Here is a 144,179-nt window from a genome sequence, read left to right as displayed (position 1 = left end):
CTTCCTAATGTGTGGATTGAAGGTGAAGGATTGGAGGAAGAGAGGAATTGAGAACGATTTCTAGGAGTTGGGACTTGGTCAATTGTTGGTGCTGTTTACTGAAGCTGGGGCGTCTGAGGGAGATGTAAGTTGTTGGAGTGGAGTTTGGGGAACCAAGAATTTCTTGTTGGCTGTAATACATTTGAGCTGTCTATTAGACAACCGAACAGAGATGTCCAGTAAGTCTGGAGCTCATTAGGATGTTTGGCTGTTGTTAGGTGCCCAACTGAATGAAACCCTGCCCAAGCCTGCGCCATCCTCACAGTTGGTCCCAACCTTGAACCCACAGTTGCAGCCCCGGTGTCAGTCCATCTCCTTGACGGCCTTCCTCTTTTACTCTGCCCCTCTACTTGACCAAGCAGGATGTCCTTCTCCAGGGACTGGTTTCTCCTGACTACATGTCCAACGTATGTGAAAGTTGGACATGGAATAAGGATGTTTGGCTAGAGACGGAAATTCAGGAACCATCAGTATATAGTAGTATTTAAAGCCATGGGCCTGGATGAGATCACTTAGGAAGAGAGTGTTCTAGGGAATCCCCCATCATGATGGGAGGTAAGTTCCCCTTTCCGCTGAGGAAGTTGGTAAGGATCACTTTCCCCAGTCCCTGACATCTCAGGCAGGAGCATAAGACCTAGGCTCAGCCAACCTAGTACTTCCATACAGTGTTGTAAAGGAGCAAGAAGTAGTTTAGAATTCATGCTGGTGGCAGCAGCTGTGACCACAGTGTTCATGGGCAGTGATTATAGGCATGATATCCATGGCCAAATGTCAGTAGTCAGTGGCCACTGAGGGTGGCAGTGACACCTAACCAGTCTGCTCCTGTGGTATGAGCTTGGCTGGGCTCTGACCCCTAAACTTCTTTCAGTCTCAGACTGTTTTCCAAACTTGGTCATCAATCTTCCTCTCAATTCTATTTGCTACCGGATTTCCTGCCAGTAAATTACTTTTCTCCTTAGATTAACCAGAGTCACTTTCTGCTGATTCCAACTAAAACTCTTTTAGCACCCTGCCTTTAACTTGGTAGGCATGCCATAAATATCTGCTGAATAAGTGGCTGATCCCTTTCCCCTTTTCTTGAAATCACCCAGTGAGCAGTGCCGTGCTTTTCCACCATGGTTGCGATGGGTTAATGGCAAGTACTCTTTTTCCTTCATTGACAACTTGCCTCGGAGTTTTCAAAGGGCAATGAAACAAAAAGTCAATAGCTGGAATAACTGTCATTCCAATGTAATAAGAATAAACACATTGACTCATGAGTGAAGTCAGCTTCTTTCTGAAAACGACATATGGGAATTATTATTTATGGGAGAGGATTCTTCTCTGGATCCTCTGGTATTTAATGATGCTCCAGGTCAACCCACCCATCATTCCCTTATTTTAAACATAAGTTGGAGAAACCTGGGAACTCCTGATTTTAAGACAGAGATCCACAATGAAAGCAAGGCTACCTTTTATCCTTTGCAACTAGAATAAAGAGATAAAATTTTACTTCTCAACAATAACAAAAATCTCAAGGTAATTCAATTCCTCCCTCCCCTCAAGTGCTGTTTAATGCAAGTCAACTGCTTCTTTGTAGTGATTTAAAGATACGATTGAAACAGCTGAAGTCTAATTCTACTCTGGCCCCCCAAAATGTGGAATTATCCTCCACTGTTTTATGTAGCACTTTATTGAGTCTGAGCTGTATTAGGGGCCATCTGTCGACAGATAGCAACAGCCCCAAAGGGAACAGCAGCTCTTCACCTGTGCTATGAACTCAACCCAAGAGAGTGATCACTTGACGTTGTAGTTTCCAATAACATGGAGATTCAGCAAATGGATAAAATAGGTCATATCAAGAGGGTAAGTAAATATGATGCTAAATCCTGTGAGTTCTACTTACGTGCTCTACTCTCCCCTATCTATATGCTCCTCTCCGTTTAAATTAATCATGATACATATGAGCATGAGTCACCTGGGAGTTTAGTATCATGCAAATTCCAAGCCAGCGGGTCCAAATCTTCATGTCCAGTAAATTTCCACATCCTGCTGCTACCATATTTAAAAGACAAGGTGTGGAGCTCTGTACCATATCTGACCTGAATACTTAGAGTAGCTTTCTAATTGGTTCCCTGCCTTTCAAACAAACCCTAAACCAAATCAATTGCCATTGAGTCAATACTAACTCACGATCGCCCCATGTATTACCGAATAGAACTGTTCCATAGGGTTTTCCTGGTTGTAATCTTGACAGAAGCAATTTGCTAGCCCTATCCTCCGTGGTGCAGCTGGTGAGTTTGAACTGCCAATCTTTAGGTTAGTAGTCAGGCATAGACCATGTGTGCCACCCACGGAAACTTGTCTGCAAACCAGAACAGTTTTGCTTCTTCCTTTCCAATGTATGTTTACTTTATTTATTCTTTTCTTACCTTGTTGAGCTGATGAAGACTTGCAGTCAATACTGCATTAAATAAGTGTGTTGATAGTGAACATCCTTGCCTTGTTCCTGATCTTGGAGGAAGCATCCGTCTTTGCCCCTTTATGTATGAAAAATAGGTGTAGCATTTTTTTGGGTAGATGCTTGGTTTCAAATTAAAGAGTCCTGGCAGTACTTTCAGATAAGACTTGGGTTGCTAATCACAAGGTTGGTAGTTCAAGCCTACCATTTGCTCTGAGGGAGAAAGACTTACGGCTTTGGAAATCCTATATGGAGTCATTATGAGTCAGAGTCAACTTGTTGGCAGTGGGTTTTGGTTTCGTTTTTCCTATCATGTTGAGGGGTTCCCGTCTATTATTAACTTGCTCAGAATGTGATCATGAATGGATGTTGGATTTTTTAAATTACCTTTATTTGGCAATTGATCCGATACTGCATTTTTTTCCTACTTTGATATGGTAGATTACACCGATTGGTTTTCAAATGTTGAACCAGTCCTGCAAACTAGAATTAAATTCTATTTAGTAAAGGTTTTACGAAGAGGCTTCATAAAGTTTGTAGAAATTTTCCATGATCTTCTAACTCCACTTTTCCTTGACCATTTTGAAGCTGCCTCATATAATTTTTTTATTAACTTGTTGGATTTGATGCACTAATATCTTGTGAGATATTTCTGTGTCTATGATGAGTGGTAGTGGTTTATAGTTTTGTTTTGCAGGATGTGTGTGTGTTGTTGTATTTGGTTTGGGTATCAGGTTAAAATTAGTTTCATAAAATGAATTGGGAAATACTCTATTTCAGGGCGTTCACAGGAAGGTAGGAAAGGAGAGAAAAAGAGAAACAAAGGAAACAGGAAAAAATGGCAGCCTTAATTTCTAATATAACGATATTTATATGAAATGCACTGTTGCTGTTGTTGTTAGGGGTTATCAAGTTGTTTCCAACTCATAGGAACCATCTGTCAAACAGAATAACACTGCGCATGCACGAACCTCACACTTGCTGCTGCTTGAGCTCATGGTTGCAGCCACTGTCAGTCCATCTTGTGAGGGTTTTCCTCTGTTTTTGCTGACCCTCACTGCTTTCCCCAGCATGATTCCTTTGCCAGGGACTGTTCCCTCTTGATCGCAGGTCCAAAGTATGTGAAACAAAGTGTTACTGTCACCCTTGCTTCTCAGAAGCATTCTGGCTGTACTTCTTCAAAGACATGTGTGTCTGTGCTTGTGGCAGTCCATGGTAGAATCTGTATGCTTCGCGACCACCATCACTCACAAGGGTCGATTCTTCTCCAGTCCTCCTTCTTCACTGCCCCGCTTTCACATGCACGTAAAACAATGGAAAATACCATGCCTGGGATTCGAGTTCATCTCAGTCCTGAACGCAATAGCTTTGCTCTTTACCACTTTAAAGAGAGCATCTTCAGCAGATTTGCTTAGTGCACTATGTAGGTTGATTTCTTGGCTGGTGCTTCCATGGGTGTTGATGGAGGGTACAGGTAAAATGAAATCTTTGACAGCTTCAACCTTGTTTTCCCATTTATCATAATGTTGCTTATTGGTCCAGTTTTGAGAATTTTTGTTTTCTTTATGTTGAAGTATAATCCATACCAAATAGTATTCTTTCATCTTCATCAGGAAGTAAGTGCTTTAAGTCCTCTTTGCTTCCGGCAACCAAGATTGTATCACCTACATAGCACAGGTTGTTAATGAGCCAATCTTGATGCCACATTCTTCTCATATAACCCAGCTTCTCAGCGTATTTGTTCGGCAAGTAGACTGAGTATGGTGAAAGGATACAAAGCAGACACACACCTTTGCTGACTTTAAATAACACAATACTCCCTTGTTCTGTTCAAAGGACTGTTTCTTGATCTATGTGCAGGTTCCACATGAGCCCAGCAACATGTTCTGGAATTCCTGTTCATCACAGTGTTATCTGTACTTTTTGTAGATTATCTATGTTAAATGTAAATGATCAAACAATACCAATTTTTAAAAGAGAGAATAGTCAAGGCAATTGAAAAGAATGAGCCAAACATACTTTCTATGAGAAACTCACTTCAAACTTAGTGACAAAGGTAGATGGAAAGTAAAAGAACAGGAAAGAAAAAGTATGCCATACAGTTGTTAATAAAGAAAAGCTGGTGTGACTATCTCTAGAAATGGCAGCTGAAATAGACATAGAACTTGTACTAGACATGGTTCCCTAGAGGAGGACAACCACGGCACCTAGGAGCATATGGGAATGGATACGTTGATAGAGTGAAAAGGGACTTTAACACTAACGTAGTCCACACAGCAGTACAGAGAGCTCAGTCCAACTTACTTTTGCAGATCAGTTAATACACGGAAGTTCTTGTTAACACACAAAGCCACTGGCCCAAAGAAGCAGAAAGTAGGAAGGTGGGGCGGCAGGGTGCAGCAGTAGACCAGTAGCTCAGTGTGGGGAAGCAAGTCACAATGGAACCTCACGGTGTAGCAACGTGAGGTGGCTTATTTGGAGGCCTAGCAAGACAAGTTGAGTTGGCCCACAAGCACTAGGCAAGGCAAGGTGGAGCAGTACTGCGGCATGGAACAGCATAGTCAGGTGAGGCAGTCCACAGGTGGTTCGACAAGGCGGTGCAGCTCATAGCCTGGCCCACAGGTAATGCAGGACACGTGATGAGGCAGGGCAGCTGGATTAGGAAGCACAGCAGTCCAACCAAGAGGGTGGGAGAGAGCGGTTGGCCTCCATAAAGTTGTTATATGTCTAGGCCACACCTCCCAGGAAGTACCATCAGGCTGTGACCTGATGGACAGGTTAGATTCCATTCCTGCACTTTCATACATCTTCAAGTGGACATAGTATGATCTAGCACAGAACCTTTCACCTTTGACAATAGCAGCAAGGGGAAAGCAGGCTGCATTTTCCACCTTTTGCTTGAAGATATCCTTACCTAAAGACACAAGTTCATCACGTACAAGTTCTACTTTTCACCAAACAGTTGAAGTTCAGCCTACTACTTCTCTGCCACTTTATGGCCGGGACCACTTTCTCTGCAGTATTGAGTAATAGACGCCTCACTTCCATGCTTACTAGCATTCATCGTTCTAGCAACATTTTGTTCATGATGGTATGTGTATGCTCTCAGATAACAGACGTTTGCCTTGCTTGTTTCTGAGCCCTCAATAAAATTGCTTATAGCATCTGTAGTTCTACCAACAGTCCCTTCAAGACAAGCAAGTGCTTAAGACTCCCTTTTCCATTACCAAATTTTCAAGCCTGGTTTAGGCCTTGTTATAGCAGTGCCCCATTTCCCATAACAAAACCCATCATCTTCAAATCTCTCAGAATCTTGATTCTTCCCTGCAGCACAGATGGGGTGATGCAAATCTAGAAAGAAATCATAACTAGGGAAAAGAGGTAATGCCTTCAAAATAGTTATTTTAGACAAAGAACTGTTAATATTGAGAAAAATGTTTTTTTAATTTTCTTTAAGAAATGAATTTAGGTATAGAAACTAAATGCAACACTCGCTAAAATTGTTGACAGATTTGAGAGGATCCAGAGGCTAAGGGAAACGAAAGATACATCTGGAGATGCTTAAGAAGAAAAACCCAGAAAGGACATGATATTTTGCTTTTAGAAAAATCTTGAAAGGGTTTGCACATGGAAGAGGAAGTAGACCTATCTGCTCACTCTAGAGGAAAAAACTAGGATGTCTAAGTTGGTGTGATAGTGAAGTCCTCTTGTATTCTGTCAGGAGGCTTTCAATTCCCAGGGCACTGCTAAAGGAAGAAAGCTGGCCCTCAGGGGCAGAGTCCAAGCAGTGGATGAAGGACAACAGGCTGGCGGCACCAAGAGGAGAAAGGCTGAACCTCAAAGGCAACAATAAGGGAGCATGCTAATACCTGTGTTCAGTCACTGCCCTTCATTTGCACTCTGGTAAAAGTGCCCCTTGGAGACACCTGTAAAGCCAAAGCATCAAACATTTTTTTTAAAAAACTGGAAATAGACCAGAAATAGAAGTTGACTGGGTATTTTTTCCCTCGAGGCGCATTTGTAAAATGGAGATAATACTAACTCGTGGGCTATGTTTTCAAAGAAAAAAGATCAAGTTGTTGGGGCTACCCACGGGAAAATCTTGCTTCTGTTCAATGCCATAGAAAAGGGTTAACTGTGACACTTTCAAAATCACCCTCTTGGACTACACTTTCCTTATGCCTCCTGAACGGAAGGCAGCTACGCAGAGAGCCTGCCTGACCTTTAGGCTGATGAGAAAAGTGTTTTTGCTCGTATTGGATTTATTAATTTAACAGATTTGGCATCAAATGTAAAGGATCATTACATGTTTTGGTCAGTCTGACTTTATCTGTCCAGAAAGCAAAGCTTATCTTATTAGATGGCTGCCCAAATATCATCACAAGTATCTATGATTATACATAAAGTGCACAGCTATTAAAATGCACTCTCTTACTTTAGCAGCACAAAAGTGCATACACAAAGCTCAAAGGAAGCATATTTCTTTTGCTTAAATAACATTAAGGAAGTCACTGAAGCAAGACTTCGGATGGGCTGGCAGGCAACAGGGAGATCATTTCACTGACTAAATGACATGACAAATTGCCTCTGCTATATACAATTTTTGCTTCTGAAAAATAATTCACCTCCTCCTCCTGTCACATTGTTCTTTCTCACTGATGAATCTGTCAGTTCTGTTATCTCTGGCATTTGAGCAAGACCAAGTTAGTCCTTTGTGGCTGTAGCTTCGATATTGCAAGAGGACTCAGGAAAACTAAGCCCACAAAGCACCGCCTACTTTGGGACAACTTCTAAAATATAAATGATTCCGAGTGGACACCAAGGTCAATTGGCATAACATAGTTCGTAAATCCAATGTTCTCCATCCCACTTGAAGGAGGAGCAGCTGGCGTCTTGAAAGCTTACGAGCAGTCATGGAAGACGCAACGATTGGTGTCGCTCTGTCTGGCAGAGAGTTATGACAATCAGAAGACACATGGTAACAATTAGTCCAATGGACTAATGAGTCAAGGAGACGTCAGTCTCCACAACTTTGAGACCTAAAGAAGTAGACAGTATTTGGCGGAACTACCTGCTGCTATGAAAAGAATCATGGCTTAAGTCCCTGGAGAGAGAGAGCACACGATAGAACTCAAATTCCTCCAAGAGAGGAGGTTTCCTGGTCGGATAGAGAGACTGGTGGGACCCTTCAGGTCTAGAACTGAACTCGCCGTCATGTTCGAATAACCAACCATTTAGGTTTAAAAGGACAGCATTGACCCAAGGGCAGAGGGCTAGGAACGGAAGAGGAAAGGAAACAGGAAACACGGAGAGCAAATGGGATAAGCGATGGTACATGGAGAGTATTGAAATGGAGGGGTTGCATTAAAAGGTGCATGCACTGTTGGATGTGAAACTCATGATCTGCCCTGTAAACCTTCACCTACATTTTGTAAAGGGTCTTTGAAAATAAAATGTGAAATTTAGGTTCCATTGACACGTTTGCATTGAAAATATGAAGATATCGGGAAACTCATCCTCTTTTGAGGCAAGGCGCCCAGAGACAAAGCATTCCACTCTCCATGCTTAAATCGCCTTGAAAATGAGTTGTGTAATCCCAATCAGTTGCCGGCTCCCTCCCCCTCCCACCTTTGTTATGTACTCCGCAATCCCCTTTCCCTCGCTATTGCCCACTCCACCCCTGCATACCCTCTGACCCCTTCTTAGGCATTATTTGTATTTTTGTCTTTATACTATTATGATTTTATCCTTACCACCTTAGTGCAGTCTTGTGTTTCCTTGTTTTCCGTTGGGTCTCCCAGCTGTGAACACAGGAGTGGGTGAATAATGAGAATCACGGATAGGATACAAGCGGAGAGAAGGAATGCTTTCTGTTTTCTTATCAGTTTTTCTTTTTCAGTGATAGTGGAAACAAGATCACTTCATGCTATGCATTCAATTGTGTCCTACCCAAATATATACTGAAGTGATACCCCCTTATCTACCTATGGAATCTAACTTTGGAAATAGGATCTTTCTTGGTAGACATTATCAGTTAGGGGGACTTGAAGTCACACCCGAGTAGGGTGAGTCCTAATTCATTTGGAGTGGTGTCATAAAAGTGGAGAGCAGGTACAGTGATGCACATGGGAAAGATTCCACGTGAAGATGCATCTACAAGCCAAGGTATGCCAAGGATTGCTGGCAGCGGCCAGAAACTAGGAGAGAAGCCCGGACCAGTTTCTCTTCTAAAGACTTCAGTGGAGCGGGGAGGGGAAGGAAAAAAATACTCCAGCACGGTGAGACAAGAAGCTTCTGATTTTTAAAAGCAACTTGCTTTGTGGCATTTTTCTTACAGCCACTTAGGAAACCAAGATACCTGCTGAGAGGGAAGATGGACGAGATATTGGTGGTTTGCGGATTTTACTTAATCTTAAGGAAGCATTGAGGGTGAAATACCTAGGGAAAGAGTTGGATTGTTGGGCAATTCTAAAGACCCAGGTATGCTTATTGTTGCTACTTGCCCAACTCATGGCAACTCTGTATGAATTTAAAGTGAGATCAGTCCACTGGGCCTGGACTCAAGTACTCCCTGAACATAAGAACACTTAGTTCTAACAATCTGACACAGTCACTGAAGACAAAATGGGTGCATAAGCAAATATGGTGAAGAAAGCTGATGGTGCCCGGTTATCAAAAGATATAGCATCTGGGGTCTTAAAGGCTTGAAGGTAAACAAGCGGCCATCTAGCTCAGAAGCAACAAAGCCCACATGGAAGAAGCACACCAGCCTGTGTGATCATGAGATATCGATGGGATCAGGTAGCAGGCATCTAAGACCCAGAACAAAACCATACCCAAGGTAAATGGGCGGGGGGGGGGCAGGGCATGAAGTGGAGACCCAATGCCCATCTGTAGACAATTGGACAACCCCCCACAGAGGAGTCACAGGGAAGAGATGAGCCAATCAGGGTGCAATATAGCACCAATGAAACACACAACTTTCCTCTAGCCTTTTGGTGTTTCCTTGTCCCCACCATCCTGACCTCAATTCTACCGTACAAATCGGATTAGACCAGAGCATGCACACTGCTACAGATAAGAGCCGGCAACACAGGGAATGCAGGATAGAGAAACCCCTCAGGGCCAATACGGAGAGTAGAGAGACCAGGATGATTTGAGGAGGGTGGGGAGAGAAGCGGAAATTGATCACAAGGATCAATCTAGAACCCCCTCCCAGGGGGACAAATAATGGAAAAGTGGGTGAGGGGTGATGGAGGACAATGTAAGATCTGGAAAACATAATCTATAACGTATCAAGGGCTCATGAGGGAGGGTGGCGGGGGGAGGGAAGGGGAAGAAATGGGGAGCTGATATCTGGGCCTCAAGTGGGAAGAGAATGCTTTGAAATTGATGATGGCAGCATATGTACAAATGTGCTCGACACACTGGAGGAATGTGTGGATTGTGATAAGAGATGTAAGAACCCCCAATGAAAGCATTTAAAAAAATACATAAATAAAGTGAGATCAGTCGTGGTGGCTTTGTTTTCCTCCAGTCACATTTCAGTTGCAGATGTAGAGTAGGGAGAGAGTTTAACTTCACCAGGTTTTGCCAAGTAAGTACGCAGATGTGAGATATGCAGGGTGTTGGAACTATGCAAGGAAGGTACATTCAGGCTCAATGGATTAGAAGTTCCATAGACTTGCAAGAGTTGGGGGTCACCAGTGGGAACGAGCTGGACAAACAGAAGATGCTTTCCTTTAATGCAGTCATCACTTTCTGATTATACCTATTTGGTTGTTTGCTTTTTTGTCTGTCTCTTCTAGTTGGATTTAACCTGAGTCTGTCTTCTCCAGTGCTCTCCTCTGCAGATGCAATAACAGTGCACTTAATTAAAACCTGTTATAAACAGCTAAAGAAAAGAAGGAAGGAATTTTATCTTGAGTTGCTGAATCCTTATGGTACAGAAGCACCGCTGATGAGCACTTTGGCTGGTTGGTGAACAGAATCCATTGAGGAAAGGGTGAGCCCGTGTCAACTAAGGATGGGAGGCTTTGTGAAGGGGACGGGCTTTGTCAAGGGCCATGAGTCTTTTGTTTCTGGCCAGTGTTGTCCTTGTTTTCTTTCCGAAGAGCATTAGGACAGATTGAAGAACATCAAAATCACTTGAGTGGCTCCCCCTGCACAACTTAACGGGGATGTAAACTCAGTTTCCAGTAGAGAACACGAAAACAGTGAAAAGGTAGTACAAACTTAGTCTGCAACTTGTTAAAGTTGCTCAGAGCTTTATCTCCACTTTTCCACCTCCCATCCTTTTCTCCACTGGCTCCAACCAGGTTTCCGTGATTCCTTGCCTCTCCCGAAGTAACTCTTAAGAAGGGCACCTATGACCTTCCTGTGCCAAACTCAACAGTCTCGGTCTTAAGGCTCAACAGCAGCATTAGAAACAGTGACTTCTCTCTCTTTCCTGAAGCACTCCCTTCTCTCGTCTGCTACTTGGAGGTACCTTCCCAGTTTTTCTATGTCACTAGCTGTTCCTTTTCGACTTGACCTCTAAATATGCTAAGGGCCGCAAGGGTCTGTCCTTGGCCTTTCCTCTACCGCCACTCTTTTTCTGATCATACTCCTCGGCTTCTCCTCTCCACACCCTGACCTCAGCTGACACAATTCCCCTGTGCCCCCTCAGAGCTCTTAGTAGCCAAAACTCACCCCCGGGTTCAAGATTCCCATATTCCTTCTACCAACTGAACATCTCATCAAACTCCCAAGCATCCAGGGTGAACCTCTTCATCTGGCCTCTGTTCCTTCACCAAATCCCATGCTCCCTGTGTCATCCCCATGCTATTACGTAGTACCAGCACACATCCGGTAGCTCAGGTCCAAATTCTAAGAAGCATCATTGACACCTCTTGGTCCTTCACTCTTATATACAAAGCCCTCACCAAGTGCTGGCAGTTGTACTTTCTCAATATTTCATGACTGTTCACTTATCTTTATCTCCACTGACCACCTTGGTCCAAATCCAACGTGCTACCTCCAAATATCAGTTACTTTCTCTGGAGGAAGTGAGTCCAATCAATAACCATTCTGAGCCAAACAGGAGACAGATATATGAGTTTATTAAAAGGGCAAGTCCCTGGACAACACTTTCACAGTAATCAAAACTGTTCCCGAGTGCTTCATGGGTTACAAGGTTTACAAAGGTTTTAAATTTAGTTTTTTTTCCTCTTAACATATTAACGGCAGATAACACACAGGTGCTGAAATAATAAGAAAATCCTACAGGGGAAAATATACAATTTCTCTTTGCTTTGTCAAAATGCTCTCCCACTCCTGGCATATCAAGGAGATGACTTCTACTATTTGCACTTCGAAAGGCTCAAGAGTCCAGGAGTTACTTAGCATATATATATATTTAGCAATATATATATTCTTCTTACCCTTTTCTAGGAACCAACTTTGGTGAATTTGCTCTTAGCAAAATCTGATTGAATTCAGTAATCCTTCCAATTTTGTTGATCTAATTTTGTTCCTTCTGGTGTGAGTTCAAATGCGGCAACATTTCCCAATGCCATATTAACCGAGTCATAAGTGTTAGAAGTGTGCCAACAATTCCCTTATTCTTCACCGCAATGTGTATTCTTAATCCTATGGCTTGTCTATCAGCACTGGCAGCAGTAGAGCTACAGGTTGGTGGCACCATTAGGCACCATAGCTCTGCTGGATCCACAAAACGCCGAATACAAGCTGTCACAGAATCATTTTGCCCTGGGTTATAAGGCAACAGACTTCCAGCTACACAACCATGTGAACGACGGCACTGAATTTAGTAGTTCTATCTACCAAAAGGGTAACGAGGAGATTGAAGGTCGGTAAACCTCACTAGGAAGGCAGGCAGTAAAAACACCCATTCTGGCATTGCTGCTAAATACACGTCAGGTTGTAGAACTTTTCTGTCTGCTAACGTAAATCAAGCCAGCCTGATCAGATTTGGCTATACTCAGTCCCTTTGAACAGGAGCCAATTGACCCTATCAGTTTTAAGTGATGGGAAAAACTTCAATACAAGAGCTCTCAAAGTTGTTCCCGGATTTGAACTAAAAACTTAATGTGATTTTGAATTAAGCATCAGATTGGGCCCTGGAGGTGAAGAGGTAAACAACTCACTATGTTTTGGCTTTGCAGTTCTTCTGTGAAACTTCACAAGTGTGAACTTTTTCTTCTAAAGAATTGTACTCCTTCCTACTCTGGAGTCTAGAGATTGTAGGTCCATCCTAAGGGAGGTATTTTGGAGGCATGCATGGAAGTTGTCATGTTTGTGCCACATGTCAGTTCAGTCCCTCAGTGTTATTTAATATGTGTTCCTCAATGACAGCGTCGTGTCTTGTTATAAAGGAAACGACTGGACCCTCCAATTCGTACATCACGTCCTGCATGTTCCGCACCACTTTTTTATGACCTTTTAATATACTGACCTTTATGCTGTAGTGGAATCTTTGGTTTTCACATCAGAGTAAAAGAAATCCATCACATTTAGAACATTAAAAAGAAAGACAGGAAAGAAATATTCAAAACGGGTAACAGAAGAGACTCTGAAACTTTATCTTGATCGTAGAGTAGCTAACTCAAATGGAAATGAGGAAGTCAAAGAGCTGAACAGAAAATTGCCAATGGAAGCTCAAGAGGACAAAGTAAAGTGCTAGAATGAAAGGTGCAAAGCCCTGGAGTGAAAAAACACAAACAAAAAAAGGAGAACATGCTCAGCATATATCGATTTGAAAGAACTGAAGAAAAAAGCCAAGCCTCCGGTGGCTATATTGAAATATTCTGTGGGCAAAATATGGAATGATTTAGGAAGCATTAAAAATAAGATGGAAGACCCTACAGATGGGATCTGAACATGTTCTGGATGTAAGTATCTCTTACTGGCTCCATGACAGAAATGTCTTCCTTGGCTGTTTGAATGTTGTTGGGGGTTCCGTACCTTCTTGTGCATAATTTGTACCTTTGTCTGTGTACTATTACGTTTTTATCCTGACCACCAAAGTGCAATTTTGTTCTCCCAGCTGTGAAGCACAGGAGTGGATGCATAATGAGAATAACTGATAGGAGGGATTATAAGGAACACAGGAGTCAGGGGTGGATGATGGGGAGGCAAAGAGGATCTGGGGAGGAAGGGGTGAGGAGGGGTGCAGGGAGGGAGCACTAGAATGGATGGTGAGTGCATAACTCATCTTGGAGGTGATTTAACCACGGGAGGGGGAATGTTCTAAAATAATTAATGTGGGGGTGATTGTACAATTCTCATTGGCATGATTGAGTGAGTGAACTATTGGATTCTATGATATGTAAATTACTTGTCAATAAAACTGTTGGGGGAAAATGAAGAAGATTGAAGAAATTCACAGAGTTACTGATATCAAAAAGAGCTAGTCAATATTCAACTATTTCAAGAGGTTGAACCAATGGTACTGAAGGAAGAAGTCCAAGCTCTACTTAAGGCATTAGCCAAAAACAAGGCTAATTGATAGGACGCCAATTGAAATGTTTGAACAAGCTGAAGAAACACTCACTCATCTATGCCAAGAAATCTTGAAGATAGCTACCTGGTCCACAGACTGGAAGAGATTCATATTTGTACCAATTCCAAAGAAATTTGACCACACAGAATGCAGAAATTATCGAACAACATCATTAACATCACATGCAAATAAAATTTCCCTGAAGATCCTTCAACCAAGGTTACAGCAGTACATTGGCAGGGAGCTTCCAGAAATTCAAGCCAGATAAAGAAGAGGATGTGGAACAAGGGATATCATTGCTAATGTCAGATGGATCTTGGCTGAAAACAGAGAATACTAGGAATGTGTTTACTTGTATTTTATTGGTTATAGCAAGACATTTGACAGTGTGAATCATAACAAGCAATGGATACATTGAGAAAAATGGGAATTCCAGGACATTTAATTGTGCTCATATGGAACCTGTATATGGATACAGAAGACAGTTGTTTGACCACAACAAGAAATACCTAATGGCGCAAAATCAAGAAAGGTGTACAGAGTTATATCCTCACACCATATTTATTCATTCTGTATGTTAAGCAAATAATTATAGAGGCTGCATTATATGAAGAAGGGCAAGGCATCACAATCTGAAGAAGGCTTAGACATAGATGGCACAACCTCACTTGCTGAAAGAGAAGAGGACTTGAAGCCATTATTGATGAACATCAAGGATTGCTGCCTTCCATATGGATTGCAACTCACTGTGAAGAAAACCAAAATCCTTGCAACTAGACCAATAGGCAACATCATATAAAACAGAGAAAAGATTCAGTTGTGTGGGATTTTAACCTGCTTAGATCTACAATCAATGCTCATAGAAACAGCAGTCAAGAAACTGGGCAAATCTGCCGCTCAAGAGCTCTTTAAAGTTTGGAAGAGCAAGGATGTCACTTTGAGACCTAAAATGGGGCTGACTCACACTGAGGTATTTTCAATCGCCTAATATGCATGTTAAAGTTGGACACTGAATAAGGAAGACTAAAGAAGAATTGATACATTTCGTTTATGGTACTGGCAGAGAATATACAAAGTATGAATTGCCAAAATAACAAACAAATCTGTCTTAGAAGAAAAATGGACAGAAATTTCCTTAGAAGTAAGGATGATTTAACTTCACATCCTGTAGTTTGGACAAATTATCAGGAGAGACCAGCCCGCTAGAAAAGGACATCAACCTTGGTAAAGTAGAAGGGCAGCGAAAAAGAGGAAGAGCCTTGACCAGATGAATTGATACAGTGGCTACAACAAAAACTCAAACATAACAATTGCGAGGGTGGGGCAGCACCGAGTAGAGTTTCATTCTACTGTATATGAGTTGAAATGGACGGCACAGAAGGACGTAATAATTGTCTTATTACCCGCATGGTTTCTATTGAGAAAGTCCAAGCTTTTCCTTATTGGGTTTCCTTTGGAGGTGACTATTTTGGTTTTTCCCCCTAGCTAGTCTCAGAATTCTTTACTTTGCCGTGATATTGGGCAATTTAACTTCAATATGTCATGAACTTTTCTTTTGAGGTCTATCCTATTGGGGATTCTTTCAGCATTTCTGCAGGGCAGTGAAGAGAAATACTGGCGCACGGTTCCTGCCTTCCATCACTGCCCTGCCTCTAGCTGTCTTCCTCTGCCCTTCCTACCCCTTCCGCCCCTGATCCACCACCAGGAAGAACAGAGCGTCATCATTCCACCTCCAGAAGCTCTGGCCACAGGCATGTGTTCAACCTACTAAACAGAGCTCTTCATTCCTGGGAATACTAAGAAGTGAACCTAAACGGAGCCCTTGCCAACACAATTTCTCCCTTGCTCGGCTTCAAATCTGAGATCCTAAGCTTGCAAACATTTCAGCAGCTATCTCCTTTCTCTTCTTGAAGGCGCCACCTGAAGAGCTCTCTCCAAGAAAGTCCTGCCCCCAGCCTTCCCTTTGCTGGCAACCTGTGCCAGTTTGGACATCTCCCATGGACCCATGATGCCAGGCATTTTGTGAACAAAATGCGAGTGCCTTCAAATACTGCCTGGCTGTTGGAAGCCCTGTGGGACTGGATTCTTGGAGGATTCCCACCCCAACATTAAGAAGTAAGGACAGAACAGACATTGAGCTCAACATACAAAACCAAACGGCGCAAAGTCCCATGTTGCGGCTGTTTCACATACAGCGGTACACAGTGGGACCCGTGATGTGCCCTCGGATTCGTGTGTGATGCTGTGAAATGTTTGGTGCTGTCCAGTTGGCTCTGGCTCACAGTTACCTTATTAACAACAGAACGGAAGGTTACCCAGTCCTGCACCATCTTCATGTTCATCAGCATGTTTTGAGTTCAAGTATTATGGTACCTTACAACCCACAGATCTCATTGTCCAGCACTATATTGTGCAAGATTCTGTGATCTATAGGTTTTTCACTGGTTTGTTTTCAAGTAGATCATTAGGCCTTTGTTCCTAGTCTGCCTTAGTCTGGAAGTTCCGGTGAAACATATTCACCATGAGTGCTCTTGCTGATATTTGAAATACTGGTTGCTCCCGGCATCTCAGCAATAGGACAATCTGACGGCTGGTGGGCACAAACAAGGGAAGGCATAATTATTACCCTTGGAAGGATCCAATGGGGCAAAGGGTATACTTGTTAAGGAGGAACCTTGTAGTGCGGACAAAGATTCCAGGCCCCGCCTCTTCGCTCTGTACCCCCTTTCATGGGTAATCTGAGGCTCTCTGTTTTCCTTTGGTCAGGAAGACACAAAGAGCTGGAGGTTAAGTTTAAATTCAACTACATTGAACTTCTGGTCCCTGGCCCCAAGAACATCTCAGCTGAACTCCCTGTCTCAAGCTACACCTTAATTAGTGTTTTGTAAACCAAGACTATCCCAAACCAAACGCACTTCCAATTCCCTCAGTTCCAACTCATAATGACCCTGCAGGACAGCGTGGAACTACCCCACGGGCCTTCCCCAAGGCTGTCCGCTTTATGAAAGCAGACGGTCTCATCTGTCGCCTTCAGAGTAGAGGGTGGATTTGAATCCCCTTCTCATTAGGAGCCCAGCAATTACTCTCCTGCACCACCAGGACTTCTTCTGAACGAAGATCCCCACATCCCCTCAGGTCAGAGGAGGGTTGCCACTCCTGGAGCCCTGGGATGGCATTTCCACTGGCAGCGCCAGTCCCTAAGACTCTTTATTTCTTATTAAGTCATTGGTTACTATTCCCTCCTGCTGGCACCCTGACTTTCCGGGATGCCCACGTACGAATATGGGCCTGGGTAGAGTCATGAGTGTGAGGTACTGGCTAAGCAGAAATCAACGAAGGAACTGCGAGCAGAAGAAATTGAGGCATTTTGTGTGCAAGGCAGTGGCTCTTGCTGGAGATGTGGGGGGAGGGGGAGGAAGAAGACAAAACGCACCCAACTTGCTCAACCGGTTCTCTTTTTGCTTCAGGACTGGCCACACAGTGTCTCCACTGCAGAATGAATGAGTAGGGGGAAATGAGAAAGCAGAAATGTGGAGCAATTCCTGGTTTTCCAAAACCACCCAGGTCCACACCCCCTCACCACATCTGGCCAGGCCCCACAGTGGGTCAGGAGACGAGAGGGACCACCAAAAGTTGACCTGTCCACTGCTCTCCCCACAACTCTGAGACCACCCACAGCATCCCAGAGTCCAGCTCCCAAGGGACTCTTTCCCCAAGTAAGCTTGGCTGTGAGAAACGGAACAGAGCAGCCTGTTCCCCAATGGCCCAGGCTGTTTTTTGCCAAATGGGTCCAGTGTCCTCCTAAGCCACAGCACAATCCACTGAAAGCGATGGGGAAAGACAGGACCGATGGGACAGTTGTCTAAACGAGGGAAGCAATACCTGATAGAATGAGGAGAGAAAGCCACACACTGTTTATTTCATGTTGGGAAAAACGTGCTGTCGTTAACTGCTGTCTAGTCGGCCCCTGACTCCTGGCAAGGCTACAGGAACTGCAGGGTCCCGGGTGTGCCATCCCCTTGATTAATTGCAGATTGGATCTGCGTGATCATAAGGTTTTCTTTTTCTTATTTTCAGAAGCAAATAGCCAGGCCTTTCTTCCGAATCCATATTAGTCTGGAAGCGCCTTTGAAGCCTGCTCAACACCATAGCAACATGCCAGCCTCCACTGGCATGCACATAAACGGCATGGGTGGGGACTCAGACTTGAGTCTCCCACGTGGAAGGGGAGACGTGTACCATGCAATCACCCTCTTGTGAGAGATAACATGAGTAAAATGCTGAGAACCATCCCACAATTGAAAATCGTCTTCCCCAAGTATAACTTTCACTCTCAATTCCTTGGCCATGGCTACCTCTGCTTCCGAAGGAATCGCATGACAAACACCTTGTAGGGAACCCCTTTCAGTTGCCAACGCCTTGGAATATCCTTATTGCTAGATTTGAAGGTTGAAAGAAACAGACCAACTTCGAACCATTGCAAGTAGGCCGATGCTCTGAGGGGACCACACTACTTGAGGTCTAACCAGAGGGGATGTGACTTTTCCCAGGTGTCACTTCATTTCACTTGGGTGGGTAGCCCCCTCCAAGTTCCGCATGCTGGCGAAGACCTCGGAATAAGTGTGCAATTTCCCCCGGGAACTTCTTGGAAAGGCAGCGCTCATTTGACACATGGGAATGTTCTGAGGTCATGTAAGAAATATGAAAGCCCTGATCTACTTGTTAAAAGCCACTCTCTACTTTTTCCTTGTAGTCAGGGAATGATGCCACCAATTCCTCTGGGTGAGGGGTGCAGGCTCTAGAGCAGAGCTGGGCATACTATTTTCTGTAAAGGGTCAGAGAGTAGGCCAGATGGTCTCAGCATTGATTCACTGCCATTATAGTGCCTAAGGAGCCATCGACAAGCATGTCGTCGAATGAGCATGACTGTGTTCCCACACAACTTTATTTGCACAAAAAAAAACCCCAACAGTCAGGCTCTGGATTTGATCTGTGGGCCCGCTTGGGTGTGCAGGCTGTAATTTGCTGGCCCCTGCTGTAGTGCAAATGGAAGACTCCTTAGTAGAGTTGTTCTCATTCAATATCTCCAAGCAAGTTACTGAAAGGTAGAGACAAGCAGACGTCTCTGGGCTCCCAGTCACCCCTCTTGCGTCTCTCAAACCATTCTCCATTGAATCCCATGATGTCATCCTGAAATGTAATGGGTCATTGACAGGGTCACATTACTCAGAGAAAAGCAGGATGTTTTACACCTAAAATATGCAGCACAAGACCAGAGCTCATTGCTACAAAAGGCTCTTCTATAATGGGAAGCAAGGCTAAAGAGAAGGCAGGCTGGGAGGCCAAGTGGGGACACTGAAGGCACACCGGGTCGTCAAGTCAGGCTTGGAGGGTGCATCTGTGGCCCTGGAAAGCATATTCCCATGTGTATCTGTCGCTCCACTGGACAGATGACTTCGTTTCCATCTCCCCCGCCCCTCTCCCCGGCCCGCTCACTCATCCAAAAGAAAAGGGCCATCATTGCTCACTTGGGAAGAATACTATATGGGAGACGTTTTGAAAAGTGGTTAGACAAGTCTAGCGTACTTAGGGAGGGAAAGCCACTTCCAAAAGCATGAAATGTGTCAAGAAAAAGACCAGGCTATTCCTTTGAAACTTCATAGCTTCTTAGAAAATTAACTCCAAATCAGTGGGCTTAGGTTAACAAGAGGGGCATTATCCAGGCAAATGAACAGAAGGCGCTGGTTTCTTGTGTTCACATACCTTTTGGGTGCAGTTCAAGGAGCCTTGGTGATCCTTGGCTCAGAACCACATAGTAGCTGCTCGAACCCACCAGAAGCTCCACAGGAGAAAGTGTGACAGCTTCCCAAAAGATTTATAGCCATGGAAAACCCACGGGGCAGTGCTACTCTGTCTGTAGGGTCGCTCGGGCCTTTGTACAGATCTTGTCCTGGAAGGTCCTTCTGAAAACCAATGAATTGGGTGTGCCATGAAAGTACAACTCTAAATTTCAAAACCAAGGACCCAAATCCCATGAGGTATTTATTTATTTGTACATAAACAACCTCAGCAGCTATTCTTTTTGGTGTTTGGGTTTTGGTTTGGGTCATTGTTGTAAATAAGTTTAACGCGCAGCTTTTCGCCAATTTAGCTTTTTAGAGGTGCACAATTTATTGACAACACACACAATAAGCATTTGTATAGCCCTACCCTTAATCATCATCTACTCAAGCTCAGTAACTCTAAGCTACATAAGGTTTTCCTTTTGAGATTATAATTATAGTAGCATTATTCTAGCCAATGATGTAGATTTTAAAGCACTATTGATAAAATGAAAGTTTACATATATAGGAGAGCTTTTCAGATGAAACTGCATGGGATGTTCACTTATACAGGTTAAACACAGAAGTAACTGAACATTGTTTAAGAAAGCGATGGGGGTTAGATGCAAGGCAAACATTCCAATCATGTTCATTCACTAAGGCAAAACTATGTCTGCAGACATGTCACAAAAAGCAAAAAGGACAAGTATGACAATAGCAAGTGTATGGTAGTCTTAAGTAACCGATTAATTATATGGTAGTCTACAGCTGCCAATCATCAAAAGGAAGAGATTGGAACAAACGTCCACTGACTTCCAAATCCACTACCTTGGGATAGCAGCCCTCTGCTTCTTCTCACACTAGGGTGTTTCAACATAGGGTTTTCGAAGGCTGGTTTTTTATTTTTTTACAAGTAGATTGACAGGCCCTCCAGGCACCTATGAGTAGACATGAAACTCTAGCTTTTGGTTAGTAGCTGAGGGAGTTAACTGTTTCCAATACCCAGGGACTCCATAAGGCCATGTTTTTTCCATAAGGCCTTTCTAAACTCCCCAAACTCACTGCCATTAGGTTGATTCCGACTCATAGTGACCCTAAAGGACAACATAGAACTGCCCCTGTGGGTTTCCAAAACTATAACTCTTGACAGGAGTAGAAAGCTTCATCTTTTGGCTGCTGGCTTCAAACTGTTTACCCTGTGGTTAGCAGACCAATGTGTAACCACTATGCTAACAAAGGCAAACTCCAAATTCATTGGCGTTGAGTCAGTGCTGACTCATAGTGAAACCTTGGGTTTCTAAGTCTGTAACTGTTTACGGGAGTAGAAAGCCCAGTCTTCCTCTCGCAGAGCTGCTGCTGGTTTCAAAGTGCTGCCCACACGGATCACAGCCCAACACGTAACCACTACACCACCAGGGCTTCTATAAGGCCCTTCTAGCTCTTCAAAATTCAGCTAAGATGGTACCTCCTCCAGGTACTTCCTGGCCCACCTAAGTGTGCCCCCACCCCCTCTCCTATGCTACCATGTAATCCTGTGTCTGTTTCTCTTGTTGCACTCACTACACTGTAGTCATCTGTTTGATTATATGATTCACTTCCTCCACTAGAGCCTGAGCTCCTTGCTCCCTGATTGGTCTCTGGGCCTCCAAGGCCTACACAATGCTGGACACATTTGTTGTTAGACGCCACCAAGTTGGTTCTGACTCATAGTGGCACCATGTACAACAGGAGGAAACACTGCCTGGTCCTCCTTCCCTCCCAATTGCCCTTCTGTTTGGGCCCATTGTTGCAGCCACGGTGTCACTCCATCTTGTTGAAGGCCTTTCTCTTTTTCCTTGTCCCTGTATTTTACCAAGCAGGATTCCCTTCTCCAGGGACTAGTCTCTCCTGACAACATGCCCAAAGTACATGAGACAAAGTCCTTGCCTCTTAGGAGCATTCTGGTTGTGCTTCCAAGACATTTATTTGCTCTTTTGGCAGTCTATGTGTTTTCAATATTCTTCGCCAGCACCATAATTCAAATGCATTGATTCTTCTTCAGTCTTCTTTATGCATTGTTGAAGCTTCATGTGAATATGTAGTGACTCAAAATAGCATGAATTTGGTCGGCCACACCTTGATTCTCAAAGTAACATCCTTGCTCTTCATCTCATGGGTGCTCCTTCCTCACCCTCTTGATGTTGAGCCGATGCTGACACATAGCGACCCTATAGGACAGTTGAGCATGTAACCACTGTGCTTCTAGAGATAATTCACACGTGAGAAGAGCTCCCTAAATCTTTGTGGAATTTGATGGCCACTATTGAGAGACTTCACTTACCCAGCTGCTCTCCTTTGGACCACAGTCATCATTTTCCAGAGCTAGCCTACGTTGGATAGGAGCCCTGGTGGCATAGTGGTTATGTATTGGACTGCAATCTGCAAGGTCAGCAGTTCAAAACCACCAGCTAGCTGTTCCATGGGAGAAAGACAGGGCTGTCTACTCCCGTAGTCTTTCAGGGGCAGTTCCACCTTGTAATATAGAGTCAGTATGAGTTGACATCGACTCAATGGCAGTGAGTTTTTGGAACCTGGGTTGGGTAGTGCAAAATGGTTAATGAGCTTGACTGCTAACTGGAAGTTTGAGTCCACCTATATGCCAGTGAGTTTGCTTTAGGCAGTGGCTCTTCACCTTCCTCGTGCCGTGGCCCTTTCATGCAGTTCCTCATGTGGGGGTGACCCCCCCAACCATAAAATAATTTTCGTTGCTACTTCGTCACTGTCATTTTGCTGCTGTTATGAATCAGGGGATCCCTAGGAAAGGATCGTGTGACCCCCAAAGGGGTCGTGCCCCAAAGGTTGAGAACCACTGCTTTAGAGTGAAAGGTACCTTTCAAGAGAGGCCAGGAGATCTACTTGCAAAAGATAGCATACATTGAAAACTCTAGAGCACGGGTCGACTCTGACAAGCACGGGGTCTCCATGAGCTGGAATGTACTTGACGGTAACTGCAACCAGTTTAACTAGGCTCCAGTTTGATAGCTTCTGAATAAAGCTGTCTGTCCTCTTGGATTTCTCATTGATTGTGTGGCTCTTTCAAGAGTCTCTGGGCCATCGCCTTATAATTTAGGCCTTCTCTTAAATGGCCCCTCTTCTGGGATGCTTTTCCTGGCTTCCCATACTGCCAGTTCCTCTACCTTTCGCAGGTAGATGATTCCTCTACCTTGTTTATTGTCTGCCTCTCCCACTAGAAAGTTCACTCCATGAGAAAAGAGAAAGTCTTGTTCACGATTGCAGCTCCAGCCTGGCACGGGCCTTGGCATTTCATAGCCTTTCAATAATATCTGCCAATTGTGAGGTAAACAAGTAAGATAACGTCCATGGAAGCCTCACCTGACTTGGTCCTGATAAAACTAGTTCCTGTCAAATCAACTCATAGCAACCCTTATGTGTGTCACGGTAGAACTGTGCTCTGTAGTGTTTTCCTATGATCACCAGGCCTTGCTTACAAGATACCTCTGGGTGGACTCGAACTTCCACCCTGACTTGTAGCAGGCAAACATGGTAACTGCTTGTACCACCAGCAGCTCCACCTTTTCCCTGTAAGTAAACATAAATATGTTCTTTATCAGCGTCCTCTCAGACACAGAAACCCCAGGAAGCAACTAGGATAGTGGAAATGCTGTCTTCCACCCACAGACAAGGCAACTGCCATCCTTCATAGACCAATCAGATGTGTGCCAAAGTCCCTAGCACTCGTGTTTCCTTCCAGAGCCACAGAAGCTACATTCCCCACAGCTTGAGCTTGAAGACAAGAAATGTTCACACATAACCTTAAAAGTGGATGTGGCTATGCTGCAGGGTGAGACAAGCTGGGGTGAGGAGCTGATGCCCATATAAGGCTCAGCAGGCAGCTCCAAGTGGGGCCTGAGATAATTTGGCACCTCTCAGCAAAGACCAACAGGGCCGATTTCGAGATTTGGTTCATAAATAACCCCAACTCCGATGTCTACATTTTCATCTAAACAATTGCTGAAAAACCTAATGTCATCCTAAACATCACAGGCCTCAACAATTCCAAATGAATTGCTGAAAAGAACAGAGGTAGGTAGCCCTCTTCCAAATGCTCCCCCAGGGCTCCCTGGAGATGGGTAGAGAAAGAACAGGGCAGACAGCACAGGGCTCTGGGTACACCTGGACTCACGAGAAGGCGGAGACCGGTTTCCTTTCCTACCACTGACCCGTGAAGGCAAAGGTCAGAAAACGCATCTCAAGAAGGGCTAGTTCGTAAGTACAAGGGTAAGTCAAAAAGTATTGCTCCCAAGGCTCTCGCTCATCTATGTATATATAGGTTTATTCCAAACAAAACGCATGTAAACATTGTTTCTGTGCTTAGTGGATGGCTGCAGGCAAGTTCTCTCATCTTAGTGTCTATTGGGTGCCTTCCAATAAAGGTTCAATCCAAAAAGTGGCTTCTCAGGGAATGTGCTGGGCCAATTACGTTCAAGGCAGGGAGAGGGGTCATTTCAGGTGATGGTGACTGCTTTGGGAGATTCTAAGGGGGATCATCATTCTAAGGGGACTTTTCCAGAAGAACATAAGGCATATTATGTAGACTTTTTTAATGGAAAAACTACATCATGTGAAGGGAGGGTGGAGGTGGAAAGGAGGAACCGATTCCAAGGATCTACATATATAACCTCCTCCCTGGGGTATGGACAACAGAAACGTGGGTAAAGGGAGACGTCAGAAAGTGTAAGGTATGACAAAATAATAATAATTTATAAATTATCAAGGGTTCCTGGGGGGGGAGCGGGGAGGGAGGAGAAACAAAATGAGGAGCTGATACCAAGGGTTCAAGTAGGAAGCAAATGTTTTGAGAATGATGAGGGCAACAAATGTACCAATGTGCTCGACACAATGGCTGGCTGGCTGGCTGGATTGTGATAAGAGTTTTACGATCCCCCAATAAAATGATTCAATAAAAAATATTAAACCAAACAAACAAAAAAGAAAAACTACATGGCTGAGGGAGAAGTCCAGAACATTGACCTGAGGCGTTTTCTCCATCACGACAACACACCAGCTCATTCTTTGAGTGGCACGGGCTGTTGGAGAAGAATGTTGTCGGGGAAGCTTGCACCAGCCTCCCAGACAGCCTTCATCTTACCCCTTCAAACTTCATTTTGTTCCTAAAACTCAAAGAACATTGACAAGGGACTGGACTGTCGTCCCTCAAGGAGGGCCACATGGCCGTTTTGGTGTGGTTTCAATGGAAGAGTGTTGCGTTCTCCAGGGGAGGGTCAGAGAGGTGGAAGCACCCCTTTCAGAAATGTCTAGGGCAGAGGTTCTCAACCTTCCTCATGCCACGACCCTTTCAGACAGTTCCTCGTGTTCTGGTGACCCTCAACCATCAAATTATTTTTGTTGCTACTGCATCACTGTCACTTTGCTACTGTTATGAATCAGGCGACCCCTGTGAAAGGGTCGTGCGAACCCCAAAGGGGTCACAACCCATAGATTGAGAACCGCAGGTCTAGACCTAGGTGGAGGAGATATTGAGAAACAATAGCTCCACATTTTAACCTTTTTGTGTGCGTAATGGAAGGTTTCTATGATTTTGTAGTACTACTTTTTGACCTCTTCTTCCTTTGAGGCTTCCAGGCATAAAGGATCTGCGAAAAGCACTCTGGTCTGCTGTGGAAAAGTGGCTTTAGACCATCTGTTATGAACAGCCCTGATTGTGTTCCACTCAGGCGTTCCTGAGTGGGGCAAACTGTGAATGCTCTTGGCTGCTCACTGAGTTCACCCAGAGACACTGTGGAAGAAATACCTGGCAATCTCTTTCGCAAAGTTTCCCGCCACTGAAAGCCCTCTGGAGCACAGTTCTCCTGACTCCTATGGGGTCCCACGTGTTGGAATCAGTGGTGGTGGTGGTGGTGGTGGTGTGTGTGTGTGTGTGTGTGTGTGTGTGTGTGTGTGTGTGTGCGCACGTGCGTGCTCCATGGTAAACACCCATGAATGGATTATTGCATGAATGAAGTGAGCAGAAGCCCCGCTGAAAGACAGCGATGGTGTGTGTTTTCATTCACTCGATGCTCTACTGTTGTGTCACCACTTGTCCCACTTACAAATGTTTGGCATTGACCCAGGGTCCTGGCTGGTCATCATCCCTGGGGACAAATGGTTGGGAATGGACTTGGGAGCATTACAGATGTGCACATAGCAGGCACTGAATAATTACAGGAATGAACAGCCTGGGCCATGTACGCCAATGCAAGAAAGCCACTCCCCTTGGCTGCTATCCCTGCGGCTCTTAGGGCTGGGAGGGGTCACTGGGCTGTGGGGAGACCTCCCCGAAGGTCGGCAGGGAGGCAGAATAAACTTGTTTGCTTCAGTTTGGCCCCCAGAGGAATGCTGGCCCGCCCACCACCTGCCTCCCTAGGAGACCAGCTTGCTCACAAACACATTGGTCAGAGTTTTCCAGAGCCAAGTCGCTTTTTTTTAAACATGGTAAAAAACCCAGGAAAGGTAAAAAGCAGCGTTAGTCATAATGATCCCAGCCTGTGGGAGCCATGGGAGCCGCCATTGCCTTTTCTAGACATAGCAAGTGGGGCTCATGTACCCCTCACCAGGAGGCTGTGGGGATTCCCAGCATGCCAGTGCTGTGCAGTTTAAAAGTTTCTCCAGGGTCGGTCCTGGAGAGGAAAGCTGACAACATGAAAAAGGAAATCAGCTTGAGCAGGCCACAGCACCCCGACCCCACGAACAGTATCACATGGCAGTGACTGGGTGGCTGCCACCCTGCCCTCCGCAGAGAAAAGCCCACCCCTGCCGAGCCCAAGTCCACTGAGCCCACTGTGCAGGTCACCGCCTGCCAGGCAGGGCTGAGCCTGAAGGCCACGTGCGGGAGGCTGCGGGCTGCAGGGGCAGACGAGACCCTTGCAGGCTCCGGCTTTCCTCCCAAGGAAAGCTTGACTTGGCTCCCACTACAAGTACTGTCAACCACATCATAGCCGTTTCACAAAAGTGCTCAGAATATGGAAAATGGTAAGGACATTTGTGGGAACCGAGAAGGAGCCAAAAACAAGCTCGGCATCATTTTCCCCACCACCCAAGAAGCCACCTTTCCAAGTCTTCAGGAAGAAACCTGGGAAGTTAGGGCCTAGGCCGTTGAGGAGGCTGCCATAAAGTCTCAGAGGCTCAGGGGAGTCCACCCCTCAGAGCCTGCTGCTGCCCAGCCATTTCTTTGGATTAATAATAGTCATAACAATCAGAAGAGCTATCATTGAGAGAGTTTTCACTATAGCCCAAGCAGAGTGCGAAGTTCCTGTGTGACCTTGGGCATCTCAGAATCTCTCTGAGCCTTGATCTCTTCCTTAGCTGGTAGCACGATACTTAAGCTCTTGGCTACTAATCAAAATGTTGGCAATCAAATACCCAATCTGCTCCCAACACAGTTTTCCGCCTAGACAACCTTAGGTGGCAAGTTGACTGAGGCATATGGGGTTGCTATGAGTCAGAGTTGACTCTACGGCTCCTAACGCTAAGAGGCCCCTCTTAAAAGGGCCGTTGTGAGGATTCCAAGAGGCAGTACATGTGCCTGGTACAGAGTAGGTTCCAGATGTGACAACTCCTACTTATGGGGCACCTACTCTGACTGACAGTTTCTGTGAGTTGGAATAGACTTGACAGCAGTGGGCTTGGTTTGTTTTTTCTTCTTAGATAAGTGACTTTATGTGTCTCTTTGGGGTTGATGTATCTCACCTGGCATATGTCTTCAAGCTCCATGCATACATGTCTGAGAATTTTCTTTCTCCTCCAGGCCGAAATAGTAATATGCCATTGTATGTATGCGTCAGGTTTTGTTTAGGTTGTTTCCATCTTTTGGCTACTGCGAATGTTGTTGCAATGAACAAGTCTCGGAGTCCCTCCTTTCAAGTCTTAGAGGTATATACATAGGATAGGAACTGCTAGGTTACATGGCAGTTGTCAAGGAGCCCTGGTAGCGGAATGGGTTATGCGTTGCAGGTCATTAGCTCAAACCCATCAGCTGCCGCACCTCTGTAAAGACTGGCTGTGTCGGAAACCCATGGTGGCATATTTACTATGTCCTATAGCCATGGTTCTCAACCTGTGGGTTGCAAGGGGGGGTCAAACAACACTTTGGGGGTTGCCCAAGTCATAACAGTAGCAAAATTACATAGCAACAAAAATCATTTGCTGGTGGGGGGTCATTGCATGAGGAATTGTATGAAAGGGTCGTGGCCTGAGGAAGGTGGAGAACCACTGGCCTTTAGGGTCACTGTAAGTTGGAATCGGCTTCGTGGCAGAGATGTTGTTTATGTTTATGTTTTTGGGTAGCTCCATCTGTAGTTTTTCTAGGACCTGGCACCGTTTTCCACAAGAGCTGTATCAGTTTGCATTCCCACCAGCAAGGAATAAGGACTGCAATGTCCTCACGTGCTCCACAACATTTCTTGGTTTCTGTTTTGTGCTTAGGCTATCCTGCACCTATTGCCATCGATTTCTTTGGACGCATAGCAACCCCATAGGACAGAATAGAAGGGGCCCTATTGGGTCTTCAAGGCTGTCGATCTGTACAGAAGTAGATGGCCAGACCTTTGTCCTGTGGAGCTGCTGGTGGATTTGAGAGGCCAACCTTTTGGTCAGCAGCCAAGTGCTTAGCCACCTCACCATCTGGGCTCCTTGTCCATCCCAATGGTAAGAAAATGGTAGTTTCGATTTGCATGTCCCTGGTGGCTAACACTGAGCATCGTTTCATGTGTGTGATGGCTATTTGATTGTCCTCTCTGGTGAAATGTCTATTCAAGTCTTTTGCTTCTTATATGATGGGGTTATTTGTCTTTCTGCTGTTAAGTTGTTAAAGTTTGATAAATATTTCTGTCATTAGATTCTTAAAAAAAAACATTAGGACATAATCCGCATACCATTCAATAGTTCAGTCATATCAAGCAGTGTTGTACAATCACTACCACCATCACTTTCAAAATATTGTCTTCCTTCTTACACTCCTTGATATTAGCTCCCCATTGCCCCCACCACACACACACCTCCCTAGCCATAATATAGTGATTGTCTCTATGAATTCTCCCATCCCGGGTTTTATATACTGAAAAACATAGAACAATGCATAACAGCGAATCAAGAAGGCTATCAACAATAACAAAACACAACAGATAGAGATAAACCTCAGTTTTTGGAGAAAAAATCATCAAAAAATATTAAAAACCAGATAAAGCTCAAAGTATGTCATAAAGGAGATCAAATGATAAGGTTTTAACCATTAAAGGTAGATTTTTCATTTTAATCTACTATACTTTCTATCTCATAAGCAGGTTATTCCTATCACCAGAGGCTTATTCCCTGTGTAGAACCTGCATATGTATTTTGGGATTCCACTATCATCCATAGCATTCTGCACACCAGAATCTCACCATTTAAGCGCTGATACTATTCCTGGCTCCAGATTTGGATTATATTATGTATAATCCTTGAATTACACTTAGTGGTATACTTTTTCCATGTGGACTTAGCTGACATCTCACTTAGATGACTGCGTGTTTGAAAACAAGCCCGGAAAGTATTTTGATGAACAAAAATTTTTAATTTTTATGAGGCCTCATTTATTTGTCTTTTTGCTGTTTGTGCTTTTGTTATTATATTAGATAACCCATTGTTGACAGCTAGATGTGACAGTGCTATATCTGCTTGTTCTAAGAACTGCATGGTTTTAGTTGGCATATGTAAGTTTTTGGTCCATTTTGAATTTGTTTTTATGTATGTTTTTCTGCATGTGGAAATAGAATTTTCTTAATACATGATTGAAGATTTTTCTTTTACCATTGAATGAACTTAGCACCCTTGTAAAAAAAAAATTCAGTTGACCATAGACGTATGGGTGTATTCTTGACTTTCAATTCTATACCATTGGTACCCCACACTTTCTTTGCTTCTCCCTACCCTCACCCTCTACACCTCACCCTGGTTCTCAAATACAGACCCATTCAGTTTCCTCCTCACCCTTATCTCCAAAAAGGACAAACTGGGCAAGAGCTAATCCTGTGGTTGAGATGACTGAACTCATCACTCATCACTCCGTGTGTCCAGCAGCAGCAACTCTGAGAATGCTATCTCTTTCTTTGCTCCTTCCCTTCCACTTTCAACATTTTGCATCTCCTTGAACGTACAAGTTTGCCCTGGCTTCACAGGGAAATGCATGAGGCCTGCCATAGCAATGTGGACAGTGGTCGGTTGGCTATCTTGCCACACTAGGCTGCTATGGGTCAGAAAAGGAGCCAGGGTAGCATAGTGGTTATGCGATGGGCTGAGATCCACAAGGTCTGCAGTTCTAAACCATAAGTTGCTCTCTGGGGAAAAAACCAGACCTTTCCATTCCTGTAAAGAGTTAACAATCTCTGAAAATTATAGGGGCAGTTTTAACCCTGTCCTGTATGGTCATTATGAGTTGGCATCAACTTGATGGCATGATTTTTTTCAAAATGGGTCAGCAATGTCAGCATTTGAAGGCACATTCACTCCTTATATGAAGACCACCAAAATGATGCGCCCACCCCCACCCCAGGCATGTTCTTGTTCTTCAAGTGCAGCAAACAAAAGAAAAATACGTGATAGCACCTAGTCTAGTGAAGGAGAGGTTTGATCGTGGTTTGTTATTCATCCTGTTTTTACCCTTTGCCACATAGTGTGTCCCATGTTGGAGAAAACGAGAGGAGTATGACAGGGTGCTGCACGGGTCTGGTGGGGAGAGGGACAGATTAAGCAACACTAATGTTCTATGGTAGAAAGTAGCACAGGGTGCAGTACAGGCACTAAACACAACCTGGGAGTGTGTTTGTGTTAGTCTGAAAAAAACAAACAAACAGCAAATCAAATAACCTTGGATGAAAATGAGTGGAACTCGGCAGCTAGGGATACCAAATACAGTCAACAAACAGCCTTCAAAAGTAGCTGGTTGGTGAGGTGGTTTCTATGAGTCACTGCGGGTTTGTTCCTGTTTCTTGTCCATCCTGGGGCCTGTTGATTAGGCTCTTGTCTCCAACCCTCAAGGAAGATTAAATTACATAATATGATCTAAAACCACAAAACTATTTTTACAGTATGATTCCAAGTTTATAGATAATGTTTCTCTCTGTGTGAGTGTATATGTAAGTGAAAGGAATAAATGCACTAAAACATTACATTCGGGAAGCATCTTTATATCTTTTTTTTCTTTAGTAAGTCTTTTGTCCATCCATCTCCCCACCCCCACCCACCATCCAACTCCACACTCACTGCCATCAATGGAGTCCAACTCACAGCAACCCTATAGGACAGGGTGAAACTACTCCTGTGGGTTGCCAGACCTGCACCTCTTTTGTGGAGTAGAAAGCCCCATGTTTCTCCCTCAGGATGACTGGTAGTTTCAAACTGCTGACCTTGCGTTTCCAGCCCAATGAGCAACCAGGACGAAGCCACCAGGGCTCCTACTTTTCCACAATGAACATGTATTATTTTCATAACCTGAAAAAATCATGCTATTGCTATTAAAAGTCAAAAGGTCTGCAAAAGGCTACATACTATATGGTTATGCTTGTATGATATTCTGAAAAAGGCTCAAATCTGGGCACATAAACTAGGTCAGAGGTTGCCATGCGCTGAGGACACATGAGGGATTTCTAAAGGGACAGAAACCTTCCATACCTTGATCGTGACGATGGTTAGGTGACTACATGTGTTTGTCAAGACCCACCGAACTGTACACTAAAAAGAGTATAAGTTCACTATATGTCAAGCATACTTTGGAAAACCTGACATAAAAGAATAACTTATCCAGTTCTGTAAACTCTGGAATTAGCCCCAGTGGTGTAGTTGATTACGTTTTGAGTCACTAACCATGACTAGTTGCGCTAGTCAGCAGTTTTAATCTACCAGCCTTCTCTGTAATAGAAAGATGTGGCATCTGCTTCAGTAAAGATTACAGCCTTGGAAATGCTACTCAACAGTTCCATAGGGTTGCTATGAGTTAAATTTGACTTGATGGTCGTGGGCTTTTTTGACTTTGGATATCAACTCTGACGAATATCATGGGCCTAGGAAGAAGAAGCACAATTGAGGTATGTGATCTAAAAATTATTTTTAAAATAATAAGCATATTCATATTCCTAATAATTTAAATGATACATTGAACTGGGTATATCTGCTGCACAAGGCTGCTTTATAGTGTTGAAAAGCAAGGTTACTTTGGGGACTAAGGTGGGCCTGACTCAGACTATGGTATTTTCAATCACCTCATGTGTGTGAAAAAGTTAGACATTGAATAAAGAAACTGAAGAAGAATTGATTCATTTGAATTATGGTGCTGGAGAAGAATATTGAACGTACCATAAACAAGTTTGTGTTGGAAGAAATACAACAAGAATGCTCCTCAGAGTCAAGGATGGCGAGACTTGGGTTTCCCATACATTGCACATATTATCAGGAGTGACCAGTCCCTGGAGGAGGCCATCATGCTTGGTAAAGTAGAAGGACAATGAAAAAGAAGAAGACCCCTGACAAGATGGATTGAGACCATGTCTGCAACAGTGGGCGCACACATCAGAACAATTGTGAGGATGAAGCAGGACTAGGCAGTGTTTCCTTCTGCTGTACATGGGTGGCAAATAACAACAACAATATCAGAAGTTAAACAAAGTCTTTAGTCTGCAACTGATCACTGTGCAATCAGGATGCAGTCATACTTATTAGCTATTGAAATGCGAAAGTTGGAAACGAAGAAGAAGGAGCAATAGTTGGAAAATATGTCCTTGGTGACAGAAACAAATCTGGAAATCATCACGTGACAGAATTTTGCACGACCAATGACTTTTTCATCGCAAAAGCCCTTTTTTCAACAACATAAACGACTATACACATGGACTACACCAGAGGGAAATCACAGAAATAAAATCGACTACATCTCTATGAAGAGATGATAGAGAATCTCAATATTAGTAGCTAAAACAAAGTTGAACACCAACTATGGAATAGATCAACAATTGATCATATGCAATTTCAGGCTGAAGCTGAAAAAATTAAAACAGGTCCAAGAGGCAAAATATAAAATATCACCTGACTCTATCCCACTGGAAAATTGAGAACATCTCAAGAAGAGGTTTGATGCATTGAACACTAATGACATAAGACCTGATGAGCTGTGGAAGGACATCAAGAACATCATTCCTTAAGAAACCAAAAGATCATGAAAAACGAAAGAGATCAAAATGGATGTCAGTAGAGACTCTGAGACTTGCTTTTATAGTATAGCTAAGGCAAATGGAAAAAATAATAAAGTCAAAGAGATGAACAGAATTTTTCAAAGGGCACCTCAAGACGACAAAGTATTATAAGGAAATGTGAAGAAAGTTAGAAAGGCCAAAAGGAGGAACATGTTCAGCATATCTTAAGCTGAAGGAACTCAAGAAAAACTTTAAGTCTCAAGTTGCAAGACTGAAAGATTCTATGGGGAAAATTTTGCATGACACTAGAGCATCAAAAGAAGATGGAAAGAATACACAGACTCACTGAACTAAAAAGAACTAGTCCACTTTCAACCACTTCAACAGGTAACATTCGATCAATGTCAAAAGGTAACATGATCAAGAATCAATGGTGCTGAAGGAAGAAGACCACACTACGCTGAAGGCATTAGCCAAGAACAAGGTGCCAGGAATTGTTGGAATACCAATTAAAATGTTTCAACAAGCTGACGAACCACTGAAAGCACATTCCTCTATGCCAAAACAATCTGGAAGACGGGTACGTGGCCAATTGACTGAAAGAGGCTTGTCATATTAATACCCATTAAAAAGAAAGGTGACCCAATAAAATGCTCAAATTATATATCATTAATATCACATGCAAGTAAAATTTTGCCAAAGTTCATCCAACAACAAATGCGGCGGTACATGGACAAGGAGCTGCCAGAAATTCAAGTTGGATTCAAATGGCTCTTGGTTGTGATGTTAAGGATATTGTTTCATCTTTTTTATGCTTCCTGCATCATTCAATATTTTGCTCATAGAATCTTTCACTCTTACAACTCGAGGCTTGCATTTTTTCTTGAGTTCTTTCAGCTTAAGATATTCTGCACATGTTCTTCCTTTTCGGTTTTCTAAATCTAGGTCTTTGCACGTTTCATTATGACACCTTACTTTTTCTTCTCAAGCTGCCCTTTGAAATTTTCTATTCAGCTCTTGGACTTCAGCATTTCTTCCATATGTCTTAGCTACTTGATGATTAAGAGCAAGTTTCAGAGACTGGACAGTACATCACAACTACCACTACCCTAGTCCTAAGGAGCCCTGGTGGTGTAATGGGTTGTGAGTTGTGCTGTTAATTACATGGTCGGCAATTTGAACCCACAAGCTGCTCCACGGGGGAAAACAGAGACTTTCTGCTCCTATAAAGGTTTACAGCCTGGGATATCGACAGGGGCCATTCATTCCTGTCCATAGAATCACTATGAGTCAGAAATTAATTTGATGGTAGTGAATGACATGTAAGTCCTGCAGTTTTTTTGGTGGAAGAATAAAATCATGCTGAGAAAGGGGTGTAATCATGGGCTAACAGAAGCAATTTTTTAAAATACCGATCAGGATCAATCAACACTGCATTAAAAAAAAAAAAGAGTTCTCCGGATCATCAGATTCTCAAGGCAGTTCTGAAATGACTTTCCAAAGGACCCCGGAGGCAACGGAACTTCATTTTGGAAACATTGGCTGGATGAGCTGGTGACTCACACCAAAGATGAATTAATAAAAGTTGGGAAAACAAAAACCAGATGTTTCTGGCATCTTAACATGAACCTCCCTTTTTAAATTATCCTGCCCATTGCTGGTTTCCACCTACTGAATTAAAGATCAACTTTTTAAAAGGTTTGAATAGTTGATGAACTCTGCCCCAACAGTTGCTTTTTGGCTCAAGCCTCCACAAAAACGGGGTGCTCCTCCCAGCTAATACCACACAGCATTTGAGAGCAGCATACTGGAAGGCTTTGTACACTAGATGGATTTTCTAGAGAATTCTTGCCATAGCCTTTAAGGAAAAAAAGAAAAAAAAACCCAAAACTGAGGCCGTTTCCTTGCTTGGATATCAGCCTCCACAGAACCAAAGGGTCTGGCCAACTAGCCGTGGCTTCCTTTCCATCTCCAATATTCATTCCTTGGCCCTTGACCCTCCTGGAAAATGCTAGACCTGCACTTTTGAGTGCCTACATATATTTTCATGCTTCTGGCCAAACCAATAGTTCCGTGCATCCCAATAGTTCCGTGCTTTTAAAAGTTTCCTAATCACTCCACCCATCCTTTCCTGAGAATTTCTGAAGCAGGCTGCTTTTTTTAAGGAGAGAAAATAATTAGATTTATCCTCCATCGATTGTATTTTAGTTCAAGCTGTTCGTTTCCCCAGACACCCCCTTGAAGCAGAAAGCTCCTGATGGTCCTAGGTTAGGATGGGAAAATGGATGGCAAGTCCTTGCATTTTTCCAACTTGCGTCCCTTTCCCAACCTTTTTATTTGGGGTCTTAGTCCCTTTCTCCTCTTTCCCAGATGAAGCTCCATTCTCCCTTTTGACTTAAATGATCCATCACAGAACCTCTTGGTCCTAATAGATGTTTTCTAAAATTGTTATCTGTTCCATCCACCCAGTTGCCCAATCCTGATTACTGGGAATCATTGTAATTCCTCACCCTCCCATCCACTTCACTTAGTCTCTTTGCCCTGTTGAGTCTACTTCCTCAATGATCCTTGTATCTGTTGCCACCAGGCCATTCACACTCATATGTCTCTAGTCCTCACCACTCTCTCACACCGGAAAAGTCTAACCACTAGCTCTATATCTGCTCTATCCAATCCATCCTTCCCCCTATGGCTGCAATATGAGTGGTCTTTCTAGAATGAAAATTGGATCATGTGTTCTGTACACTGTCCCTCTCTAATGTAGTGGCCATGAGGCCTGAGAATATTCCTTACACTAGGTTGCAATGTGGAAGCTTGAGTTAAAGCGGGGCAAAGTTATGGAAATTGCAGGGTCTTTTCAAACCTCCCTGCCCTCCCCCAAGCAGTGCATTGATTACCTGGATTTTTCTTCATCATGATTCCTATTGGCTGTTCCATAGCTGCCTGTATACTTGCTAGTCTCTCCAGCTAGCTGGTGACTCAAGGCTTTTCATTTCTGCATCTGCAGCACCAGGCACAGGATGAAGTAAACATTCAGAATTAAATAGTAACAGAGACAATACTCCCTCCCTCCAAGGCATTTTTGACTGCCGCCCTAAACCGGAGTGGAGTAGGGAACCAGTAGAGAGGTCTGAGGGGCCGGCCCCAATCCCAGTTACTATGTGGACACCTGCCCCTCCCCCAGAAAAATTTATTTCAAAGGACGGCATTGATTCTGCAGCTTTGGGAGAGGGACATATCTGATTGGAGCACATGGCAGCAGATGAAGGGAGAGGAGGAGAGAGTGGAGCACATCCTGGCCCACCAGGCCTTGAGGATGCTGTTCCCGATTAGAGCAGCCAGTCCACAGAGAGGACCACATGGCCGGCCCCACTATGAGACATGACGTCCCTCACTGACCATAGCCCTACAGGGGACAACACTGAGACACAGTGTGGGAATTGCGCCTGATCTGATCCTACCACACTGAGGCAAAACACTAAGGGAGTCTAACAGAACAGCAAGGGAACGGAGTGGTGAGGTCCCTAGGGAATGCTGAAGGGGAACTTTGGGGCCCCAACAGACTGGACTGGAAAACACTCCTAAAGGTCAACAGTCTTTGAACTAACTACAAGCTTTTCTTTCCTGTGTTTTGTTTTTGTCATTCTTTTGTTGTATATTGCTGCTTGGTTTTGCTCTGTCTCGTTTTTGTTGCATGTTATTTTCTCTGCCAGTCTGTCTAAATAAGATAGACTGGATGAACAATCTGGAGGAGAAAACAATGGGACCGACAGTTCCAGGGGGACATGGGGGAGGGGGTGGGAGGGGGGGAAAGGTTGTGGTGTTAACAAACCCAGGGACAAGGGCACAACAAGTGATCCACATTGGTGGTGAGGAGGGTGTAGGAGGCCTGGTATGGTGTGATCAAGGGTAATGTAACTAAGAGGAATTACTGAAACCCAAATGAAGACTGAGCTTGATAGTGGGACAAGAGGAAAGTCAAAGGAAATAGAAGAAAGAGCTAGGAGGCAAAGGGCATTTATAGGGTTCTAAATAAAGTCATTTACATAGGCAAATATATTTATATATGAGGATGGCAAAATAGATCTATATGCATATATTTATAGGTTTAGTATTAAGGTAGCAGAAGGACATTAGGTCTCCACTCAAGTACTCCCTCAATGCAAGAATACTTTCTTCTATTAAATTGGCATTCTATGATGCTCACCTTCCCGACACATCCGCTGAAGACAAAGTGGGTGAACAATTAAATGTGGTGAAGAAAGCTGATGGTGCCCGGCTATGAAAAGATATAGCATCTGGGGTCTTAAAAGCTTGAAGGTAAACAAGCGGCCATGTAGCTCAGAAGCAATAAAGCCCACATGGAAGAAGCACACCAGCCTGTGTGATCACGAGGTGCTGAAGGGATCAGTTATCGGGCATCAAAGAACAAAAAAATCATATCATTGTGTGCTCACCTCCCTGATACGATCGCTGAAGACAAATGGGTGCATAAGCAAATGTGGCAAAGAAAGCTGATGGTGCACAGCTATCAAAAGAGATAGTATCTGGGGTCTTAAAGGCTTGAAGGTGAACAAGCGGCCATCTAGCTCAGAAGCAACAAAGCCCACATGGAAGAAGCACACCAGCCTGTGTGATCATGAGGTGTTGAAGGGATCAGGTATCAGGCATCATCAGAACAAAAAAATCATAGTGAATGAGGAGGGTAGTGTGGAGTGGAGACCCAAAGCCCATTTGTAGGCCACTAGACATCCCCTTACAGAAGGGTCTCAGGTAGGAGACAAGCCAGTCAGGGTGTGATTTAGCAATGATGAAACATACAACTTTCCTCTAGTTCCTAAATGCTTCCTCCTCCATCATGATCCCAATTCTACCTTACAAATCTGGCTAGACCAGAGGATGCACAATGGTACAGATAGGAACTGGAAACACAGGGAAACCAGGACAGACGATCCCTTCAGGACCAGTGGTGTGTCACAATACTGGGAGGGTGCGTGGGCAAGGGAGAACCAATTACAAGGATCTACATATGACCTCCTCCCTGGGGGACAGACAACAGAGAAGTGGGTGAAGGGAGACGTTGGACAGGGCAAGATATGACAAAATAGGAATTTATAAATTATCAAGGGTTTATGAGGGAGGGGGGAACGGGGTGGGAGGGGAAAAATGAGGAGCTGATGCCAGGGGCTTAGGTGGAGAGCAAATCTTTTGAGAATGATGAGGGCAATGAATGTGCAAATGTCCTTTACACAATTGATGTATGTATGGATTGCGATAAGAGTTATATGAGCCCCTAATAAAATGATTTGAAAAAAAAAAGAAATGCCCAAAATGTAAACATTCATTTGCTTGCTTACAGCACTGGAGGTCAAACATTAAATGTGCCCCAGGGGCAAAAGTTCCTTCTGGAGGGTCAGGGGAGAATCCATTTCCCTGCCTTTTCCAACTTCCAGAAGCCACCTGAATGCCTTGGCTGATGACTCCTTCCTCCATCTTCAAAGCTAACAAAGGACCTCTTTCTTTGAACACAGTCAGCAAAGATTCTTTGATTTGAAGAGGACATGTGATCCAGTTCGTTTCACTTGGATAAGCCAGCTAAATGCTCCTTATCTCAAGGTTCCTAACTACATCTGAGAAGGGCCTTTTGCCCTGCATCATATTCACAGGTTAGGATGAGGTCATTCTGATGCCTTCCACGCAACAGCAATGCTCTTACAGAGATTGAACCATGACTTTAGATTGAAACCGTGACACTGCCATGTGTGTCCCAAGTGTCTGGCCCAGTCCAGGGAAGGAGAGATTTTATTTTGGCTTGCTCATTCATACATTACATTTTTCTTCTCTTTTCTTCTTCTTCTTCTTCTCCTTCTTCTTCTTCTTCTTCTTCTTCTTCTTCTTCTTCTTCTTCTTCTTCTTCTTCTTCTTCTTCTTCTTCTTCTTCTCTCTCTCTCTCTCTCTCTCTCTCTCTCTCTCTCTCTCTCTCTCTCTCTCTCTCTCTCTCTCTCTCTCTCTCTTTCTTTCTTTCTTTCTTTCTTTCTTTCTCTTTGCCAAGTTACATGCCAGGCTCGGGCCAAATGAGGTCTTCCTTGTCTGTTGACAGACCGCTTCTAAGTCACATAGTGGTTAGTTGGGATGTTTATCAGCCTCTCTGTTTCCCCATACAAGATAAATCTGTGCGCTATTGAGATTTCCAGAAAGTGTTATAAAGCCAATTTTTGTTTGCATAATGGGGAAGGGGGTGTCTGACCACCATTATCTTGCTTTCTCACACTTCAATCAGCTCTCAGATTAAAAAAAAAAATAGACGACGTCAACACTGGGACGGAAAGCTTCCAGATTTTTTTCAGATGACCAAAACAGTTCACATGCTCTTAGCCTAGTCCACATGGGAGCTCAGCTGTATAGGAAAGTCAAAAGAAATCAAACAAAACAACAACGCATGCAAGAAATCCTCAGGACTCCCCAAGCAACCAAGAATTGAATCCTTTGCAAGTAATTTTTGTAGGATTAGTAGTTAAACACTCAGTGAACCAATTCAGTTCCAACAAATCTGGAGAAATTAGATCTTATTTCCAAAAAGTGCTCACAGGGATTGCAATACATTTTTTTCCATCACAGGAAAGGAAAGAATGTGCATAACTAAGTTGTGTCTCATTCTCAGGACCCAGCGTCCACCAGGCAACACCAAGTGAAAGATAAGCAGACCAGATGGTCAGCCAGGATACCAAGGACTAGGCTCCTAGGCGGTGATTGCTCACAGGGTTCGTAGTGAAAGACAGAGCTTCTTTCCTTGGGTAGAACTGGCCAGAAATAGGATCCAGAGATGACTGCCCCAGCTAAACCAGCTTGCAGAGCTCAACTTTCACTGTGGCAATTGCTTGGGGCACCTCCAACTTATTGCACATTCCAAAGGAGAGCAGTCCAAGGTAGATGTTAACCATTGTCCATAGTACCTTATCAGCAAACACTTACAGAATACTCACCCTTGGTTCCAAGAGTCTTCTGAATCCCTGTCAGAATGGTTCAATGTACATCATTTCTTCTGCTCCCCCTTATCAGGCTTGGGGGCCATTGGAGCTGGAACCATAATTCAGTAGCTATACCCCAGTGCCTGGCACATGGTAGAAACTCGACCACTGTCGACAAATCAAAGAACTGCCATTCTATAAAGGAAGAAACAGGCTCAGAGAGACACAGTAAGTGGCTGTCTAAAAGCCCATGGGGGCCGGTACGGCTGGGACTGTATCCTCTATTAGCCATTGCTTCACCAACCATGTTGGTGCTGAGCAAACCATTGAATGGCGAGGAGTGCATTTCAGCAAATGCTTGGGGAACACCTAGCTTAAATCAGACTTTGTTTTTCTCTTTATTTTGCCACTTCTATTCTAAAGGGGCCCTGGCGGCATGGTGGGGTAAGCGGCTCATTGAAAGTTCAGCCGTTCAAACCCACCAGTTGCTCCTCAGGAGAAAGATGTAAAAGAGTTATGGCCTCATAAATATTGTGGAGGGTCCGTATGAGTCAGAATTGACTCCATGGCAAGTGGCTTGATTTAATTCAACTCCTGGATGGTATGTCAATGCTTGGTTTTAATGTGGCTGCTTAAATAAGGCCTCCTGGCCACTCTAAACTAGCCCATTACGTTCTGTCTCATTTCCCACGTCTTACACTTGTGTAATAAATTGTGACAGGACCCCTGGTAGTGCAGTGGTTAAAGCACTCAACTACTAAGCAAAAGGCCAGCGGTATGAGTCCACCAATCACTCCATAGAAGAAAAATATGGCAATCTGCTCCCATAACAATTTTAGCTCTAGAAAGCCTTTTGGGGCTGATGAAGGAGCCCTGGTTGTGTAGTGGTCACGAGTTGGACTGCGATCCACAAGATCGACAATTCAACACCACCAGCTCCTTGAAAGATGGAACTTTCTACTCCCTTCGACAGTTAGTCTCAGTTCTCCCCTGTCCCATAGGGTCGCTATGAGTCAGTATTGACACGATGGCAGGGAGTTTTGATGTTGTTGAATATGAGTTTGACAATTGACATTGACAATGGATTATTTTGATTTTTTAATAAACTGTGTTGGTATCTTAACCCCAACACCTGTGGATGTAATCCTATTGGGAAATAGGACTTTTTTTTTGTTGTTAATGTAGGAACCCTGGTGGCACGGTGTGCTACGAATCGAGTTGCTGCCAGGTCAGCAGTTCAAATCCACCAGCCTCTCCTTAGGAGACAGAGGAGGCTTCCTGTTCTAGGGAACCCAAAGGGGCAGTGCTACTCCGTCCTATAGGGTTGCTATGAGTCAGAATGGACAGGACAGCAGTGAGTGTGTCTGGTTGTTAATGAGGCCATATCAGTGTAACTAGGGGCTGTCCACATCCAGGCACTTCTGTGTGCTTCTAAAGAGATCAGCCAAAGATGTCATGTGAAGATGTCACCAAGTCAAGGGACCATGGCACGCCCAAGGAAGGAATCAACATGCTGAGACTGTAATCCAGAACTGAGAGACAGTACATTTCAGTTCCTTCAAGCTTCCTAGAATTTTATTCATCCGGCTAACCCTTGACTTTATTCTTCAAGATCTAATAAATACCACTTCCTCAGGATTACAGTCTCCTCTCACAGCTGCGGCCACTTTTCCATCAAAGCATTATATTTGGGGTTATTTGTTGGATATTTGTATTCTCCCTCTCACAGGCATTCAGTATCCCTTGCATGATTCCTAACAGCCCATGAGATCTCTGTCAATATCTCCTGTAAACTTCACCCTGTGAGAGTGGGGACTGCGGCTTCATTGTTTACTGCTCTATCCACTATAATGTAGCACCAAGTCAGCATTCCAGTATTTGTTGATGGAACTCATTTTAGAGCTAAGAAAGAGGAAAGGCTCAGAGAAGTAGCTGGCCAATTACACAGTAATTAGCAGTGGCTGGATGTAAAGGAGCCCTGGCGGCATAGTAGGGTCACATGAGGCTGCTAACCACAAGGTCGGTGGTTAGAAACCACCAGCTGCTCTGCAGTAGAAAGATCAATCTTCATGCTCCCGACATGACAACTTCACACTTCCAGGGGGGCAGGTCTATTCTGTCCTCTAGATTGCTAGGAATCAGGAGCAATTTGATGGCAGTGAGTTTGGAGTGTCTGGTTATGAATTCAGGTCTGTAAAACTCCACCACCTGCGTTTTCCTGATACAAAACCATGAGGACACAAGAGCATTGGTCAGGATTGCACACTTAGCCATGACGACTCAAAAACCCTGGTGAAAATTCTGCAATTCAGAGTACAAAGCAATGCCCCTTGCCGGGTTGCCTTGCTTAGACTGGACTGCATAGTTGGGCACTTTGCTAAGAATGGGAGAACCCTCCCAACCAGAAGCACCCATGCCCAGCAGCCAACAGCACAGCAAATGGAGAAGCAGGGCCAAGATATCATGTTCCACGCTGCCTTGTCTGATGCCAATCTGGTGGTGGGCAGCAGCGGAACAGCTCCCCGTGTCAGCCTTCTTGTTATACTATCTTTGGAGCCAGTAGCGTGCTTGTAATGAATCAGGCCTTGGGCTTCAGACGACACTTGAATCCTGTCACATTGGAGTCGTGTAACTTTGCTACACCTCAGTTCCTCACGTGGGAAGTGAGAATAAGAATGTACCCACATAGCGAATATTAAAAGTACCATGGACCGCCAAAAGGACAAATCTGCGTTGGAAGTACAGCCAGCATGCTCCTTAGAGGCAAGGATGGCGAGACTTCATTTTACAGACTGTGGGCAGGTTGTCAGGAGACACCAGTCCTTAGAGGACAGTATGCTTGGTAGAGGCACAGCCAAAAAAAGGAAGGCCCTCAATGAGATGGATTGACAGAGCGGCTGCAACAATGGATTCAGGCAGAGGAACAATTGCGAGGATGGTGCAGGACCGGGCAGGGTTTCATTTTGTTGTACATAGGGCCGGTCACTGTGGGTTGGAACCAACTTGATGGCACCTAACAGCCCACAAGTGAAAATAAAATGTAGCTTTAAAAGCACCCACTGTACATATTGCCTGTACCTAAGACAATGGCAGTGAGAGTGAGACCTATGGGGTCGCTGAGTCAGAATCAACTTGATGGCCGTGAGATTTATTTTTTTGTCAACACCTATTGCCATCAAGTCGTTTCTAACTCATAGTGACCCCCACAGCAGAGTAGAACGGACCCAAAGGGTTTCCCAGCCTGGGCTTTATTTCCTGAATCAGACAGCGCCATCTGTCTCCTGCCTGTAACCTAATTAAACCTCAAACTCACTGCCATCGCGTGGATTCTGACTCGTAGTGACTCTACAGGACAGGATAGAACTGATCCCGTGGGGTTCCAAGATGGTAACTTTTTACAGAGCTAGAAAGCCCTGTCTTTCTCCTGTAGAGCGAAGGTGGTTTTGAACTGCTCACCTTACGCATTGCAGCTCAATGTGTAACCCCTCCTTGCCGCAGTAACAATAGGAAAAATAAACAAGACCTAACTATTCCTTTGAGCATTTCCACTTTTCAAGCCTCACTCTGCATCATCTGCAGGATGCACTTGCTCCCGAGGCCTTTCTGATGACGTCCACACATCTACCCTTTCCTCTCTCTGCTCAGGCATGGGGCCAGGTTAATAAATATACTTGTATAAATCTAATGTAGGGGTTTATTTGTGAAGAACTCCAAACATGGGCTCGTGCAAGAAAAAAGACATTTGTCTGCACACCCCACCACCTGTCCTTCTCACTAGGGGTCATGAAAAAGGAAGGTTGCATGGTTCGGAACCCAGGTTCCAAAGTAGGGGGATGGAATTGGACCACTTGGAGCTGTATTTCTTAAACGACTCAGTGTGACCATAGGCAAGTACCCTCCACCCTCTTATGCATAGGTGCCCAAAAGTGTGCCACCCCGTAAGTTAAGTTCTATTCTTTCTTTTTAAAACATCAGGCTTCCCCACTTTTCCAGATCTATAGGTAGAAAATGAAATGAAGTCAGCCCTCTTTACTTCTCCCGAGAATAAACAGTGACTCAAATACAGATAGTGGTTATTTGCAAGGCTATGGTTTTTTTTTTAATGACAGATTTTCCTATAAGAAACCACTATAACATCTGTCTAAGTACTCCAAAGGAAAACAAAAAGTACACACAGATTAAAAGTCTATTATTTTAACAGCACATTGCCAAACATGGATAACTAGGATAAAATGCAAAGGGAATCTTAAAAATAACTTTAAAAAGTTGCCACGTTCAAGTCGATCAAACGTGTGGGTTCCACAAACAACAGAGAAACAAATCCGAGAGCAGGTTGATGGTGCCAGATGGCCCCGCCGACTTGGACTTCATCACAGTTCGCCCCGGGGAGGGGGGTGGGTAGGCCGAGAGCTGGGCAATGCATACGGAGCTAAGTTCCAGGTGCTGCTGTGGGCCCAGCAGGCTCAACCCCCACTTCGAAAACGCCCAAAGGCAGGCTTCGTTGACTGGACCTTGAACAGTTCCCTACTAGAAAGTCTTCATGCTGACACAGACGAGTTACTGACTAGCGCATGCGCAGTATTTACAGCCATTTTTCATAAAGTGACCTCGGTCACCTGACAAAATAAAAAACAAAAAACAGGTCGCTGTTCGTTTCATGTCTAACGTTTTACAACTTGGTTGATCTTGGGGGTGTGGTGGGGGCAAGGACGCTGAAGCTCAGATGGACATTGACAAGCAATTGTTGACTGCATGAAGAGGCACACAGCATGGCAGGAACGTCGCTAACCCTACACAACGGCTATGCCGAGTTACAGCTGCCACTAGGTGGGAGGGCACCGGGTATTTTTGGAGAGGAGTGCCTGTTTTGTTTGGAAAGACGCTTTTCGTTGAACGATTAGAACACGATGCCAATCAGTTTTCTAACTGGGCAAAATTTAAGGCAATGCTATGCAGACCTGAAAGGAGGCATGTATTTGGGTGGGGGCGGGGAGTGCAGGGGAAAAGCCCGAAGTTTGTGTTTTTCTTCTGAAGCATTAATAGGTCAGAAGTGACATTAAAAAGGATTCCCTTAGGAAGTGTACTTTATCGATTTATAAAGTGTACTTTATAGATTTTCATCCTTACAAAAGAAAACATGCATTCATATTCTAAATAGGAAACGAGAAAATTTTCTGTGCTCTTCCTTGAAATATGTTTAAATACACACACATGCATGCGTGCACACACACACACACACACATGGGAGCTTCAGTATTAATATTAAACACGGAAAAGAGAGACAACTACACCCAACATGCACCAAGCCGCTAGCTCTGACTATACACGCCCAGGAGGGTGTCTCAGAGTACGTCCATTTCTCTTCCAACTGGTATAGCAGGAAACGAACATGGATTCATAAATTAACTGGTAACACCAACTACAACCTGACAAAAGACAATTAGATATAGTAAGTTCAAAAATTTTACATTTTGCTCCTGTTTGGCTGCTGAAGAGCAGCGATTTAAAGTGATATAAAAACTTCTGACCACAAAGCTCGCTATACAGATTAAGTACATAATCAAAAGTTAAGCAGCAATTAAATGTCTTTTAACATATCTGGTATAGAATATTTACAGATCCGGGCAGAGCATGCTCTGAAATCAACAGCCTCTTGGCTGGTCCCCGGCTCCCAGCCCTATCTGGGTCCACCTCCTTGGATGGGTAGCGCGTGTTCTGACTATGTACACCTGTACTTTGGCTAAGCAGGGTGGCTGTGTGGCCTGTCTTGCTCTTGGTAACAAAACAAAGTCTTGTGGTCATCAGGGTGGAGGAGGGGACCCGGGCTTTCTTCCCCAACCTGAACAGCAATGCGCACATCAGGCCAGGAGAGCAAAGTGAAGGGAGAAGGGCACGACCAAGGCAGCAACAGTCCACAAGAAAGGAACCTCTCCCTGCTGGGCATTCTAGGCTATGGCCCACCACCCTCCCAACACACAAGCACAGACACACACACACACACACACACAATGAATTCACAGCACGTGAACTTCGTACTCCAGTTAAAAGTGTCAGGTAAATATGAGGAGGAGGAAATCCGTCATTTTAGATACTTAGAACCAAGACAAAAATCTAACAGAACGCGCAACGTCACCAGGTAAAGAACTTTCTAAAACAAATCCACTCTACACAGTGCAGCCAGGAGAACCAACCAACCAAACATACAAACAAAAACCAAAATAGCTTGTCCACAATCTGCAAGGTACAGGATTAATTATACTTTCAGTGCCATATAAAGAATATTTATACAGCGTCCACATTCAGAGACATGCACTGGGACTTGTTAGGTAGTACAGATTTCTTCACAATCACATGTGCAAATTGTACAAATCACAAAGTAAGGATTACTAAGCTTAGGCTGGACTGTGTCTTGTATTATCTAACAAACTTAATGGCGGCTCAGAATCATCCATAGGAAGAACCAGGCGTGTGCCCCGGATGACCAGCTCGTGGTCCCCGAAGGTCAGCTCCCGATCCAAGGCATCTTCAGAACTGTTTCCCATGAATCTCCTAGGAGGGATGGACGTGGCTGACTCCGCCGTGTTCACAGTAGAGTCCCCGTATGTCAAACTAATATCACCATCATTAAGAATCAGGTCTGAGTCGTCATCCTTCAACTGCTCCTGGTTCTAAATGCAAAGGAAGTACGTTTTAAGAATTGTGAAGAAAACTAAAGAACCCTTTTTAATGGGAGAATTTGAAGAGATTTCCTCTTCAAAACCCTTACATGGTATCCCACTGCCCTCAAGAGAAAGTCTGAAGTCCTTACCTTGGCTTAGAAGACACTATGACGTGACCCTGTTTGCTCCATTCCCTGCTACCATCTGCCTCGTGTGCCCCAGCACCCTATTGCATGGTAGGTGGACCAATTGCTGACAGTTGCCCAAATCTTCCCCTCACCCCTGGGTCCTCCTTCAGAAGACTAACACCTACTTCTTCTAAGAGTCTCTGCTTAAAAATCACTTTTTCCCGGGAAGTCTTCCTTGATCTTTTAAAACAGATAAGATGCCCCTCCCGTGTGTGCTCTCCAAGCCCCACCACAGAGGCGCTGACCCTGCATCAGCATTGCAGGCATGCTGATGTAGCCTCACATTGCCACTAGACGTGAAGTCCCTTGAGGGCAGGGGCTGTGCTGTCTTATAGGCTATAATCCAACTATCTAACACAGTGCATAGTGTGTTAAAAATATACCCAGTAAATAAATGTAAGTGACAATGATTTAGTGGCTCTAAAGTGAAAAAGCATTCGCTGTTGCCTTAGCAATGCCTTGATGCACAGTATCCCGCCTGGTATACCAACCCCTCACTACCTACTTGTCTCCTAGCTTAAGAACCTTTGGTTCAACTGAGAACTTTATGGCTGAAATGGTGGACTGGGGCACTTCAAAACGTTCATGTGAAAATGAGATTAGAAGACAATGGAATTTTCCCACAAACCTTTTGAAGTTCCCGCATATTAAACAGACTCCTAGAGAAGGGGGGGATAAAGCATACGAGGGAGCTTCAAAAAGTTTGTGGGGGGAAATCCAATTATATTTTTATTCTCTTTTCCCACATACTTTTTGAAGTCCCCTCCTACTATGGACTTGTTACCAGAAGACCAGTTCCTGCTTGGTAAAGTACAGGGGCAGTGAAAAAAAGGAAGGCCCTCAATATGATGGAGCGACACAGTGGCTGCAACAGGGGGCTCCACCATGAGGATGGGGTAGGACCGGGCAGATCTTTGTTCTGTTGGACACAATAAGGCCTCTGTGGGTGAGAACTCACTTCATAGCACCTAACAACAACAATTATGTCACTTTTAGAACTGAAAATAGTTAACATCAGAAAATAATATAAACATGTCAGTCTGACAGAGTGCTGTTGTGTTTTGTCACTACTACACACAACACAGTATTGTGGAACTCCCTTGGCTACGGGTCTCTGGAACCCAAACCTCACTGACTTGACCCACAGGATTGACTGTGCCCTCAATGCAAAGTCACGTGGGTCACAGGGCCCAGAGCAAATGGAGAGTCTGCTTGGGAGGTGGGCCTGGATGCCATGGGATAGAGGGGCTTTTCCTCCAGTCGTCAAATGTCTGAAATGTACTGACCCCGCACCACACAGCGCTGCAGGGCATTCATCTCTGAGGCAGGGCTCCACCCCCGAGTGTCTACTTGACCCCTCTGTTCCCTTGCCATAAGAGGCCATAGGGCACTGGGGGGGGGGGGGGGTACATGTCTACACTGCTTCACAACAGGGTCCCCTCCATTTCCACTCCAGGCTGAGTACTGTGTTCTGAACATGGGTGCCTAGTGGAGGTCATACGTTCTTTTCGATGGGCTGGTTTAGAATTAGCGAGCTTAGGTTTCAAAGGATTGGCAACAACCAACCTTGGAAAATAAAGGGTCATTATTTTCAAATCAGGGCTGGTTAGCCTATCTGTCATTTCATCCTCAGTTGCTACCCTCACTCAGTCACCATTCTGATGCTGGTAGCTAGGCAGTAGCGGGCAGAGGGAGATAAACTTTCCCTCGTAGTCAAAATAACAAACCATCTGGTGCACTCTCAGGTGCGTTACCCTTTTTATTCATCTTCTCAATGTAAATGTGGCTGGCTAAATGTACAGATAAGACGCACCCCCATTTCCTGCTGTGCTCAGGGCATGAACGGCGAATAGACCGAAGACAGTCAGCATGGCAACAAAATTCTTGGCTCAAACGACCCACAGCAAGATGAGGAGCCATCGGGTATCTATTTACATAGGATGGGTTTTGTTTTGTTTTTAAAAAGCTGTGGATTACGTTTCTAGAATTGTGTGCACTGGCAATCAACTGAGCCAAAATGCACTTGTATTCTCTCTCATAGGAGCTCTGGTGGTGTAGTGGTTAGGCGTTGGGCTGCAATCCCCATGGTCATCAGTGCAAAATCACCAGCTGCTCCTCAGGAGAAAGACTGGGCTTTCTAATCACATAAACAGTTATAGTATAGGAAAGCCACAGGGGGTCGCTATGAGTCAGCACTGACTGGATGGCAGTGAGTTTTGATATGCTCTCTCAAGGTCTTGATACTTTCAAGGCAAACAAAAGAAAAACAAAGCCAGCAATTCATCCATCAAGCCAGTGGATTCCATGAAATGAAGAACTTTTTTGTGGGACAGAAGTAACTTACTTCATAAGCCTGAGGGCTGGTTAGGCATCTCGCAATGGGTCCACAGCAGGCAGGAAGGGTTGTGGTCAGAGGGGGCCCACTGTGTGTCAGCAGAGGCTTCAGATAGCTGTGTTGGTTAAGGGAAGAGCTTCATTCCTTCACAGCTTTAAAACAACAACTCATTCGACAAGAATCCCCATCCCAGGGCACTAGCCCCTTCAGAGAGGAGCAAAAGGCTTTCCAGGGGAACCTTCTGGTTCCTTATTTTGCCTTCACATTACACCAGTGGGAGCCAAGCGGAGTTCATTGCTATCTGTAGCTCAGAGGTGCAGATAGGGAAACCAAGGTGCAGGAAGGTAAATGGTCTTTCCAAAGTCAGCCAGGTCAGAAAGCGGGGGCCTAATTAATGCTCGAACCCCAATCGGTTGGATTCTAAAGCCTATGGCCTTTCCCCTACACCATACTTGCCTTTCTATTTTCACTAAAACCAAAAGAGAAAATTGCTCTCGAGTTCGCACTGAAGAAGAGCAGCATGAAAATAAGTAAGAGTTTAGAAACAAGACAAAAGAGTCTAGTAGAAAATTCACTGCTATCGAGTCGATTCCAACCCATAGTGACACTATAGGACAGGGTAGAACTGCCCCTGTGGGTTTCTGAGACTGTAAATCTTTACGGCATAAAAAGCCTCATCTTTCTCCCACAGAGCAGTTGTTGATTTTGAACTGCTGGCCATGTGGGTTAGCGGTCTAATGTGTAACCAGACAGTAAATAAATGTCTTCCGACTTGACTTTTCTTTCTACCTGATAGCTTTATAAGAACCTGATAGTTTTATAAGGAAAAAAATCAACTTAATACTGAAGTTCCAACGGACAGCCTCAGAGAGGTCACATTGGGGACATTAGTACTAAGGAAAGGATAGTTAGTTCTGAAGACATTTCAATATGTCTCACGAGCCTCTCTAACATAGACCTTCACTCAACATTCACTTATTCTCCTGGAAAAATGATGGAAACATTCCACTTTATATACTGGCCTTATATTTGGCAGTAATACAAAGTCTAATGAAAGCAGAACAAACCTAGAGGACTGACCTCTCAGGCAGCAAGATTTATTTACAAGGCTACTAATTAAGAGAGTAGAGTAGAGTAGAACATATAATCCAGAAACAGACTTCCACATATGCGGCCAAGTGATTTCCAACAAAAGTTCCAATACAATTCCATGGGGGTAAGGAGTACCTGGGTGATGCAAATGGCTAATGAGCTTGGCTGTTAACAGAAAGGCTGGCAGTTCAAGTTCAGCCACAGGCACCTTAAAAGAAGGGCCTGGCAATCGATTTCTGAGAAAAGAAAATCAGCCACTGAAAACATCGTAGAACTCAGTTTTCCTCTGACACATAGGGTTGCTGTAAGCCAGAAGCAGCTCAACAGCAACTGGTAGTAATGGCATTTGTCAAGCAATGAGGCAGGGGCACTTGGATTATCTGTGTTGGAAAATAGCGGATCTTGATCCATATCTCACACCATATACAAAAATTAATTTGTGATGGATCAAAAACCCAAGTGTAAAAACTAAAACCATCATGTTATCTATATAAGGATTAGCACCCAAGGGAATTCTGGGTCACTTGTAGGGTACTAATCTTTCCTAGGTAGTTGAATATGCCAACATTAAGCTGTACACTTTTAAGATTCAAACACTTTACTATTTTTAAGTCACATCTTAATTAAAATGACCAGGAAAATTGCCATCCAAAGAAACCAAAATCTAGAATGGTCACTGCCGAATTCTACTAGGTTACTAGGCATTTAAAACTACCATGTCTTAGACTAGTGTTACTTAATAGGCTAACAAGTCTTGCGGTTTACTCCTATAAGAATATACGTGAAAATAAGATACTACCCTATTTATTTCTCTATATCAGATCATTTAATGCTTTTATATATTATGCAGAAATGTGTAACACACTTCATGTGGTAAGTACTACATAATTTTTTCAATATCTAAATCAGATAGCTAAAAATTCTCCAGAGATTGGAATGGCTGACACTCAAAAATGCTGAAAATGAAAAACAATAAAAAAAATTTAAATGCTAAAAATGGAGCGAAAGGCAATAACACCACTTTTAAACCATTTTAAAGAGGCAGGAGCTCTCTCCCTCATGTGAAGCATAGTACTACAGTCATTCAATTTTGAAGTTCTTTAAAATAGCAAATGACAAATCTAGAACACTGCAAGCCAGTAGGAACTTCTAGCAATAAAATGCCAAGGGTGTTACTCTAAAACACACAAGGCTTTGATCAGAAAAAAGGCTGAAAGTGGGGAGATTTTGCCTGGTTCCCCCAAACTGACTGTGTCAATGAAACTTGTTTTCATCCATCTACTTGATGGATTGGGCTTTCTACTCCCCTAAAGAGTTCATCTCAGAAACCCACGGGGGCAGTTCTATTCTGTCCTCTAGGGGCGGCTGGCCATGAGTCAGACTCAACTCGATGGCAGTGAGTTTGGAGTTTGGTTTTGGTACCGAGAAGAGTGCAGACCAAAAGAACTCTATGGTTCCTTTTTGTAGTTTGATTTTCAAATAAATGTCAAATAAATTACTAAATAGTGATGCTTTACAAAATGGCTGATTCCAACAGGTTACAGAATCTCACCGTTAAGCAAGGGTTGAGGCAGACTGGTACAACAAAACAAGAAAGACATTTGAAAAAGCAGAGACACACGTGCTGGTTGTGGCCATGCGAACCACAAGGAAAATCTCGGGGACTTTGGAAAGGTCAGAGCACGAAGGCACCTGGCTGACTATTGTGGGCTGGGACACAGCTAGGGTTTTCTTTCATTTTCATGCCTGTGGCTGAGACAGCCTTTTCTCTCACAGCCTAGCAGGTAGAATGACAAGAACCAATAAATGCGTGTTGCCAGGTTCCCTAAATTAGCCAAGGGATAATAAACATTAAAAGTTACTTAATAAATAAAAAACAAAAAATATATAAATAAATAAAAAACATTAGGGGCTCTGAGTCCCTTCACACAGCCAGCCAGTGTCTGCAGGAATCCATCCAAACTGGCTTCATGGGTTTTCAGGGGAACTCATTGGTGTGGGTTCCCTTTGAGATTCTTCTCTGATACACGGAGTGGGGCAAGAGAAGACTAAAGGTTGGCTCCAAGAAGAGAAAGGTCACAGCAGTTTCTCCACTGTGTTTGTCCATGAGCACACCATTTGTTTTTCCTCAGTTAAGGATACTTGTGATCAAAGTTGTACCACATCCGGAAGAGCCAAGCACTCTCAGTTTTGGTAGTTCTCCGTTCACTTTCAGGCACACCCTGGAAAGAGATATCAGTAAATCAATGCCTGTATGTACTGATGTTGAGCCACCCCTCTCTGGACCAGCTGTACAGCCTGCTAGGTAGAGACTCTAATACTTTAAGTGTAATAGCTTGCATATTGTAGCTTTGGAATGACATTGAAATGTTTTCTTTCTGAACACTTTTTTGGACTCTGGCTGCTTGCTGATTTCGATTTAGGGGTCTAATCGTATTGGCAAATCAGCAAAGGGGGATTCATACCTGCTTCGAAAAGACCTGCACTCCCAAGGTGAGCAACATCTCCCATTTAAAACAGCACACCAGCACCCCTGTCTTTGGGGACTGTCATAGACCGCTGCCTTTCTCAGAACGCCAGCCAAACAAAAAGCAAGTAGGGCAATTCTCTGGCAAACTGGCAGGCCAGGAGTGAAAACAAAGACAGCAAGCAGCCATCTTCTGGAACACCTTCCACAAACAGTAAGCTGCACCCCAATTCGGAACGTGGTGTGCTCAGTAGCCAGGTGGTTAGGGGCTCCGGTGGTTCGAGTTCTGTCTCTGATATTATTTGGACAAGTCCCTTTCCTTTTCTGACCCTCAAAATGAATCCACCTTCACCTCAACACATGTACAAGCATACGTAGCATCAAAAGGGTTGCGAGGACATCGTTTGAACTTACGAGGGCCAAAAAACCTCCCTCGCCAAAGCACATCGTTTCACATTTCCAGGCCTAGGTTTGAGTGTCCCCCACTTCCCAAAGAGCCCAAACAAACAAAAAACAACAATCCAACAACTCTTTTCAATTCAACTATCATTGATCTCTTCAACACACACACACAAACTTACCCAATTCCTTGGTCTCCATACTTACTACAACACTCTTAATGGGCACTCAGAGTACTACGTAAGCACTATTAACAAACCATCACAGCCACAGGGGTGTGAGGGCAGGGGCAAAACGGGGGTTCCTTTTCTGTACGTCCCAACTGGTAGTCCCCACCTTTGCTCACCCTATCACCAAGGTGACAGGGATTGCACAGCTGATGGAGATTGCTGCAGAGAGTGATCAAGCATGTGCCTCAGGAGCAGGATGATAACTTGGTGTTTTGACACAGGGGTGGAGGCACTGAGGAGCTTGGAGCCCTGGGGAAACTACCACAGGAGCTTGGCATCACGATGGAACTGATCCAGCTGGGTCTGGCTGCCATTTCAAGGCCACGGGATTTCTATTTTAAGGTTCTAATCACCAAGGAGGGCAAGGCCTTAGTACATCACACATGCTCATCACTCAACAGCAAGTCCAATCAGACTTTAGAAAATACATGGGCTAATGTTTTGTCAGCACACCCTGAAGACAAAATAGCAGGGCTTGTTTCAGACAGGAAAAGAATTGTGATTTGGAAGCAGATGCTAACCATGCCATGCTTTCCATCTTCTATACCAAATTTCTGTGATTTCTCACACACACCCTTTAACGTATTACCTAATGGAGCCAAGTTTTCAGTGGTACACATACATACACACACACCAAACTAAAGAGCTTATGGAAAGTACCAGATAGGGGTGGCTGGCCTAAGAAGGAACCGTGTTTCATAGCCCTCAGTCCAGCAGGCTCAGGGTCACAGGAACAAGTGAACAAATGACACTTGGAAGTGTTTGGATGAGGATGAGGCACAGAGTGAGAGGTCCACTCCCCCTAACAGGCAGGGACCACAGGCTGAAGATTTCAAAGCTTCTAGGCAGTTCTCAAGGGCAGCTGCTAGGCATCCAATGTGAAAGTTACACAGGAAGAGCAGCTGGCGCGGGACTTACATCAGAGACCAGCCTGCATGCGCAAACAGAGTGGAAAAAGCCTCTGCGTGCCAGCGCAGTCTCTTGAAAACTCAGGGACACTTAAAGGACTGCTGTCCTCTGTGGCCGAGGTCCTGGCCAGCCGCAGATCTGGATGCCACCACGCTGACAGCTATCCCCTGCCACAAGTTGGGAGTGGTCACTATCAAGCAGTGAGAAGAGTCAGGAATCACGGCAGTTAAAAGCTGCTTCAAACAGAGCAGGGTCTAGTAAGAGTGCAAAGAAGTCTATAGTGGATTGTTCTCTTTCCCAAAGACTGCCCATTCAACAGAAATGCCAGAACAACACAAACGCATATTTACCAAATGTTCTTGGTCTGAATCAACACCAACCCTAAAGGAGAAACACAAAAGGCAAATGAGATTTCGTAGCCAAAAAAGGAATCTACTCACAGCTGCGCCTTGTCGAGCCACAGGGAAGCTGGCACATGGTTGGTGTTCTCTGCCTTCTCCAAGGTGGCTGGTGTGGCGTGTTGGCGATAGGCACTTTCTCAGCAACAGCTTGGATTCCAAGCCAAGCAGGGTCTATTAATGAGTCTCGTTCTGATAACCCCCACTTACCAGGTTCAGAAAAGGACTGCCCCCTTTTGTGAAAAGAAGCGCGCTATATGCAGAGTCAGGAAAAGCAGCATTGCCCCGGAGCTAAGTAAGAGTGACTGGGAGCTAGTCCAGAAACAAGGCAGGCCCAAGGCAGTTCCGGGAGGGGGCTGCCTTTTGGGACTTTGCTCTCATGGCAACGTTGGGCTACAAACACTAAGGAGGGGGTCAATTACCGCGTTTTCATGGGCTAATGAATAGCCATTTGGGTTGAGTCTTCGTTGCTCTGTTTTATCTACTTAAAAGTCCGGCTTTACCTGCATCAAGAAAGAGCTTTCTTATGAAGCAGTTTGCTCTGACTTCTGGTCATGCCTCAAACACGAGCACTGTCTAGACCAGTGATTCTCAACCTTCCTAATGCCACGACCCTTTAATACAGTTCCTCATGTTGTGGTGACCCCCCCCAACCATAACATTATTTTCATTGCTACTTCATAACTGTCATTTTGCTACTGTTATGAATCGGATGAGCCCCGTGAAGGGGTCGTTCGACCCCCAAAGGGGTTGCGAACCACAGGTTGAGAACCCCTGGTTTAGACCATAGTTTCCCAAACAGATTTGGCCTACCGCCCCTTTTTAGAACAAAAAAGTACTTTTGCACTATAGCCCACCATCCAGGATAAACCCAAGGTACCTGATTTTGCCGTCCCCCATCCACCACCTTCACTGTTCCACCACATTGGTAAATAATACTTTAGATTCTCTTAGGGCTTTCCTCATTCCATCCCAACTGCACATGTGCAGGCGCTCACTCGGATTCATGGCAACTTTACCCACTAGCTAAAAGGTCTTCAGGCTGACTCTCCTTTAAAGGATTGAGTCCAAAGTCCGAAGTGTGGCACTCGGGACTCTCCCTACAAACTAGTGACCCCAACCCCAAGCAACCTTTCCACCCTCACCTCCCATGAATCCCATCTATGTGCCCTGTAACTAGCCAAACCCAGCTACGCCTCTCCCCCAACTCTGCCCTTTGCTCAGGGTGTTCGCTCTGAAATGCCCTTTCCCTCACTTTTTCTACTCATTTTTCAAATCCCAAATTAACCACTCTATGACCCCTCATGCAGAATCCATTCTTTCTCTGTGCCTTGACAGCACTTTCTAGGTTCTTCTATTATAATACTTAGCACAGTAGATAATAGTTATTTACCTGTCAGTCTCCCCAAATAGACTGTGAGCTCCTTGAGGGTAAAGGCCATTTCTCAATTCATCTCTGTATCCCCAGAGTCTAGCACAGTACCTGACACACAATAGGTGCTCAAATGTTTTATCAATTGAGTGAACTACTATAGACAACACAGAAAACATAGCAGTGTAAGAAGCTGTAGCAGTAGCATCGCAGAATACAAATAACATTGAAGGAAAGAAAACGATGCGAGATTTCATCAGGAAAGCAAGTGAATCATGGCCAAGTCCTTGAAAACAGATGTCCATAACCAGATTCATAATGCAGAGAAAGGCTCATTGCTCCTTTGTTCAAAGTAGTAGAGGCTGTTTAGTATCTTCTTACTCCCAGTAAACGCTAACCACATTGATGTATCTAAAGTGACACCTAGTGGTCTTACAGAGAAAACACTTATAATGCCCAGCTGTATTTTAGAGGATGCCAATCTAGTGTAGCCAACATTTACAGATCACCTATTATGTGCCAGGCACTGTACTAGGCACAGGGCATAGACATGAATTGAACACGGCCTCTGCCTGCAGGGAGCTCAGACTAGTGGAGAGATAGACGCGATGGCAACGACCCTAAGGACTTTATAATCTGGGAGCGCTGCTTCACGTTTGAATTCACTCACCGTCTAGCAGTGCGAACTTATTAGTCAAGCCCTAGCAGGCTGAACTTTATCACCTGGGAAATGGGGATAATGCCCACCACATAGGGTTGCTGCAAAGATTAAGTGAAAATAATGTACCTAGAGATTTTGAGCAGTGTTTGATACATCATAAACCTTCATTACGTGATAGCTGCTACTGTTAATCTTACAAGGCTGAATGACGTAAGCGCTATAGCAGAGACAGCCAGCATTAAGCAAACAAGAGTGGTCCCATTCTTAGAGCAAAGAAGGGAGTCAGAGGAGGAAAGGAGAAATCTAGGCAGAGGGAATAGTGTGAACAAAGGCTCAGAGACAGAGAAGTGCAGAATCTGTCTGGTAAACGGCAGGGAGCCAAGTGCAACTGTCATCAAGGACAGGAAGGGAGGCAAGAATTGATGCGAAGAGCCAGCTGTCTGACTCTCCCTCACTGGGGCCCCATTGTCCACACTGAGGCTAGAGTGATCCTTTTACACTGGAAATCAGAACATGGTACTCCTTTGCTTAAAAATCCTCTAAGATCTCTGGGTTGAATTGTAAAAGCCACACTCTTTAGCAGGGGCCAGCCCAGAGGCCAAGTCTGGGGTGTCGTCCAGTTTTGTAAATGAAGTTGTATTAGAGCACAAATTCACCAATGATTTATGTCTATGGATGCTTTCCCACTAGAGCCAAGAGGGTGGGACAGAACCCATAGAGCAACCCGTCCAGAACATTCCCTACTAACCCTTTACAGGAACAGTCTGCTGACCCTTCTCCCTATAGGGTGTTGCTTAACCTCATTTCCTACCCTCCCCCACCCTACCCCCTCAATCACTATACTCCAGCTATATGGGCTTATTGTTCAGTTCAAGAAACAGACCAAGTTTGTTCCCGCCTCAGGGTCCTTGCACTTGCTCTGCCCTTTGCCTGGGCTGCTGTTCTTCCTCATCAGCCTGGAACTGCCAACATCTTGGCATTCAGGCACACTGTGCTCACAATCCAATGTAACCTCTCATCAGAGGGACCTTTCCTAAGCTCTGTCCTAAGGCGTTATCACAGCACTTAGTACCACCCGAAACTGCCACGCTCATCTATGTTCACTGGTCTGCTCTCACTGCAGTCTCAACTTGGGAAGATCGGGGATCTTTCCTTACTGCAATCACATCCCTCTCTAGAGCAAGCTTTCTCACTCATCCTTGGCATTACTAACATTTAGGTTCAGACAGTTCTTGGCTCGAGGAAGAGCCTATCTGGTGCGTAATTTTGAGCAGTATCCTTGGCCTCATCCCCCAGCTGTAACTAGACTTTGCTAAATGCCCTTTGGGGGTGGAGGAAGCACAAATTCCCACTGAGAACCATTGAGTTTGGGTCCCAACGAGTGCCTGATAGATGGTGGGTGTTCAATGAGTACTTATTGACTGAATGACTAAGAGGCGAATTTCAAATGGAGTGTGCAGAATTTGATAAACATTAGCTCACTGAATCCTTACAACAACCCGATGAGGTAGGATGATTCTACATATTGTAGAGATGAGGAAACTGAGGCTTAAAAATGTGAAATAACGTGCCTAAGATCATAGAATGAGTAAGTGAAGGAGCACGAACTCCAGGGCTAAGTCTGAACACAGTTTAAACTGTAAGGAAACTCCAGGGCTAAGTCTGAATACAGTTTAAACTGTAAGGACATGTCAAGATCCTCAGAACTATACTAGGTAAACTTGGGAGAAGTGAAGAGAAGCTTAAATATAGCTTCTCTCTGTTCTCGACAAGGCTAAACAAACAAGACTATTCAAGACTGTATGGCAATGGGTATAATCAAGCACCAGACTGCATGCTGCGGGCCTGGCAAGACAGGGCCAAGGAGCTTTCAAAGTTAGTGAGGAAGGTCACACGTTATGGTGAGTAGGTGGGCCAGGGGCGTGGGTTTTGTTTTTATTTCTAGTGGGGGTAGAAGGTAAACATGAGTGTTTTGTCTGTTTGGGGAGCATTTAGGGAAGAGAACTATTTCTATTTTAAACTGTATTCTTTTTTTTCTGTGCGTATTCTTTCCCATCAATTATCTTATATATAATTTTGTTCCCTTGGGAGGAATAAAGCCCTAGTGGCATATTGGTCATAGGCTGAGCTGCTAACTGCAAGGTCAGCAACTCAAAACCACCAGCCACTCTCAGCTTTCTACTCCCATAAAGAGCTACAGCTTTGGAAACTCATAGGAGCAATTCTACTCTGCCCCACAGGGTTGCTATGAGTCAGCATCGACTCAATGGGAGGGACTTTGTTTTTCTTCTGTTGTTATTGTTGGGCAGAATAAGGAAGAGCCTTCCTTTACAAACTTGTGAGAAAAGGCCGGCCCATTATTCCTTCTAAAAATTCACCACTCTCATTTCATGATGAAACATAGCATTGAAAAAAATGAAGTGAGACCAGAAGCTCCTCTGCCCACCATCTATTTCTTTTCATGAGTTGACTGGGCATGTATCTGAGGCTCTGATTCCTCATGTAGAAAGTGGAGTGGCTGGGATTGGGCAATATACAAAATACAATTGGCACAATGCCCGGCACATAGTAGGTCCTCTATAAGTGCCAGATCTTCTTTTAAGCATAGATAGGGTTCCAAGACCCTTAATTGTATGTGTTTTCTATTGGATACAATAAATAACAGCACAGAAATAATAAAGGATCTGAGAATAGGATAATAACAGCAGCATTCAAAAAACCATGATTTAGGAATGGCTAGTCTTTAGAAATGTTAAAAGAAAATCAAGGGACTAATAAGGGGGGGCAGATTCAATAAAATGTGAAACATTTTTTCTCTAATGAACCCTACAAATTCTGGAAGCTCAATAGCTCTAAAGGTCTATGAAGTTTCAGTCAAACACAGACATAAGATCCACAAAGGCTTTAGCAGCATAGTTGCTGTATCCATGGAAACAAATGCAGCACTCTGGAGATACAAGGGCGCATTCAAATGGAATATATTAACTAGGACACATTTATGACAGAGACCTTGCAGTTTCAGCCTTGGATTGTTGATGCAGAAACAATGCTAAAACTATGGAGAAAAACAATCATGATGCTGAGAAAGAATAATAACATCTAGAGGTGGGTAAAGGGGACCATCTCATACATTACAGATGGAAGGAAAATTATTTATATCCAAACTGGTGATATAGCTCAAAAGTCTTAGACATCTGCATATCCTTTACCCAAGCTATTCTCCCTCTACAAACAGCCCTAAAGGAACTGTCCAACCTGGGTACGGTGGCGCTCACCTTTAAGGAGGTTCATCACAATGTTCGTGGTAATAGGAACCGACAGAGCAAATAAGCTATGAGCTATCGAGCTATTAAAAACTAGGATGCAAATATGTCTGCTAGCATGCTAGGACATTGAGACATCAGTCTACAATGTAGTGTTGCCTCTTTTAAAAAAAAACAAACGAATAGAAAATTCCCATCTTCACTCTTATAAAAGGCCTAGCAAGATAGCCCTCAAATGTTTCTCATAATTTTCCTTTTTCATCTTTGTAATTTTTCCCCAAAGAAAATGTCATGAACTCTTACAAATTGCGGGGAAACGTCTGTGGTAAAACGTTTGCCATGTTAACCGTATGACTCAGTGGCGCTGATTTCACTAGCCAAAGCTGTGCAAGCACACCGGCTCTCCAGTCCAAAGAGGAAACATCACAGATTCACCAAAGCCTAACACTGTCATCATGACTACAAGAAAAAAATGAAACAGTTAGAAATTCATAGGAAAAGCTGGGCTCCAGTTACTACTTACCTAATATGCAAGCATGATAGCATTGCAGTGGTACCACCACCAAATACCCACACAGTGAAAAACACAATTAGAAGTGTGGTACTGAACATCATTTGCCGGGCATACGTGGCAGTATCTCTTATGGCCAAGGCAAAGGCCATCGCCCCACGAAGCCCTACAAGGAAAGGGAAAAGGGTTGCTTTTATGAGTGCAAGACCGACAGGACCTTCATAAATGCAGAGCAAGGACGCGGTCTAGAAACTGACAAGCATGTGAGCAAATCTGCAATATAGTAACATGAAGAAAATTAGAGAAACAAATAGGATTCACTGTGATATTGACATGCATATATTTTTATATGTCTGTACTGTAAAATGGCCTTTTATGTACAGGTAAATGAGTTTTGATAAATGCCCAGAGGTATGTCACCACCACCACAATCGGGGTGCAGAACAGTTTCATCACCTCCTCAAAGTCTTTGGTGCCGTCCCTTTAGTTTAGTCCCTACTTACTCCAACTGCATGGCAACCACTGGTCGGTCCTCCGTAGTGATGACCTGTCTTTTGGAGGGTATTCTATACATACAGTCATACTGTATGTAACCTTATGAGATTGGCTTTTCACTCAGTACACTGCTGATGTGTGTAATCAAGTCTGTCCTTTTCAGTGCTAAGTAATATTCCACTATAAGGATGTAGCACTCCGTTTCTCCATTCACCCACGGAGAAACAGGCAGGTTGTTCCCGTCTGGGGCAGCTATGAGTTGAGCTGCTATACATAGCTAAGCACAAGTATTTCTGTGGACACAAATTGATCTTTTATTTTCACATTTTATGTAACCTATTTCTGAACCAGGGATTTGGGACCAGAGCACTAGAAAACATCCATAGAAGGGAAAGAGACACTATAATATGACTTTTCTATTTGAGGTTGTTCAGAGGGATCTTATATCATCAGTATACCATTGCAATTTGGAATTCAACTGGCAATGTGCCCGGTGAGTAGTTTCCAGTGGAAGGCAAGAGAGGGAAAGATACAACTTACCAGCAAACATCATCATGTGTTGAAAATTTGATCCAATCTTACTTCTTCTACCCAAATTAAGTAAGAGGGACAATGGGTAAATATTGGCAGCTCTTCCCAAGAAAATAGCAATCTAAAATTAGCAATAGGTCAAGGATATTTTCTTTCACTGTTAACATTATGTAGACTACACATTCAAGATGGTGGAAGATTATCTAAGGGAACTCCATTTCTAACAGACTTTTGATTCCACTCCCTAGCATAGCACTGTCTAATATAACTTTCTTCAACGGTGGGAAGGGTCTATATCAGCACTGTTAAACAGGGCGAGCATTTCAAATGTGGTTTCAGTGTCCGAAGAAGTAAACTTTTAAAATCACATGTGACAAAAAACCAACCACCACCACCCACTGCCATTGAGTCAATTCTGATGCATATCAACACTATCTAGGATTTCTGAGGCTGTGAATCTTTAGGAACAGAAAGTCACATCTTTCTCCTGTAGGTTTCAACCACTTCCCTGGTGTTTACATGTCCAACGTTTACCCAACAGCGCCACCCGTGATCCTATGTAGCTAATTGCTACCAAAAAAGGACGGTGCAAGGCTACCATAGTGGAGATTCATTAATTGAACAGAAACATATTTAAATCTCTATTTTAAAAAAGTATAGAATAATTAACCCATTTTAATCCTTCAAAGAAAAGGGAAGCTCAACCACCTACCACCAGAATTCACACTAGTCCTGACATGTCCCACTGAGTCTCTGCTTCCACTTGCTGCAATGGAGAGGCTTCAACTAAAAACCCAAAGTACTATCTCTTCCTCTAGTCAAAACAGATAGCAAGCTAGCAAGAGTCCAGCTTCTGCCACTCCATTTTCTAAAAGGAAAATCGGATATTGAAAACAAGTTATCTATAATTTTTAACAAAACAATTAAAAGACAATACAAGCTAAGATCATATCACTGTTTGCAATTTAGACACACACATACTTCCCCAATGCAGGGGGGATGAAGCTGATCTAAGTATCTAGAGATGGGTGGAGTCTTTGGTGCTGGAGGCAAAAAGAAGTACACATAAACATTGTGTGCTAGCTGCTAAAAGTTCTTTCCCTCAGAGATGTATAGGCAATGCTTGTATACTGGAAGTGAACAATTAAGGAAAGGGGTGGCGGATGGTGGGAGCCAGGCTTCTCACTGTTGGAGCGGACTTTACAGATCAGCAAGGAGAAAAGGCTAAAATGATCCCGGTGGTAACGCACACGGAGAGAGAAGTGGTACACACTCCTGGTTAAGCACTGTTAACAGTACAGATGGCTAGCTAGAGCTGTTTATAGCCGTGCACATATACACAGGCCGCTCTATGTACTCTTCCTCAGCTGAGAGGGCCGATAAGCAATGACACTCCAGTTGTAAAGAGCAAGCCTAGGGTTCTTGGAGAAATGGCAGGGGCAGAGACTATGTGAGATTAACCTGAACAATCTTGTAGGGCCGGAAAGTAAGGAGTGCTTTACAGCAACAAACTTCAAAATAAAAACCGTAATGATGGGGTATGTCAAAGGAATGAAAAGAGTCCTAATGGCTATAGCTAGAACAATCGGCGCAACAACCTAGGGTTGTATGGAGTTATAAGCCAAAGCATAAAATATTCATGAATTTACACTGAGATCAAAAATTGAATAAAACAACAGGTGGGAAAAAAAGACAAAATTCCCAAGCAGAAGTAGTTCCAACATGGTATGTCGATACTAGCTCCCTTAAGTGTGAGATATCCAGAGTGTGGGTCCTGGAGAAACAAGTGAGCTCATAGTAACAATCCCTGACAAACACTACCTTAGCCAGGTGTAGAAGCTATCAACATCAGTAGGATTGTATCCTTGATAGGATGTGATGAGAATGGTACTTCACACCTCTGTGGTCTTCCTACTTATAATCATAGTCTAATTATGAGAAAAACATCATACAGCTTTCAAGTAAAGGGCATTCTATACTACACCTGACTGGATCTCCTGAAGACTCTACAAAAAGGCAAGTGTGAGAAGTGGGTCCAGCCAAGAGGAGCCTAAAGAGACATGCAGCCCAACTGTAATGTGGTATCTTGCATGGGATTGTGTAACCAAAAAAAGACATCCGGTAAAACCAAAAGAACATCTGAATAAAGGACAGTATATTATTAAGCGATGTTAACAAAGGAAGCTGGGTGTTGGGTGTATGGGAGCCCACAACTTTTCTATAAAACTATTATAAGAAAAGTATATTAACATAGAGATTCCCTTAAAAAAGGATGGCGGTGACAAAATGTGGGAACAGCAACTAATAGTTATCCCTACTTTCTAGTCCCCCTTTCTTCTTAGAGTTTTATCTGTTAAAGAACATAGTTCCCAACCTCCTTTGCAAGTAGGTACAATCAATGCGATGCCAAGTGGAAGTATTGGGCACATCTTCCTTAAAGGAAATTAGGAGTCATGGTAGTGAGCCCCATTAGATGTAAGAACAAGGAGCTTAGGACCCTGATGACATCACTTCACACTTTTACATGACAAGGAATTTTCCATCTTGCTGCCACATCTGGTCAATTTGAGTCTTTTTCACATGAAACCAAACCTAGGGTCTAACTAACAGTCGGAAAAAGAACACCTCTCTCCTATTAACAGTTCATTGTCATGGTAGGAGTTTAACAGGAAGAACATCTATTCCTAATAGACTCAGAAACCTAGAGAAAGTATTTAGCTTTATTTCTGGCTTATGTATATATGCATTCATACATACATAGTATGTGTGTATACATACACACACATGCCCTGAGGGCATAGTGGTTACACATTGGGCTGTGATCCACAGGTCCAAAGTTTGAAACCACCAGCCCACTCTGTGGGAGAAAGACAGGGCTTTCTACTGCCATAAACAGTTAGTCTCAGAAACTCTCAGAGGCAGATCTACTCTGTCCTGTAGGGTGGCTATGAGTCGGCACTGACCTGATGGCAGTGAGTTAAGTGTCTCTAGTTCTACAAGCCATTTATTTGACTGTTCAAAATCTCTCAAAAAATAGCAGGATATGAAGTTACTGATTTCATGGTAGTCCTCCGGTTCCTTTTCTTCTTCTTCTTGTTAGGTATCATTGAGTAGGTTCCGACTCATAGAAACCCTATGTACAACAGAAAGAAACACTGCCCGGTCCTGCGCCACCCTCACAATTGTTCCTATGTTTGAGGCTACCGATGCAGCCATGGTGTCCATCTATCTCATGCTCTTATTAGTAGGACTTTATCTTTTATTTGTCTCGAGTTCATTTCCAGAATAAGACTCTGCAGAATGGCATTTCAGTAATACCACATTTTATAACAAAGATTCTACTTCACATTTAATTAAAATATATTTGTGCTAATCCTTTTGGCAGAATATTTATTCTGAGGTGGTCTTTTTTCCATTTTCTTTTGACAATCTCTAATTCAGGCATTCCTCTCTCTGAACATAATCTCTCTTTCCACGTTCCTTGCTTGCTTTTCCTACTTTGATCATTTTCCTAGCTCATGGAAACTTGTCCAAGGATCATTCTAGTTTTTCCTCACACAACCATCCTTTCTTTGCTTCCCTTCTTACCTATCATTGTTTGCAGATATCCTTTTAAATGCGCTAAGGTCGCTTGCCTCTCTGTTTTACATTGACAGGGAGCTGTCAGAGTTTCAGGGCAGATTCAGAAGAGGACATGGAACAAGGGATATCAATGCTGATGCCAGAAGGATCTGGCTGAAAGCAGACGATATCAGAAAGATGCTTACTTGTGTTTTACTGACTATGCCAAGGCTTTCGACTGTGGGGATCATAGCAAACTATGAACAGCCTTGAGAAGAATGGGAATTCCAGAACACCTGATTGTGCTCAGATGGAACTTGTACATGGATTGAGAGGCAGTTGTGCAAACAGAACAAGGAATACTGCATGGTTTAAAATCAAGAAAGGTGTGTGTCGAGGTTGTATCCCCTCACCATACTTATTCAAGCTGTATGCTGAGCACAGTATCAGAGAAGCTGGATTATATGAAGAATGCAGCATCAGGATTGGAAGAAGGTTTATTAACAACCTGTAATATGCAGATGACACAACCTTGCTTGTTGAAAGTGAGGAGGACTTGAAGAGCTTGCTAATAAAGGATTGCCGCTTTTGGTATGGATCCTAACCTACTGTAAAAAAAAAAACAAAACAACCAAAATCATCCCAACTGGAGCAATAAGTCACATAACGATAAATGGAAAAATATGGATGTTGTCAAAGATTCCATCAGGCTTGGGTCCACAATCATTGCCCATGGAAGCAGCAGTCAAGAGATCAAACAATGCACTGCATTGGGTCATTCTGCAGCACAAGACCTTTTTAGAGTTGAAAAGCAAAGATTTTACTTTGCGGACTAAGGTACACCCAACTTAAGACATGGTATTCTCCATTGCATCACTTGCACGCAAAAGTTGGCCACTGAATAAGGAATACCAAAGGTACCCAAATTATGGTGCTGGCAAAGAATAGTGAAAGTGCCAATGGACTGCCAAAAGAAGAAATACATCTGTCTTGAAAGAAGCACAACCAGAATGCTCCTTAGAGGCAAGGATGGCAAGACTGTCTCACATACTTTGGACATACTGTCAGGAGAGATCAGTCCCTGGAGAAGGACACTGTGCCTGGTAAACTAGAACGGCAGTGAAAACCAGGAAACCTTTCGGCAAGATGGAATGACACAGTGGCTACAATAATGCCCTAAAACATAAGAGCAATTGTGAGGACACAGCATAGGACTGGGAGGTGTTACCCTCTATTCTACATAGGGTCGATATGCATCAGAACCAACCCCAACCCCACATCACCTAACAACGGCTCTGTTTTCACTGCATCCATTTGACCAAACTCCAATCCTGCAGGGAACCTATGTTTTTTCTCCATGCTCACAGTTAACACTTGTGGACAAAGTCATGCAACAGGACAGATTGAGTCTACTGTTCATATTTAGTCCCCAAACTCAAGCAAGTGCCCCAGACTGCTCAGTAATCCCCTTGCATTTCTTTGGTCAACTCATTTTTCCATTCTTCAATAATTCACAAACTTCTTGTTGCCTCAAAACTCATCCTTATCACCTATGGAAGCCAGTCTTCAAGATGGTCATCCACTGTTGGACTTTGACCAGATTATACCAGAAGTGATGACAGTGTGTCACTTCCATCTTGATGTTCTCTCTTCTATCTCAGCTCCTTCTGGGAGAAGCCATGTAGTGAGAAACCCCATGGAAAACTCTACATGAAAAGGAACTGGTGCCTCCTGCCAATAGCCATGGGAATAGCTTGGAATGGATCCTCCAGTCCGACAAGTCTTCAGAAATTATCTCTTCACCAGGCTGGCATTTCATATACCCAGCTTTTCCATGTCAGCTGTTTTCTTCGTTTTTAGACTCAATTTGCTCATGGACGTGGGGAGGGGGATAAGAAAGAGAAAAGAGAGACCAGAGACAGAGATAGAGAGAAACAAGAGCAGCCTTGTTCAACCTCTCACCATCTTTTAACTATTTTAGGGTAATTTGTTACATAATAGATAACCGATAGACAGATTGCTCCCTAGTATCCCTTCTCTTTTTTAATAGGGGACAGCAGTTTTCTCTTTAGGGGCTGGTGGGACAGTAGATATCTGTCATTTCAATCTGTCAATATTAGTTATACAATAAGCAAAATTGACCGTCTAGTATTTTGAGAACAGAAAACCAAGAGGGTAACATCCTTTGGTTTAAGCACAGGAAAACTGTGACATATTTCGATGTAGTCTTAACACCCATGCCACTCCTTCATAAGACATGAATATTTCCATTTTCACAGATGTTTTCTAAAGCGATTGCACAGTAAAGGATACAAATGCTCCTACTATAAATGTTGGGTTAAAGACATGGTTCTGGAAGGTGAACAGTGTCAGCCCCATGTAGGAGAAGATGAAATTCTCTGCCAAGAAATTGAGAAGCTCAAACAACTGAAACAAAATGTAAAAGGTTAGTCCAGTAACCAAATGGAATTGCATCATTTGAAAACACGAGTCTTACTAAGATAATGAAACAGACACATCACCTAAGTAAAATTCGTGTAATCCACAAGAACCAATCTCACTGCTGTGGAGTTAATTCTGACCCATAGTAAACCTCCAAGGTAGAGTGGAACTGCCCCATAGGGTGTCCAAGGGTGTCATTTTTACAGGAGTAGAAAGCCTCATCTTTTTCCACAGAGCGGCTGGTGGTTTCAAACTGCTGACCTTGTGGTTAGCAGTTCAAAGAACAACCACTACAGCACCAGGGCTCCTCAATAGTCCTCTTAGAAGCCATTAACTTGGGAAAACACGACACAGAAACAGAAGAGAATTGACTATAGCAGCCATCCTTATAAGAGCTCCTGGCTACTTGCCTGACTCCTCATCCATTCTAAAAGCAGGCAGCCTCCAACTAGCCTGCCCCGCCTATTTCTAGAGCTGAAGGACAAGGAGCTGCAATGAGGAAACCATGATTTAAATAGATCAAAGATTATTAACAAAATTCACTGCCCTCGAGTCAATTCTGATTCATAGTGACCCTATGGGCAGAGTAGAACTGCCCCTGGGGGTTACAGAGGCTGTGAATCTTTAAGGGAGCAGAAAGAGTAGCTGGTGGGTTTGAACTATTAACATCATAGCATCCCAATGCAAAATCACTCTGCCACCAGGGCTCCTCAAAGATTATTTGGGGACATTAAAATATAACATATTTCTGTAATGCCAAGAGAAAAAGGTGATTCACAAAGGAACAAGTTTCTCTTACCTGCTTAGTTCTATGCTGAGACTCTGTGGACAAGTTATTGTATGTATAATGTGCTTGTGTGATGCCACAAAACAACACTGCAACCACACCTAGAAAAGAGAAAATTAAGTTCCAAGTACGTATCCAAGGGCAGCTCCCAACTTGTTTAACTGCAGGTCCTCATTTTAAAAGAAGTAAAGTTCTGTGCTTAAAGGTTCATCTTCAGACTCCCTTTGTTGAGAGGAACCAGCGATGAGAAACATCTTATCTTCCTCAGTGAATCCATACATCCCACAGTGAGTGTGCTCACTTACTAGTAGAGTTTGTCTACTTGGCCAGCAAGGGATTGACGAAGCCACTTCACATGAGGGTTAAAAACATAGATAGGTTCCCAAACTTAGTTAGCCCACCATCCCTTTTCCAGAAAAACAACTCAGCGCCCCTCTGGCAACTAAAACCTTTCATACAACAACCCCCAATCCAGGATCAAGTGTAGGTATCTGCTTTGGCAGGCTTCCACCCCAGGAGAGGTTATTGCCCACGTTGGGAAACCCTGGTTTAAAATCATAAAGAAAAAGTAACCTACCTGTGAAACCCCACGCTTCAGCCAAGAGAAAGGTGCTCCAGGACATTAAGAAGAACAAGCCGGTCTCCAACAACTGGAACTCCCGTAATTTGGTGAACTTTGTTACGTAAGACTGTTAAGGTTGCTAACAAGAACCCATAATACAGAAGTGGGGCTACAAAAATAACAGCAAGGCCTCTATAAAAACAAGAGGTGGAGTAGGTAGTCTCTAGTTGTCCTCTTGTCCTCCCACCCACAGAAAAAAAGAATCACAGAATGAGGAGGCACCAAAATTAAGCAACCCAAAGCAAGACAGTGTAGCCCTAATTACAGCAGTTTGTGTTGATAAAAACAAACAAAACACAAATGCCACGCAGTTTTACTTCTCTCTCAGGCCCCCATGACGTGGGGCATTTCAAGAGGAAGAAACTGAAGCACTTCATCCACTAGGACTAGTCTTAAGTATTTGTTTGCAGCAGCTTTGTTAGACACGTGCCTGACAAAGTCACTCCTTGTGAGGGTTTAACATCAGAGAAAGTGCAATCTCCCTGTTCCTTTCTCTGTGACACATCTCAGGTGAGAATCTAGAGTCAGTCTAATGAACTGTCCCATTATAAAATGACTAACAAGACACACCTACTCCCAGGGAGCATGGGCGGCAGTGAGGAAGTAGCATTCTCTGGCCTGGCTCCTGTTCCTGCTTCAGACTTCGTTCCCCTGCCCTTTGGGCTTCAGTTCACCTAGCAAAGTCCATAAGACCATTATCTTCTGCCACAAGGCAAACTTAGAAAGCCTGTCAGGTATTTGCTTTATATAACAGTGTTTTAGAAGTGTAGAGTTGGAGCCTCTGTGGAGCCCAGGGGACACCGGGTAAGCCTTGAACTGCTAACCTCAAAGTTGGCAGTTCAAAATCCACCAGGTGCTCCATGGGAGAGAGTTGAGGCTCTAAGCTCCTGTAATGATTTACAACATTACCAACCCTATATATGAGCACTATTGAGTCTCCAGGACAGTGGGTTTAGCTGGGATTTAGAACTCATCCAGTATCAATCACCTTCCCACACCCTGCCCTCCCCTCACTTTCTTACACACATGGAGGTGAAGTGTAAACAGCAAACAAAGAGGTGAAGTATAAACAGCAAACAAGTCTGTGTTAACCACTCTAGCCTGAGCTCCAGGAGGGCAGGGGCCATGTGTAAGTTGTGATCTTTGAATACCCAGCACCTACTATAGCCTTTGGCATAAGACTAGCTCTCAGGAAAAAGTTCCTGAAAGAATGCAAGAATGACTGGTTCAATATTTCTAAGAGTTGCTCAGCAGCAGTGATGGGACTACAACCTAGGTCCCTTTAGCTCCCAGCTCAGGGCTCCAGCGCAGAAGAGTTGAAGTTGGGGAGACCTAAGATGGACTCCCATATATCTCAACCCAGTTGCTGCATTTTGTTCCTCTGGCACCAACTTTGTCCTGGTACCCCCGAACAGTCCTGTAAAGCAAATAGCAAGACTGCCAGGCTGACCAGGAGCACAGAACTGTCTCGACCTTTATGTGAATTCAACCTACAACCTTGAACTGCACTCCAGAAGGGCCACTGCATCTCATTGGACTTGTACAGCTAAAGCTCTAGGGCACTGAGCCCTATGCAAAAGTGACACTTGTTCATTTACTTGGTAACTATTATTGCCTGTTTTCCAACATGGTTATAGGGTTAATAAGTATAAAACAATCCCAATTATGGAATGACCATGGCATTCAATGACTTCACTGGGTGAATACAGAAAGACCAATGCAACCAAAGGATATTAAAGCCGTCACCACTCCAGTAGCAGCCCCCATTGCAAAGGATCCACTGAAGATTCCAAGGAAAATCCCAATAGACTTGAACATGGCTGTCACATCAAAGGTGTGGCTGTTGTCTCCAGCTGGCTGGTAGGCCACTATCGAGCTACAAAAGAGAGAATGTTCTTACATGTAGAAGTATCTTTCACATTAAAAACAATTACCGTACTTCATATAGTACTTGCCAGGTGACATTAGAGAAAGAAAGAAAACTTCCATTCAAAATGGCTGAAATACACTAAAGTTTCTCCCTCCCAGCTCCTTCCGAGCAACCAGCCAGCACGGAAACTCAGCATTTACAGGTCTATTATATGACCTGTAAAGGCTGAATCTTTTCTACCCCAGCCCTCCACCCGCCCCGCATCCTCAAGATGCTGTAAAGTATGACAAGGGAGCTTCAAAAGTTTGTGGAAATGGAATGAAAGGATAATGGAATTTTCCCAAGAACCTTTTGAAGCCCCCTTATATTCTTCTGTGACTCTTTATGACTTACCAGTGATTGAGTATGTCAGCCCGGGAAGCCCTGACATACAATGGAAACAAACTAATGTCGAATTCCATTTATTTCCAGCAGAGGTCTAAAAGTATATAAGGAACATCTTACAATATATCATCTCGTCAGTCTGCTTTTCTTATGGAAAGAACTGTGATGATTGACGAACTTTGTCAACCTTTAGCCTAGTATCTCTTCTCTCACTGACAGACTTTTGTCGAGAGTTAACAGGGGCTTGGAAAGCCTTCAAGGAATTGAAATCCACTTAACAGCACTTCTTGTCTCCTCAACTGGATCTTCTACCACAAACTTTGGGAAGAAGTCTCTCTGAACCAATCCAGGGTAAGCAATTACAGGCCACACTCTCTGTACTGAATGCATGGTCCACACATAGTCTGTAAAAACATCTTTGATCACTGCCAGTAGCAGGTCTCTGGGCAATAGTGCTTATCATGACCAAATTCGTTCTTGACTTAGTTCAAGGAGTTCCTCCGTTTAACAAGTCCTGACTCAAAAGACACTAGACAAGTCATGTTAAAAAAAGAGAAGGAAAATTGGAAATCTAAAATACCATGAATTCTATTTGTAGTGACTACAATGTTTTTCCCTAGTTAAAGGCCAAAAAATGTGCTCATTATTCCATGTTCAGGGGACCTGCTGGTGCAGTGGGCTACATAATGAACTGCTAAATACAAGACTAGTGATTCAAAACCACCAGCTACTCTGCTGGAGAAAGGAGGCTTTCTGCTCCCATTAGTAGTTAAGACTCACAAACTCATGGCCATCAAGTCGTTTCTGACTCATAGTGAACCTGTAAATAAAGGTAGAACTGCCCCTGCGGGGTTCAGGGCGTAGAAAGCCTCATCTTTCTCCCACAGGGAAGCTGGTGATTTTGAACTGCTGACCTTGTGGTTAGCAGCCAAACTCATAACCACTATACCACCAGTGCTCCTGTTATCATCTCATAAATTCACAGGAACAGTTCTACCCTATCCGATAGGGTCGCTACAAGTCAAAAGTTGACTGGATGGCAGCGAGTGAGTGGTACCGTGTTCACCGATTTCCTTTCATATTTTTGCTAGTTTAAGTAAAACAAACAAATCAACGAATCACTAAGACCAAGTTAAAATTTCCCAACCTGTATCTAGGAGCCCTGATGGCATAGTGGGTAACACATTTTGATGTTAACCACAAGGTCAGCAGTTTGAACCCACCAGCTGCTCTGTAAGAGGAAAATGAGCCTTTCTACTCCATTAAAGAATTACAGTCCCAGAAATCCATGGGAGCAGTTCTACTTGGTCCTATAGGGTCACTATGAGTCAGAATTGAGTCAGTGGCAATGAGTTTGGGTTTGGAGTAGCAGCTAGCTGGAGAAAAGAAAAGATTATCAACAACCTTCTTTCTCCCTGAGAAACAGACTGTTCTTATATAACATCCTTTAAAACACATCAAGAGCAAATGAAAGTTGATGATAGGCATAATGCTGAGCCCCCCAGCTAGCAACCTATTAGCTCCACTCCATTAACACACATACACAGCTAACAATTTCCCTCTTGGGATATACCCTGGATATAATCCTTCTCACATTAGCGTATGTAATGAAATAGCGGATCCCCTCTCCATCCCGAATGGCACTCTGTATCAATCTTAGGAGAAATGAGAAAAGAGTCAAAGGGTTTTCTAGATTGCTTCATTCTTTCATAGAATCCTCCTTGAGAAAGGCTGTAATAGAAGGACGAATGCTGCTCTCTGTGAGAAATACCAGAGAAAAGGCATGATCTTATTTTCCTTCATTAGAAAAAAAAACAACTTCATATTGTAAATTTGATGTACGTTCACAGCAGCTCATTAATTTTACGTTCAACAGCTCGTACACAATTTGCTTTCTCTCTTTCATTGCAGTCTCCACAAAATAACAACTCCTACTCCATTCCCTTTCGTGTTCCCTGTTTCCAATCCTGTTTCTTATCTACCCTTCTGAAATTTAAAGTTGGGTAAATGCTATCCTTTTGGTCTCAAATGGCTATTATTTGGAAGCATGGGTGCCTCTCTAGTGTTATTGGTCCCTTTGTAGAAATAGTTATTATTTGACTAAAAATTGAGCCATGGGGATGAGTTCATTTCCAGACCGGAAGGTGACTAAGGGCCAAAGCCTCTGGGTGCCACCAGTCTCTATCTAGTAAGCTTTTATGATTTTGAATCTTGCTCCAGATTTTTACTCCCACTCTAACCCAGGATCTTCTAATGCAGTGGTTCTCAACCTTCCTCATGCTGTGACCCTTTCATACAGTTCCTCATGTTGTGGTGACCCCCCCAACCATAAAATTATTTTCATTGCTACTTCATCACTGTCATTTTGCTACTGTTATGAACAGGGCAACCCCTGTGAAAGGGTCGCTTAACCCCCCAAAGGGGTTGCAACCCACAGGTTGAGAATCGCTGTTCTAATATGTTCCCTTTCACGTATTTTGACTGGTCTAATGGTTCAATGTCTTAGTTGTCTTCACATGTCTTTGATTTTCATCAGGCTTGTTTCCTCCAGACAGGGAGACACCAATAGCTGCACCTTAAATGGCGGTTCACAAGTTCTGAAGACCTTAGTCGCTACTCACTAAAGTAAGATATAGAACATTGTCTTTGCGAACTATGTTAGAGATTTAACAGATTTATTCTTTTTTTGGTGGTGGTGGTATTTATTCTTTTTTTAACAGATTTAATCTTTACCAATACTGATGTGTACACACTCAAGTTCAAAATCTAATATTTTTGCCTGAAACATGCTTCAATTGCTCTTTGAAGTTGCAAGAAGGAGGCTATTTCACTGTGAAATTGTCATTACTACCTGTGGTAATTACATAATCTAGTGTCAGCTGTCAAAAAGGTCATAGCCAATAAGACCTCTGTGTGAGCATGGCCTTCTCCTGAGGATTCTGGGAGCTCTGGTATTTCCTCTCTGCTCAATCCTTGAGAGACGCTCTACTGACAAGACACATGGCACTATGCTGATAGATCCCATACCCTAGGAACTGGAGGAGTCACATGGAGACCCCTGACAGCAATGGGATGCTTTCACCACCACTAGATCCATAAGACTTTACACCCACCGGCCTGTGATCTTCCTGAATTTGGTGTCATTGCATGTGTTTTGTGAGCCCGAAGAGGACTTTATAGAGTAGTATCAGACATACAGGCTACTAACTGACTTATGGGCTTGATCTGGACTGGGCTGAGGATGTTATCTCAATATCCAATTGCTCTTGTATATGAAGCTCTTTCCTATACACATCAGTGTTTATGGATTTGTTTCTCTAGTCTATACCCAGATTAACACTCTACCAAAAGCAATCTATAGCTACACTGTAATGTCCACCCAGATTCCAACACATCATTCTTTAAAGAGATGGTAAAACTAAAACTAATCACCAACTTTATACAGAAAGAAAAGAGACTTTGGATAACCAAAGCACTACTAAAGAAGAACAAAGTAGGAGGTCTCCCACTTCCCATTCTCATTCTCAAAACCTACAAAACAGCCTGGTACTGGTACGACAGACACATAGGCAGAAAGACTAAGAACCCAGAAGGGAATTCATCCACCTATGGAGAGCTGATCTTTCACAAAGGGCTCAAACTCATTAAACTGGGAAGAGACAGTCACTTTCACAAATGGTGCTGACAAAAGTAGATACCCGTTTGCTGAAGAATGAAACCCGGATCCGTGCCTTACTCCATATATAAAAATGAACTCAATATGGGTCAAAGACCTAAATACAAAATGTAGAAATATAAAAAACATCAATTAAGAAAAGGGACAAACTTAGGAGCCCAATTACATAGCATAAATAAATGAGATATCTCTTAAAAATTACACATATTATGTGTATCAACAGATTTTATCCAAAAAAAGTAAAAAGGGAAACCACAGGCTGGGGGGAGGGGGCAGAAATGGCAGTGACAAGTCAAACCAAGGGACGAATCCCTAAAATTTATAGAAAACTTCAACACCTTAACAAGAAAAAGTCAAATAATCCAATTAAAAAAACAGGCAGACAAGGGCTCAAGTAGAAAATGTTTTGGAAGTGCAGAGTAGAGACCCAAGGCCCAAGTGTCGGCCACTGGAGATCCCCTCATAGAGGGGGGGTTTAGGAGAGGAGATGGTTCAGTCAGGGTGCAAGGTAGTACCGACGAAGAGCACAGCTTTCCCCCAGATCCTGGATGCTTCCTCCCCCCAACTACCATGATCCGAATTCTACCTTGCAGGGCTGGATAGGGCAGAGGTTGTACACTGGTACATATGAGGGCTAGAGGCACAGGGAATCCAGGGTGGATGATACCTTCAGGACCAAGGGTGTGAGGGGCGATGCTGGGAGAGTGTATGGTGAGTGGGTCGGAAAGGGGGAACTGATTACAAGGATCTACATGTGACCTCTTCCCTGGGAGAGGGACAGCAGAGAAGGGGGGGAAGGGAGACTCCGGATAGGGCAAGATATGACAAAATAACGATGTATAAATTACCAAGGGCACATGAGGGAGGGGGGAGTGGAGAGGGAGTGGGAAAAAAAGAGGACCTGATGCAAAGGGCTTAAGTGGAGAGCAAATGCTTTGAGAATGATTGGAGCAGGGAATGTATGGATGTGCTTTATACAATTGATGTATGTATATGTATGGATTGTGATAAGAGTTGTATGAGCCCCTAATAAAACGTTTTAAAAAAAGAAAATGTTTTGGAAATGATGATGACAACATATGTACAAATATGCTTGATACAATTGATGTATGGAATGTTTTAAGAGCCGTAAGAGTCCCCAATAAAATGATTAGAAAAAAATGGGCAGAGGAAATGAACAGATAGATATGTCACCAAAGGCAGCATTCGGGTAACCAACAAACACTTAAAGGAAACTACTCACGATCTTTAGCCATTAGAAATGCAAGTGAGAACAATGAGATATCACCTCATCCCGGCATTAGCAGCAAAGTTAATAACAAATGTTGATGCGGGTACAGAGACTGTAACCCTTATACACGGTTGGCAGGGCTGTAAAACCATGCAAGTACTATGGAAAGCAATATGACACATCTTCAAAATTTGGGAACAGAAATACCCTATGACCTTCGACTTGGTATACATCCCAGAGAAATAAGAGCCACATAGGAATATAAATGCACCCTCTTGCTCATTGCAGCAGTAGTCACAATAGCAAAAAGACAGAAACAACCCCTTAAATGCCCATCAGTGGAAGAATACAAAACCAAATTTGGTATATACACATAATGCAATACTACACAACATTAAAGAACAATCATCAATCTTTAAAACATGAATGAACTTGGAGGACATTATGCTGAGTGAAATTAGCCAAGCTCAAAGGGACAAATACTGTATGAGACCACTACTGTAAAATGTCAAGAAATGCTTCCACATTAAAAGAAATATTCTTGAGTGGTTATCAGGGGTGGGAAGGCAAGTTACTGGTAGACACATAAACTTGGGTTAAGAAGAAAGCAGAGGAAACAACAAGAGGAAAGTCAGCAAAAATAATGAAAGCAGGAGAAGATGCTAGCAGAAGTATAAGAGTTAAAGGTGACAGGGGTCAATATTGTTATACACACAGTCCTACACTAATGGTGATCTACGATTATGAGTAGCTGTATAGTTGAGGGGGAGGGAGACTAGAAGTAGACCCACTGAGACATAAATAGGGTTGACAGAGGCGCTCTGCTGCAAATACAACCATGAATATGTGGAACACATAGGGACCAAAGTTATGAGCACTTGAACATTATAACCTTGAGGGAATGAGACACAAGGCCCGGGGGCTCAGGACACTAAAGTCACCCCTGGAGTCTCACGGAACATCAAGGTCAACTGGCGTAACACAGTCCACAAAGATAATGCCGTACATTTTGCTTTGGTGAGTAGTGACTTGGACTTTTACACCATCTAACGTGCAACCATTGGTCTCTGCCTGTCTAAAGGGAAATTAGAATGAAAAAGTTCACCTGTACATGAAATCCAGGATAGATAAGTCGACAGAAACAGTAACTAGATTAAGGGCTCCTTGGGGTATGGCAGGGGGGTTTAGGGGAATAGGGAGGTAAGAATGATAAGTAAAAGAACAAAACAATGCTCTAAGACTGACTGTAGTGATGATTGCACAACTCTTCTTCATGTGACTGAACTATTAAATTGTAGGGTATGTGAATTACGTGCCAAGAAACCTGCTAAAAAGAAACATTGGTGTACAGAAAGAAAAATAATAAAAAACATCAACGATGCCAGAAAACACACAACCAGTTTAATGGACTATGGGTCATGAGAGGTACTGGATAGTGCCTGGCTACCATATTTGAAGGACCTGGATAGAGTGGAAGACTTAGGTGGAACAAAACTGAAAATCATAAGAGATCAAGCTTAGTGGTCAAACCCCAAATCTATGGCCCTTAATCATCCTTCAGGTCTGGAAAAGTTTATACCACTGGGGCTCAATTTCCAACTAAACAATAGGCAGGTCTATAAGGTGAACAGTGAAATTAGGGATGTACGAACACCTTAGGACAGTGGTTCCCAACCTTCCAAAGGCCGTGACCCTTTAATACAGTGCCTCATGTTGTGGTGACCCCCAACCATTAAATTATTTTTGTTGCTACTTCATAACTGTAATTTTGCTATTGCAATGAATCACCATGTAAATATCTGATATGCAGGATGTATTTTCACTGTATCAAACTGAACATAAATTAAAGCATAGTGATTAATCACAAAAACAATATGTAATCATATATTGTGAAATGTTTCTTTCTAATGACAAATAAATGAAATTTTGTATTGAAGCATGGTGTAGCATGGGTAACACTCTTCACATGGGGAACTCATTTGTGGGCGTATCTGCATGTGGGCTGACCCACCTGGAGATGGATAGAGGAGCGGTATCTCGGTTCCTAAGACCATTGGAAATATGTGTTTTCCGATGGTCTTAGGTGACCCCTGTGAAAGGGTCATTCGACCCCAAAAAGCATCGCAACCCACAGGTTGAGATCCGCAGGCTTAGGATCATCAACCACATGTGATCAAAAGGGCAGCACTGCCGCAAGGACAAAGTTCAGAAAGGTTAGTCAAGGAGGAGAAATGGAAACAGGGAACACAGGGAGGAAGTGGGTACAGTCGGTACATTCAATCAATGAGATGAAACAAACTGTGCATGGAATTGTTACATGGAAAACTTACCTACTCTAAAAACCATCATCAATTCACAGTTTAATCCCCCCCCCACACACAAAGGAGGTTACTGTATTAATGGAAAAGCTAAGGCGCAGGGCACATCAGCTTCACGTAGGACCAGAACATAGATTTTCTGACTCTTAAGTCAGTTAAGGCAAAAGGAGTCCTTGTTTTGTAGTGGGCTAACCAGCTAACCACAAGGTTGGCAGTCCACACCCACCAGTCGTTGTGTCGGAGAAAGATGAAGGTGGCTGCTTCCATGGTCTCAGAACCCACAAGGAGCAGTTCTACTCTGTCCTACTGGCTTGATAAGAGCTGGAATCAATTAGATGGCAAAGGGGTTTCTGTTTGTTTGTTTGAACCCATTAAGGAAAAAAAATGGTAATAATATGATTAAGTAAGATAATAATTTGCCAGGACAGAGAATTGATGCTCAAAGCAACTGCCTTTAATGTATTCTCTTCACTTGGCAACACTGGTAAATTCACAATAATCTCTGTAGCCTCATTTTTTTAATAACACGCAAGTTACAATATTCATTTCTTCCTCACCTCAAATAACATAAAACGTCTATTTTCCATCAATTGTTAGTCTTTAGGTGTTTATTTCTTAAGGTAAATTTACAATAGCTATAAGCAACTACAACAAATTGTGACAACATGAGAGGGTATATTTACGTACACTGCATTCATATAAAAAGCTCTAGTCTTCTGGGTATTTACACACACAAACACACACACACACACACACACACAAATTAAGGAATTAGTGTACCAGTCATCTAAGAAAAATAATTTCCCACTTTGCAGAAAGACGATCAGGTTACACAAACCAGAGTCCAAACCAAAATCAAACTAACTGCCATGTATTCAATTTGGACTGACAGTGACCCTCAAGACGGTACAACTGCCTGCTGTGGGATGCCAGGACTGTAACTCTTTACAAGAACAGGAAAGCCTCGTCTTTCTCCCGTGGAGCGGCTGGTGGTTTCAAGCTGTGGACCCTGTGGTTAGTAGCCCAATTCATAACCATTACATCACCACGCCTCCTACAAACCAGAGTCACTGACTTATTATTACTCTTATAATTCTGAAAACCAAAAACCCATTGCCATTGAGAAAATTCTATCTCATAACCGCCCTATACAATAATTAGCAAATTGAAAATTAAGGACTTTTTTAAATGAGAGAAAATATTAAGGACTTTTCATTCTCATAAAAAGTTCTTGTATGGATATTTGTTTTGTAGGAATGGGTAGGCAAGACTAAGTTCCTCAGACCCATTTTTCCACCTGCAAAAACTATCTACTAACATATTATGGTGTAGTGGGTTATGAGTTATGCTGCTAACTATTAGGCACTCGGTTCAAATCTACCAGCCATTCTACAGGAGACAGATGAGGCTTTCTGCTCTCACAAAGATTTATATATATCCACACAGGCAGGTCTATTCTGTCCTAGAGCGTCACTATGAATTGGACGACTCAATGACAAGTGAGGAAGAGAACATGCATTGTAATTTTTATAAGTGTGTGAATCTATTGCTGATTTCAACAATTGTCTTCAGTACAGAGTATATTATTTAACACTTCTAAAGGTTAAAACAGCTTTTCTGAAATACTAAATAAGAGTAATATTAAATGAACCACAATGAGATATTTCTGAACGAAAACATTAACAAAAATGAAAAAAATGTTTCGCAAAAGTTTCATTGGTGAAGCTCTGAGGAGACAGGCATTCCCACATTTATGTCACTGGCTAAAATGCAGAATGATTTCATTCCTTTGACAGGCTAGCGAGCAGTACCTAACAAAACCATCAATGTATTGACCCTTTAATCTAGCCATATTTCTTCTTAGAACTCATCTTATCAATATACCTATGCAGCAAGGAAAGTTCTATGTTAATTGCCAGACTGCCGTTTGGATATGTGACCCCCTTGAAGAAAATCAGCACCTGGCGGCAAATCCTTATATGAATATTCGCTCATATTCACTTATATTTGAAGCCACAGTTTCTCTCCGCCTTTGGATGGATATTGACATGTGCATGCTCTCGATTCTCTTTAGGCGTTTTGTTTGCTAACCTTTCTTCATCCCCTGTCTACATACATGCATACTTTTAACTTTAATGCTTTCTTCAAACACACACACAGACACACTTAAAGCCATATGTGATTTGACTATATGGGCAAGAGATGGAGGAGATGAAGACTAAGAACATGACTATATATCTTGTTTTATTCTTTAGTGTTTTAAGCCAAGTGAATATAATATCTAGTCTCCAAAAGTACCTTTAACTTAAAAATAAAATGTTTTAAAAGAATAGAGAATCACATGCATAGTACAACCAAAGCTAAACAAAATACTATGCACAGAACAAAGAGTAAAAAAGAAAAGCCTAGTAATCGTCTTGAGGCAGCAGAACTACATACCATTTTTTCCTTCCCTTCATTTTCCAATTTATAAAGTATGAGGGGCAGTCAAACAGTACAACAAAACCCCAGAAACCTTTGTCAAACACAAATAACAAAATTTGAAGCTGTTGGTCCTCAGCATATCCTCCACCTAAATCTAACACTTCTGAAGTCAGTGTTTCTGTTTCCCTAACGCTCTCCGCCAGGCCAGCCCACTCCATGCTCCACCAAAATTCTGCACTCTTCGATTTACACTACACCACAACGGTAGCTTTGGCTTCTTTGAAAGTCTCAAATCATATGCTTTTTAAATGTTCTTTGAGTTTCGAGAAGTCTGGAGGGCTGTAGGATGGACGGGGTTAAGGTCTCCCAAGGAAATTCTCAGAGGACAGCACTTGTTACCATCAAAGAATGAACGGGTGCATTATCAAGATAGAAAAAAAATGTCTTGGTACAACTTTCCTGACCTTTTTCTTAGCAATGAAATGTTCCGTTTCTTGAAAAATATCTTTATGGCCAATAAATATATGAGAAAGTGCTCGAAGTCCCTTGCCATAAGAGAAATGCAAATCAAAACAACCATGAGATACCACCTAACACCCCTGAGGCTAGCCCAGATCAGTAAATCAGAGAGCAACAAGTGTTGGAGGGGCTGTGGTGAAATAGGAACCCTCCTCCACTGCTGGTGGTCGTGCAGATTTGTACAGACACTGTGGAAAGCAATCTGGCGATACCTAAAGAAAATGGAAATTGATCTACCTTACGACCCAGCCATCCCTCTACTGGGCATATACCCGGTTGAAGCAGCAAATAAAACACGACCAGTCATATGCGCTCCAATGTTTATTGCGGCACAATTCACAATAGCAAAGACTTGGAAACAGCCTAAGTTTCCATCGATAGACGAGTGGATTAGCAAACTTTGGCACATACACACAATGGAGTATTATGCAGCACTAAAAAGCACCGATGAGCACATGAAACACGTTATTTCATGGGAAGAGCTGGAAGGAATTATGTTAAGCGAGGTAAGCCAGACCCAAAGGGACAGGTACAACATGAGTCCCCTGAGGTAAGTACAATCAGCATGACAGAAATGGGGCATTAATCCACCCAAGGGGAGGGTATGGTTTATATCTCCACAGGGAAAGTGGGACCAGACTTCAACCCAGTGTCGCAAGGTGTGAATGCAATATCCCGGCGTGGAGGAGGGAACCGGTGGAGAGGTCTGGGAGGCTGGCCCCAGCACCATAAATTACGTGGATTCCTGCCCCTCCCCCAAAAAGTATTTGTTCCAAAGGACGACATTGACTCTGCAGCTATGGGAGATGGACATATTTGATCAGAGCACACGGGAGCAGATGAAGGGGCAGGAGGAGAGAGTGGAGCACAGCCTGGCCCACCAGGCCGTGATGATGATGTTCCTGAGTAGAGCAGCCAGTCCACAGAGAGAACCACATGGCTGGCCCTACTATGAGACATGATGCCCCTCAGTGACTAAGGGCGATACAGGGGACAGCACAGGAGACACAGTGTGGGAATTGCACCTGACATGATCCCACCACACCGAGGCAAATCACTGGGGGAGTGCAGCGGAACAGCAAGGGAATGGAGTGGCAAGGTCCCCAGGGAATGCTGAAAGTGGACTTTGGGGCCAGGGCGTGGTGCCCCAACAGACTGGGCTGGAAAACGCTCCTAAGGGCCAGCAAAGATCCCTGAACTAACTACAAGCTTTTCTCTTGTGAACTGTTTTGTTCTGTTCTTTTTCAGTGGTTTGTTTTGGTTGTTTTGTTGTCTGGTTGTATACTGTTGCTTTGTGTTCCTTTGTCTAGTTTTCGTGCATGTTAGTGACTCCACAGGTCTGTCTGAATAGGACAGGCTGGATGAACTATCTGGATGAAAAACAACAGGACCGACAGTTCCGGGGGGACTTGGGGTGGGGGGGTAGGGGGGGTAAGGAAGTGGTGTTAACAAACCCAGGGACAAGGGAAAATCATGGGACCCCAAATGGTAGAGAAGGGGGAGTGGCAGGCCTGGTGGGAAATGATCAAGGGTAAGGTTGCTTAGAGAAGAGGTATACTCTAGCCCAGGTGGCGATGAAGCATGGTAGTAGGGCAGGAGGAAGGTCAAGGGAGATGGAGGAAAGAGCTAGGAGTCAAAGGGCATTCATGGAGGTCTAGACAAAGACTTGTACATGCAAATATATATAGGAGGTTGGGGAAATAGATCTTTTTGTCTATATTTATAGGTCAAGTATTAAGGTGGCGGAAGGACCTTGGGCCTCTACTCAAACACTCCCTCTATGCATGAATACCTTCTTTTATTAAATTGGAACTCTATGATGCTCACTCTCCCGACACAACGGCTGGAGCCAAAGTGGGTGAACAAGTAAATGTGGTGAAGAAAGCTGATGGTGCCCGGCTATCAAAAGAGATAGTGACTGGGGTCTTAAAGGCTTGAAGATAAACAAGCGGCCATCTAGCTCAGAAGCAACAAAGTCCACATGGAAGAACACACCAGCCTGTGTGATCGAGTGGTCCCAAAGGGATCAGTTACCAGGCATCAAAGAACAAAAAATCATATCATTGACTGCACACCTCCATGATAGGATCGCTGAAGACAAATGGGTGCACAAGCAAATGTGGTGAAGAAAGCTGATGGTGCCCGGCTATCAAAAGAGATAGTGTCTGGGGTCTTAAAGGCTTGAAGGTGAACAAGCGGCCATCTCGCTCAGAAGCAAATAAGCCCACATGGAAGAAGCACACCGGCCAGTGCGATCACGAGGTGCCCAAGGGACCAGATATAAGGCAACATGCAAAAAAAAAAATAAGTGTGTGTATGTATGTGTATATATGTGTATATGTATATATGTATGTGTATATATATATTATATTAAATGAAGGGGGAAGTGCAGAGTGGAGACCCAAGGCCCAAGTGTCGGCCAATAGAGATCCCCTCATAGAGGGGCTTAGGAGAGGAGATGGGTTAATTAGGGTGTGAGGTAGTATCGATGAAGAACACAGCTTTCCCCCAGATCCTGGATGCTTCCTCCCCCCAACTACCATGATCCGAGTTCTACCTTGCAGGGCAGGATAGGACAGAGGCTGTACACTGGTACATATGAGGGTTGGAGGTACAGGGAATCCAGGGTGGATGATACCTTCAGGACCAAGGGCGTGAGGGACGATGCTGGGAGAGTGGAGGGTGAGTGGGTTGGAAAGGGGGAACTGATTACAAGGATCCACATGTGACCTCTTCCCTGGGAGAGGGACAGCAGAGAAGGGGGGAAGGGAGACCCCGGATAGGGCAAGATATGACAAAATAACGAGGTATAAATTACCAAGGGCATATGAGGGAGGGGGGAAAGGGGAGGGAGGGGGGGAAAAAAAGAAGAGGACCTGATGCAAGGGGCTTAAGTGGAGAGCAAATGCCTTGAGAATGATTGGGGCAGGGAATGTATGGATGTGCTTTATACAATTGATGTATGTATATGTATGGATTGTGGTAAGAGTTGTTTGAGTCCCTAATAAAATGTAAAAGAAGAAAAGAGAAAAAAATGATTAGGGCAAAGACTGTACAGATGTGCTTTATACAATTGATGTATGTATATGTATGAACTGTGAAAAGAATTGTATCAGCCCCAATAAATTGTTAAAAAAAAAAAAGAAAAATATCTTTTTAGTAAGCCCCTACTGCCAGAGTGTTCCTTAGAGGCAAGGATGGCAAGACTTTGTCTTACATTACTTTGGTGTCAGGAGAGGCCTGTCCCTGGAGAAAGACATCTTGTTGGTAAAGTGAATGGGCCGCAAAAAAGAAGATACCCTGACATGATGGATGATGGATTGACACAAAATAGCTACAATAGACTCAAGCAGGGAAACAAGTATGAGGACGGTGCAGGACCGGGCAGTGTTTGGTTCTGTTGTGCATAGGGTCACTATGGGTCAGAACTGACTGGACGGCACCTAGCAACAACAAGCCCCTGTGATTCTCCTGTGTCCTTTGAGAAAAATCGATCCAGATGAAACCTTTGGAATCCCAAAACACAGCCTCCATCACCTCCATCACTTCTGATCTGGCTGCTCTACTTTTCATTTCATTGGCCCAGCAGATCCCCTCAGAAATCAGTTTTACTTAGACCTGATTTTGAAGGGACCCGAACAAGCCTGACAAGTGTATTTCTGAGAGAACCGATCACAGAGACGGGTGCAACCATGTTTTGTTTGGACATGTAGGAACTAGGGCCCTAGCAGCAATTCTTTGTAGCTTTCCCCGTGGGGATATTTCTTCCAGAGAGAAATAAACTCATTTGTCCAAATGTTTCCTTACTATAGACTTCATTAAGTGGTTTCCCGTTCCTTGTACACTAACACTACGCAAACTGGATGATAGGAAAACCAAACTTACGAAGATAGCACTATGGCCACAGCATCGTTGAGGACACTCTCACCAAAAAGGAGTGCGTAGAGCTCCACATCGACTTGAAGCTCGTGGAAGATGGCAAGCACAGTCACTGGCAAGTTAGAAAGAGGCAGACGTTACAAAAGTGAAGCAATTCCCTCGACAGACAATGGCAATAGTTATTTGCAATTCCATTTCTTCCTCTTAGAAACAAGCCCCAGTAAACATTCTGTTACCACATTAAAGATTTAGTAATTTTATATCTGTGTTTTTCTTGTCGCTAGCTCCATTTCTTCTCTCTGAGGGACAGCTGGCAATGAGGCTAACATTCTCCATACAAATGCTAACAATCCTCATTGTTTTACATTTCTTTTCCTGGCATAAGAGCTCAGGATTGCTTTCAGAAACAGGTAACCATTAATCTTGATGATGAACTGTTTTCTGCTGAAAACTATTTTTTTAAACTTGGAACCTTATAACTCACTGCTATCTGACTTGCAAATTTCAAGAACAGTTTAGCAGAGAGACGGTAGAAATGAGAACATACGTTTATAGCTAAAACACCAGGGAGCTTCAAGAAGTTTGTAGGAACGCGGACTTAAAAGATAATGGAATTTCCCCATGAACAGTTTGAAGCCCTGTCATCTATGGCCAGAATAACAGCTGCTATATTTACCATCATCAAAAGTCAACTTTCAGGTTAGTACGCCATGAGAAGAAAAAATACAATCTTTCTGGAAAATTATTATACAAGGGTCCTTAAAAAAATCATGTGAGATGGAAGTTACATTGTAACTTCACTTACTAAGTCACATATAGCTCAAAAGATGTTTCCCAAATTAGGCAATACCGTCCCCTAGGGGGCACTGGAACGACCTGTTGGGCCGTGAAAGCAGATACCTGGTTATAGCACAGGCATTTTTAATTGCCTTTTTGTACAGGGGTGTGGTGAGTTATTTCTTTTTCTGAAAAGGGGGCGGTAGGCCAAATAAATCTGGGAACCTAGGAGCTAAAAAAACCCAAGTCAACACACAAGATTAATATAACCAGGGTTGAAAGCGCCTTCTCAATAGCTAACTAAAAACAGATTTGAAAAGGTATACTTTCTACCATAGAGCATTTCATCTAGAATATGCTGGTCCTGAAATCTAGAAAGAGAAAGGGAAAAGGAAGGTGGGAGCAGCACTGACAAATTTTGAAAAGAACTTACGCCTACCCTTGCCATAGAATTGGGACAAATGCCCACACAAGTTAAAAAAAAATTAACTGTTTAATTTACAAAAGCAAGGGTTTGTACTTGAGCTAGCCAGGCAATAGCACTCATAATTTCACTTCTCACAGGCTTTGCAAAGCTGAGGAACTAGCCTCCGTCAAGAAGACACAGAAAACCAAAAACAATGGCTCCTTGCAAAATTCAACCTGCTTTTATACTGCTAATACGAGCAGCTACAAACCTAATGGGCAGTCTTGATGGTCTTTAAGGAAACATTCTGATCTTGTTTTTAAAAGGCCAAATTATATGAACGTCTAAACTGCATAAATGACTGATATTTTAAAATCATCGCTTCTAGAATATAGGGCCCATTATGCCTCCTTCCCATATTGCCTTCCATTGTTAACCAGGGAAATCAGAAATCACCTGAGGAGCCTACAGTGAATTGCAGAAGTAGACAGTTCAAGATGATGACCATATAAGTTCAAAAGGTAAAAGAGAACAAACCTGTACCAAGATCATAAAGTAAATTAGAAGAAAACTTCCATTTATTTCAGAAACTAAATGTCTATGTTTCTTTGTGTTGAACCTTACGTCTATCATCCTAAGTTCCTAAATTTAACAAAACTGTTAAACTCACCAATAATATTTCAGGAAAACCAAACATCACTCATTATAATTAAATTCATCTTATAACATGAGTTTTCAGAAGATTTGACACATTAAATACACAAAGGAAACAACTGTGCTAATGACAAAAGAATTTTATAACCTTCAGTCCAATTCTATAAAAGCAATGAATTCATATATATCATAGTCCACCAATGACCCCAAATTACTGTACACCTGTGTTAGAACACAATTGTCTTGTAACAATCATTTCAAAACCGTTTTACTGCTAAATACAGGTAGCTGAAGGTAAACAGAAGGTTTTTAGGGGACTGGTTTTCTAGAAGCTTGAAAAGGAACCATTTAATTTCTCGATTTCAATTAATCTGGCTAATCTGCTATACTCAATCACTAGAGATAGAGACCAATCAAAATTCCAAAAGAAAAGACCTTACAGCCCTTGCCAAAATACCATCAAACATTGTAGATCTGTAATAGGCATATGTAATAAACAAAAGACAAATCTCAGCATCTGTATGCTTAAGCCAAAAGAAGCTGACTCTTCCGTATTCTTTTCTAATTGCCAAGTACAGTTCTGTGGGAGGTACTTAATCATGAATTCTACATGCACATGCTTTTGACTGCAAAACATTGCACCCTAAGTATTTACATTCCCCTCTTGTGGAAAACATACCCGGGTCAGTCGCTGAAACAATGGCACCAAACAGCAGGCAATCTGTGAAGTAAAAATCACCTGCAAGCTGTCCAGTAACTTTCATCAGTGTTACACAGCCATACATTATTGACCTGTTGAAAGAAAAGAGTTCTACCTTAGGAAAACCACCATCTGCTAAAGAAGCTGGGGCTGATGTAGTATCACTAATGAAATGCCTTTGGGTTATTCTCAAATTTAATGTAGGCTGCTTGAATATGGTAAATATCTTGGCCTTAAGAGACATTTAAAAACTACCTACGTGAATACACTCTTCTGCAAAAGTACTCAAGACAGATCCAGGACTATATTACTGATTCAATCAATGCATATTTCAAAATGATCATTTCGAGGCTAAAAAAGTATGCTAAGCTTCAAGTACTTACCCGATAACAAAGCAAGAAATGGCTGTTCCAAGGAAAGCGTACGCTAGGATAGACCCAAGGTTTCGAAAGAAATGTCTCTGATTAAAGAAAAATTACACTGTGTTAGAATACTTATCAGTTATTTGGCAAGGAAAAGCTGCTGAACTAATATTAAATGTATGATTCATTAAAGGAAATAAGTCAGAGGAAGCATTCATGTGAAGGCATTAAGTCTTCGCATCTAAGAAGGATAAGCAAAAAAAAAAAAAAGAAAGAAGAAAGGATAAGAAATTAAAACAAATGGAGAAGGGAAGGGCCACCTAGTATATGTCTCTGAAGGGTCAAACCTAATAAAGCCCGTGAAGTTCCGAGTGTACGGAATGCAACAGCACTTACCCTTTTCAGACTGTATCCTGCATAAAAGATGATAGGAGGAAGTAATATGTTGAAAAATACTTCTGGATCGAAAGTAACCTGTTGAAATAAAGAGTTCTTTGAGCAGGATTTCTTTGGAAGCACCCATTACATTACCAAGTCATCAAAAATGAGGGGGGTGGGAGGAAAATAGTGATCAAATATAAGGTTATCAATGTGTCAACACAAAAATATTTCGTATTTTTTCATGCAATTTTCATAGCTTTTGTCCTACTTCACAGTCAAAGTAACAAGGGGAGTGTTAGGATGCTCAATTGTTACATCTGCGGAAGGTGTTTCAATCCAATAGTAAAAATCTCTGAAAGAGAAGAAAGTACAAACATATCTTCTTCCCTTCAAATAAACCCAGGGCTCGAGACTAATAACATCAAATATGAGGGGTGTGGCACTCTGGTTGATATGAAGAAACAGACTTCTCTTGTATACGTGACAAGATAACATTATGTTAACAGTTCTACAGAAAACAGATTGCTCGTCCTGACAGCCCACTTACTTTAATTTGCTATAATACTGCTGATGTCCCAGTCTGTCATGAGACTATGGTTAAATTTGACGTGAATACAAAGAAACTACACATAGACCAATGCTACAACTTTGTTTACTAGGCAAATTAATTCTCCACAGGGGGAAATAACTCTTATACAAAGTAGAGTTTAAGTTTACAGGCAATTTTAAAAGCTCTGAAGATGGTCAGGAACATAACTAAGGAGCTGTGAAAGCCCAATCCTGCCAATACAGGAACAATTGAGGTAAACAGCTGGGGGGGGGGGGGAGTAGCACTGAGAAGCTTCATGACAGACACCATGAAGTGCGCAGAAGAAAGCATCTCCTGGAAATGTCTGGAAGCCAGTAAGAGGCCACCCAATCTCTTATGTAAATCTTTATTGTATAATAAGATCCTGAAGTTGTGTCAAAGTACAAATCAAAGAAAGCTTAAATTGTGTTCAGTACAAATTGCAATCAAAGCAAAAAAGAATTCATGTAAATATTAGTCGATGAAATAAATGGCATGTTTAAGATATTATCTAATAAACTGAATGTGCTAAATGCTATAAAACGATAAAGATTAACTGCAAAAGTGAAGCAAACAATTGTGAATTTTGTTTACTTGATACTGTCCACCATTTATTACAAGAATGTAAACAACAGAGTGAAACAAAACGGGTTGCAGAACTTAGCCTCCATCCGGAAATGAAACTGACAGACAGGTCCATTTCTGTAGCATTACATTACATTCGTTACTTGAGGTTTTACTTCATTTAAGATTTGTTTTTAGTATCATTAACAATTCATGGTTTATTTTTCTTCTGAATCACTTTGCTGCAAGTTAAACACTTAAAAAAAGCCCAAAGATTCCCTTTAACTAAGAACTTACCTTTCTAAGCATTTCATTATCTTGAACGTTATTGAGTTCATGGGAACTAATCTCTCCTTTCAGCGTATACTCATAAAATTTCCCACTAACGTTTACCAATAGGGTAGTTGGACTTGACTGCACTTCACAGCTCAAGGTCACATTATTTACATCGCTTGGAACATGAATGCCATATCGCAGCACAAGGCCCACCAAAAGACCTGGAAATAAAGGAAAATGTTAGATCCTCCTTGTAGAGACTACTTTTGTACCCCATATACTTATCTTTAATTTGTAACAACAACTTCTCAAGATAGTCCCTTTAGACTTAGAACCAATTTTTAGACCAAATGTGGTTACATTATGGGCTATTTCTAAATTTACAAATCTGAGAGTCCAAATCTGTAGATGTCCAGTGGGAGGAGGGGAAATTGCACAGATGACCCCATTTCCAAATCAATACATAAGTGGTGAAGCGGGTAACAAATGGAGAACTCAAATGATCTGAGAATAGAAATTCCATATGATCCAGCAATCCTTGTGCTAGGTATATACTCTAAAGAAGTTAAGAGCCATAACACAGACAGACATACACACTCCCTTGTTCATAGCAACACTGTTCACAATAGCAGGACATTGGAAAGAGCCTAAAAGCCCAGCAGCAGACAAATGGATAAAGAAACTTGACACATATACACAATGGAACAATCGCTAAAAAGCAATGATGAAACCACGAAGAACCTCGGGACATGGATGGACCCGGACAACATTATGATGTGTGAAGTTAATTAGTCATAAAAGGGCAAATATTACATGAGACCACTATAAGGATAGAAACCAAGACAGACATGCATACTAAAGGGGACACTTTGGAGGCTCCCCAAGGCAATGAGAGTGGGTAAGGGTGGGAAGATGAAGTGAGGGACTAAAAAGCTGACAGGTATTGACTTTGGTGAAAGTGAGGATAGAGATCCATTAAGAGGGAGAAAACGGGGAGGAAGGTTGGGATAAAATTTGGGACAGAGGGTTTGAACTTTTTTTAAATCATTTAATTGGGGACCCGTACAACACTTATCATAATTCATCCATCCATCGTGTCAAGCACATTTGTTGGCCATCATCATTCTCAAATCATTTGCTTTCTACTTGAACCTTTGGTATCAGCTCCTCATTTTATCCCCCTCCCTCCCCACTCCACCCTCCCTCATGAACCCTTGATAATTTATAAATTATTACTATTTTTCCATATCTTACACTGTCCGACCTCTCCCTTCACACATTTTTCTGTTATCCGTACCCCAAGGAGGAGGTTATACGTAGATCCTTGTAATCGCTCCCCCTTTCTACCCCACCTTCCCTCCACCCTCCAGGTATCACCACTCTCACCACTGGTCCTCACACATCTGTCCTGGATTCCCTGTGTTTCCAGTTCCTATCTGTACCTGTGTACATTCTCTGGTCTAGCCAGATTTGTAAGGTAGAATTGGGGTCATGATAGTGGGGGGGGGGATAAGCATTTAAGAACTAGAGGAAAGTTCTATGTTTCATCGTTGCTACACTGCACCCTGACTGGCTCATCTCCACCCTGCAACCCTTCTGTAAGGTAATGTCCAGTTGCCTACAGATGGGCTTTGGGTCCTCAATCTGCACTCCCCCTCATTCACAATAATATAATTTTTTGTTCCTTGATGCCTCATACCTGATCCCTTCGATACCTCGTGATCACACATGCTGGTGTGCTTCTTCTATGTGGCCTTTGTTTCTTCTGAGCTAGATGACCACTTGTTTACCTTCAAGGATTTAAGACCCCAAACGCTATATCCTTTGATAGCTGGGCACCATCAGCTTTTTTCACCACATTTGCCCATGCAGCCATCTGTCCTAAGCGATCGTATCAGGAAGGTGAGCACACAGTGATATGATTTTTCTCCTTTGATGCCTGAAACCTGATCCCTTCGGTTGGGACTGTTGAATGCAGAGTTGATGGCTTGAAATGTAAATACACACACACACATACACACAACTAAATCACAATAAAAAAATCATCAAAAACAAAATAAGGCCTCCCCTTCAAGAAGCACAAAATCCAGTAAGGATAGAAAGCGAATAAAATTATAATGCAATATATATGTATATAAGGTGGTTTTTTTTTAAAAAGGGCACCTAATCAAGAGTGAGACACGAAGGAACTCTTTCCAGAGCAAGTCACAAAGTAGAAGCAAAGGTGTTCCAGGTAGGAGAAAGGTAGTACATACATGTCTAGTCCAGAAAGTGTGATAACACAACCTATTCAGGGGAACACAAGTAGTTAGAATGCATGGCTCAAAAGGTACAGGTGAAAAGTGAAAAGAGTTGAAATCAGAAAGATCTGCAAGGGCTAAATCATAAATGACTTTGGATGTTGAAGAAGGCAGTTTGGACTTAAACCTGAAGGCAAAAGGAAGTCACAGATAAATTATTAGTAGGGGCTTGATAGCAGATTTTTATTTTGGAAGCATTAATCTAGACTTTTCGTAAGGTGCATTTGAGTCAATTCTAAGTCATATCAATACCCCTATAGGAAAGAGTAAACCTCCCCTATATGATTTCCGCGACTATGATATTTATGGTCGCAGATGTGGGTTCAAATTGCTGACCCTCTTTTGGTTAGCAGCTAAACCAGAGAGATCACTGTTGGTTTTCAGTTAAGAAGAGCTGAGAGTCTAATCTAAGGGATGGGTAATAGGGAGAGGGAGAGAGAGAGCGGAATTCAAGGATTTCTAGAAAGTATTATGTAGAGCTCTCATACATAAAGGTTCTCAACCTGTGGGTCGCAACCCCTTTGGGGGGTCAAACGACGCTTTCATAGTGGTTGCCTGATTCATAACAGTAGCAAAATTATAGTTATGAAGTAGCAATGAAAATAATTTGAGAGTTGGAGGGTCACCACAACATGAGGAACTGTATTAAAGGGTTGCAGCATTAGGAACGTTGAGAACCACTGATGTAGAGGAGTTGGTAATTGGATAGACTTGGAGGAAAGAGGACAAAATAATAAGGGGAGTCTAAATTGACTTGGTCACTGCAGGGGTGGTGAATTATTTAATGTGGTTCTTCTAGTCTATAATTCCCACCAAACAGCCCTTTATGAGTGGGTTTGGTTAAGCAGGCTAGGAAAGACACAGATAGGATTCACCTGTGAATAATTGTAAACAAAACTGATTGGCATGCCATCCTGCTGGGTATAAAAAAAAGCCCTCTGAGAAGGAGGGAGAATCTCATTACCAGCAAGAGCCATAAGTGGACCAGGTCTTCTGGACCTCAAGATCCCTGTGCAATGAGCCAGGATCCTGGATCCAGAAGTGAGCTATGATATCAAAGGAGCAGTAGCACCAGCAGCAGCAGAACCAGGAGCCACAACATGAAATTGAGTGGTGGTCTCCTCAGTCTTCAGAGCAAGAAAAGCTGAGTGCCTTGGGACAGGAAACTGGCTTATGGAATGGAGTATCTCTGGACACTTAACTGTGGGAGCTGGATTTGCTGACCCAGCAAAGTGGGGCTTTAGCATCTTTGGGCTGAAGCTTACTGGAGTAGGTGCCTCTGGGCACTTAAGTTGGGGAACTAAGTTCGCTGCCTCCAAAGCTTAAGGTGAATACCTTTGGACATTTGTTAGTATCCCTGAAGAAAGAGCCTGTGACATGTCCTGATGAACAACTGTATCCTGAGCATTGGAACCTGTTAACTTCTTTAACAAACCCTTTCATTGTGATTGTCTGTGTCCTGGTAGCTATTGCAATGGATTATTCAATTTAGATTAAAAAGGTAGAGAATAGTGTTAGAGACAGAACACCACAGCAACTAGGTGGACAAGTCAGCCTGAGCCCTAGGGGGACAGCAGTACCAGAATACGGGTAGAAGAACTAGCTAGCAGGGAAAGGCTAATTTCAGTTGTGGGCATGTTGAGTTGGATGTACCTGTGACACATGCACAGATGAGTATGTAAAATCTGGATCTCAAGAAGAGGGAGTTTCCAATAGAGAGAGAGAGAGACTTGGCTGTCAAAGCTGGATGAAGTCAGATTTAGATAAGATTGCCTGGGAAGCAAATAAAACTAGAAAGACTATAGCCAATAACGCTAGGATCATGCCTATGAATAGGTAATTTTAAGGGACTGGGAAGAGGAGGAAAAATGAATGAAGGCATCTAAAATGGGAAAAGCGGGGGAGGGGGGGCATTAGTAGTGGTAAAGCATTCAAGATGCCAAGGAAAAAGTCAAATGTTAGAGCAAAGTGGAATAAGACAGGCATTCAGAAGTATCCATTGGGTTTGCAAACAAGGACTCGTTGATAATATGTTAAGAGCAAGTTCAGGGGAGTAGTTGAGAGTATAAACCAGACTAGACTGTTAGGTACCACCGAGTCAGTTCCAACTCATAGCAACCCTATGTATAAGAGAAGGATACACTGCCTGGTCCAGGAAAATTCTCACGATTGTTATGCTTGAGCCCACTGTTGCAGCCACTGTGTCAATATACCTTGTTGAGTGTCTTCGTTTTTTTCACTGACCTAGTTTACCAAGCGTGATCTTTTTCAGGGACTGGTCTCTCCTGATAACATGTCCAAAGTGCATGAAACCAGATCGGTAAGTGATGATGCAGAAACCAAATTCATCATCGAGTCGACTTCTGTCTCATAGTGACCCTATGGAACAGAGGAGAACTACCACTGTGGATTCTGAGGTTTTAAATCTTTATGGGAGCAAAAAGTCTCATCTGTCTCCCAATGAGCAGCTGGTGGGTTCGAACTGCTAACCTTATGCTACCAGGGCTCCTCTAAAGCAAAAACAGAGAGGGACAAAAGCAGCAGTTGGCTGGTAAGGGAGGAGGGAGTAACATCCTTCTAGTCAACTTAAATGCACATTTTTAAAAAAGTGATTAGCAATTAGCTAGTAAACAGTACAATGACATCAACTTTTTAGAAGTGTTAACAAATATTGCTATTTATACAGAATCCAAGATACTCTCTGAAAATATCTCACCTCAAAAACAAATGCTCCAAACAAAATAAAAACTTGACTGTGGGGTATCAACTGAGTTTGGGCATAACCCAGAAAAGGCTATGGACCAACAGACAAAGAAAGATGGCTCTTTTCTCAGTGACTCCATAAGACTGGTGGACCAAAAAACTCAAGAAAAGTTGATTTTTTTGGTTTTATATACAAAAATATCATGGGTCAACTATTGAAAATAGGATTCTCAGTAGTAAAAATTCACACATCCTCAAGCCCAATTTTATAGAGAATAACATCACTGGATCAGCTAAAAAAAAAACATGCCTTAGGAGCCAAAATAATGGCAAGGAGAATAATTTAGGTTAAAAACAAATAGTAAGGTATTTTTCTTAGACTATCAGTCATCTGAAAAAGTAGAATTGAAATCACGTTAATTTGGGTTCTGGAAAAGGACAAATCCTAATCCCGGAGTTGAAACAATTCTTGATGAAGAGAAAGTGGAAACCAGAGGGTTTGGGTAATAAAGGGGACTTTAGATAACTTACTGCCATCGAGTCCATGCTGACCCACAGTAACCTGTTAGGACAGGGTGGAACTATCTCTGTGAGTTTCCCAGACTGTAACTCTATATGGGAGAAGAAAGCTTGTCTTTCTCCCACAGAGCAGCTGGTGATTAGATAAAGGCACGGAAAATAGTAATATTGTGAAATTTCAAATGACCACTAGCTGGAAACAAAGACTTCAACCACAAGGAGATATCATTCACAATATGGGTCTCACCCCTCCTACACAGTCCTGACCCACTTGTGCTGGAAACACTCCCTTTCTGATAGTAGCAGAAACTAACTGCAGCCCATCCTTCCAGTCTGTCACATTTCATATCTCTGACCCCCAAAGCTGCAGGAGGCCCAAACTTCTCATATTTCTATGGATTAAAAAGTTAAACCAACTCTACATTTGCTTAAGGAAGGTTGTAAATCTCAGTGTTAAAAGCAAATTAAACTTCATGAACGTCAAAAAATCTTTGCTGACCTCTGTAAATTTAAAAAGTGTTTAATTCATCTTTGTCTCCTGGCACTTTCTTGACAGTAGCTCTTCCGACCTTTATCCTCCTCCTCCTCAAGCCTCACCCCTACTGCCTCCATTGCATTGCTGAGAAGATGAAGGGGAGGTAACATTTGACATAAGCTGCTTAATTCCAAAGGCTTTCCATCTCAATAGATGGGTGGATCCCGGCTCAGAAAGCCTCTTTTCCAAGGAATCTCTTTAACCTAGGATCTTGAACCAATTCCCATCCAACTTCTACATATATTATTTGATAACAACCTTGTGAAACAGACATAAACGAATCAGCCGTTATTAAGAGACTTATCCAACCTTATTGAGGAGTAAGTGAAATCTAGGTTTTCAAATTCTCAGGTTTCCGGATTTTCTAATCATCTCCTCTAACATACCCAACAACCTCATCTCCAGTAGTACTCTGGAGAACCCAGATGGTCTAGGTCTTCAGGAACTCCTAGCCTTCCAACTTAGGAGTATTAGCATCCTATATATTTGATATTACAGGACTGATACGAAGTTTAAATGCAGTAAGATTCATAAGGCACCTAACATAGTGTCTAACACATTAGTCACCTAGGCCTCACTTGCTGGAATGGTTAGGTTCCCCAAACCACATAACTAGGCAAAGATCGGCATTGTGTGAAAACAGAGGACCATATTAGATCACAAAATGGGAGATGACTATATAATAACTGTATCATGAATAGCTGGCAAATCACATAATTACACAACTGTCAAACACTAAAGGAGCCTTGATGGTACAGTGGGTTATGTGTCAGGCTACTAAAGCCAAGGTCAGCAGTTCAAAACTAGCAGCTCCAAGGGAGATGAGGCTTTCTACTCCTGTAAAAACTGAGTCTCAGAAACTCATAGGGGCAGTTCTACTCTCTCCTGCTGGGTTGCTATACATCACTCTCACCTTACACCTCAGTATTCATTACTTCCAGATTCATGTTGCTAATAGGTAAAATATTCAGATTTGTACAATCATCATACAATGCATTATAAAGAGATATTTGCTAAGTGAGTTTGTATCCTGCTCAACAAATGTTACCTATTAACATCTATTAACACGTCCGTTTGTCTTACTGTGGTGGCAATGCATGTTGTTTTGAAACTGGAAGCTACACCACCATTTCAAACACCAGCAGGGTTACCCATGGTGGAGTGGTTTCAGCGGAGCTTCCAGACTAGGAACAAAGGCCTGGCCATCTACTTCTGAAAATTAGACAATGAAATCAGGCAATGAAAACCTTCTGGATTTCAACAGCACATGATCAGATTTGCCGACTTTGCACAGTTCATCAGGAGACTAACTGTTCTTGGAGGAAAATACGTTAGAAGTAAGCAAGAGAGACCCTCAGTAAGATGTACAACAGCAGCAGCAAAGATGGACCCAACCACATTGGCAATCTTGAGGATGATGCAGGACTGGGTAGCCTTTGGTTTTTTGTATATCCGGTCGCCATGAGTTGGCATTTACCTATCTACTCAGTCACTAGATTTCAAGTGCTTTGCAGGCAAGGAGCTATGATTCATACTTGTATTTCCCATCATATGAAATGATTATTAGTGAGTCACATTAGGTACACCTGGGACTCTGGATGCAGTACTTATAAGGCAAAACTAAAAACAGGGCCCCTCCCCCAAAAAACCCAAACCATTTCTTCCCTATATATTGCTTTCTATACCATCTGTAAGCACACTACAGTGGTGATCGCTTTTCAGGCTTAGCTACCTGGGAAACTTTTACTTCCAGTGACTCAGTTTTATGCTTCAGAAAGCAACCCAAATGAACAGAGCACTTTGGTGCTTTTGAGATGATATAGTTGTAAGTGGAACAATTGGTCTATATGTGCTACGCCGAGAAACTGACTACATGGGCCATTTACACATTTTTATGGTTGCTTTTTTGAAATAAAAAGGAAAGGCTGATAATAATAGCACATTTCTAGGATTTAGGCTGATAATCTGGAAAACTAAAAAGCCACCAGTGGGCTGAAACCTAGAAGTCCAAGCATTCTCAGAGCTTGTTCACCTGGAAGTAAAGCTTGTTCACCTGGAAGTAAAGCAGAAAAGAAAGGTCTCAAATAACATAGCAACACAATGGCTGGGACGGTGAAAGATTCCCAAAAGTAAATAACAGTCATTCATTAGGATTAGAAAACTTTAATTTCTGTGCTACTGAAAGTACTTTGGCCCAATCCCATCTTTTCTTAAACTTGATCTGGGAGTCCGTCAGGAGAGTAAATGCCCTGTCCCCAGTGGCTGAGAATACACCCAGCAGAACATGTGGCAATCCAATGATTTCTGCGTGTACAATTTAGTTATGCTGATTACATTGCTCAAGGCAACCCTTCTCACTTTCCTGTTTTAAACTGGTCCTCCCCCATTAACATTCATTAGCTTCTTGCCCAATTTTTCCCATTTATCTAGTCAGGCTGATCCCTTCTAGACAGTTCTTTCCAAGAGCACAATGTTTACTGGCCTTCAATCCTCCAAACCGTAAAATTCAGCTGCACAGACACATGGTCTATTCTTGACTTTACTATCCCAACATCTAGCACTTTACACAACATTGTGATGTAAAATTCATCATTGGTGCCTCAGCCTCTTACTCTCTTCTCAATCAACATACTCTCTCTCCAACCAGGGAATCCTGTATTTTCATCACCGCTGTCCTCATGCTCATGGGCCAGCAAAAAGCTGCTCTTATGAAGAAATTCAGAAGGCATGTTATACGACAGCACATGGCCTGATGAAAACTTAAGGTGTTATCTAACCAGAGGATTTGTAGTTTGACAAGAATCAAAATCGTAAGCCAAAGGAAGAGAAATCCTCCCATGCAGTTGCAAGTGAGATTTCTTCTGGCACAGCCAGAGGTATGTGGTTTAGATGAATGAGCACAGGCAGAAAAGATAGGGGCTTGGATATTACCTGTGGAACCTTGACAACTATTACCTAGCACTTCTGAAAACCGCAGTTCCTCTTCTAGCAAGACAGAAAATTTCACTGAGTCATGATACTCCATGAAAATTTTAGGTGGCTTATAATGAAGTGAAAGGAGCCTTAATGAGATTGTGGGTCAGATGTTGGACTGCTAACTGCAAAGCCACTGTTCAAACCCACCAACCGCTCTGTGGAAGAAAGATGAAGCTGTTTGTTCCCATAAAGATGTCCAGTCTCAGAAACCCTACATATGGTTGGTTCACTATGAGTCAGAATGAACTCGATAGCAGTGAGTTTGGGTATTTGGCTTTTGCAAAGTCATAACAACCTCCACTTCACTGGACGGTCCTGAGGATTAAAAAAAGGCTGAGTTGGACTCAACTTGATGCAATGGTTTGGGATTTTTGGTTTACATGTACAGCAAGGAGTCCCTGGGAGGAGCAACTCCCTCACTTTTCATTAACTTAGAAACGTCAGGAAATGCAACCAAGTATCGTATATACTCGAGTAAAAAATGACCCGAATATCAGCTGAGGCACCTAATTTTACCACAAAAGATGCATGAAAAATGTGCTGAAAAACTCGGCTTATATACCAGTATATATGGTAATCTTCTATTTCTACTTCACTCTGAAAGTTAAAGGAGGTGAAAGATAATGGCTACCAAACAGCACAAGATCATTCTAAATTCCTATTCTAGATCATTCTAAATTCCTATTTGTTTTTAATTCTTTATTTCCATCTTAACTTACAAGGCCGACCAATGTAAAGAACTGTTTCAAGCTTAACTAGAGAAAATAGAGTTATGCCAGCAATAATAACCATAGCAAGGGTATCATTTATTGAGGATTTATATAGGGGTCATCTCATAGTGACCCTGTAGGACAGAACAGAACTGCCTCTGTGGATTTCTGAGATTTTTAGCCTTTGTAGAAATAGAAAACCTCATATTTCTCCTGTGGGGCAGCTGGTGGTTTCGAACTGCTGATCTTTTAGTTAGCAGTCCAATTCACTGATGAGTTGAAATCAACTCAATGTCAATGCATTTGTTTGATGGAGAGGTCAAATACTAACCTAAGCACATTTCTTCCTCACAATAATTTTACTATTACATTCTCTAATTTATCGACGAGAATTACTTAGAAGGAGCATTCCCTAGATTATATACGATTGGCCTACAAGGACAGGGACCCCAGTCTGCATTGAGACTGGCAAACTGGCCTGTGGTCTAATTTTTCTATGGCCTGAGAGCTAAGAATAATTTTTATATTTTTATAGGGTGGTTAAAAATGTGTAACTTATCAGGATGATGTACTTACCGGGCACTGTGAATTCCATTCAAAAATCTGAAATATACAAACCACCAAATCTTGCCCCGAACCAGGAATCCTGGTGAGCAGCATATATTTTGCACCCAATCTTAAAAATGTGAGATCTGTCTGGGTTTCTGCGTTTTCCTGATGCTCTCCCTCCACTCCACACACGTGTGTGCACACACACACACACACACACGCATGCACAACTACCTCTCCTGCATGTTTCAGAAGCCTGTATCTACTGGAAAGGGTGGTGGGGTGGGGGCGTGGAGATGTCTTTTTGTGCCAAAGCTGCTTCTACCGACTTGCAAGTCTGACACATCAACCTCTACAAGCTCATCCATTTAAATCTGTTCTAAGTGAAGATAAACAACCTTCACTCAGGAGCGGTACTGAAAGGGCTTGTCTGTCTTCACCCTGTCTCTCCCTCATGGTCACCTTCCATTAAGATGTGTCCACTTGACACATCTGTTTCCTTTCTAGAGCTTAGCTCCAAAGGCCTCAAAGCCCCTGAGCTGCTTGACCATTCTCTCCCATGACCACAAAATCCACATAAATAAAGAACCTCAAAAAAGAAAGTCAACAGAGCTGTGAAGCTAGTGACTTGACTGACGCCCCAATAACCTCATGCCAACAGAAAGCTGGCATCTGGGTGGTGGTTTTAAATTACTCCTTGGCTGCACTGTCCCTAATCTTCCAGCACAAGCCCCTGAGGGGAGAACAAACTCTTCCTGGTTCTCACTTCTGCTCACCCCATCAGAAGGGTCAACCAGGCATATCCAGAATCTGATGTTCCAGACACAGGACCCAAAGGTCCTGTACCTCGGGAAACGCCCCTCCACTTCAAATTTCACACTTGACTTTTTACTTGGCCACCGCAGGAGTCACCCTTCGAAGGGCAGGGTGTAGCAAGAGCTGGGTAATGGGTAAAGGTCGCTTGTGGGCCCCCCAAAACGCCAGGATCTGAGCAGTAGAGCGACTACAGCAGCCTCCAGGGGCCTTTCCCTAAATGACAACCCAAGAAATGGATGGAAATGATGTCTTCTCCTCCCCCAGTTCCCCCGGAGTCGAGCCTGGGCACCCACACCCCGCCCACCCTCAGCGGGGGGTGGGGACAGCGCCACAGTAGGGGCGGGGGAGAAAAGGGGGTGGGGCCTGAAGAGAAACGGGGTGGAGACTGGGAAAAAGGGGTGCCAAATGGAGGATTCAGGGTGAGGTGGAAAAATGGGGGGCGAGACAGAGAGGTGGGGGTGGAGGGCGAGGCTGAAAATGGCAGGCGTCGGGGAGCGAGTAGGCCAAGGACGGCGGGCCGAGCGCAGGGGGGGCCCAGGCACTTGCCATAGATCATCGCTAGGCCGGTTTCGTGAAGGAAGCGAGCCCGGCGGTGCTTGAAGAGCCAAATGGTGAGGATGGTGAGCGTGAGCAGCAGGATGAAGATGAGCAGGTTGGCGCTGTCCTGCCGGTGGCTCTCCTCAGCCTGCTTCTCGGACACGATCTCCTCGTCCATGGCTCTCGCTGCTCGGCCAGCGCCGTCCGAAGCCCGGGCCCAGCCAACGACACCCACTACCAGGAGCAAGCAGAGGGGTCGCGTGAACGCCCGAGTCCGGGGGCCGCCCAGCCCACGGCCGAGGGGCGCCCGCCGCCAGCCGCGCCGCGCCATGTCTCACCTCCCACCCCTGGCCAGCCCGTCCGCTCCTCACCCGCGGCTGCCCGCGACCAGACCACTCCCAGAGGGCTCACGGGAAAGGGGCGGGGCTCGGGCTGGCCAGCGGAGCGCGCACCGCCTCCGCGCCTCCGCTCTTAAAGGGGACGCGTCACCCCCCCACCCACCCCCACCCCGGGCCACGGAGAGCCCCACTGCCCCTCGCCTCCTCCATCCCCACCCCCAAGGTGCGCACCCCAGCGCTGTCGTGGCAGGAAAGGCTGTGGAATCTAGCCCACTAGCTCCTGGAAAAGAGACATCCGTTCATTGTGACCAGCCTGGACAGACAGATGGAGCCCATTCTAAGCGCGCTCTCCGGGAAATCGATCTTTCCTAACCTGTCTCTCTATTGTCCCCCTGAGTCTCTTAATGGACTACGAGGTTGTTCCCCTGGGACTCACCTAAATCTCCATCTCTGTACTTGTAAATGGGATTCTCCTTGATCGGCTTTCATTGGCAAAACAAACAAACAAACAAACAAACAAACAAACAAACAAAAGCCCACCCCGACGCTGTAGTCATTCATAAAAGAATGGACTCAAAGGCATGGGCAATGCATGCATCCGCTACAGGTTTTCTTGTGTGTAAGCACCTAGACGAGTTGTCTCTCACGTTAGGGAGATTCCATCAGTTCTCGCTCCCATGCTTCCTCACTGCCCTCCAGTCCATTCCAACTCATTGCGACCCTACCGGATAGAACTGCCCTGTGGGTTTCTGGGACTGTATGTCTTTGGTGTTTGTGAGTTTCTCTGTCTCCTCTTGATTCAGTTGTAACTGATGTCTTGAAGCCTATTTCCCCAACTAGGAAGTCACCTTTGACCTTTCATCTCTTCTTTAAAAAAAAAATCCCCTTTCTTCTCAGCCTGCTACACCTCTGGATTTTTCACACACCAGAATGTACAGCTCTAGCCTCCATAGTTGAGCTTGGTCTCTGAGACCAGCCTGCTTTCTCCGTACTTCTGAGCTCACCCCTGAGTCTGTATGGGATCTTTGTTTTTTTGTGCTTTCCTTTCTACCTCCACATGAATGAACTGCACATCTCCCACCCTGACCTATCACCCTTTCTTCAGCTGGCTACTGAGCCAGAGGCTACTGCCAACCTCAAAACTTACAAGCCAAACTCCTCCTGCCAACCAGCTGAGTGATTGCAACTCCTATCAACCCTCCAGAACTACTCTCTAGGGTTTCCAGGCCTGGAAATCTTCACAAGCAGTCGCCTTTTTTCTCTCTGGATTTTAATAAGGTGACCAGATTTTAACATTGCTAAGGCGGGACACCATTGATAAAACTCATATCTTGGCGAAATAGCCACATGGCTGCCGAAAACCATATACCCTCGCTTGTCGTGCATTCTTTCCAAAAATCAGGACTTTTTAAAAAGCCGCGGGATGCGGGAAAAATTGTTAAAAATTGGGACTGTCCTGCCAAAAGCGGGACGTCTGGTCACCTTATTAGTGCTGTCCTTGTCATTGGCAGCCCAATGTGTAACCCACAACGTTAAAAACCCGAACCAAACTCACTGCCATCCAGTGGATGAGGCATACTACAGGACAATGTAGAACTGCCGTTGTGAGTTTCCAACCCTAACTTTTTATGGGAGTAGAAAGCCCCCCCCAAAGCTAAAGCCACTTAAAAATTAGCTCTTTATGCCCACCTACTAATGCATGTCCTCTCTCCATTTCTTCATATTTTATCAATCCGGCTCCAGCATTCTGCCTACATGATTCTCCAGTGCTTTATGTCGTGATCATAGAACCTCCCTGTTTTTTTTTTAAAGTTAACATTGAATAAGAAAGACTGAAAAAGAATCAATGCATTTGAATGGTGGTGCTGGCGAAGGATATAGAAAGTACCATGGAGAGCCAGATGAACAAGCAAATCTGTCTTGGAAGAAGGACAGCCTCAATGCTCCTCAGGAGCAAGGATGGCACATACTTTGGACATGTCAGGAGAGGCCAATTCTTGGAGAAGGACATCATGCTCGGTGAAACAGAGGGGCAGCGAAAAAGAGGAAGATCCTCCACAAGATGGATTGACATAGTGGCTGCAACAATGGGCTCAAACATAAGAACAATTGTGGGGATGGTGGAGGACTGGGCAGTGTTGCCTTCTGTTGTCCCTGGGACTTCATGACACCTAACAACAAAACAAACAAAACAAAACAAATAACCCTTAGGCAACTCCAAGCTGCATCATTGTGTTTTCAACCCATAGTGGATTGAGTTGGGCTGCAAACCTCAAGGTCAGAAGTTCAAAACCACCAGCCAATCCAAGGGAGACAAGACTTTCTACCCCCATGAAGAGTTACAGTCTTGGAAACCCACAGGGGCAGTTCTATCCTGTCCTATAGGGTCCCTGAGTTCCAGTCAACTAGATAGCAGTAAGCTAACCAGATCCTTAGGCACTCAGGTGGTGCCTTGGGTAAGCCCTCAGCCGTTAACCGAAAGAACAGCAGCTTGAATGGAGCAGTCGCTCTGGGCAAGAAAGATGTGGTGATTTGCTCCCACAAAGATTTTAGTCTTGGACACTCTATGGGGCTGCTGTCTTCTGTCGCTATGAGTGAGAATGCAATCGATGGCAGTGGGTTTGGTCTGGCTTAATCGGCTGTTTAAGTCCCGTGAAGATGACAAGCTTTTAAAAAGCAGTGAACAGAACTTAGTTCACGTCTAAGTTCTTTCTCTGTCAGGTCAGCAACTGTCCCAGACTAGCGACAGTGGCTATGAGCCCATTCTATTTGTTAATACCTAGGTCTTTCTCTGCCTTTCTAAGAAACAAGAAACCTCAGGGCTACCTGTCTCCCAGACCCTGAGTCCAGCCTAGCCGCACAGCTCGGTTCACACAAAACTGGGCTTTGCAGAGGCAAGAAACCCAGGTGCAGACCCTTCCCACCCTCCTCCCCTGCCCCTCCCCAAGCCGATCTTGGTCAACCCAGATGACATATTACATGAGCTTATCTGCTTCTGCAGACCTAACTGCCCAATCAATACAGTCTCAGTACAAAAGCACTTTCTACTCTGCAATGTTTGGCACTTCAAAAAAGAAGTCACAGGTGGCTTGCTTGACCACAGCAAACGTCTTCCAGCCTTAGACTTCCCTGGCTCCTCTGTTTATGTCGTCCAGCAACTTCTGTCTATCTGGATCATAGGAGGAATCTTGATATTTATAACATTTCAACCCCACTAAACAGACATACTTCTCCCTCGGCCTGGCACTGCTCTGTGCTGTTGACCCTGTCTCCACTCACTGCTGCCCTTTCCACCAGTTTGGTCACTGGAATGGCCTTTCTTGGGAACCAACTGCCCACCTCTCATTTGCTGCCTTGATGTTTCCTTCATCTCACCACTTCACCAGTCCCTGAGGCTAACCTAGGACACTCCCTGATCTGAAGCTGTTTCAAGTGTAAGACCTTCATCACCATGCCACACCACTATTCCTCACGGGCATCACCACATCACACCCTGTATTATGTGTCCTGAAGAATCAATTGGCATTCTGCACATTCCCCATTGTTGCTCCCAGCCCATTCCCATATTGCTCATCCACCCTTCATGGAGCTCTGGCACCTTGTCCCTAGTCACCGTCACCCACATACTTTCCTGAATGCTTGGGAATGTGGCTCAATTATTTCTGCTCAATCCTAACACCATCACCATCCTTGGTGACTTTAGTGTGTAGCCAGTTTACTTGGAATTCGAGTCTTGCCTCCTTGTCCACTGGGGAAAAAGAGATCACAAAGGAAATATTTCTCACCTGTCTCACCTGGTGTCTATTTAAATACCCACCCCCCGAGTGTCCACCCCTGCTTCTCAGTACCAAACATCCACTGCCCTCAAGTGAATCCTATTTAGGGTTCCTAAGACTAAATCTTTCTAGGAACACAGCTTCATTTTTTTCCCCCTGAAGCAGCTGGTGAGTTTGAACCATCAACCTCATGGTTACCAGTCCAACACCTCACCTGCAGCCCTACCTGGGCTCTAGTCTCAATAGAGGAGGTATTTCTTCCTCCATTTGGAATCTGTGTTTGGCTGTCTAGAGAAACAAAACCTCATATCAGTATAAGAAAGAACTTTATATCAACAAGTAATTTTATATCAAGAAGGCATGCGAGCCCAGTCCAAGTAAAGTCCACGAGTACAAATGCTAGCCAGAACCCCCCTCACATTCGTGTAGCTGTAGGTTGATGATACAGAAAGGTGATGTGGGAGGCAGGGAGATCACAGGCTGGTGGGTGCAGAGTTGCCTGAATCCAAGGTCTGTGGGCACATGGCAAGATTCCCAGGCTGGTTCCTAGGGTCATGGAACTGCTCCTGAAGGCAGACAGAGTCCCAGCAAGGATAAAAGGGAAAGGGTTTGCAGTGATTCTCAACCTGTGGGTTGTGAACCCTTTTTTTTTGGGGGGGGGGTCAAACAACCCTTTCACAGGGGTCACCTAAGACCATATTTCCGATGGTCTTAGGAACCAAGACACTACTCCTCTATCTGACTCCAGGAGGATCTGCCCATATGCGGGGACACCCACATACGGGGTCACCACTACATGAGGAACTGTATTAAAGGGCCACAGCATTAGGAAGATTGAGAACCACTGGGTTAGAGAGAAGAAAAGGATTTCTTTCTTGTTAGGCTGCTAGTAGCAAGGTCAGCAGGACCACCAAGACCCTCCATGGGATAAAGGTGGCGCTTTCTACCCCTGTAAAGAGCTGCAGTCTCAGAAACTCACAGAAGGCAATACTACCCTGCCCTACAAACTCACTATGGGTCAGCATGCTTCTATGGAAGTGAGAGTGAATGAGACCACTATCAGCATCATCAATGGTTTTTCCCAGTCTCTTGTTGGCCTCTATAAACATCCTCAGATCACTTCTGAGAAGCAACCCTTCCATGACACCTTTCTCTCTTACTACTACACGGTTTCTTCCCTTCAGAGATAAGTTTCTCAGAGATCCTATCTATATTCTCTTCACTCCCATAGGGGAGTCCAGATAGCAACCTGCAGCCTGTAGGCCCAATCTTGTCTACCACTTGTTTGTGTATGGCCTGCAAGTGAAAAGCAATTTGTTCTACCTCTTTGTTTTTGATGGCCTAAAATTTTTTTAAGAATAATAGTTTGCCCCGAGGACAGCATTCCTGCTCAGAACAGCCAATGTAGAGAGAAAACCATAGGGCTGGCCCCACCACAAGACACAGTGTCCTCTCACTGATCCATAGCGCTGAAGACACAGTGCAGGAATTGTGCCCGGGCTGACCCCACCATAACAGGGCAAAACATGAAAGGAGCACAATAAAACAGCAAGGGGAGCAAAGCAGTGAAGTCCCTGAGGAATCCCCAAATAAATTTTGGGGGCAGGGCTTGTCAACTCATCAGACTGGATCACAAAACATTCATAAGGGTTAACAGACAGTCCTGGGACTATTTATAGGCTTCCCCCCTCCCATGGCCATCGATATAAGATAAACAGTTAAAACAATCCTGAAGTGAAAACAGTGGGACTGATGGTTGGGGGGGGTTGTATAGGAGAGGAGAAGGGGGAAAAGGAAGGGGGAAGCCAACAAGCCCAGGGACAAGGGCACAACAAGTGATCTAATATCGATGATGAAGAGGGCGTAGAATGCCTGGTGGGGTTTGATCAAATGCAATGTAGCCAAGAGGAAGCACAGAGAGCCGAATGATGGTCAAACATGATACTGGGACAGAAGAAAGGTAAAAAGAAATAGACGAGAGAACTATGAGGCAAAGGACATTTATAGAGTGTGGTAGTTACATAATCTAGGGTGAATTTGGGACTTGAGAGGATTCAGAGTGAAGGGGTAGAGTCTAGCCTGTCAATCAGGTCATAGCCAATGAGGCCTCTGTGTGGGCATGGCCTTCTCCTGAGGATTCTGGGAACTCTGGTATTTCCTCCTTGGAGGCAGGAGACACTTCCTCTCTCTGCTCACTCCCTGGGAAACATTGCAGCTGACAAGACACATGGAACTACACTGTTGAGCTGGAGAAGCCACGTAGAGATCCCTGCCAGTGCTGAGATGCTTACAACACCACTGGATCCACAAGACTTCTTCCCCACTGGCCTGTGATTGTCCTGCATTTGGTGTATTGTGAATGTGAATCTGTTTCATGAGTCTGAAAAGGACTTTATAGCTTGGTGTCAGACATATGGGCTAATATCAGACTTATGGACTTGATCTGGACTGGGCTCGGATGTTTTCTTAATGTAAAATTACTCTTTATATAAAGCTTTTTCTTTTACACATATTAGTGTCCATGAATTTGTTTCTTTAGTCTATCCAGATTAACACATAGAGGCATAAATACAGGCACATACATATGTAAACATATTTATATAAAGGTCTAGGTACATATATTTAAATGCTAAGTATTAAGGTACCAGGCAGATATTGAGCCTCTACTCAAGTACTCCTTCAGTGCAAGAACACTTTGTTCTAAGAACCGGGCATTCTGTGATGCTCGCCTTCTTTATACGAGCACTGAAGATAAAATGGGTTCATAAGCAAATGTGGTGAAGAAAGCGAATGGTACCTGGCTATTAAAAGATATAGCATCTGGGACTTTAAGATAAATAAGCAGCTATCTAGCAGGGAAGCAACAAAGCCCACATGGAAGAAGCACACCAACCTGTGTGATCACAAGGTGTCAACAGGATCAGGTACCAGGCATCAGAAGACGGAAAACAAGCAATGCGAATGAGTGGGGCCAGAGTGGAGACCCAAAGCCCACCTGTAGACAATTTGACGTCACGTAACAGAAAGGGTCACAAGGAAGGTAGGAGCCAGCCAGGGTGCAGTGTAGCACCGACTAAACATACAACAACATACTACGTCCTCTTGTTCTTTAATGATTCCTCTTCCCTCCTCCCCACTATCATGACTCCAGTTATATTTATAAATCCAGCTATACCAGAGCATGTACACTCTCAACACACAAAATCCAGGACAGATAAACCCCTCAGGAACAATAATGGGAGTAGTGATACTGTGAGGGTCGGGGGAAGGTTGTGGGAGAAGGGGGAGTAAATTGAAATGATTGACGCATACCACCCCCACCCCAGGGCGATGAACAACAGAAACATGGGTAAAGGGAATCAGCGGACAGTGTAAGATATGAATATGAAAATTATAATAATTAATAAATTATCAATGGTTCATGAGGGTGGGAGGAGGAAAAAGAGAGGAGCTTATACCCTGGGCTGAAATAGAAAATGTTCTGAAAAGGATGATGGCAACATATGTACCGATGTGCTTGACACAATGGATGTATGGATTGTTATAAGAGATGTAAGAGCCCCAATAAAATGAGTTAGTAAAGTGAAAAATAATAATATTTTGTGGCATGTGAAAATTATATGGAATTCGCATTTCAGTGTCCATCAATACAGTCTGATTAAAACAGAACCACTCCCAAGCATTCACCTACTGGCTGCTTTCATGCAATGGCAGACGCAAATCCTTTACAAGAAAAGTTCACCATCTGCTGCCTTAATTCCCTCAAATCATTCCTCCACACTTAGACCAGAGAACTCGTTGTGATGCACAAAGCTGATACTATCCCGCACCTACCTGACACCCTCCACTGGCTACCCATTGTCTTCAGACCTGGCTCCTTAGCCTGACAGGCATTTCCAGATACCCTGACTCCAGATTGCAACTTGATCTTTACATCATGCCTTTCTCCCTGAGATTTATTTTGTTTTGGCTATTCTTAATGTCTTCCAATTCCCTGAATGCATCTTGTGGTTTCATATCATATATATGCCTTTCCAGGAGATCTGGTGGGCCAGAAATTAAGCTTTTGGCTGTGAACCTAAAGGATAGTGATTCAAATCCACCGTAGCAAAAGCAATGACAGTCTGTTTCCATAAAGATGCCAGACTTGAAAATCCTATGGGGCAGTTCTCTTCTGTCTTACAAGATCTTTCTGAGCGGGAATCAATTCAATGGCAGTGGGTTTGGTTTTGGGGGGGTGCATTTCCATGTGTTTCCTCTGCCTGGGTAGTCCTTCAATCTCATGTTCACTGCCATGAATCAAATTGTGCTCCTCCCCCCTTCACACACAAAAATATGTAAACGTGGGTAGGCCATGCGTAGTCCTCCCTTTGTGGTGTGTTCTAAAACCTGACCTCTTTATAGAAAGGGATCAGATAAGGTTAAGTTAATGATGATTAGAGGAGCTGCTATTTGCTAGGTGAGGAGTTTTGAATTCACCAGCCACTCCCGGGAGAAAGACAAAACTTTCTACTTCCTATCAAGAGTTACAGTCTCAGAAACCCACAGGGGCAGTTCTCCCCTGTCCTTCAGGGTTGCTCTGAGTTGGAATCGACTGGACATCAGTGAATAATGATAAGGGTGTGTTATGGTAATGGAAAAAATGGCTTGGCATCCATGTTTGATCTGTGGCTTAAGTAGGGAAACAGAGAATCAACACCTTATCAGCCCAAAGCCAATTTCCATAGACACGAGTCAGCCATGCCTCCACATTACATCCGTCTTTACCCTGATACCAAACATTCTTCCCACAGCACTCTACTTCTCTGCTGAGTTGAGACTCCCTCACAAGAGCAACACAGAACTCACAGACAATACTCCCAATTATGGGGGGTTGTTAGAGGAATTAACAGGTTCCTAAAAGTCAGGTTCAGAAAATATTAAAGCTACAGTCTGTCGTCTACAGCAGTGCCACCCCGCAGCTAGAGGCCACATGTCTGGTGTCAGCCTCTCAGCCACATTGCCTTGTTCTGTGGATTGGAAAAGCCACCATTCTGCCTCATGAGCTTCCTTCCTCCAACCCTGATGCCACATTCTTTTCATATAAGCCAGTTTCTCTGACTATTTTCTGAGAATGCAGATTGGATAAGTATGGTGAGAGGAAACAACCCTGTCACATTGCTTTCATAATTCTAAAACATGCAGTATTCCTTTGTTCTGTTGACACAACTGCCACCTCTTGATTCATGTACAAGTTCCTCATGAGCACAATGAGGCATTCTGGATTTCCCATTCTTCTCAGGACCAACCATAGTTTGTCATGATGCACACCATCAAATGCCTGGCTTAGCCAACAAAATCCAAGTAAACATCTTTCTGGTATTCTCTGCTTTCAGTCAAGAGCCATCTGACATCAGCAATGGTATCCTTTGTTCCATGTCCTCTTCTGAATCTAGCCTGAACCTCTGACAGCTCTCTGTCAGCGTACTGCTGCAACTGTTGTTGGATGATCTTCGGCAAGATTTTACTTGCAAGTGATATTAGTGGTATTGGTCTACAATGTGAGCAATTGGGTTGCCTTTCTTTGGATTGGGTACAGATATGGATCTCTTCCAGTCAGTTTGTCAAGTAGCTGTCTTCCAAATTTCCTGGCATAGATGAATGAGTGCTTTTAGTACTTCATCAGCTTGTTGAAACATTTCAATTGGTGTTCCATCAATTCCTGGAGCCTTGTTTTTGGCTACAGCTTTCAGTGCAGCTTGAACTTCTTTCTTCAGCACCATTAGTTCTTGCTCATATGCTGCCTCCTGAAATGGTGGGATGTTACCCAGTTCTTTTTGGTACAGCGACTCTGTATCCTTTTCCATCATCTCTTGCATCATTCAATATGTTGCTCATAGAATCTTTCAAGACTGCATTTTTTCTTGAATTCTTTCTGTTTAAGATCTGCTGAGCGGGTTCTTCCTTTGGTTTCCTAATTCTAGGTGTTTGCATAGTTCATTATAATATCTGGCTTTGTCTTCTTGACATTTTCTTTTCATCTCTTTGATGTCATCATTTCTTCCATCTGTTTTAGCTACTCTGTGATTCAGAGCAAGTTTCAGAGTCTCTTCTGACATTCGCTTTGATCTTTTTTTTCTTTCTTTCCTATGTCTTTATTGCCCTTTTGCTTTCTTCATGAATAATGGTCTTGATGTCCTCCCACAGCTCATCAGCTCTTCTCTCATTAATGTTCAACATGTCAAATCAGTTCCTGAGATGTTCTCAGAGTTCAGATGGGATATATTCAAGTTCATATTTTGGCTCTCGTGGATGCTTTCATCTTCAGCTTTACCCTTAACTTACATATGAGCAATTGATGGTCTCTCTCACAGTCTACTCTTGTCCTGGTTTCAGTTACTGATATTGAGCTTCTCCAATATATATTCCAACCGATGTAGTAAATTTGATTTCTGTGTATTCCATATGGAGAAGTCCATGTGCATATTAGCCTTTTGTGTTGTTGAAAAAAGAATACTGCAGAGTATTTAGTCAAATTAAACTGCTGTCAGAGCACCACTAGTCAAGGGTCTCGAACAGCTTCACTATTGGATAGGGATCATTGTAATCATGATTATACTGGATCAAATTTGATACTTGGTCTGTTGACCACACTCTTGACCCAACCTGAAATTCTTCTAGGTGCAAGTATTTCTTGCTAGTTCTATGACAAAAACTTCTTCCCTGGCCTTTTAAATATTCACAGTTGTCTTTTCTTTCTTATTCACTATTTGTATTTGTATCGTTGAATTCTTATTATTTTTTCCTTACCACCTAATTTTGTTTCTGTTGGGTTTTCCAGTTTGTGAAGCACAGAAGGAGTTGATGCATAGAGATAAGAGCTGATGGGTTTATAGGGGACATAGTGGTGCAGGTGGGAGACAGGGAGGGTGACGGGGGTGATGATGGTATCAAACACTGTATGTGGGAGTGGGAAGGGGGCACTAGAACTGATGGTGATTACACAGTTCATTTGAATCATGGGGGAAGGAGTATTTAACCATGTGGGGGGAGTATTCTAAAATTGATTGTGGTAATGATTGCACAACTCTTCTTGATCTGATTGAACTATTGAATTGTGCAATATGTGGACTAAGTGCCAATGAAACTCTTTTACAAAAAGGTATTTGCTATGAAGAAGTTGTTGATCTTGCAAATTCTCTCATGTGACCTCCAACTTCATTTCTATCACCAAGACCATATTTTCCAACAACTGTTTCTTCTTCTTTGTTTCAAATGTTTGCATTCCAATCTCCAATAATTATCAATACATCTAGATTGCATGCTTGGCCCATTACTGACTGAACATGTTGGTAGAATTCTTCAATTTGTGCATCACTAGCTTTGGTGGTTGGTACATGAAGTTGAATAATAGTTGTATTGATTGGATTTCCTTGAAGGCAGATAGATAAAATCCTATTACAGACAGCATTGTATTTCAAGATTGATTGTGCAATGTCCTTTTTGACAATGAATACAACACCACTCCTCTCGATTGTATTATTCCCAGCATAGTAAATCATATGATCATATGATGTTCTGATTCAAAATGGCCAATACCAGTCTATTTCATCTCATTAATGCTGAAGACATTGATCTTTATGTGCTCTAGTTCATTTTTGACAACTTCTAATTTTCCTAGACTCATACTTCACATATTGCAAGTTCCAATCATTAGCAGATCTTTGCAGCTGATTCTCCTTCCTGGAATAGTGCCCCAGCCACAAATGGAGATCCCGAAGATTCCACTCCCACGGGCTTTAACACACTCACATCACCAGGGTTGACTCCACTCTGAGAAAGCAGCTCCTCCGTAGTCACATTTTGAGTGACCTCCTCCTATCCAAGGGGCCCATCCTCTGGCACCATCTCCAACAATGTTCTGCTTTCACTGATGTGTTAGTGCAAGAAACAACTCCATGGACACACATATGTGTATAAGACAGAATTTTATATGCAAGAGCAGTTGACTATTGAATAAACATCCCAGCCCAGTCCAGATCAAGTCCATAAGTCTGACATTAGCCTATATGGCCAATACCAATCCATAAAGGGCTCTTCACACTCATGACACACATGCAATGACATTGAATGCAGAAAGATCACAAGCCACTGGGTGCAAAGTCAGTGATGGTAGAAGTATCTCAGCGCTGGCAGGGGTCTCCATATGACTCCTCCAGTTCCTAGGACTGCATCAGGATAGGTCCATGTGGCTTCTCCTCAGGGAGTCTCGCAGGAAGTGAGCAGAGAGAGAGAGAGAGAGAGAGAGAGAGAGAGAGAGAGAGAGAGAGAGAGAGAGAGAGAGGTGTCTCCTGCCTCCAAGGAGGAAAAACAGGAGTTCCCACAATTCTCAGGAGGCCATTTCCACAAAGAGGCCTCATTGCTTATATCTTGATTGACAGGCCAGTCTCCACCCCTTCACTCGTAATCCTCTCAAATTCACAACAGATTATGTAACTACCACAACTCACTAGGCCTTCAATAGCTGACAATGTTTCAAAGCCATGCCTACATTGTTCTGATTCCCCTTCCTTCAACATGGGGAGCTGTTCTTGGTCAGGAAGCTCCACTGAAACCTGCCCACCTTGGGTGACCCAGCTGGCTTTCAAAATACGAGTGACTTAGCTTCCAGCATCACAGCAATGCACCGACCACCACAGTATGACAAGCTGCCTGACAAGTGGTGGGGACAACTCATACTTGCCCTTTAATATGAAGAAAATGTGCCAGAATTTTGAAATCACTGAATGAACCATTACTTGCGCCACATTCTTCACCATCCCTTTCCCTTGCTGCACCTGTAGCTATCAAATTGCCCAAAAGGCTTGTGGGAGCCTTCTCCTGACTGGCACTAACCCCACTGCTGCTGAGTCCATTGATATCACAGGGAAGAGTGGAAATGCTTCGTCCAGCTTCAGAGACAGAAAATCTTTCCAGCAGCAGAAAGCTGCCAGTCTTTCTCCGGCAATGCAGGAGGTGGGCTTTAAACTGCTGATCTTAGGGTTCGAAGCTCACTACTTAACCCACAGCACCACCACAGCTCCTTTTCTGCACAAAAGCCTGGCTAATTCACAGCCTTATGCACCTGTGCAGACTTATCGACAAAGTCTGAGAGTTAGAAATGGATCTTGATTGTAACCAGGGGCCTGCCTGCGTAAGGATGCTAGACTTTTCCATTTATTTCCACACCATGTCAACCCAATGTGCTAAAAGAAATGATTTTTAAAATCTCATTGGAAAGGCTATTTGAGATGAGTCATATTATTACTCTTACACAAGCAACCTAGGCTACTTTGTGCAGATGCGATGAAACTCCATGCGATATTAGTAGATCTGGAAACAGTTCAGAGAAGAGCAATTAAAATAAAGGATGGGGGAGCAAGTAGAATTTAAGGAAAGTTTAAAGAGAAAAAGAACCTCTTCAGTCTGAAAATGTACAACTAGAAAAGTCACCACTAATCATCACCATCGTCATCACCATCGTCATCACCGTCGTCATCATGGTTAAAAGTTACTGAGTGCTCACTATGTGAAGCTATTTTAAATGCTATATGTATCATCCTGACAACTTTATCAGTGCAATCCTGACAACTTTATCAGTTAACTACTATCATTATCCCCAATGTAACAGGTTAGGACACTGAGGCATTGTGACGTGAAGTAATTTGTCCATTCTCACTGACCTGGAAAAGACAGAATTCAAACCCAATCTGATTCCAGAGCTATGTGTTTAACCACCAACAAACAGATATGGGAAATATAACTTCTTTGACATTTACAAAGATTCAAAACTCTAAATAGCAAAACAAAACTAACTGCCATGAGTCGATTCCGACGTATAGTGATCCTAGAGCAAGGTGCCACTTAGCGATTTAGGAGTATATTTTCTATTTGAATTTTTTTTCCCAATGAGCACAATTGCTTTTGTAAAGAAACGCCAATAGAAAGAGAATACAATTTCTATGTAAATATTGACAAAACTAGGTTCATCAGCAGGTCATACATGTCTAGAATTTGCTACGGGGCGAGGTTATAATATGTAATAAAGCTAGAGGAATGGTGTAGTACATACGGTAGAGACATTCCTCTTATTGGGGACAAAACCAAAATAACAGTTGCTGGGAGCCTGCTTGGACTCACGGTGACCTCATGTGTCTCAGAGTAGAACTGTGTTCCATGGGTTTATTTTTTGAAAGTGGACTTCCAGGCCTTTCTTCTGAGGCGCCTCTGCGCAGAGTCAAATCTCCAACCTTTTGGTGAATAACCCAGCACATTAACCTTGCGTGCCTTTTGTACTCCACACACTTCTGATCAAACCAAACCAAACCAAACCAAACTCACGGCCACTGACTCGATTCCAACTCATAGTGGCCTTATGGGAAAGGGTAGAACAGCCCCTGTGGGTTTCTGAGAGTGGAACTCTTTAAGGGAATGGAAAGCCTCACCTTTCTCTTGTGGGGTGGCTGGTGGTTTCAAACTGTTGATCTTGCTGTGAGCAGCCCAACCTGTAATCACTAAACTACCAGGGCACAGAGGGCCATCTACAGCACTGTGCTCAGGTCACAATGGTCCCTGGAGGCATGGGTTCTCGTCCCATCCCTGTGATAGATAACTGTAATAGGTTATTAGGGAAATAGTCCCAGGAAGAGTGCATTTTTGAACCACGCTGGAAAGGAGAAACTGTGCCAGGAAGAGGAGACTATGCATGGGAAATGGCAACGGGGATGGGTAGCTATGAAGGGACTTCTGTAGTGCAACAGGGTTAATTAACAATTAAATTTAAAAACAGTTCTGAGATTAGCAGTTGTTTCTCTATCCCATGGACAACTGGGGGAATGTGATGAGTCTTCACAAATAACATCTTGGTACAGAAGGCTTTAGGGATCATTATCTCCCACCTTTAATAACACCGCCATCATTTATCACCTTCATTCACCATGGTGAAGGGCTGCCTCTTTGGGGGAAACAAAAGACCCTCTTTTCGTTTCCCTTAGGAATGTAAATGTTCTTTCTCCTGAGGTGTGACTTTGGTTCTTAGAGCTCCTGAAAATAGTACCTTGCACCTTTGGGATTAACTCCACCCTAGAGAGAGGACCCAAGGTAGTTATTCGACCAATTATAGTACTTGGTAACTGTGACTATGAATATCTTGGCTTCGCTTTCTGTTGGAACCTACAAAAACAAATTAAACTACCCCCACCTCCACAAATAATTGATGAATTATTTCTAGAAAATGTGAAAGGAGGCATGTGAGGAAATGATCTTAAGGTTACCACTGACCTCCTCCGGCTCCCAAGGCTGATTGCTATAGGCAGGCATGACACTTGTCTCCGCCCCCCATTTGTCTTAACCCTATTCTGATAGCACTCATCCCTCTCATAGCACTCTACTTGTGTGACTGGGTGCAAAAATCCATTGCAATGGCCACACCAAACTCAGACAATGCTTACAAGTATGGGGTTTATTAGGGAAGTTATAATTCAGGTGTGAAATGCTCAGGATGCAGTTGTTCACTCAGGACAGTATCTTCTCTGCATCCCCCTGCAGGCCTCTCTCTGGCCCTCAGCTTCTTGGCCTGGCCTCTGCCCTACTTGAGTAATATTAGAAAGCACTCTTAGGGCTAGCAATAAATGCTCAAATGGGATTGCCACTATGCCATTCAATTCAGCCTGAAGGCACTCAGCTCTGTGAATCAGCAAGCCTAGCCCCCCAGTTAAATGTCCAGAGACACCCCACTACCAAAGCCAGCCTCCTGCCCCCAATCACTCAGTTTTCTTTGCTATGTGTCCTGGGAAGTCCATTGATCTGCCTCATGCTCTGGCTCCTGGTTCAGCGCCTGCTGCTGTGCCTCTCCCAAAGCTGTCTCCTAGTTCAAGGCTGTTCACTGTGCAGGGATCTTGGGGCCAAAGGATGTGTGCCACTTTTGGCTCTTCTCTTTTGATGGTAGTAAGATCAATTTTCCCTCTCTCCCTACCTTATGATAAGTCATTTTATATACAACAGGATGCCGATCATAATAAACTCTGTCACTAATCATTCACAACTGAAATCATATCATCTAATCAGTGTCTTCCCCCCAACTCCTTACCCAGCCTGATCGGGAAAAACATTGTTTGGTGGGAGTTAACAAAGGCTATGACTGTGGATGTTAGGTGTTGTTGATTCTGTTCCTACTGATAGCAACCATCTGCACCATTGAATGAAACACCACCGGACCCTGTGCCATCCTCACAATCATTTTCATGTTTGAGCCCATTGTTTCAGCCACTGTGCCCATCTATCCTGCTGAGGCCCTTTCTCTTCTTCACCTGGAACTGGCTTCTCCTGATAACATGTATGAAGTACATGAGACAAAGTGTCACCTCCATCCTTGTCTCTAAGAAACATTCTGGCTATACTTCTTCCAAGCCAGATCTGCTTGTTCGTGTGACAGTCCATGGTACTTTCAATATTCTTCGCCAACACAATAATTCAGATACATCGATTTAGCCTCAGTCATCTTATTGAATGTCCAACTTTCACATGCACATGAAGCCATTGAAAATACCATGGCCCAAGTTGCAGCAAGGGACTTCTGCCGCAGCCCTCCCCCTGGGCTTTGAGCCAGATTGCAGAACTGATAGCTCTTTAAAAGTGTTTTACATAATTTTTAAGCCATCACCTGACTGTGTTCCTTAGAATAAATAAAGGACACTTTATTAAAAAAAGGATGGAAGAAAATACCATGGCTTGGGTCAGTCATACCTTAGTCTTTGAAGTAACATCGTGGCTTTTAACCACCTTTAAGATGTGCTGTGCAGCAGATTTACCTGAGGCAATTGCGTCATTTGATCTCATGACTGATGTCATGAGAATGGGCAATTTCCATCTTTTCTCTGTTCTAGCCATAGGCTGTGGCTAGAAGAGTCATATTGAATCTGTCCCTGAGCTGCGTCAGTGTTTTTGCCCGCAGTACATGAACAAGAAGCTACACAGAAGAAGGTGGGAGTGCATTTCTAGAGGACAATGGGGAAAGCAAAACGCCATTCTGGACATGGGTCATTTCCCTGAATATTTGGTCCATGTCATGGTAGCTTATGCAAATGCCAGGTTATTCCCTGGCTATCATTTATCTGTAACTTCCTCTTTTAAAATATGAGGGTGGCTATGTATCATAATCAACTCAATGGCAGAGGGAATCAGAAAAGCGTCAGGTTTCAGATCCTTGAGGAAACTCTTACTCATGTACTGCTGCAGAGAAATTGAGACTAGGAGAGGGGATTTAACAGGCCACGTGAAAAGGTTAATGTCAATTTGACTACTGTCAAAGCAGAAATGGAATCTTTAAAAAAATCTTTTCAACTCTCTTTTCTATTTTACAACCCCCAACCCCCTTGGGTTGGAGAAGGGGGAATTTTATGCCAAGCATGGAGGGATTATCTCCTGGTTTTCCTTGTTTTCTGAGGTTTATTAATAGGACTACATTTTAAGAAATATATTATGCTGTGGTTGATGTTGATCAAGCACTAAGGAAAATTTTGACTTAGAGGTGAAGAAATTGGAAAGGGTCCAGAAAAGAACAATGACAGTAATTAAAGTTTGGAGAAAAGGGAGGAATCTGAGATAACAGTTAAATGGGAAATAGTGAGGGAACCTTGGATGCCTGCCTTGTTTTCTAGTTGCTTTATTTTGTTTCTCAGCTTTAAGGAAGCATAAGTATATCAGAGAATGTTTATAGTCAAATGATTATCAAAATTTAAAAAGTGCTGGCAAAAGTATATACTCAGATTGGAAAGCTGTGATTCCAGCAGATATGTACACACCAACACAATAGGTGGAGGCAATCCATCAACAGATGGACTGAATCAAAAAATGAGGTTTATACATGCAGTGGAGTCATATGCAGCCATAAAGGAAATGATGTTCTGATCCATGTTACCACGCGGATGAATCTTGAAAGCATTATGCTGAGTGAAGAAGTAAGGTGCAAAAGGACAAATGTATATGGTTCTACTTGTGAAGTGTCTGGGATAGGCAAATGTGGAGAGACCAGAGTTAGCAGTTGTTGCTGGGGGCTGGGGAAAGGAAGGACTGGGGAGTTATTGGCACATATAGAGTCTCCATTGAGGGAGAAGAAAACCTGTTGGGAGTCATGGTAATGGAGGCACAACTTGGTGAATATAATGAATGTCACGGAATTGTACACGCACACCTGGTTGGTGCAATTCCACAAGGGTTTCTGAACAACATTAAAAACAATGGAAGACTGTATAGAGATCCTTCCTGTAGCAGATAGTTATGAAATGCAGTCAATAGTTTATGGACAGACAGCAATCCCTGCCCTCTAGGAGTATATATTCCAGTGGATTACGGGGGACTCACTTTCAACTCATGACCATGGAGTCCATAATGGCATCATAACAACCTGATAGGAGAGGGGACAACTGCCTCCTTTGGGTTTCAGACACATTCAATCTTTATGGATGTAGACAGCCTCATCTTTCTCATGAGGAGCAGGTTAGAACTACCGACCTGTTGTTAGCAGCTTAGTGGGTAGGCCACTCCGCCACCAGGACTAGGGGGAGGGGGGGGGTAGAGATAGTAAAATACAGTACCATACCAAAGAAACACATTCAATCAATTATCTAGTAGGTTGGAAAGAAATATACAAATAGAGCAGGCTAAAGGGAATCGGGAATGGGAATATTGCCGATTTAAAGGGGGTGGTCAGGATGGGTGGAATCTCTGAGCCAGTGTGGTGGAGCAAGTTGATGGTGCTATAATGCTGAATTCGTATCGAGCAGAGGGTAAATAGTGATGGCCATACTTTAACCTTGTGATTTGTAGTTGACAAAGCTATAAGAATCCATTAGCGGGAGGTGTGGGGGGGGGGCTGGAGTTAAATTTTGCTAAACAAACAAATAGTGGATTTCATTTGGACCAAGTTTTAACAGCCAGAGAACCCCAAATCTGCAAAACCAAACTCGCTGACATCAAATAGATGACACCCAATGAGTTTCCAAGACTGTAACTCTTTAAGGGAATAGACAGCTCATCTTTCTTCCTCGGAGCAGCTAATGGTGTTGAGCCGCTGACTTTGTGGTTCATCGCCCAACGCATAACCACTACACCCACAGGCACTACTTACCTGCAAATAACAGTCCAGCAGGTAGTTGTAAATAAGGATTTTTGAGATGTAGGAGTAGATTTGGAATCACTGAAAAATCTAGATGGCTGCAGCTGTGGGAATAAATGTATGATTGAACGAGTGAGTGGAAGAAAGAAGACACTGTCTGTTCCAGTAGAGTGACAGTCTCAGAACCCCACAGGGGCAGTTCTACTCTGTCCTGTAGTGTCACTCTGCGTCGGCATCCACTCAATGACAGTGAGTTTGGTTTGAGGAAATGAGGCAGTGCGGCCAGAAGAAGAATGTCACTACTGCATGTCTATATTTTTTAGGGGATGGAGACAACGAAAAATCCAGAAGAGAGAGTGTACATTTTATTCTGATCATTTAGAGAGAAAAGAATGAGAAACTGAGAACTGCGTTATTGGCGTCATTTCGTTCCTTCTGTATTTCTTCCTAAGAGTAAACTGATCATCTTCATGGCAAAACACTGCTGCCACGCTTCACTCTTTTTGGAGTGAATCGATTTTTTGTTTTTTTGCAAGGGGAGCCCTGGTGGCCCACTGGATTGGTTACACTTTGGGCTACTAACCACCAGTTCGAAACCAGCCGCTTAATGAGAGAAAGATGAGGCGTTCTACTCCTGTAAATAGATACAATCTCAGAAACCCACAGGGGACAGTTCTACTATTTTTTAGTTTCGCTAAGAGTTGGCATCGATGTGAGGGCAGTGAGTGTTTGAAGGTGAGGGGTAAGGAAATAGCATTGACTGTATGCACCAATCTGCTTGCATGCTTGGACTCTGACCTCCTCCTGCAGAGCTGGCTCTCCGAGGTCTAAACTCAGGCAAGGCCCATAAAAATTTTTTTTCTTTAAAAGAAAGACAGAAAGGGGGGAATAGCTGGGATGGGGGTTGGGAACTCACACAAGAATCAGTGCAGTGGAAAGGCACCCCAAACTGAGGGAATATTAGCCTCCAGCCCAGCTCCCTCCTCCTTTCTTCCCACCCCTCTCCTGCGAGACACGCCCCTTTCTCCTCTATTCTGCGTTCATTGGCTGGCGTCCTTCCTCTCCGCCTTCCAGGGTGGCTACCTTCCACTTCGGCTTTCCCCTTTCAGCTACGCCCCTCCCAGGGCGGTCGGACCATGGACTGTGCGGGCTCCCAGGCTCTTGCGGCCTTTTTCCGCGTTGCTTTTCCCTTCTTCCTGTCACACCTATTTCCGCTTTCTCAAGGCTCAGTACCTTTCAGCCAATGAAGTGCTTGGCGCCTAGCGCTCCCCTCACGTCATCTCCCTGCGCCGCGCGTACAACCGCCGGTGGCAGCAGCAAAGGCTCCGCCACCCTTTGCTTTTGTGGGAGTGCTGCGCCTCGAGGATCATGGCGCCGTCGCTGTGGAAGGGGGTGGTGGGCATCGGCCTCTTTGCCCTAGCCCATGCGGCCTTTTCTGCTGCGCAGCGTAAGTGCCCGGGGACGGGTACCGTTCTCGTGCGGGACCCTGGGGAATGGCTTGTGGGCGCATCCATTAGGGAGTGCCCGGCCGAATGGCCGAGGAATTGGTCGTTTGAGGCCTTAGAGTTTCGGGGTGACAAAGAGAAGCAATGACGGGCTCCTGCTGAGTCGGTTGAAGTTTCAGTGGGTCACTTGAGATCGAGGGAGGGTTGGAGCAGGGGTGTCGGGCGCAGAGAGGGGCGGCCGGGTATTGAGAATCGGGGAATCCGGCGCAAATGATGTCAGCTCCAGCATGAGCTTGGGCAGGCTAGGTGGGGGAATGATGATTTCGCTTGCTCAGGATCTCTCGACGCTAGGTGGGCAACGTCTTGAGATCCCTTGGGCTGTCCAGTCAGAGACGGGGAAGTTAAATGAGACCCATTGCCGCAGGGGGGCACTGTGATACAAGAGAAAGAGCACTGGACTGAGAGTCCTGGGAACTGGTTCCTAAAACTTGCTTTACCGCCAAATCTGTGTGACCTTGAGCAAGGTACAGTGCCTTCTCGAAGTTGCTGGGAGGTGGGAATTACTGCCTGTTCTATTTTACAGAATGATTGGGGAGTTTAAATGGGAAAAGAATTAAAATTAAAAGAACTCTATACATTGTAAATACCCTTTCATGTATTGTCACAAAGAAACACGAAGTCCAGCATAAAGGGTGCATTCTTAATTCGTTTGAGGTCTCCTCTCCCATACCAGGAATCAGCAAGCTGTAGCACTCATATGAGCCTAATGCAGCCTCCCTCCTGGTTTGGGGGTGAGTTGAGAAGGGATTTTTAAATGCCCAGAGGGAAGGACAAAATACGAATAACATTTTATGGCCTGTGCAAGTATATAAAATTCGAATGTCATTGCCCATCAATGAAGTTTTATTGGAATGTAGCTATAACCATTCATTTAGGTATTTGCCTGGCTGCTTTCCAAGAGCAGAGTTGAGTAGTTGTGATAGAGACAGGAAAGCCTGTGAACTTGAAAATTATTTACCCTGGCTCTTTGTAGGAGCTGTGTAGGAGCTGCTTGCTGAACTCTGCCCTTGCCTATAAAGCCTAGTGGTGCTCAAGACATTTGGTGAAGGAAGAAAAAAAGGTGCACCTTAGTGGTGGGTTTCTCTAGATTATTTTCCATTTCTTGGAATAAAATAGAAAATTAAATATGTATTAGAATAAGCTTGGTCTCTGCCCTATAGGCTTCATAGGCTTGGTACGTTGTCAAAACTAAGAAACCAACATTGATCTGGTACTATTAGCTGAAACCTAGTTGTTCTGTTCTACGACACAACCTATAGGTTTAGTTGCCATGTTTCACTAATTTCCTGTGATTCTGTGATATTTTCTCTAAAACTCCCATTTTTTTTCTAATTACAAACAGAACTATAAGTTTATTAGTTCCAAAGAGTGACATCTCTGGCTTGTTGTAAACACTGATATTCGTAAATTACAATAGTAAATTACTTTGAAATTGATCCTTTGGGTATAAAGGACAAGTGACTTGCCTTCAACAGTCATTCTTTCAAGCAATGCTCTTTAACAGTTGGGAAATTTTACATAATTGCTTGGTTGCATTTGATTTCCATTCAGCTTTCCTACAGAATTCTATCCAATTGTTGTACTTGAGAGTTTTGTGGGTTTTAAAAAAAATCATTTTATTGGGGGCTCACACAACTCTTATCACAATCCATACATACATCCATTGTGTTAAACACATTTGTACATCCATTGCCCTCATCATTTTCAAAATGTTTGTTCTCCACTTAAGCCCAGGGTATCAGCTCCTCATTGTCCCCTCCCTAAAATCCAATCTTTCATGATAACAATAATCATACACTCACTGCCTTAGAATTCATTCTGACTCATAGTAACCTTAGAGGGCAGAATAGAACTGCCCTTGTAGGTTTTTTAAACCGTTAATCATTATGGCAACAAATAGCTTCATCTTGTTCCCAAGAAGAGTGGCTGGTGGGTTCGAACTGCTGAACTTGTGGTTAGCAACCCAAGACATAATCCACTACACACTAGGGCGCCTCAAAAATATTAGCTAACATTGAGTGCTGACCATGTGCCAGCCACAGACCTAATCACTTTACATGTGTTAAATTCTCCCCAAAGCTCTGTGAGGCAGTTGGCAGAAGTAGTATACCCTTCTGACAGATGAAGCACCCCAAGCTCAGGCAGCTGGGAAATGTGCATAAAAGTGGTGGGGCCAGGATTCAAACCCAAGCAATTTGACTCTAGCACTTGTGTGCTATACTGATTTACTGACTAAAGTTGAACCTTGGTTAATTGTTTGAGACTGTGTTGTGCCTACATACTAAAGGTACAGTGATGTCCTAAGCAGTATAGTGACTACTGGAGAAACGAGTAGATCAGGAAAAAAAATCACAATTAAGCAACGTAGGCACTGTGCTAAGTATGTAATACTGCAAAGAGGTGTGGGTGGTCAGTTGTTTGTGGGGGAAAGGGCTCAGAAATGGAATCCTACAGCCAAGGGAGGTCAACAGACTGGACTCATGGGTCCCAGCTTGTTAGACCTAGAGAAACACGGGACCCATTCCAGACCTGCGGAGGCAACCTGTGTTTTAATAAGATCCCCAGGTAATTTGCATATGCATTAAAGCTTCAGAAGCTCCATCCAGGAGGCAATTAGCATACACTAGAGTACTGGGACATTTTCTACAATAAGCTTCAGCTGAAACAGTAGTGCAAAGAGGGACCCTTGGAAATTATTAAAGTCCAACCCTCTTCATTTTACATGCCAGGTCAGATTGGGCTTTCTTCGTGCAAAGAAGAAAGCTAGCTGGTAGGGAGACCGTGGGTTAGCTCAAGGCCATGTGTATTGGGTTGAGTTTCCTTTTACACAGTTCTTTATGATAGACCCCAATACTTAAAGCATAAGACGTGCCCCTAGATAAACTGTTTTAAGAAAGCCAATATGTAGTCTTGCAAAGCAATTTTTTTAGTTCTTAATTCATTATTGAATACAGATTGTACAAGGTTCGTCTGGAATTAGGCTTTTGTGTTTTTATATTTCAAGTGTTGAGAACGCCTTTAATGTTCATGCTGGGAAGAGATGCGAATGTATTTTAAAAATGATACTGTCATGTCAGATTGCGGCGTGCCGTGGGAGTAGGCATGTTCTTCTTTGTGATAACCAGCTGCTAGGCCAGCACATTCATTGTGTACGAGAATCTCCTGGTGATTTATTCATCACATTACTCCCAGATTACCGTTCCAAATACTGAAGCAGTGAAAAGGAAAACAATGCATTTCTTGTATTTTCCAAACACTCCCCCTTCAGGGCCCCCTACACACGTTTTAACACTGAAATTGAGATATACCATATAGTCAATGAGGAGCCTCAGTGGCAAAGTGGATTTGGGGTTGGGCTGCTGCTAACTGCAGCTCCTCTGAGGTCCGAAGATGATGCTTTCTACTCCCATAGTCAGTCTAGGAAACCCACGGGGGCAATCCTACCCTGCCCTATAGGGTCACCATTGCGTCAGAATAGACTCAGTGGCAGTGAGTTGGGGGGTGGGGTGGGGTTTGTTTTTGTATAGTCAACAAGGTTTTCTTAAGTTGTATGGGATCTAGTAAATTGGAAACTAGTGTTAAGATACGAGTTTATTAGCCTCCAGAACCTAACATTCATACATGTAGTTCCCTACCTACAACATGTTTGCATCCCAAGGAACTGATCATCTGATTTTTGGTATATCTCGTCTTGAAATAATATAATATTTTAATGTGTAAGTTGCTGAGTAACATCATTTTCTCATGTGAAACCCCAGAGACAGATTGTATTTATAAAGATAGTGATAATAAAAGGCAGTAAATAATGACAACAACAAAAAATTAGTTCCTTGGCTTACAGCAGAACTGACTTGTGACAAAGTCATCGGAAAGGAACCCTCTCATAAGTGGGGGATTACCAGTGCCTTGCAGTCCTTTGAGGGTCAGCCAGCAGCAGAATTAGAAAAATCTGAATGGTAGAACTCAAAATTCATATCCCAGAAACCCTTTTCCACCACTAGTACAACATAGCCAGGAAAAGATTTTCAATCCCACTGTTACTCAGTAGAAGTGCAAGATATGACAAAATAACAATCTGTGGATTATCAAGGGCTCATGAGGGAGGGGGGAGCGGGGAGGAGGGGAAAAAAGAGGACCTGATGCAGAGGGCTTAAGTGGAGAGCAAATGCTTTGAGAGTGATTAGGACAAAGAATGTATGGATGTGCTTTATACAATTGATGTATGTATATGTGTGGATTGTGATAAGAGTTGTATGAGCCCCTAATAAAATGTTTTAAATAAAAAAAAGAAGAAACTCTGGCATTACAGTGCTTGAAGTGCTCAATTGCTACCTGAAAGGTCAGCAATTTAAATGCTTTCAGTGACTCTGGGGGAGAAAAGACCTGGTGGCCTATTTCTATTTCAGCCTAGGGGACAAAGGGGCAGATCTACTTTACCATATATAGTCACTCTGAATCAGAAGCAATTCGATAGTGTACAACTTTACTCAGTAAGATTTACCAAATCCCTTGGTGGTGCAAATAGTTGATGTGCTGGCTGTTTTGAGTCTACCTAGAGGAGCTTCAGAAGAAAGGCCTGGCAGTCTACTGAAAAAAAATGTCTTGAAAACCCTAAGGGGCACTATTCTAATCTGACACACATAAGGTTGTACATGACTTGGAATTGCCTTGGCCACTGGAATGTCTTTGTCCATAGCATGAGGGGATGTTGATATTTCAGACCTGAGGTTTTCTCTGGACATAACTGATTTTTAAATACGAGGGGGCTTTGAAAAGTTTGTGGGGAAAAATCCATTATCTCTTCATTCCATTTTTTTCCCACAGGCATTTTAAAAGTCCCCATGTATGTAATTTTGATTTCTTAGGCTAATAGAAGAAATCGTTTTTTCTTGCTTAGTTTAAAAGATTTCTAGCATAGAGTAATGAAAGAAAAATGACTCATTTTTTATTCTTACCCCATTTTATAAGGTGAAAAACATGTCATGATGAGACTAAAATGATTGACTTTAAAGACAATTTTTTGAGGAATCTGGGATTAACAATACTGTATGTGACATATAAGTGAGCCACGTCTTTGACATACTGATTTATTTGCATTTTAGCAACAGCAACTACAATTTACTTATGGTGTGTTTTTGGTTTTTAGATCGTTCTTATATGCGATTAACTGAAAAAGAAGATGAATCACTGCCAATAGATGTAAGTTGGTCATTTCTATTCCATTAAAATAGATATTTCAAGATTAGCTACTTGGTTTATAATAATTCTATTTACTGATTTTTGTGTCCTTAAAAATTTCCAGACATGAAATAATACCCATTTTCTGTTCATCCCTCATTGTAAAATCCAAAGAATTGGAAACCTGAAAGAATTTCTTTCTTTTCCAGAAATGTTGTTGGAATAATTTTTCCAGAAATTGCACCATTCAGAGTGTGAGATGGACTTAAAAAGTTGACTATTTGGCATTATATTTTAGGAAAATTCCTTTTATGTGATGTTTCAAAACAAACAAACCTAGAACAAAACTGCTAATACATGACTCGAGACATACCAAAGTGGTAAAATTAAAACAAACGAACAAATGTCATTTTTTAAAGACAGGGTTGTGTATATATATATATATATATATATATATATATATATAATATATATATATTTACGTGTGGCTATATAGTAGTTTTACTAACAAATTTTATCCTTACTGGATTTTAAATTACAGAAGTAATATGTTCTTTGTATCAGAATCAAATAGCAAACATGAAAATTAAAACTGGCCCCATTTCTCAGTAACTTCCTTTTTACTTCTAAGAAGTAATGAATACTGTCAACAGTTTGGCATTTACTAGCTCAATGTCCTTGCTGCCTAAATAACATCTCTACCTATGTATAGTTTTAGCTAATGATATATAACAGGATGCATATGTGTTTAGTCTTGTAATTGGCTTCCCCCCTCCAAAACCATTTTATTGAGAGCTAATACAGATATCAAGCCATTCCATAGTTCAATTACATCGAGCAATGTTGATCCCACAATGTTTCAAAGCATTCTTACCCTTCTTGAACTCCTTGATATTAGCTCCCCTTTATCCCACCCCCTGACTGCTACTGTACCCCCAGGAACCCTTATGCTACTAGTAGTCTCTATAGGTTTATCACTCCTGGGTTTCCTGTACCAAAAATCAGAAAAACATGTAATAAAAATTCAAGAGGGCCACCCCCAATGACAAAATGTTTAATTTATCTTATACATGATTTTGTAACAGTTCATCTCGGTGGACCACAGTCTTATTAACAGTGCCTATGATTCTATTGTATGAAATAGGTCTTGATAGACATGTGGTACATAATGTTAGGTTTTGATTTAGAAAGTTTGACTAATAGCTTGTGGCTAATTGGCTTCGGTGCTGTCTAATTAAGGACATGGACTGTTAATTTATTATCCCATCACCTTTTCTTTGTGGTAGATAGCTTTATATGTACACCTATATATACATATATATGCATGGAATACACACACATATGAGCATGTGCCTCCAATCCCCAACCTAGAAAACAGTAAAAAGCTCCACTAGGCAGAGCTTTCGTAGTACACATTTTCCCCTCTAGGTGAGCATCAAGCAAAATCTCTGAGCTAGTGCACTCAGTCGCGTTGCCTGGGAAGGTTCTCTTTGGTTACACTGAATTTTTTCATAAAAGCATTTTGGCTTGAAACTTTTTTCTTGGTGACAGCCACTTTAAGAGAACAGCGAGCAGCTGTGGAATTTTGTTTCCTGCTGGAGGGCAGGAGGGGGGAATGCAGCAGAAACATGTGATTGTGAACATAGTTTACAAGGACAGTGCTATGGGAAAAACTCAGGTGTATGAGTGGTTTTCTCATTTCAAAAAAAGTGAAATGTCAACTGATGACAAACCTCAGTTCTGGACACCTGTCTACTTCTGAAAAGATTGCATAACCTTGTGCAACAAAAAAGGCCTGATTTGTGGCAGACAGGGGACTGGTTTTGCCACCACGACAATGCACTTGCTCAACAGTCATCTTATTGTGCCAGTTTTGGGAAAAAAAAAACAACATGCCTCTGTTGCCTCTCGCACCTTACTCACCAAACCTTGCTCCGTGTGACTTTTTTTTGTTTCCACAAATGAAGAGGGACATGAAAGGACAGTGATTTGACGACATGGAAGAGGTGAAGAAAAAATGAGGGAGATACTGTCAGCCATCCAAACAGATGAGTTTGAAAAATGTTTCCAAGATTGGAATCGCAGATTTGACAAATTTGTTAAATGTAATGGAGCATACTTTAAAGGTGATAAGGTCTTTTGTAAAAAAAAAAAATTAAATACATAGCTTTGAAAAAAATTACGGTTTTTGTTGGGTACTCCCTTGTATATATTTATATCTATTTTAAATAACTTCTGATTACAAGTTAGAAAATTGGAAAAATACAGAAAATTACAATGAAGGCAATGCTCCTGTGTTGGCTAATGCCAAACAAGAAAACCGTTTGGTTACACAATCTCTTTCAAAAGCAGTTTGGTATATTACCTAACACAAGTTAAACATGTGAGTAACCTACACCCAGTGATTCCACACCTGTGTACCAAGAGCAAAACATGGGGATCGAATCTTCCCATAGACATATATGAGAAGAAAATATGCATATTGCTAGTGTCTGTAAAAGGAACCAATGGAGAACCACCCAAATAGCTATCAGCAACAGAATGGATCACTGATAGTGTTTCATATCTTGAAATATCAAACAATGCTAATGGGAAGAATAACACAGGTAACATGTTGAGGGAGAAAAGCCAGACAAAAGAATGCATTTGAATCCTTTAGATAAAGTCCAAAACAACATGGTTTTAGAGACAGATACTTAGATGGGTCAGCTAGAAAAAAACAGCAAAGCACGAATCTAATTTGTACAGAATGTGGGGACAGCAGTTACCTTTGAGAGGAGCAGCAAAGGATAACATTGAAGAGGGAAACGTGGGACTGGAAGCTACTGGTAATGTTCTGTTCTGCTGGGCGGGGACTGAATGCTGTGTGTGTGTGTGTGTGTGTGTGTACACACTGCACACACGGATCACAAGCCTGTTTGTAAATGTTTTAAAATTCTCAGTTGATGGAATTCCATCATAGTTCATCATCGAGTTCTGCAAGGCCCAGTCTCAGTTTTTCTTACATGAGCATGTCACAGAGTGCATCCATTGAAGCATTGCAAGTACTTGTGCAACCTCTCTGCAGGGTTTGCAGAGGCTTTATTGTGCCTTTTGTCCAAGTTATATCAAGTGAAAATTGACTCCTTCAGGAGGACTACCCGGTAGAGCAGTGGTTCTCAACCTTCCTAATGCTGCGACCCTTTCATATGATTCTTCATATTGTGGTGACCCCCCCAACCATCAATTTATTTTTGTTGTTACTTCATAACTGTCATGTTGCTACTGTTATGAATCAGGCGACCCCCGTGAAAGGGTCGTTCGACCCCCAAAGGGGTCGCAGCCCAGAGGTTGAGAACCGCTGTGTTAGAGCCTGGCAAACATTGACTCTGTATGTTATATAGTAACCTCCATCTTTATACTCACAGATAGTTCTGCAGACCCTCCTGGCTTTCGCAGTTACCTGTTATGGCATAGTTCATATCGCAGGAGAGTTTAAAGACATGGATGCTACATCAGACCTTAAAAATAAGTAAGTGTTTCCCTGTCCATAGGTATTCGTTCCATTTCATAGGGGTTTGCTGCTTTTACGTACTTTAAAATGTATGTAAAGTTGGTCTTGTTTCCTGATTATGCAGTTTGTTTTAGTAAATGAGGTAAAACTATTGAGACCCTGTGTGACACTGTAGGGAAAGGCAAAACAGAATATCAGATTTTTGACATGGAATAAGCAGTTCATAAGTTATGGTGCATAGTAGTCACTGAAAATTATGTGTTGGATGGATAGAGCGAGATAGATACATAGAAAGAAAATCCTCTGAGCATTAACCATCTCTCTTCCCTCTCTATATTCCTATCCTCTTGTCCCAGCTTCATTTGGGGAGGAATAAGGAGGTTTTCTTCCTCAATCTCCGTGTCTGAGTCTGTTACAATAGCACTTATTCCTAGGCCCTTTTCTTTCTTTTAAATCATTCTATTGGGGCTCATACAACTCATTACAATCCATCCATCCATTGTGTCAAGCACATCTGTACATTCGTTACCCTCATCATTCTCAAAACATTTGCTCTCCACTTAAGCCCCTGACATCAGCTCCTTATTTCCCCCTCCCGCCCTGCTCCCCCCTTCCTCATGAACCCTTGATATTTTATAAATTTTTATTTTTTCATATCTTGCTCTGTCCCACGTCTTCCTTCTCCCACTTTTCTATTGTCCGTCCCCCAGGGAGGAGGTTCTATGTAGATCCTTATAATCAGTTCCCCCTCTACCATAGTCTCCCTTCACCCTCCCAGTTTCGCCACTCTCACCACTGGTCCTGAAGGGATTATCCGTCCGGGATTCCCTGTGTTTCCATTTCCTATCTGTACCAGTGTACATCTTCTGGTCTAGCCAGATTTGTAAGGTAGAATTGGGATCATGATAGTGGGAGGGGGAGGGAGCATTTAGGAACTAGAGGAAAGTTGACTGTTTCACCATTGCTACACTGCACCCTGACTGGCTCGTGTCCTCCCCGTGACCCTTCCGTAAGGGGATGTCCAGTTGCTTAGGCCCTTTTCTATCCTTGTACTACAGTATATTGATCACACCATTTTATCCTCTCCTATATTCTAGGAAGGTCTGGTGGCACTTGGCTGATTAACTCAAAATTTGATGATTTGAACCCTTCCTTCAGCAGCAGAAGGAAGAGAGACCTGGTGGTCCGCTTCCATAAAGATCCCAGGCTAGGGAAGCCTCTGGGGTAGTTCTGTCACAGGGCTGCTCTGATGTTCTAAGCTATTTTCATGACCTTTGTTCATTCCTTTTTTCCATAATTGTTCTTACGTAAAAGCATCTTTTAGCTTTGTCCATTCTCATCTCCGGACGTCACCCACCTTCCATGGTGCTGGCAATGATGACCCTTTACAGTATTAGAGAGATTTATGATGAGCCTTTATGTGATGGAGGAAGCACACCCTTTCACTTCCTCAGCCCACAAGGGGACTTCAAAAAAGTTGGTGGATAGGTGGAATTAAAGATAATAGAGTTTTCCTATAAGCTTTCTAATACTTCCTATATACATTTTGAATAGTCAGACTTTCAGCCTCATGTTATGTATGGCTCTGCTTGGGTTTTTAGGTAGGCTGAATTTTTTATCAAAGGATACAGAAAAGTGAAATTTAGAAAACAACCACTAAAGTTCATATACTTAGGTTTTTGTCTACTTGTCATTTTGTATATATGTGTACACAGGAGCCCTGATGGCATAGTGGTTATGAGTTGGGCTTATACGGTCAGTTGTTCAAAACCACAAGCCAATCCGCAGGAGGATGGAGCTTTATACTCCTGTAAAGAGTTACCATCGTGGAAACCCACAGGAACAATTCTACCCTGCCCTGTAGGGTTGCCATGAGTTAGAATTGACTCAATGGCAGTGAGGATTTTTTTAAAAGTATAAACCAATCTCATTGCTATCAAGCCAGTTCTGACTCAGCCACCTGGTATATGTGTGTGTGTGTGTGTGTGTGTGTGTGTATACACACACACACACATGTTGTTAGATATCGTTGACTCGATTCCAACCCATAGCGACCCTGTGCACAACAAAACAAAATTCTGCACAGCCCCATGTCATACGTGTGTGTGTATGTATATATATATAGAGAGATATATATTATATATCTATATATATGTGTCACTGAAAATGAAGGCAGGCTATTTCACTGTCACCACTTACTACTACTGCCTTCCAGCAGTCATAGGCAAGGGACCAGAGAAGACAGACTTCAGGCAGAATAACATTAAGTAGAGGTGGTACCACAATAACATTGAGTTTGGCACAGTAGCAGGTACTGAGTGTCAAAAGAAATTTTTCGTTTTACTTGAAAGATTCTTGGGAGGTGGATCTGTGAAATGATCACATAACCTGAAAAAGGCCAAGTGAGAATAACCAAAGATGTAATTTCTGTTGTTTTTTTTTTAAAAGATTCTGTGGCTGGGCTTGTATTCGATTCACAGAGGTGATTAGCACTGAGCCAGGTGTAGTCATTCTGGAAGGACTCGCTGAATGAACAAGAATTTTAAGGCCTTTATGTTTGTCTTCTGTGTTTCTCATTTTCCTTGTATAGGAAAACAATGAACTGGAGTATGACTGCCACTTCCAGTCTCATTTCATGATTTGAAACATGACCAGTAGCCAATACAAAATGCATTGCATGCGTGCTTACTTTCAAATAGCCATTTATAAAAATGTACTTTAAATGTATGTTTTTTCCTTTTTTAGGACAATTGATACATTAAGGAATCACCCATCATTTTATGTATTTAACCACCGTGGTCGAGTACTGTTCCGGCCTTCGGATTCAGCAAACTCTTCAAATCAAGATGCATTGTCCTCCAACTCATCATTGAAGTTAAGAAAACTTGACTCACTGCGTCGTTAAAATTTTTACATATTATAACAACAGGACAGGACACAGAGTTGGAATATTGGCGTTTGGGGTATAAAACACTCTCCCCATCAGTATTTCTATTGATCGTTCAGACCTAATAAAACCAGAATCTATGGCCCTTGTTTGTACACTGTCAACCCAGTCATCAATGCAATATGGTATCTGTGAATCAAGTCTTGACTTTTTTCACAGAGGGAATTATTTTTAATTTGGACAAATTCACATCTTTTGTAAACATCACTGTTTTGAACATATTTCTTTGGAAAATGTTGATGGGTTTTGTAACTATTTATTTTCTTAGATTTGTTTTGCACTACAGTTTTTAGGATCCTTTTGGAAATACTGTGTGACGACTGCATTTGGCAGCATGAATTAAGCAAAATAGTCTTCTGTTCCAACATGGGGACTTTACTAAGGAGACCAAAATGGTGATCCATCAGATTTTCTTGTGCCCCCTAAAAAGTGGCTCTTTTTCAGCAGATACTAGCCAGTTTTTAATTTATTCATGGCCTTTTCACCTCACCCCACTCCCGTATATCTTCAATGATCCGCTATCTTGATTTCTTTACTTCTGAGATTCTATGTATGAGAGTGAGCAATTTTTATGTCAGAAATTTTTGTTTTAACAAATCTATTTAATACGCTCAACTTGCTGTAAGCAAGTTGGGTTCCCTTTGTTTATCTGTACAAATTTGCCCTGATTGCTTATCTAGTGTAAGAATAGTTGAAGATAGACCAAAAAGACCATGATTTACTGATGATTGCCTTTGTAGATGAGTAGTAATTCATGAGGAAGCCCATATATGTGAGTATGTGTCAAGTAGCCAGTTGAACTTATTGCAGGAAAAAAAACCCTGTTAATTCATTGCATACTAAACTAGTAAATTTGGAAAATCACGAACATGTCTCATTAATCTGAAGTAAAGACCTCAAAGGAATTGGGCCAAATGAGTTCTCAATATTTGGAACCTAATATCTTTAGTTTAAAAACAAAATTAAGGTCATTTAAGAAGTGGTGTAGCTTCCGATTTAGAGTAGCTGGGGAGTTGTCCATCTTCAAGTATGTTGCTGAAGATGAAGGTGAGGACACAGTTGAATTTATTATTTTGTGGAAATACTTTGCAATTTTGTTCTTAGGGGAATTTGTCTAGCAGTTTCATCTTTCAAAAGCCCAATATTTCTTTTGTATAACAGATTGCTTTTGCTGAATGGTATAGGGGTGTAGAAGGCCTAAATGGAAGCAGGTTTGAAAAAGAAATGTGCTTTAGGCAAGAGTCGTAAGATGCCCTTGGACTAGATGAAACTTTTTCCATTGAAAATGAACCTGATACCCCTATTCTTGTTGGCTTCTCCCCCCCCAAAAAAAGAAATTATTTTGCCTGGTACCACACAACCCCAAAGCCTGAGGTAGTTTTGTAATGGATGGTTCTTTTCTTGCCAACTCATTCTGTCTGACTGACAGTTCTCTAATGAGAACCAAGTTTCAAATCTGCTAATAGCCAAAAATAATTTGGACACGAATTAAAATGGGACATCAAACTTAAAATAATTTTTAGACCAAAATAATGTGCAAAGACAAGCTCAGGCTTGTTTACTGTCAAGTAAGATTTGTTTTGGAAGAGCTTCTTTTTTTCTTTGGGGGCTGTTGTCCTGATAATTTGGGGGACTGGGGTGGGGGGTGAGTAAGTTTATTGAGGAATAAATCTCATATTTCAAAGTGCACCCCATTAAAATGTACAATTCAGTGGTTTTTACTGTTTATGGTTGTACAACCGCAATCTTCGGATCTCCTCATTGTCCCATGCCCATTAATTAGCAATTACCCTCGCCTTTCGCCACGGCCTCCCTCCTCCAGCCTTATGTGACCTCTAATTTCTTTTATCCCCATACATTTGCCTAAGGATTTATGCAATATGTAGCCTTGTGTGACTTGCTTCCCAAATGTGGTTTTACTCTATGTGGAGTGAGAAGTTTTTCTCATCTTAAGAACTGTTACCTGCTGTGAAAGGAAGTTGCCGGAGGGTCAGATGCCTACCAGTTTTCTCAGTAAATTTTATGCAGAATGGTTCTTCTCACAGACAAACGTTTGTGATATACTTACAAAATTTTGACCAATCTCTGGAATGGATATGAAGAGTTTTTGCCTGCCAAGTCAGGAATGTACTGCTGAAAATTATTCCAACTGATTTGACAAATAATAGTCATGGCAGGTTTCAGATAGGTTTAATTTTGCTAGCAGCTTATATATCTTGGGCCAGTGAGGTTACTAAAACAATTTTTGGATACCTTCCATTGAATTTCTGCTGTCTTTTTAAATGCGCACCATAGGACTGAAGGCAACCTGCGCGGTGTCGCACTGTTCAGTGAGTAAGTACAGAATTGTATATGCAGTGCTGTGAGATGGTCCATAACTACCTAGGGTAGTGTGAAACTAACAATGAGCTACTTAAGCCTGCAGTTAATTGTGGTGTCAATGCTATTCCGAAATGCATACCATTCAAGGAACTCTAGACTTCTAGACTAGATTAAGACTCAATTCTTAAACATCCAGGGAACCAGCCAAGTGCTGTGGGCTAACGCCCACCCAAAGAAAATGCAGATTGGAGGCTGTTGAGCTCTGTAACTTCCTAATGATTGTTTCGTAAGCATTGTGGCTTCATTTTTGAGTGGCATGATAGCATCTTCCTGGTTCCACGTGACTTGTTCTACATGATGTACTGAATTAGTGTTGTTTGTAGTGAGCATTGATGTCGTAACTCCATTTTGGATCTGTTTCCTCTCTCTAAATGACCCTGCCCTGTTCAATAAAGAAGTGATTGTTTCACGCTGGTTTGGGTAATGTTGACTCTTTTCTTGCGATCTCATTTTCTTTGTCTCTCTGCCCTAGAAAACTGATTTGTGACTGTTTCCCTACCCTAAGCATGATGCTGTTTTACTGAATCCAAGGGATACTGTTCTTTTTGAGGCATTCAACTGCTAACCACAAGGTCATTGGTTCAAACCCACCAGCTACTTGAAAAGAGAAAGACAAGGATGTCTGCACCCTAAAGATTTATAGTCTCAGAAACTCTAACCCAGTGAAAATCAGCTCTCTGGCAGTGGATTCAATTTTCTGGAAGCAAAATTGGTCTACTCAAAGCTCGTGGAAATAGGTCACTATAATTTGTATAATGGGGAAAATTTTTAGATATTTTCTTAAAATGTGCAACACTTTAGTCACAATACCAGAATATGGAACCCTACAGTTGATTTTCCATGGTTTGCTCTGTCACTTGCCCTCGACTGCTCTTCACTACATTGAACATGCAACCAACACGGTAGGACATTGCAGACATAGCACTTGTACTAAATGGCACATCAGAAAATGTTGAGACCATATGTACACTAAGGCATTCACCAACTCAGCTTCCACATGTGAAGTTCAGTGACACTGTCATACTCATCATTTTATAGTGGAACCATTATCAGTATATACTTCATATCTTTTTATAATGCCTTTTTTTACAATTTTATGGGACTTTTAAAAAATAGAAGACCATTTTAGTGAGGGCTCTTCCAGCTCTTCTAACAGTCCATCCATCAGTTGTGTCAAGCATATTTGTACATAAATCAGCATCATTATTCTAGACAGTTACTTTCTGTTGAGCCCTTGGTAACTATTTCTCTTTTTTCATCCCCCTGCCCCCCGCATGACCTATGGGACCTTTTTTTTAAGGGAGATGGAGCATTTATAATGTCGTTCATGGGGGTTTCAAAGTTGTGGGGAAATTTGTACAAGAACCCCCACACACACACAAAAAAGGAATTTTTTTCAAAGTGTTTTTTTTAATAACAGCCTTATCACTTTCAAAGTACCCTCCATTACACTTAATATATTTGTTCAATCTGTGGTTCTGTTCTCAGAAGATTTTTCAAATTCCTCTGGATGGCCAACAGCACCTGTTTTTGCCTTCACCTCTTCTCCATTGTCAAATTGTTGTCCTTTTATGTCCCTCTTCATTCGCAGGAACAAAAGTTATATGGCATGAGGTCAGGTGCATGGGGCAAGAGAGGCATACTGTTTTTTGCCCAAACCTGGTGCACTGAGATGGCTGTGTGAGCAGGTGCATTGTGGTGGCAAAACCAGTCCGCATCTGCCACAGGTCAGGCCTTTTTTGGTTGCATACTGTTAAGCAATCCTTTCAGAATCTCTAAATAGCTTAATTAGCCATATGACCTGATGGAACAAACTCCAAATGCACTAAGAGTCGACATTTTTGTCCATTAGGGAAGTTGATGGACGTCTAGAACAAGGCCTGTCATCAATCGACATTTCACCTTTTTTTTAATGAGAAAACCATTCGTACACTTGAGTTTTTCCCACAGTGCTGTCCTTGTGAGCTATGTTCAACATCACAACACTTTCTGCAGAATTTTTCCCCAAGCAGGAAACAAATGTCACAGCCGCGTACTGTTCTCTTAAATCGGCCATCACACACACACACACACACACACACACACACACACACACACAAAGGTTTGAGAGAAACTACTTTTATGAAAAATTCACTGACTAGAGCTACCTCCTCAAAATATAGTCAACGATGTAGATAGAGTAAAGCTTTTGGGATCTTCATTTGCTAATGGAGTACAACTCAACATAAGACAAAGCAATTACAATAATCAGAATGTATAAAGTATGAATCTTGGAAAATTGAAAAATGTTAAAAAATGAAATGGAGCACATAAAGATTGATATCCTACACATTAATGAGCAGAACTGGACTGCTGTTGTCCAGTCTAAGTCGAATAATTGTATGGTTTACTATGCTGGGAAGGATAAATTCAAGTAGAATTGTGAAAAAGGACATTTCGAGATCTTGAAGTCTATGATAGGATAATATTGATAAGCATATAAGCAAGTTCAGTAAATGCACCAATTATTCAAATTTATCCACCAACCACTAAAATTGGTGTTGAAGAGATTTAAGAATTCTATCAATTTCTTCAGTCTGAAATTAATCCGACATGCAATCAAGATTCAATGATAATGATTGGTGATTGGAATGTGACAGTTAAAATGAAGAGGAAAGATCATTAGTTGGAAAATACAGCCTTGGTGGTAGAAACAAAGCTGGAGATTGCGTGACAGAATTTTGCAAGACCAGGCCAGCCCCAATCCCAACTACATGGATACCTGCCCCTCCCCCCAGAAGAATTTACTTCAGTGGACAGCACTGAATCTGCAGCTCCCCCAGAAGAATTTACTTCAGTGGACAGCACTGAATCTGCAGCTCCCGGAGAGGGACATGTCTGATTAGAGCACATGGGAGCAGATAAAGTGGGAGGAAGAGAGAGTGGAGTACATCTTGGCCCACCAAACCTTGAGGACGATACTCCCACTCAGAGCAGCCAATCCACAGAGAAGATCACATGTCTGACCGCACTATGAGACATGATGCCCCTCACTGACCCACAGTCCTACAGGGGACAACACTGGAGACAGTGTGGGAATTCCACCCGATGTGATCTCACCATACCAAGGCAAAATACTTAAGGGCGTGGAACAAAACAGCAAGTAAACAGAGCAATGAAGTCCCCAGGGAATACCAAAAATATACTTTGGGGCCAGGGCTTGGCGCCCCAACAGACTCAACTGGAAAACACTCCTAAAAGCCAAGAAACAGTCCTTGAACTAACTACAAACTTTTCTTCTTGTGTTTTTGTTGTTGTTATTGGCTTGGTTTTCATTTGTTTGGTTTTGCTCTGTCTTGTTTTTGTGCGTGTCATTAACGCTGCAGTTCTGTCTAAATAAGATAGGCTGGATGAACAATCTGGAGGAGAAAACAACGGGACCGACAGTTCTGGGGGGACATTGGAGAGGGGGAGGTGGGGAGAAAGGTAGTGGTGTTAACAAACCCAGGAACAAGGGAGCAACAAGTGATCCAAATCGGTGGTGAGGAGGGTGTAGGAGGCCTGGTAGGGTGTGACCAAGGGTAATGTAACGGAGAGGAATTACTGAAACCCTAATGAAGGCTGAACATGATAGTGGGACAAGAGGAAAGTAAAAGGAAATAGAGGAAAGAGCTAGGAGGTAAAGGGCATTTATAGAGGTCTAAATATAGGCATGCACATATGTATATATACGAGGATGTGGAAATAGATCTTTGTGCATATATGTAGATTTAGTGTTAATGTAGCAGATGGACATTGGGCCTCCATGCAAGTGCTCCCTCAATGCAAGAATACTTTGTTCCATTAGGCTGGCATTCCATGATGCTCACCTTCCTGACACAATCACTAAAGGCAAAATGGGTACAAATTTGGTGAAGAAAGGTGATGGTGCCAGGCTATCAAAAGATATAGTGTCTGGACTCTCAACCTCCCTGGCCGTCTGTTAGTAATTTTGTACACAAAGTGGTACATTGTTTTTGCAGAAAATTTGTTGTTTTATATTGTATGCCTGTAATTCTTACAAAATTACTCATTTTAATCTCTCCAGGTATGATAAACTTTAATACACAGTTAACATTTACCCTGCACCACACTCGGGATTACTGCCAGGGAGGTTAAAGGCTTGAAAGAAAACATGTGGCCATCTAGCTCAGAAGCAATAAAGACCACATGGAAGAAGCACACCAGCCTGCGTGCTCACGAGGTGCTGAACGTATCAGTAATCAGGCATCAAAGAACAAAAAATAATTTCATTGGGTGCTCACTTCCCTGATACGATTACTGAAGACAAATGGGTGCATAAGCAAATGTGGTGAAGAAAGCCAATGGTGCCTGGCTATCAAAAGATATAGTGTCTGGGGTCTTAAAAGCTTTAAGGTAATTAAAAATCATATCAGTGGGTGCCCACCTTCCTGATACGACCACTGAAGACAAACGTGTGCATAAGCAAATGTGGTGAAGAAACCTAATGGTGCCCGGCTATCAAAAGATATAGTATCTGGGGTCTTAAAGCCTTGAAGATAAATAAGCGGCCATCTAGCTGAGAAGCATCAAAGCCCACATGGAAGAAGCACACCAGCCTGTCTGACCACAAGGTGCAGAAGGGACCAGTTATCAGACATCAAAGAACTAAAAATCATATCAATGGGTGTCCACCTTCCTGATACGATCAATGAAGACAAATGTGTGCATAAGCAAATGTGATGAAGAAAGCTAATGGTGCCCAGCTCTCAAAAGAATAGCCTCTGGGGTCTTAAAGGCTCGAAGTTAGACAAATGGCCATCTAGCTCAGAAGCAACAAAGTGCACATGGAAGAAACACACCAGCCTGTGTGACCATGAGCTGTCAAAGGGATCAGGTATCAAGCATCAAGGAACAAAAAATCATATTGAAAATGTAGGTGAGTGCAGAGTGGATACTCAAAGCCCAATGGTAGCCAACTGGACACCCCTTACTGTGGGGAGGAGATCAACTAGTTAGGGTACAGGGTAGCAACGATGAAACATAACTTTCCTCTAGTTCTTAAATACTTCCCCACTATCATGATCCCAGTTCTACCTTACAAATCTGGCTAGACCAGAGGATGTACATAGGCACAGATAGCAAGCGGAAACAGGGAATCCAGGACAGATGACTCCATCAGGACCAGTGGTGAGAGTGGTGATGCCTGGAGGGTGGAGAGAATGTGGGGTAGAAAGGAGGAACCAATGACAAGAATCTACATATAGCCTCTTCCTTGGGGGATGGACAGCAGAGAAGAGGGCGGGGGGGAGCCGTCGGACAAAGTAACATATGACAAAATAATTTATGAATTATGAAGGGATCGTGAGGGAGGGGGAGGGGGAATAGAAGGGGGGAAATGAGCAGCCAATATTAAGGGCTCAAGTAGAAGGCAAATGTTTTGAGAATGATGATGGCAACAAATGTACATATGCGCTTGACACAATGGATGGATGTGTGGATTGCGTTAAGAATTGTACGAGCCCCCAATAAAATGATTTTTTAAAAAGACAACTAAGAGGTAAAAAATAAATAACTGAAATTTTAAAAAAGTTTGAAGGTAAACAAGTGGCCATCTAGCTCAGAAGCAACAAAGCCCACATGGAAGAAGCACACCAGCCTGTGTGATCACAAGGTGTCGAAGGGATCAGATATAAGGCATCATCAGAACAAAAAAAAATCATATCATTCTGAATGAGGGGACCTGCGGAGTGGAGACCCAAAGCCTATCTGTAGACAATTGCACATCCCCTTATGGAAAGGTCACAGAGAGGTGATGAGCCAGTTAGGGTACAGTGTAGCAATGATGAAATGTCCATCTTTCCTCTAGTTGCTAAATGCTTCCTCCCCTCCCACTATCATCATCCCAATGCACAGTGATACAGAGAGGAACTGGAAACACAGAGAATCCAGGACAGATGAACCCCTCAGGACTAGTGGTAAAAATGGCAAAATGGCGATACTGGGAGGGTGGAGGGAAGGTGAGAGAGAAAGCGGGAACAGATTACAAGGATCTACATATAACCTCCTTGAGGGGGGGGGGGCGACCGTGGAGAAGTGGGTGAAGGGAGACGTCGGATGGTATAAGATATGATAAAATAATAATTTATAAAGGGTTCATGGGGGTGTGGGCGTGGGGAGGGAGGGATAAAATGAGCGAATACCAGGGGCTCAAGTAGAAAGCAAATGTTTTGAGAATGATGATAGCAACATATGTACAAATGTGCTTGACACAATGTATGCATGTATAGATTGTTATAAGAGTTGTACAAGCCCCCCAATGAAATGATTTAATTAAAAAAAATGATTGTGATCGTCTGGGTACTTTAGAGAAAAAAATCCACAGAAACTCATGTATAATAAGAGAGTTTTATATAAAGGTTAAGTGAGCATCAAGAAAACATCCCAGCCCAGTGCTGCCCAAGCCCTAGACTAACATTAACCTATATGTCCAACACCAATCCACAAAGTCCTCCTCCATCTCGCAAAATAGACACAATGATGCCTACCGCAGGAGGAAAGCCAAGTCAGTGAATGTGTAAACATCTCAGCGCTGGCAGGAGTCTCCACGTGGCTGCTCCAGCACCCAGGGCTACATCGGGGTGAGTCCATGTGGCTTCTCCTCAGGGATGGCTCCCAGGAAGTGAGCCTTGCCAGCTAAAGCAGGTAACTGGCTAAGGCAGCTGCACCCTGGTCCAACCATCAGAAAGCAAGAGACCCGAAAACTAGAAAGGCGAAGCGCACAGAGCCATAAATCCCTCCACCTTTCAATTAACCCCACATGTGTTTATCGACCAGGTTGGCACAATAAAATACCTCAATGATTTAATAATTTTTTAAAAAGATGAAATGACACAACCATTAGAAGGTTGGCTATAATCCTCATGGTATAATATATATGTGCTTGGATGTGTAAAATCTTTTTTATGATTTAATGCTTATTGAATATTAATCAAAACACTTAAACATCACTTGTCAGGACCTGTATACATGATATGACATCCTAAACTGTATTGATTTACCTTTTCCCAAAAATAAATAGGTATCACTTCAAAAAAAATCAGTAAAGGTGTGCATCAGTATTGTATTCTTTCATCATACTTATTCAATCTGTATACTAAGCAAATAATCCAGGAAGCTGGATAATGCGGAGGATGCAGCATCAGAAATAGATACAAGATACCTCTTAAGATGCATGCTGCAAGAGTTCCATTTTCACCTATTTTACAGTGGTTCCTCCTTACTCGGACTAAAAAGTACCAAGAACTGTTTGTTCCAACCCCACCTTCATTGTTCAGTAGTGCTCACAGTTTAGTAGTGCCACAGGAACACAGTGCCACTACGGGTCAGAACTGAGTCAATGGCCTCTAACAAGGATTTATATAGTGCATGCATATTTAAATATTTAAAAGACAAACTATAAATTATTTTTTCATGTCTTGCACTGTCCAAGGTTTCCCTTTACCCCCTTGTCTGTTGACGATCCCCCTGGGAGGGGGTTGTAGATAGGTCATTGTGATCGGTTCCCCCTTTCTCCCCCCCACCTTCCCCTCCTGGTATGGCCACTCTCAATATTGGTCCTGAGGAGTTTATTTATCCTGTATTCCCTGTGTTTCCAGCTCTTATCTGTACCCATGTACATGCTCTGGTCTAGCCAGATTTGTAAGGTAGAATTAGGATTGTGATAGTGGGGGGGAGGAAGCATTAAAGAACCAGAGGAAAACTGCATGTTTCATCGGTGCTACACTGCACCCTTACTGGCCAGTCTTCTCCCCATGACCCTTCTGTATCAAAGGTTCATGAGGAAGGGAGAGAGGAGGAGGGAGGAGGAAAAATGAGGAGCTGATACCAAGGGCTCAAGTAG

General features: G+C 43.0%; 2 protein-coding genes across 5 annotated transcripts; one reads left to right on the top strand and one right to left on the bottom strand.

Moving 5' to 3' along the window:
- Nucleotides 1–44,964: 44,964 nt before the first annotated feature.
- Nucleotides 44,965–101,963, bottom strand: SLC9A6 (solute carrier family 9 member A6). 4 transcript variants are annotated; one of them, XM_075539575.1, is made up of 17 exons: nt 101,917–101,963; nt 101,555–101,779; nt 89,922–90,121; nt 88,508–88,585; nt 88,133–88,209; nt 87,729–87,841; nt 85,219–85,324; nt 70,641–70,787; nt 68,867–68,967; nt 68,302–68,390; nt 67,374–67,487; nt 61,509–61,620; nt 60,486–60,639; nt 54,619–54,649; nt 52,406–52,485; nt 49,181–49,286; nt 44,965–46,657 (listed from the first exon to the last, which is right to left on the bottom strand). In XM_075539575.1, the coding sequence occupies exons 2-17, from the start codon at nt 101,721–101,723 to the stop codon at nt 46,382–46,384; spliced, it is 1,953 nt and encodes a 650-aa protein (XP_075395690.1). In that variant the 5' UTR covers nt 101,724–101,779; nt 101,917–101,963; the 3' UTR covers nt 44,965–46,381. The 4 variants fall into 4 exon arrangements, with proteins under 4 accessions (XP_075395690.1, XP_075395689.1, XP_075395691.1 ...); XM_075539574.1 differs by having other exon boundaries at nt 101,884–101,940; XM_075539576.1 differs by lacking the exon at nt 101,917–101,963 and adding an exon at nt 56,060–56,149 and having other exon boundaries at nt 101,555–101,909.
- A 20,061-nt stretch (nt 101,964–122,024) lies between these two features.
- On the top strand, nt 122,025–136,705 carry MMGT1 (membrane magnesium transporter 1). The gene is made up of 4 exons (XM_075538762.1): nt 122,025–122,239; nt 127,444–127,496; nt 130,883–130,986; nt 133,714–136,705. The coding sequence occupies exons 1-4, from the start codon at nt 122,161–122,163 to the stop codon at nt 133,871–133,873; spliced, it is 396 nt and encodes a 131-aa protein (XP_075394877.1). The 5' UTR covers nt 122,025–122,160; the 3' UTR covers nt 133,874–136,705.
- The last annotated feature ends 7,474 nt before the right edge of the window (nt 136,706–144,179 follow it).

Source organism: Tenrec ecaudatus, chromosome X (genome assembly GCF_050624435.1).
Source record: "Tenrec ecaudatus isolate mTenEca1 chromosome X, mTenEca1.hap1, whole genome shotgun sequence".
NCBI lineage: Eukaryota > Metazoa > Chordata > Mammalia > Afrosoricida > Tenrecidae > Tenrec > Tenrec ecaudatus.
This window is presented reverse-complemented; position numbering and strand designations above follow the sequence as displayed.

Excerpts from the sequence above, each read along its gene's own strand:
- SLC9A6 (XM_075539576.1), bottom strand. The coding sequence starts at position 101,876 with ATGGCGCGGCGCGGCTGGCGGCGGGCGCCCCTCGGCCGTGGGCTGGGC. Across the intron at positions 85,325-87,728 it reads TGTTTCAGCGACTGACCCGG|TGACTGTGCTTGCCATCTTC; the intron begins GTATGTTTTCCA and ends CTAACTTGCCAG. Across the intron at positions 68,968-70,640 it reads GTGGTGACGGCTTTAATATC|AAAGTTCACCAAATTACGGG; the intron begins CTTTGGTTGCAT and ends GTCTTACGTAAC.
- MMGT1 (XM_075538762.1), top strand. The coding sequence starts at position 122,161 with ATGGCGCCGTCGCTGTGGAAGGGGGTGGTGGGCATCGGCCTCTTTGCC. Across the intron at positions 127,497-130,882 it reads ATGAATCACTGCCAATAGAT|ATAGTTCTGCAGACCCTCCT; the intron begins GTAAGTTGGTCA and ends TTATACTCACAG. Across the intron at positions 130,987-133,713 it reads ACATCAGACCTTAAAAATAA|GACAATTGATACATTAAGGA; the intron begins GTAAGTGTTTCC and ends TTCCTTTTTTAG.